Consider the following 110,145-nt stretch of genomic DNA (forward strand, 5'->3'; position numbering starts at 1 on the left):
ATATATATTTTATTTATATCATTTTTGTATTATATTATATTATATTATTTAAATTACATGTTTAAATTTAAGATAAAACTGAAAATTGATTCATCGGAGACATTGGCGGCCTAGATTATGATATCACAACTCCCAATTTTATACGTAAACCTTGAAGACTTAAATAGTTGGTGGTCTTGTCACATTCTCATCGTTCACCGGTAAAGGTGAAAACTTTAATACAAAATTTCACAAAAGCCCACCGCGCCTGATGGTCCAATTTGTTTTCTCAACCCTTAAACGAAAATATTTGTGAAAAAAAGGAATTTTTAAAATTTACCGATTCTGATTTATCATGAACTAAAACAAATTTACAGTGTTGTTTTCATGCACAAGCACAAAGCTTTAAACTTTATCTTTGGGTTTCTTTTTAGATGGGGTCCCTTTAGAAAAGGACAGAGTTTTCCACAATCAAAGCTTTACAGGTGTCCATGTGAGATGCCTTAACTAATGCCTGAAAGTGAGAGAAAGGCAAAAGAAAAGCAAGAGAAAGGGGAAAGAGAGAGTGATTCATGTGATGTTGGATGCTTGAGTTGAGCTTCTTCTCTGTTTCTTCTTTTTGGCTGTTGTTTGAGTGGTTGTCACTATCAAGGCCTATCAAAGCCTACAAAGAAGAAAAAAAAAAAAAAAACCGACGAAAGTGGTCATTTTGGATACCTGGGTTTTCAGCTTTCAGGGAAAAACATGATGAGGTTTCATTACCGGAGTCATTGTTATCAGCCTCTTAGAAGCGAAGCAATTGCTGGGTTATTTGTGTTATTTTTCCAGTTTTTTTGCCTTGTTTGTTTACTCCGTTCAGCCATGCTTCCCCTTCTATATTTTCGGTGTGTTCCCATATAATATATATATATATATATATATATATATATTCCTTTGCAGAAATTTCTTCTTTCAATTAAAAAAGGTTTCTCGGTTCTAATTTTCTTAGTGGAAAATTCATGAAAATGAGAAATGGGAAGTTTGAGGTTGTTCTATGGAAAGTTTGCAGTTTATTAAAAATGGAAAGTAAGGATTGGTTTAAGTTTATTTTACCGACAGAAGCTTGTGTTTAAGTGGCAAGCTTATGTAGCTGACTGTCTGATAATCAGATTGCTTTATTGAAAATTATGCCAACCTGGAACTTTTGTCTTGGTATTATATTGTTAATTTGCTTGAACAGGAAAATTGAAAATGATGGCCGGTAATTCAACTTTTCTTCCATTCTTGTAAACTTTCTTTAGACTTTTCTAGTTTTCGAATTCTTTTAGTTGATTAAATATCTCTTCCCACAAAATTCACAAAAACGGAAAGGCTGTAACAGTAACACCAAGACTTTGTCAGCCTGTACTCTGGAGGGTGCACAATTCCCACATTAATCAATTGGTAATGGGATTTTGTGCATGGAATTGGAGCCTTGTTCAATAGGCCAGGAAAGAAGGTAAAATCATTGATGTAGTAATTTGTGCCGACTGCTGAGTGTTAGCATGATAAATGCTCATAATTTGATCTTTGGGAAGGAAACGAACTTCAACTAGCTGGTTGTTATAGCATTGCTTGGGCTAGGGAATGAAATTGACTAATTGTGCACTTTGACGTTTACTACAGGAGTTGAATGTTCCTAAACCTAGACATTTACCTTTACTCAGGAGTCCCACACAACGTGAAAGTGTGAGTAGATGTTTTTCAAGTAGCATCTGTGCGTGTGTGCCTGCAGATGCATATGTTGTGATTTTCCTTTTCTGACAGTATTCTGACTTGTAATTTTGCTGTTTGACTTACTTCTATGTTCCTATTCAGTCCAATAAAGAGCAGTCTGATATCTGGGCTCCTTTGGCTGACCAAGGGTGGAGACCATGTTTTGAATCTGTAAATGCCCCTTGTGAGTGATCAGCAATGAGATTTGTAGTTTTGGTTTCTTTATATTGTTAGTATTCTGAGTTATGAGACTCAAGTTTGTGGTATTAATGATTTAAAACTATTATTTCCTGATCATGATACTTAATTTTCTTGGATTTTTCTCTTCAATTATTTTGAGCAGCATTGCCACGGAAATCTGAAGGATATCTTCAGGTATTTCTTGATGGGGGACTCAACCAGCAAAGAATGGGGGTAGGAATTAGCCAATAATTACATAACATTCAATAATTCTAGTTCTCCTGATTAAATATTTAGTCACTTGTTTGTTCAGGAAGTGTCAGATATTAAGTACAATTTTTTTTTTTTTATAGATATGTGATGCTGTTGCTGTTGCCAAAATACTGAATACAACACTTGTGATCCCGCATCTTGAAGTAAATCCTGTTTGGCAAGATTCAAGGTACTTTGCATGGAAGGAAATTATCCTTTCCATTTCTTATCCCAAGTGGAAATGTCTATTTTTTTGGCTGGATGTGAAGGAGGCATTTTTTCTGAAGTAACTATTTTCCCTGCAGCTCATTCATGGATATATTTGATGTGGATCACTTTATTAATGTATTGAAGGATGACATATTAATTGTCAAAGAGCTGCCTGATGAATTCTCCTGGAGCACGAGGGAGTATTATGCCACTGCTATTCGAGCCACAAGAATTAAAAGAGCACCTGTTCATGCATCTGCTAACTGGTATCTTGAGAATGCCTTGCCTGTACTACAGAGGTTGGCAGCAACTTGAACCTTTTGATTTGAGAACATAGTTTAGTTGCTTTTAAAAGTTTTGGGCCTGAGGACTTCTTGTAACATATCAAGTACTATCATGTCTCAGTTCCTGTCATGGGGCGTTAGACATAAACATGCACTATGTGACATGATCTCTCCATCTCCCTCAGTAGATATTGCACTTTTATGCATAATGAGGCTCTTGAAATTTTTTATGCTTTTCTGATGGGTTAAATTCATAATTAATGTTGATTTCACCATAATGGTTCCAATTTAATTAGAAAATGTAAGCTGTCCTGTTTGCTGTGTTTGTGTTTTTAGCCCAGTTCTTTTTACTTGCCAATTTGCGTGATCTGGTAAACATGTCCTATTTTGGTATAGTTATGGGATTGCTGCAATTTCTCCATTCTCTCACCGTTTGTCTTTTGATAACTTCCTGAGTGAGATCTAGCAAGTACGATGTAAAGTCAACTTTAAAGCGCTAGTTTTTGTTCCGCACATTAGAGCACTTGGAGATGCCATTGTTCATTGCCTCAGGTATCCTTCTGGTGAAAGTGAAGCACTTAGCGCTAACTATCTCAGGGAGACCACTGATCACTACGACAAACAAAGGCCACAGAAATTTGTTGTGTTACACCTTCGGTTTGATAAGGTGTAACCTGCTTATACTGTAGATAGTTAAGATCCTTTTATTTTGACCAAGTGGCATCTGTTCTTATATAGCCTATGGTTGGAAATATTGTTGAGCATATTAAACGATAAGAGCAATAAATTTTGTACTTCTCTATATGCTTGAGTTCTGTTGTTCTTAATCCTTAAGCTCTATTGTTAAGAAATCTGTTTCATCTTTTAGACCTCATGCACTGTCTGTGCGCACTTATACATGCAGTATCCATGGGAAGAGTGGGATGGCCATGCTGTTGTGAAATTTATATGGCTGCGTGGTTGTGACATCCTTTCTCCACTTGTTTTTTTAACAAGTTTTAAAGATCGGAAGAACTAGTTAACATGTGATTGACCCATTTCATTTTAATCATTGACATTTGTGATCTGCAATTTTTTCTCCACTGGCTTACTCACTGCCTTGCATATGTGCAGGATATGGCTGCTCATTCAGCCTGTGATTTTGGTGGGGGTAAAGCTGAAAAGTTGGCTCTGGCTAAGTACCGACAAACAATTTGGCAAGGAAGGGTTGTCAATTCTCAGTTTACTGATGAAGAGTTGAGAAGTCAGGGGCGTTGCCCATTGACTCCTGAAGAGATTGGACTGCTGTTAGCAGGTTTGGGTTTTGACAACAGTACCCGTCTTTATCTTGCCTCACACAAGGTCCTTTGTCTTAAGAATTTTCAAGTTCTTCAAATATATTGTTCACTTTTTCCACAACTTATTCATCAAATGGCCATTTGTTTCAGGTATATGGTGGGGAAGCTAGGATTTCAACTCTACGGAAGCTCTTTCCTCTGATGGAAGACAAAAAGAGCCTTGCGTCTTCAGAGGAAAGGGTCCATATAAAAGGAAAGGCTTCTTTGTTAGCTGCCGTTGATTACTATGTTGGTATGCATAGTGACATCTTTGTCTCAGCTTCTCCTGGGAATATGCACAATGCATTGGTGAGTATTTCTGGCTAATTCATAAGCAATAATGCATGACTGCATGTCATTTGATGCAATCTACAGTATGGCATCACATATCTAATCCTGGAATTACAAATGGCTACTGTACTTTCAGCTTTGCTGCTACTCTATCGATAGTGAATGATGAATGTGCATTTCTAATATGGTTGAATATTGAGTTTTTTAACCAATGAATGGTTTTGGTGCCCTTATGTGCTCCAAGTTTGTAGGTTTGCTTAGTCTTTTTTTTTTTTTTTAATTTATTTAATTTTGGGAAGTTGTAGTTCTGAGAACCTTTTAGAGAAATTTACCTTAAAAAGGTTGAATTTGGAATATATTTTTGAAAGCCATTACGTGGAATAAAGGCACTCACTTCATTGACTTTTTGGGCAGTGGTGGTGATGGTGATTGTAGGTGGGTGATACCTTAATTCAAGGAAAATTTTCAAACAATTTTGTGCAAGTGCAGTCTTTTACAAAATTTGTGATTTCCTGTCTTCTGCTAAGTTAATTATAATACATTTCAACACTCTAATAGAAGACAGTTGCTATGATGTAAACAGGTGGGACATCGAACTTTTGAGAACAACAAGACAGTAAGGCCAAATATGGCTTTGTTGGGCCAACTCTTACTCAACAAAAACATTACTTGGTCAGAATTCCGTCAGGCAGTGGTGGAAGGGCATAAAAACAGAGAGGGGCAACTCAGGTTAAGGAAACCAAAACAGTCCTTATATACACATCCTGCTCCTGATTGCATGTGCCAAGCCTAAGGGCGAAAAGGTCATTTACAGTATGCTGAAGGAAGTATGACTACCTTTTGTATCCTATTGATTTTGTTACTGCAACTATTATTTATGGCTTCAACTATTGGTATCATAAATAAGCAGTGATCCCATTTCTCCCCTTAGATAAAAGTGTTACTTAATAGTGTTCCTAGTAGGTATTGTGTAGTGTAATGAAAGTGGTTTTTATATCGAGAGTGGGGTGGTTGGCATCAAATTTATGGCGGATCCTATTGATTATGGACTTTGGAGTGGAGAATGTGACATGATGAATAGGCAGATCTCGATTTTGTTTGTTGCATATTTCTTCTGCCAGGGTCGCGTAATCTGTTGGTAGAATGCAAAATATTTAGTTTTAGTGATCAAAATTCAAATTCTTAGAGTTTTAAGTACCAATAAGCTCCAAAAAGAAGCTGTCGCTTTTTTTTTGTGTCAATATTTGTCAAATATCTATATCTAATCCAGTATACTGGTAATTGGAGTTATGTACGATAAAGGTGTTGCTTTATTTCTGTACATGCAAACTGCATGTCTTCTTGCCCATAGTTGAGACTTGAGAGGAAAGAATAAGTTTTGTAGGGAAAATGGTTATGGACAGAACGTGTTTCATGCTTAGCTCTCGATCTCGGTTAATAACACGAAAATTTCAGCCAGGGAACCATGTTTGAACTTTGAAAGCTGTGGTTCATAAGAGTACTTGATTCATTAACCATAAGAGATATCAAGACATGGAAAGAACAAGAAAAAAAGGACGCACTTGCATGGACAACTTCCGATGACAGGATGAAAGTCGCTCTGCCTCCACGGAGTGGCAGCCATTCGGTATCCGCTCAGAGAAACTTGTCTGAACAACTGCAGCCCTAGAAGTTAAGTCAACATTTCAATTTTACTGGCCAGCTTCACAATATCAATCATATTTTACATAAAGTTGAAGCAATTTTAGTACAAAAGGACCTGACAAATCCAAGTTTTTCGCCAACATCTCAGTATAGCGAACCATTCAAGACCAGACTCAAATTGCCTTTCAAACTGATCAAGTCTACAATCCTTAAAAAAGGATATATTAACCGAAGCTTTCAAGATAAACAGATGCTACATTTTAAGAATTAATAATGAAAGAGTGATTAGAAGAAAATATACAAGTACGAGACAATTTGATGAAATACAGCTTCACAGTCTAGGTGTCAGAAAAAGTTTGAGATAATTCAAGTCAGAAGCTCGGGGGTTCAGTAGTTAGCTTCCAAATACATCACTGATCGTCAGGGGTACTAGGAATGGACCGAATCTGACCGTCTTTCTTAACCTCAGTAGTGGATCCGCTTCCATTCCGGCTTGCAGAAGACAATTCTTTTGCATCTGCTGCGGATGAAGTCATCCCTTCCTCGATAGGTAGTGTTCTCTTTGAACCCTCTAATGCAACACCAAGAACTATATTTTCCTCCAAGGCAGGTCTTGCTGGTGGTGGCTGAGGCACTGGCAACTTCTCACCGTCCTGTTTCGATAGGAAAGGTTCTCTTAATCCGCCTGCTTTGTCAATACCACTTTCTGGTGAGGATACTGAAGGATTATCTAACTTGCTGCTGTGCCTAGCAATATTCTGTTGCTTGTCAGTGACCTTTTTGTTCTGGGGCAAATTTTTGGAGATTGAATCCGGAACTTCTTGGTCGGGGCTAGATGTTTCTGCAGTATTGGAACTTGTTTTGGGGGCAGATTTTGATGGTGGTTTCATGGTCCATTTATCATCTGTCTTGGGATCAGTTTTTGATTCAAATGCAGCCTTAAAGTCCTCCTTCGTTTCAGAATTTGGACTTTCTCCAATCTTGGCATCTGCTTTGAGTTCAATTGACGGTGTTCCTTTGGACTTTGAGTCAGGCTTTGGTGTTGCTCCTGCCTTGTTGTTTGCTTTAGTGTCAGCAATAGGCCGCACTGTGGTTTTACTGTCTTGTTCTCCAGCTGGACGTGAGGAACGGCCTTTTGTTCTATCTTCACCATTGATCTTGTAAGAGGGTTCAATCAGTAACAGAGGCCTGTTGGATGGCACTCCAACATGGTTATAGATTGAGTCCGCAAATGGCATTTTTTCCAAGTCAGCATCACTATATATTTTCTGCACAGTGCGAATTGGTGTGGCAAGCCTGGCACCATGATAACTGATAACTCTAAGGAGATCCAAGAGTATAGCTTCCTGCATCGTCAACCACAGAGACTAATAATGGATCCATTCAAATATATCAAACTTAATGAAAGATACTTTCACAGACAGGAAATATAAGTTAACAATCAAAAGGCTTCTTTTCCATAAGAAATCAAGAGAAGTTATAAATGTTTACAATCAGCACTCTAATGCAGGTATAGACCAGCAAAATAAAAGAAACCAAAAGATTAATCTAAAAACTATTGCTTGTGATAAAGAAGATAATGTCTATGCATGCAATCCCAAGTAGCCTTCTAGTAAAATATAAGCATACTTAATTCAACAGAAAACTTTGAGTAAGTTGTCCTTAAATATTTATTTGTTATACCTCTCCTAATATATGATAGGGATTCATTTCAGATACCTTTTTTTTGTATAATTGATAATTTTAATATTCTTTGGGATCAGTATCAGATTAATAGTACCATACTAGCCGGCATTTAATGCTGGCAACATCAAGTTATAACTTTTCTTAGCATGCTGTACTACTGTCATTGTCATTGATGCACCCAAACACCCTGAAATCCACTTGCACAAGTTACATTCATCATTGAAAGGCATATATTAGAATAGACACATCCTCTTACCTTGACACATAGGTACTCTTCAAAATGGGAAGTCTTTACGAAACAGGACACCAATATCTATCAAATAAGAAAGAAAGGGGTAAGAAAAATCATCAGATATAGATGACAGACACAAAGCTCACACAACAACTAGTGCATCTTATATCTCAGGTCTCACTGCTTGTTATAAGAGTCATGTTTCTTCTTTTATTGTCTTGTAAATCTTCGAAAGCTTAACAGTATTGTTCCTCATTACCAGAAAAGGACACTCCATAAATATGTTTACTATATCTCTTGTAAAAAAATTTAAGAGAAAAGAAACTAAAAATGGCAGTTCTTGGATTATACAGATGCTCAGAAATGCTTGAAGGAAATATATGTAGATTTTATCAATATGCTATAAAAGTAAATAAAAACAAGCACTCAAAAAGGCAATAGGAAAAGTTCAATACTCAGAGGTTGATATGATCGGACTTTAAAGAAAACACCTAGTACTTTAACCAAATTGGAAGATGCCTTTTGGTTGGTTAGATTTAAATGGAACAGGTATCTAACCACATCACACCCTTGTACTATTGACATAAAACATAATAGACACTGGACAAGGCAACTTCTTTTAGTGCCTCGACATTGCTTACAGAAAAACTGTAAATAAATCAACAAGTTATGACAAAAAGAATGATTTCCTAAGGTTAGATGTTTAACACGAACCAAAAGAGCCTGATTTTCAGGATTGATATTTTCCAGAAATACTCTTCTGTGCAATCTCTGCTGCTCAACCTGAGGATTCTTAGCCAAGACCTTGCGCATGTCGGCAACTATATTCTGCACAAACAAAAGGGATCCCAAAAAATCTAAAAAGTTAGAAATGGCAATTCAATGTCTCCAAAGGTGAAATAGAACTTTTGACATGCTTGGATAACTCACATTAAACTCACATTAATCTTATTGACATCAAAGTGACTGATGGCCAGGTGAGTTTTAATGCGCCAATGAGTTTTCTGAGTGAGATTTCTCACAACATTTACTGTAAATTTGTGGTTTGGAATGTGCACTGCTTCACGATCTTCCCCCCTTACTATTGTTGGTGACCACCAACCAACATGCTGAATATGAAAAAACATCAAGACCCATATAAGAAATCCTCAGATGAAGCATGTTGTTTTTTCAGTGCACTAAGGGAATCACATCATTAAAACCCAATCATAGTTTTGAGATCTAATACAAACACTGTAACCACAGTATTTTAAGTAAGAGCCTCGCCCCTTTCTCTAAACAACTTATTCAGAGACAGGGCTCAAATACAAACCTCAACAGTACCAGAAACTTCATATCCCTCAATCTTTGTTTGAATCCACTCATTCACAACGAAAGGTCGAGTTGCATGAATCATTGCACTTGAGAGAAAATTTGTGAATATCTATAACAACATACAACAGATGTCAAGCATTAAGAAAAAGCATATAATAGTACAGATAACAAAGGGATCAAGAAAAGTCAAGATAGAATAAAAAGAAGTTTGGATTTTGATCTTTGTTTGATATTGGACTGATTTAGGATATGAACAAGATAGAACAAATAAGCACTGATTTTATGTTTCCTTAGGTTGAAAGTTGAGGGTTTGATATCATTTCTTGTTTTCTTGGTGTTTATTTTCATGGGTAATAACAATTTCCAAATTTAGCTGAAAAATCTCTCGATTTGAGCCTAAAGGGTTTATTTTAGGATTTCCATCTCTTATTATATTAAGAGATTAAATTTTGGCGCTTTCCTATTTCTAAGTCCTTGTGAGAATAGGACAAGTGGAATGCTATAAGTAAGCGTGAAATGCTATAAGTAGGCATGTAATCTCTTTAAATCGCTAAAGAATTAGTTTAAGATAATTTCACATACATTATTGATACATGATCAGCTATGCTACCTTTTGATTGAACGAAGCAATTTCTAACTGTAGGTGTGAAGTGTTATGTTTATCTTCTTCTTCCTCTTATCCTTATTTCGAGCACTGTTCAAGATTTACAAACAGCCCTAAATCAGTCTTTTAAACCTATCAACCTTTACCAAATCAACACCAATGCAACTTCTGAGCTTCAATCACAACCATAAATCATTGCTCACAGGTACACCTTTCACAAGCCCAGATGGCAGGTAGGTTACTTCCCTTTTATTAGTTTTTTGCCATCAAAGCTGAGTTCCGTTCTAAACCTGCAAGCCTAACCATTTTCTCTCATTCAATTAAACCCTACAATCACAAGTTCTTGCCCATCAAATAATCAGAATTTTGAAATTCATGCAACCCCACATTCCTGTCCTATATCATCTACATTATTCTTGCTGAAATGCAGTTAACATAAAGTATTTTTAATTAAAAAGGAGAAAGCATTGTGCATTGTAGTCAAGCAAAGTGAAGGAAAATAATGTACATTCCAGAAAAGCTATAAGTTTAAATGAATCAGTATGGAAATGATATTTAGGTGTACCTCACGACCAGCAAGAGTCAGCAAAACTGTCCCTAGACCTCCAGCAGTTAACCACTTCTGAGTAGAGAAACCCAGCAACTCCATGAACAATGACACAGCAGCAACCCAAACTGCAGAGTATATAGCTTTCCCTGCAAACTGGAAACCCATCTGCCAGAAAAGCAAGAGAAGTTTATGAATTAGTTAAACGGGTCACATTGCAATTCGGGCTGTCTTAATGAGAACCAGAAAAGTATGTAAATAAATAACATAGATAAAAGAGAACTGATGTGTATTATAGGTCCCTCAGCCTCTCTACTGTAATGGATGGAGGCATCAGAGTCACACTTCACATGCACGTCTGATTTTACTAATAAACAATAGCAATCAAATGAATATTTGTAATGAATACAATTGCCTTATGTTAGAGCAATGTCACTGACATTTCTCGTATCATCACTGGCCTCACTAGTCTCCATGAAGAATTTCTGCATTTGCTGAATCATGCTGCATAAAAGCATTTTAACCATGTTTAGTGGTCATGGAAACAACTGTCATGGAGCATTACAATGAGGAAAACATTATCAACATTAAGAAATCAGTTTCAGTAGAACAAGATTCTGAAATACTATAAATCCAACTACAACAATCAATTCATACTTCATACTAGGCATAGATGAGTCCTACACTCGTTTTTCTAGCTTCACACATGTTTCTCTTCTCAACTTTTAGTTGTCACTACTCACTATTTTGCTCCTAAAAAATTTTTAGTTGATATACTTTGAAGGTTATTATTTCGATTTTCATTAGATTATTTCAGAGAGACCCATTTCAAGAGAACAAACTAGAACTGGATTTCGGTAAAAATTTGTTGATGAGCTCGCCAGCAACAAAGCAATGCTAGTCTGTTTAAATTACATCATATTAAAGCCAGAGACCATCCTCATCAAACATTTTTTGAGGAAAAAGTTTAAAAACAAAAAAAAAAGGAGAATGCATGCTCACCTCGATAAGCAACATGCAAAGGCCAGCACAGTTGATAATGATCTTACAAAATTTAAAAGCCGTTGCTTAACAACTTGGTTAGCTTCCGTAGGGAGAACTAATGGATCCAGTGTTCTGCAAGAAGTACACCAATAACATGCACGTGAATTGAACAGCAGTAAACTAGATTTTGCATTTTATAACAGCAAAATATAGAGCTTCTTTTGCATTTAAAAATTGCTACGATTTTGGCACCTGCATATGAGTATTGCTCCAGTCCACAGCAGCAAAGGTTGAATATAAGAAGTTGTAACATAATGTGTTCTACTCTTCTTCCAGCCATTATCACTCTTCTGCAGGTAATCGTAGAACATTAGATATGACCCAATTTGGCCAGATGTGTGATGAACCACTGTAAATAACAGAATTGAGCAGAACCTAAAGGAGTGCACCTACATGAAGAAGTAGGCTTCTAATCTGTCGCATAAGTGGCCCAACACCCCATAGGGCAAAAATTATAATACTAACTGCTGGAACCAACTTAAATACAAGAGGACTACCTTGTAAGTTATTATATGACCTGCATAATACAAAGGGCTTAATCTTATCTTAAATGCATAAAGATCATTAGTTACTAAACATAAAGACAATACCCAAAAGCAGCAGTAATGTTTTAAGGAAAATATATTCCTAATGGAAACATGGAACCACATGTAAAATAAGTTAGCTAAAGAAGAGAAAAGTAATGTACTCTTAAATAATACTTAGAGACACACTTTAGAACTTGAATCCAAATAAAAAGTTAATACTAGAAATGCTGAACAAACAAGATAACACATTTATTTGTATGGAAAAGATAACCACAGAAAATTCAGTAAAACAAATATGCCTGCACATTTAAGCAGATGACTAAACAGGGGAAAAAAAGCACCTTGTCAACGCAACAGATGCAGCTTTTACGCCAGGAAGTTCACATATTGGGCCTGATGCTTGAAAAGCATGACACCTAAAGGCATTGTTTCTATGTGGAACAGAATGTATTGGCCTGCACAAACTGTCTGAGAGGTGAATTCTCCAAGAATCTTGTTGCAGGAACTGTGACAAAAGAAAAGAAGAAAAAACAAATCCTCAAACATCATTTAAAGAACATTAAGTTTCTGCTAATGCTATTAAATTGAAAGAATATCTCCAGGCCACCTTTGAAAGGACTACAAAGCAGTTTATAGCTCAAAGCACAATTGCAGTTATATTATCAGTAGTGTAGACAAAGAAAAAAAACAAAAGGTTTAAGCTCATAAGAGTCTATGGGGATCACCGTGTAATATATACATAAAAATTTACAAACAGAACATAACTCTAGCCTTTAAATCCAGAATCTTCTGATAAAATGGTACAATCACTGTAATAATAAATGTTGAGTAATTGGGAGATTGAAATAGAAAGATTAAAGACAACATGCTAGCTCACATGAAAACTTGTGTACAAACTATACTTAGTGAGACAGTTTCCATGCACTTTGAAACAATGAATTGACAAGCAAAAGCTATGATTTTTGTGTCCAAACGTAAAGGTAATGCATCCATAATATACTTGGATTAACCAAATTCCAGGCAACCACAAAGAGCAAGGCAAGAATGCTAAGAACACTTAAGAAACAAAAAATCCTAACATGCTATTGTAAATATGCATGCACTTATTATGTGACATCTTTTCTTATTTTAGACAATTCAATGTCCATAATCACAGTTAACAGCAGAGAAATAGTATCCTAAACAAAGAAGCACTGGTCTTAGAGATTGAGTCATACTGAACCACGATATGAGAAGGTGTTGCTCAATAAATGAAACTTGTGCCTTCCCAATACACTCTGAAAACAAAGAGAAAGAGAAGAAAATATCAATATATAAATTAAAAATGCCAAACAGAATACAAAACACTATCTTAGACGGGGAGGGGCGAATCTTGGACCTTAAACTTTTTATTGTATCGCTGGTTCCTGCGAAGTCCCAAATCATGGGGCAATTGCAAATAACCAGAAAGAGACATCGTCGGAGTGAAACCAGTCGTTTGCAGGGCGTGACTAGTAGCATGAGGTCATAATGTATTCCAATTATAGCTAAGCTTTAAACCCCGAATCGATATCAATTACGTGGAACACTTATCCAAAATCACACAACTCTTGAATCTGCCAAAGCAAATTAAAAGTTTCATGCGGCAACAGAAGATAAGAATATAATATAATCAATAAGAACAATAAAAAGTTGCTTGAAACCCTAGAAGAAATTTTATTTCAAAATTTTCAAAATTCCACCAGGATAACATAATTTTGAGCAGTAATTAAAAAAAAAAGAAAAAAAATATAAATTTTTAATTCTTAGAGACGGAAAGTTGATTATGATAATCCAAGATAACATAAAATCAAGAAAAAAAAAGTTAAAGAAGAAAACTTTCACCAATTCAAAATTCAAGTAAATTCCAAGAGAGGAAATGAAGAATCTTATTAAAACATTAATAAACATAAATTGAAAAGCCATCGAATGATAGTTACCTTGAAGAAGACGAAACGACGAGAGCGAAGAATTCCAGGCGTCGAAACGATTTTCGCAGAAATTTCTTCTTTTTTTTTTTGGGTACAAATTTTTTCGCAGCAATTTGGAGACTCTCTTCTTGATTTTTTCTCCCAGAAGAGGCGACGGAGAGAGAGAGAGAGAGAGAGAGACTTAACCCGTGCCGCTAAACTAATCGCCAATAAAGTGCACTCGCGAAGTTTTATTTCGTTGAAGTAGTGAATATTTGGCCACGTTGATTGCCACTTGGCTTCGGTGGCGGCTCGTGGTTTTCCCGTTCCTTTTGGACAAAAAAAAAACACCAAATTACAGAACCGGAAACATAACGGCTGCTCCCGTTTTTGAAATTGCGAGCGAGCGAGAAACGTGGGAGAGGAGGAGAAAGTGAAGAAAGAAACGGTGTATATTATTGGCCAATTCCAAAACCTACCTCGGTTGGTCTTGTTCGACCTCGATAATAATCTATTCAAAGCTTTCATTTATTGGCCCGGAAAATAGGAAAAAAAAAGTGTCCCGAAAAGGATACTCGAAAGCCCAAAAACTCTTGGGAAGTATTTATCATGAGATACTCATTTTTTAAATTATAATAATTAGATTTTATGTTTAGTAAGTAATATAATAATTTATATATTATGATTAGTAAGTGTTTTATGTGATAGTAATCTTAATGTATCTTAAAATTATAATTATTTTATATTATAAATTTTTTATTTTTAAATTAATATTTATTATAATAAGTTTAAAATAATTTGTATTTTATTATTTTTTAATTTTTATATATAATATATTTTTTATTTTTATTATGACTTTAATAACTTGATTTTATTTTTTAATTTAAATATTTTTACATAATTTATATTATAAAAATAAATTTATCTATCAATAAATATATTTATTAATTAATAATTTAATTATATTTAATTATAAAATAAATTAAATCTTATTAATATTTTACAAATTATTATCTTTAAACAATCATAAAATTATTAATTTATGTAACTATTATAATATCTATAGTTATTTTCGTATTTTAAATAAAATAATTTTTAATTTTTAATAATACTAAACACAATGTTATTTAATTTCTATAAATTAATCATTGTTAATCAAATAAAATGATTTCAAATTACAAATATTAAAATTATTTTAATAATAAAATTATCCCGAAAACTACGTTATCATAGTAATATTGTAAAATATACCAAATGCTTACTTAATGCTTAAGCAACAGCCATCCACCTCCCAAAAAAAAAAAAAAAGGAGAAAATCTAAAGATAAATTACAAAAGAAACTAGTTCTTCGAAATGAAACAATGAATCATATGTGGCAAATTGTTACTGGCAGATACAAATGCTTACACTTGCATGAATATGTCATATGTTGGGATTTGCCTTGAATCTCAGAATCCCACATCGAAAGTTAAGTAAGTTTGAATTTGTCTTGTATCCCACATCGGGAGTTTAGTAAAGGTATAAAGGGTTTCACCTTTATAAATAAGATGTTTTGGTTTTAGTTTAGTAACCCCAGAGAGTTAGACACCAAGAGAATAACTAAGTGAGTAGGCTATTAAAGGGTGTAATTGGGTTTTGGGTTAAGTTTTGAGTAAGGAGTTTTAGGAGATTTTTCTCATTCTAAAAGTCTCACAATTGTAAAGATTTATTTGATAGTGGATTAGATTTGGAGTAGGCCATTTTGAGTTGGGCTGAACCAAATATATTTGTGTTTTCTTATTCTTGATTTGAGCTTGTTATTTTGTGTGTGATTGCTGCGCGTGGGTATTGTTGTTTTTCCCAACATCATATACAAAGCTCAAAAAGAAAGTGAAGTCCATGCTTTGAACTGCATGGGTTGTTCAGGAAAACTTAGTTAATGGGAAGGAAAAAATGAAAAAAGAAAAAGAAAACCATCAACTACAAGCTGTATTGATAATAGTTTCCTTCTTAAATTGCAGTTAGTTGAGCTGTCTAAATGGTGATCTTTCTTCAATAAACAAATCCGGTTTTTTGGCTGCTGGAGAAGGAAGAAGACTATTCTTGTTCTCTTTTAGAGAGTCAAAATTTTCTTCACTACCAATAAAGTCTGAAGGGTTATTGTCGAAAGACTGCACTATCCTTCCCAAGAATCCCAACAGCTGCGCGTCTTCGGTGGAGAACTCGTTGATCCTATCACCTAGGCCGCCAATGAATCCAAACAAAATTTCCCTCTCCGTGGACAACTTCATCATGTCGTCGAGCAAATTTTTCTGTTCACTCTTAAGCTCATCAACCAAAACCTCTGATATTCTCAGCCTTGCCTCCATCTGATCAGTCAAGTTCTTCATTTCCATGTGCTTTGCTTCCAGTTCAGCTTCAACGGTCAATGCTAGCTGTTTCGAATCAGACAGGGATTTATCTTGCGAAAACAGTTTCTCCTGTACATTATGAATGTCATTCTCCAACTCCACAATCATTAATTTTTTCTCTTCAATTTCAAGCTTAGCCAGCATCTCAGCTCCGGCAATCTTCTCCCAAGCTTCATGGACCAAATTAATCTGCGCCTGCTTCTCAGCAAGCTCTGAGGAAAAGGAATTCAATGTGCCATTAAAATCTTCTTCCATTGACCTCACAACCTGCACGAGACCATCTATTCTATGGTCTTTCTCCTTTACAAGCTGCAAAAGATTATCCTTCTCATGCTCAAATTTTCTCTCTGTGCCTATATGTGCAAATGCAGCACCTTCCAGTTCCCTTCTGAGTGATTCTTCTTCCAGCAAACAAATCTCTTTCTGAAGATCCTCTAAGATCTTGTCCTGTTCTCTTATGATTTGAAGAATGCTCTCCTCTGCAGAACTCACTGCTTCTAATTCTCTTGTTTTGAGCTCTACCTCTAGTGACACTATCCGCTGCTGGAGGTTAATTATTCTCCCCTCTTTCTCTTGGGTTATACGGACCAGGTCATCTTTCTCTTGCTTCATAGTTTCTCCAGCCTGCACTTGCGCAAGAAGAGAAGTTTCCAACTCTTTACGCAATTCCTGGCTTTCTTCAAGGTCAACTTTTAATCGTTCAGCAATAGATTTCCATATCCACAATTCAAATTCAATTTCATGTCCTTCACAAATTTTCTCAACCAATTCAGAATTTGCTTTTTCCAAAGCATTGCAAACTTCTGTCAGTTTCCTTTTTGAGTCACTCTCAATCTGAGAAATTTGCTCTTCTAATTGAAGTTGGCACCTAGATGACTTCTCATACATTTGCTTGTACCTGTCAAGATCTTTCTGCTTCAGGGCCCACTGCTCTTCCAAATGACCTGATGATTCAATCCTCTTCATTAAAGAAGCTGTCCTCTCACGTTCTTCAGTCAGTTCAAGTTTTACAGTTTCTAAAGCATCACAAACTTTTCGAAGTTTCTCTCCAAATTCATTTTTCATATGCACAGCTTGCTCTTCTAACTGACGTTGACTCCTGGATGCTTCCTTAAGCATTTCCTTATACCTCTCAAGCTCTTCCTCTGTCTGGAGCCACTGCTCTTCAGTGTGATCCAAAGATTCAACCCTCTTCATCAAAGAAGCTGTTCTCTCTCGTTCTTCAGTCAGTTCAGATTTTGCTGTATCTAAAGCATCACAAACTTCTCCAAGTTTCTTCCTGGAATCACCTTCCATTTGCAAAGCTTTCTCTTCGAAGTGTGTTTGATACCTAGATGCTTCCTCGATCCTTTCTTTATACCTCTCAAGCTCTTCCTGCATCTGGAGCCGTTGTCCTGCAATAAGATCCAAGGACTCAACTCTCCTTAACAAAGATGCTGCCTTCTCCCGTTCTTTTACCACTTCAGAATTTGCCACATCTAAAGCATCACAAACTTCTCTAATTTTTTCTTTTGAATCATTGTCCACCTGCAAAGCTTGCTCTTTCAACCTAAGTCGATACCTGGATGATTCATCAAGCATTTCTTTACATCTATTGAGCTCTTTCTGCGTCAGCTGATGCTTATCCTCAAGTTGACCTAAGGTATCAACCCTCCTGGATAAAATTGCTGTCCTCTCACGTTCTTCTGCAATGTCTCTCCGATCATTGGCCAGAGAAGTATTTTTCATTTCTAGCTGCTCTCTGAGAATAGAAAGATTCTCTACCCTCTCTTTCTCATGGAGGCCCAGTTCAGCCTCAACATTTGCAAGCTTCAGTTGGGCCTCAGACATTCCTGACTTCAACAGTAGTAACATCACTGAAATCTCCTCATTCTGCAATTTCAACTGCACAGCTGAAGAACGATAACCTTCAAGTTCCATCTCAAGCACTTTAAGAGTGACATCTTTGCTCTCTAACTGAGAGCTGTAATCATTTAATTTCCTGGTCATTTCCTCCCGCTGAGAGTTCCATTCAGCTTCTTTAGCCCTAAGATTTGCTGAACACTCCTTGTACATCTGCTCCACACTTTTGAGTTTGTTTTTCAGTTTTGAGAGAGAAGAAGAACTTCCAGCTTCCTGAATTCTAGCTTCCTGAAGTTCTTTGAGTGATGTCATCAACTCTTGATTTTCTTGCGCCAGTTTTCCTGATCGATATTCCATTTCCTTATAAAATGACTCCTTTGTGCCCAATAAATGTCTCAAAGTTGCAACTTCATTGTCCCTCTGGGAATTCAGGCATTCCAGTTGTGACTTTGCATTCTGGCATTCAGCAAAAATATTTTCAAAGCGTGCTTTAAACTCTGAATTTTCAACTTCCAGGTACTTTCTTCGGGTTTCTTCATGAGCCAAGGCTTGGTTGCACATCTGTAACCGGTTTTGAAGATCTCCTGTAATTCGGATCTGAGAATCTAATCTTGTCTGCAGCGAAGAAATCTCATCCAGCAATGTAAACTTTTCTTGCTCATACTCTTTCTTTCTCACCTTGAACTGATTTCGAAGCTTGTCATGGGCTTCTTCTAGGTGTTTGAACTGCTCCTTCTTCCACTTTAGCTGATCTTCGACCTTCCTCCTGTCTTCCTCTGCCTTGACCAACAAATCATCTCTTTCTCTCTTCTCCTTTGGACTTTTGGCATTTTTCTCTGCTTCTGAGCACTTCTTCTGCGAAACTGACAGGAGCGCTTTGAGACCTTCAATCTCTGCCTTAAGCACATTAATTTTTTGTTCTTGAACTATATTCTTGTCATTTGCCTCATATAAAGCCAATACCAACCTTCTATTTTCCTGCTTCCATTTCTGATTCTCCTCGTCACGCTCGTCTCTCAGCTTATCATTAGCAGCATTCAAATGCTTGATAATGGATTCTTTTTCATTTAGACTGGCGTTAAGATCTTCATTAGCTTGCTTCACCAATGAGATTTCTTCTTCTTTTACAAGAAGTTCTTGAGCCTGCTTCTCGATTCTCAAACTCGCTTCTTGGATCTTTCTTACCTGCTCATTCTGGACTTCCTTCAAGTGCTCACATAATGCAGCTTTGCTTTTGAAATCTGCCCTTAGCTTCTCATTCTCAACTTTGACTTCATCCAACTCTTCATAAACTTTCTGCATTGCCCTTTTGTCCTGAAATAAATTCTCAAATTACACCTTTTCGGAAGCAAAGCACAAATCATTAAGCTAACAAGTTTAAGTGAAAATGTAGCTGTAGTTATTATCGATAAAATATTAAGAAAAAAAAAGCATATGAATAGTATTATCCATCAGAATTCCATTGAAATAATAAAACCCTCAGTGCTTTAAACTGAATTGTATTTGTAATTTCTTTTGTAAAGAAAAAAATCAAGACGTAATGTGGTTTTGATATTTTCTTTGTTTTTCTGGGAAAACAAATGGAGGACAGCAAACACAAGATCTAATTAAACAAACAAATGAAACATTAAAATTGATAAATATCAAATAACTAAAACCCTACTGCCACATACCACAAAATTGAAAAATATTTTTAAAGAAAAATTCAGAATGCAACAACAAATTAGTTATCAGTTTTCGCCTACATTTTGACCTTTCTTAGCTCTTTTCTTTTTACTTTTGTGGGAGGTTAATCGGTGGTTTCTTGGAGTTTCTCGGTAAACAAACGGAAAAATAACGATAAGAGAAGAAAGACCCAGAAAAGTACCCGGTTTTCCGATCATAGATTAGTCATCCCAGGGGATTTCTGTGCAAGTTTCTTTTTCTTTGGAAATTTTCTGGTTCTCGAAATTTCAAGATTACCAAGAGAAAAGGAGAAGAAAAAAAGGAAGAAAGAAAAAGAAATGACAGAGGGGGTTCAAAAAGAGCCGTTAAGAGAGGGAGAGAGGCGGTCGTGGGAATTTAAAATCTCAGAGACGGAGGCTTGACGGCGTTAGGTTTCGAAAAAGTTAGGGTTGGTCCGATTCGGGTTCTTGATTTAAAATGAGACTAGCCGTTAGGTAGTGGAAGTTGGGTTGGGTTGGGTTGGGTCAAGTGGGTCAGTTGCTATGGACCTTTTTAATTCACTGCTCCAACTAGCCCTTTGATTTTTTTTATTAGAAGGATCAGAAATTTCGGATCTTGCTTTTTGAGCAAGGCGGATCATGCACTAATATTGAATCAAATGTTTGAATTGCTCTTTACCTAACAAAATTAATGATTAATAATTGCAAATATACAACATCAATTCTGATAATGCAATGGCTGATTCGACTGAATCATTTGTTTGCGTTGTGTTAATGGATGACAGTTTGGTAATACAAGAGAGAAGATGTTTAAAAGCAACAGAAAAAATTACTCAGATATCAACTAGAAAGGCTTATTTCATCAATGTGGGAATTCAACAAATGAGCTATTTACTTTTTATTTAAATTTGTAAAGTGTTCCTTAGTTACTTCTTTCTTTTTTAATGCATATTGGTTTTGTAAGTGAAAAGGGAAAGATGCTGATTAGCTCATAGCTTAGCTAACCAATTTCCTAACTAAAAAATTTATTCTTTAATCTTTACCTGCTTCAAAATCTTCTAAAATTGATTTACCAAAAATTTCCCTGGTTACAACACCCCAGATTCCTTACGAATCAACTAAAATTTTAAGTACAAATAAACAGATCTTTCCTCAAAATTAGGATTTTGTATAAAAACCGATTTCTTTTTTTATATTTTAACTGAAGCTTTAGACTAGAATTGTAAGGAATCACCCGTAAGGATGATCCCTCCAAAAATTAGCGTATGCCGCTATTAGCGGCGAACACACGGTATTCTTTAGTAAAAGGCGAAAGAATAGTTCGCTCTGTGTTCACCGCACGGCTCCGTACTTTGGAGAGGTTCTTCGCGTTAGTTTATATTATTACACTTGGAGTCTTTGTTTTTGTTTCCCACCAATGTGGGATTGAGCAGTTATCCAGTATGCTTTTAAGTTTCATAGGGCCCTACTTTTTATTTTTATCAAGACTAAAAGTATAAGGGGACTCATTGAGAGACATGAGACGAGTCAGTGTTTGTATGTATAATAAGGAGGAAATCATCTCAATTCTCAAGAGCCAAGACAAGGAAAATGAGTAAAATCCAAGAAAATTTCGACAAATTGTTGAATACCATCATTTTTAATGGTTTAGAGTTGAGACTTCAAATTTCCTAAATCGAATATCATGGTCTTTTCAGGAATGTATTGCTTATTGATTGGGAGGACAAACTTCACAGGAAGCAGATCGATCAAACTTTCATTGTCATCGTTATCAAGAATCTAAGAACAAATCAAAAGAATTCCAGTGCAAAATGGGACCCTCCCTCTGTTTATTCAGCGATGAAGTATTGAACCAACCACTAGATCAATCAAGAGGAAAATTTATTGAGCAAGTCATTTTGGGCATTGTGGGGCAGAAAAATCATGTGCAGTCAAGTAAGCAATTCCTTGATCTGCTGGCCTTTGTCCTTGTGCCTCACATGGTGTGGCAGATTACAAACCACATGCCTTTGCCACTCTTAAAAATCTGATACATTTATGATAATTTGTCTATTTATATTATTTAAAATATTAAAAATATATATTTATATCATATTTTATATAAAAATGATGTATTATAATTTGTATTAATACGAAAATTAAAAATATATATTTTTATTTTATTAAATTTATTTATAATTTTTTATTACCAAAAAAAAAAAAAACTATGACAAGTATATTTCAAAATTTAAAAAAAATTAAGGATTTTTATGGCATACTATGGAAATTTAATGTCCAATGTAAACTCGTGTAACATGTGTTACATGGATCAAGTTCATATAAAAATAAATTAAATTCTTTATAAAAAAATAAAATTAATTGTCTTTTGTTTGGCAAGATTAAGACAAACTTTCATTAATTTCAAATATTCATTACATAGCTACACAAATAGCCCTATCATAATTAGATGATATAAATAAATTGAGAAAATGCCAAATAAAAAAAATTGAACATATAAATGTCAATGAGATGAAACTCATACATAAAAAAATTTGAATTTGAAAACTAAAAGCCTCAAAATCCTTTGTCAATGAAATAAGATCTCATGGGCCATACTTGTAACATTTGTAATCTGTTTGATAGATATTTTTGTTATTTATTATTTCTCTTTGATTTTCTATTATTTTTTATTCTTTTTAATTAATTTATTTATTTATAAATTTTGGTCATGTCCAGATGAACATTACATGATCAAATGGGTGTCACATGGTAGTTTTTTTTTCCCTTTTTTTTTACTTTTTTGTATTTTTTTGTCAAATCATTTTAATATTTAATAAATATATTTTTTAAAATTTATTTTTAAAAGTGAAACCCACTTCATTTAAAACTTTTTTCTTTCTTTTTTTCTTATTTTGAAGATTTAAAATTTTTTTAATAAAACTCAATTGATGTTAAGAGTATATTATGTGTTTTTTTTTTTTTTTTTCATTTTTATATATTTAATAATTTTTTTTGTTTTATCAATTTAATATCAAAAGTATATTATGTATCAAATTATTTTCTTTCTTTTAATATTTTTATTTTTTATTTATCTTTTTTACTTAATAAAACAGAAAACTAAACTCAAGTTATGCTATAATGTCAATTTTTTGTAATAATAAAAAATGACTCAATAGTTACCATGTCAAAATTTACCCACTTTACCGTATATATATATATATATATATATATATATATATAAAAAGAGAAACGCGGCATCTTAGTACATTTCAGCATTAGTGGCCCAAGGTCTAGATAGCACGTAGGGGAGGAGGCTTAAAGTGAAGAAAGATAAGCCCACTGTCATAGGCTCCAGGCAAGGGCAAGCGGGCGAAGGGCACTTCTTTCGCCTACCTCTGTATTAAAAGTCGTCTAATATTATGTTCTGTGTTACTCCCTGAAATTATAAATTCTTATGAAAAATAAGTGGGATCCATTATCCGTATGACCAAACCCAACTCGGCCCTATTGCCAATAAATTCCAATTTTAATACTATATAACTTGTTGATGAAATTCTTTATGTACATAATTTAATGTTACTATATCAGTGAATTTAATGTTACTATGTCCGTGACCAAAGCCCATTTCGTGTTTGTAATTGATGACTCTTCTCGGAAATTGCTTCTTATTTGGCTATTCTCATTCGATTTTTAAATTAGCATAATCTTTATTTTGATGTAAAAGTAATTTCAATTGATTTAGTAACACCCCCTCATCCTAAGACTTTTCTAAGAGGTGTATTATGATTGAAAAGTAAAGTATTATTTTTTAATGATTAGTATCGTGAATCATTTTTAAATTATAATAAAATATTTAATATGATATTAAATTTTAAAAAATTTTAATGTAATATTTAAATTATAAATCTATTAATTAATATGATATTTTAAGAATTATTTATTTTTCATGTATTATCATGTAAAACAAATCACATTAAAAATGATTATTATATTAGTTAATAAATTTATATTTCAAGTTTCATATTAAAAAATTTTAAAATTTAAATACTATAATAAATATTTAAATATAATTTATGAATTATTTATGATATCAATCTTTTTTTAATTGATAGTTTCAATAGTATGTAATTTATTGATAAATTATTGAATCTTTAATTTAGTGTTAACATTTAATTTTAACATTTTTAAATAAATAAAAAACAAAATTAAGGTTAACACACATTCTTAACCAATTCAATTAATGTGTTTGGTAATTAGTAACGATGAAAATAATATTAGGTTTTTTATTTTATATTAAACATATATTTGTTTTTCTTTTTATATATCTTAGAAAGTAAGAGGTAAGTAAAAATTTAAGAATCATCTAAAAAAATTGAAAACCATACATATCTTTATCTTGTTTTACTATACAAAGACTTCTGTTGCATGCTTTTCAAGCTGCTTAAAAACAATGATGCTTTTTAATCAATGGCTCTTTTAGAATTGCAACTAAAAAAGAAATCACCACCCAATAAAATGAGGTTCATTCTTCTACACAAAGGGAAGAAATATTTTAGCTGTAGTCACAAAAGCTGAACCGAACGACGGAGGGTAACCGAAACCGAAGGGTTGGCTCTTTTTTCTGTTTTTTGGTAAAATAAAATAAAATAATATAATTTATTACTTTAATTTTTTTTACCTAACAAAAAAATTTTTTTTTTGTGAAGCACGATGCATGTTAAAGACAGCACTGATTAAAGGAAAATAAATATCAAATCAAAAACAATGGGAGAGGACTAGGAAAAAAAATCTTAAAAGACAGCACTTGCACACATGATAGGCCTCAAGTTGACATGAAAGAGCAACAAGACAAGAGAAATGATTCAAGGAAAGTCATCCTTATAATATGTGAAGGTCAAGTCATGGATTACTACTCAACATTATTATTGGTTCACTTATTAAAAGATAAATAATAGCATATGATGAAGAAGCCATGAAAGAATAGAAAATGAAAATAATTTTTCTTTACCTAAAAATTGTACTATTGTTTAATTTTCTTTCCTTTTGAAATATTTATATTTATATGACATAAAATAATATTTTCCTACCTTTGTAACTAAGATTAGCATTAAAGTAATTTTTCGAAGGTTCGTTTAGTTTTCTATTTAAAACAAAAGGAGTGTGGTTGTTATTATTACTATTATTTCTAAATTTAATGAATTTAGTTCATGTACTTTTAATTTGAATGGCATAAAATTTTAATAATTATTTTTATTTTTTTGAAAATTTTAATTTACTCTTAAACTCCCATATCATACAATATACCTGGTTAAAGAATACATTATACCTCTAAATGCTCTTAAACCCACAATTTTCATCAATGTGGGAATTAAACAAATGAGCTATTTACCTTTTTTTCTTAATGTTTAAAGTGTTCATTATGTTACTTCTTACTTTTTTTAATGCCTATTAGTTTTGCAAGTGAAAAGGGAAAGATGCTAATTTGCTCACAACTTAGTGCACCAATTCTTTAATCTTTACCTACCCCAAAATCTTCAATAATTGACTAACAGAAAATTTCCTTGCTTTAACTCTTGACTTAGGCAACACCACAAATTTCTAACTAATCAACTAGGATTTTTAGTATAAAAATCAAGTTCATTCCTCATATTTAGGATTTTGTATAAAAATCAATTTATTTCTTCATATTTTAACCAATTTTGTAATATTTAGAGAACCCCTTTTTAAAACTTTAGGCTAGAATTGTTTCTTCATATTTTAACCAATTTTGTAATATTAGCTTCGATGAACCTCTCTTTAAAACTTTAGATTAGAATTGTAGGGGCTCATCCATGTGGATAAGCCCTCCAAAAATTCAAAATTTGATGTATGTCGCTGTAAGCGGTGGTGAACACACGATATTTTTTAGTAAAAGATGAAAGAATAGTTCGTTCTGTGCTCATCATACAGTTCCATATTTTATTAAGAATATCAGTTTTTTTTACTTATGCCATGCACGGAGTTTTTGTAATATTTTTTATAATTAAAAATTTTAATGTATAATAAATTTTATATTATATATAGATAAATAAAAATAATCATAATCATTTATAATTTGTAGTTTAAAATAAAAAAAAATTAAATAAGCATTATGAAAATTTTAAATTATGAAAGTAAAATTATATACAAATATCAATGAAAATGTTAATCTCTTATTCATAATTACATAAATTTTTAAAAATATATATTATTTTAGTATAAAAATTAAGATTTACACATGTGATATATCATGAAAGATTTTTTTATATTTAATTTTGAAACTTTATATTGTCAAACTTTTATGACAAAAAGAATAAAATATTGATTGTGAGAAAAAATCATAAATATATATTTAATAATTATTTAATTTTAAAAAATCTAAATTTTTAAAAATTTAGTTTATCCAAGTTTAATTTTAAATTAAGATAAAAAAGTTAGTGTAATTTTAAATTTAGATAAATGTGTAATTTTAAATTGAGGTAAAATATTTTTTAAAATTATAAAAAAATAAAAACAAAAAATTAGTAAATACTAGTGGTTCAACCATAATTTATTTATTTAAATTTATATGAATATTAATTTAGATGGTGTATAATTTTTTATGATTTAAGAATTTAATCTTTAAAAACTATTTGAATTGGATAAGAGTGAAATATGAGAAAATATATTTTATTAGATTTAAATTAAGATAAATCTTATATATTTTAAAAGATCTTTATAAATGTAAATTTTAAAACTTTAAAATTTTTAAAAATTAAATAATTAATTTAATAAAATTATTTAAAAATATCTTATGTGTCAATAAAGATTATTCAGCTAAATATTTATGTAAGTATATTTTATCAAATTTTTATATATGTTATAATATAATATTATATATAATTCACAACAGTTCCGTATTATTGCATTTGGAGTCTTGGCTTTTGTTTTCTACCAATGTGGGATTAAGCAGTTATCAAGTATGCTTTTAAGTTTCATATAGCCCTACTTTTTATCTTTATCAAGCTAAAAGTATAAAGGGACCGCATTAATACACATGAGACAGGTCAGTATTGTATGTATAACAAGGAGGGAATCATCTCAATTCTCAAGAGACAAGACAAGGAAAATGGGTAAAATCCAAGAAGATTTAAACTAATTTGTTGAATATCATCATTTTTAATGGTTTAGAGTTGAGACTTTAAACTCTAGTATTCGTGCAATTTCGTAAATCGAACATCATGGTCTTTTCAGGAATGTATTGCTTGTTGAGTGGGACGACAATTTCCATAGGGAGCAGATCGATCAAACTTTGATTGTCATCGTCATCAAGAATCTTAAGAACAAATCAAAAGAATTCCAGTGAAAAATGGGACCGTCTCTCTGTCTATTCAGCGATGAAGTATTGAACCACCCACTAGACCAATCAAGAGAAAGATACATTGAGGAGTCATTTGGGGGCGTTGGGGGGCAGAAAAATCATGCGCAGACAGGCAAGCAAATCTTGGATTTGCTCCTTATGCCTCATATGGTGTGACAGATTACAAACCACGTGCCTATGACACTCCTAAAAATCTTTGCTGCTTTCACTTTGTATCTAGACTATCATAATTCATGTCTTTATGATAATTGATATATTTATATTATGTAAAATATTAAAAATTTATATATTTATATTATATTTTATATAAAAATTATATATTATAATTTATATTAATATAATAATATAAAATTTATTTTTTTAATTTTATTAAATTTATTTATAATTTTTTAAAAAAATCAATTATATTATTTTTATGTTTTATCGTATCTAAAATTATTATATCTGCCTGCCATTAACACCAACTTTCTCTTCCTTCTGATGTCAATTCCTCAAATATTGACTATCTATTTATAGCTGTGCCACGTGTATTTATCTTTGTTTTAAAGCCCTTGTTAATCAGCTTTTTTGGTGCTTATGTCTAGACTCTGGACCTCTTCAAACAGAAGCAACTTTTAGTTCACGCGCACATTCATGTGCTAGTGTCACAGTCCGAGGGCTCGGTGGTACAAAAAGAACTAATGAGGGTCTGCCTACAATCATTTCACTTTCATTTGTTTTATTATAATTTTATAATTATTCAATTCAAAGGAAAATATATATAAAAATTTATTATTTATGACGCAAATTTCAAATGATATTTTGATAAATTTTACATAATTTATGATTGTAATTAATTAATTATAATATAATAATTATAAAAAAAATGCTTTGCTTACCTAAATCTTTTGCTTGAAAATTTTAGTATCCTAAGTTTCGACTATCTCTCTGCATATGAGTTCTTTTAGTTATATAATTCATTTAAATATTTTTTTAAAAATAATATTTAATAAATTTATTATTTAAAATTTAATATTTATAATTTCTTCTCTTATACTTAAATTACGACAATTTTTGTATTAAAAAAAACATAAAGAAAAAATTTAACTAAAACTCATGAATTTAAGCATAGCTTTTACGTTAAATCCAAGGATGATCTAATTAAGGTTTCAACAATGGGGACAAAACGCATGTTCTTCAATAACCTAAATTGTAATCAAACATCTTTTCAAAAGATCAGCTTTATTATCTTGGTACAACAATTCCACATATCTTCAACAATATAATTATTTTATTTTTTAATCATATTTAATGACAAATGGGCAAATAAAATTTAGTGGCTAAATGGCACTGAATTAAAAGAACATGAAGCCTCATCAGCAGTCAATCTGGATCACTTCAAACTTTGGAGTCCCTTTCAGCTCAATTACAAAATAAGGAAGAAGACAAACGTCTATATCAAGAGGGCAGAATTTAAAGAGTAAAACTAAGAGGTTCAAAATAATTAATAAGGCTGACTAATTATTATTAATCGTTACAGCACACTCCCAAACCGGCCAAAGAAGAGGTCATAATGGTAGTTGAAACTAGTAATGATAGTTGAAATTAGTAATGATAACGGATCGAAGTAAATTTTTATTTGTTTCGAATTTGATTCGATTTTAAATATATAAAATTTGTATTTGATTCAATTTGATAAATTTTTTTTTATTTTTAATATTCGAATCTGATTTGATCTGATATTATATAAAATCAAATTCGATTCGACTTGAAATTAATAAAATATTATTTTAAATATAAATATAAAATTAAATATATAAAAATATATATAATTAAATATAAAATTAAATAAATAAATAAAATTTTTTATATATATATGGTAGGATAGGGTCGGGTTTGCCTAAAACCCAATCCTGACTCGAACCCAAAATTTTTTTATGCTATCCGATCCGATACTCAATTTTCAAAAAAAAAATCGATCATAAAAGATCGAATCAAATCAAAACCAATCGATTTCAGATATTTTTATCTTCTCTAATTGAAGCTATGACAATTAAAAAAAAACAAAATTAAGAATTTTTATGTCATACTATGGAAATTTAATGTTCAAATTAGGGATAAAATTTTTATGGCAAAAATTAAGGATTTTAGATGATTTTTAATATTCCTTTTAATTAATTTATTTACTTTTTCTTTTTTCTCTTTTTTACTTAATAAAACACGAAACTAAAGTCAAGCAAATACTGTCATGTCAATTTTTTGTAATAATAAAAAATGTCAATTTACCCACTGTGCCGTAACACAAAAAAAAAAAAAAAAAGGAGAGAGAGAAAAATGCGTCATCTTAATACTTTTAGCGTTAGTGGCCTAAGGTCTAAAAGCCACGTGGGGGAGGAGACTTAAAGTGGAGGAAGATAAGCTCACTGTCATGGGCTCATGGCAAGGGCAAGTGGGCGAAGGCTACTTCTTTCTTCTACCTCTCAATTAAAAGTTGTTGAATATTATGCTCTGTGTTACTACCTGAAATTATAAATTCTTGTGAAAAAGAAGTGGGATCCACTGTCCGTGTGACCAAACCCAACTTGGCCTTATTGCCAATAAATTCCAATTTTAATACTATATAACTTGTTGATGAAATTCTTTATGTACATAATCTAATGCCAGTAACCAAAGCCCATTTCGTGTTAGTAATCGATGACCTTCTTGGAAATTGCTTGTTATTTGGTGATTCTCTTTTGATTTTTAAATTAGAATGATCTTAGTTTTGATGTAAAGGTAATTTCAATTGACTTATAACACCCGAAATCCCACGATTTTTCTAAGAGGAATATTATGATTGAAAATTAAGGTATTATTTTTTAATAAATTAATGTCATGAATAGTTTTTAAATTATATTAAAATATTTAATTTGGTATTTAAATTTAAAAAATTTTTGATATGATATTTAAATTATAAAATTTTTAATTAATATGATACTTAAAAAATTATTTATCTATTATATATCATTAGTTAAAGTTAATTACATTATAAATGAATAATACATTAATTAATAAATTTATATTTTAAGTATTACATTAAAATTTTTTTAAATTATTTACTATTTTAAATATTTTACTATAATTTATGAATTATTCACAACATTAACTCTTTTTTAATTGATAATTTTAAAATATTGAACTTCTAATCTAGTATCAACATTCAATTACTAACATTTTTAAATAAATAAATAAGCAAAATTAAGATTAACAGACATTCTTATTCAATTCAATTAATCATGAAATAGTCTTAATTGCAGATGGTAATTAGTATATATGAAAATCATATTAAGTTTTTTATTTTATATCAAAAATATTATTTTTACTTTTTATATATTTTAAAAAGTAAAAGTAAATAAAAAATTAAGAATCATCTAAAAAAATTTGAAAACCATACATATCCTTATCTTGTTTTACCATACAAAGACTTTTGCTTCATGCTTTTCAGGCTGCTTAAAAGCAATGGTGCTTTTTAATCAATGGCTCTTGTAGAATTGCAACTCGAAAAGAAATCACCACCCAATTAAATGAGGTTCATCCTTCCACACAAAAGGACGGATAACCGAGACCGAAGGGTTGACTCTTTTTTTATTTTTATTTATTGGTAAAATAAAATAAAATAATAAAATTTATTACTTTAATTTTTTTTACCAAACACAGTTTTTTTGTGAAGAACGATGCATGTTAAAGACAGCACTTAGTAAAGGAAAATAAATATCAAATCAAAAACAATGGGAGAGGACTGGGAAAAATTCTTAGAGACAGCACTCGCACACATGATAGGCCTCAAGTTGACATGAAAGAGCAACAAGACAAGAGAAATGATTCAAGGAAAATCATCCTTATAATATGTGAAGGTCAAGTCATGGATTACTGCACAACATTATTATTGGTTCACTTATTAAAGGATAAATAATATCATATGACGAAGAAGCCATGAAAAAGTAAAAAATTAAAATTATCTTTTCCTTTACCTAAAAATTATACTATTATTTAATTTAACTTTTTTCTTTTTGAAACAAATAGTAATATTTTCCCACCTTTTAACTAATATTACAATTAAAGTAATTTTGCAAAGGTTCCACTTACATTTCTATCTAAAACAAAAGAAACGTGGTTGTTGTTGTTATTATTATTATCATTATCATCGTCATCATTATTATTTTTAAATTTAATTTTAATGAATTTGGTACATGAGCTCTTAATTTGAATAAAATAAAATTTTGATGATTATTTGATTGAGAAGAATTGAATAAAATTTTTTGTATTTTATGATAAAAAAATCCAAGTTAATATATTATTACATCATTAATTAAAAAATCATATAGTTGAATTTAATTGGAGAAGTTAAATACGGTTATCAATTATCTTTAAATTGAGTTTTTATATAAAAAAAAAAAGGTAGGGTCAAATTAATTAAAACTAAATACAAAGACAAAAATCACAAAATTAAAATAATAGAGACCAAATTCATTAATAAAAGTTGAAAGAAGCATCAATTGATATGTTGATTTTGAATCCATAATTTGAAATAAAATACATATTTATTATTTAAATCGAATAATTAGATGCCACTTACAAAATCAATGCGTTTTCTTTGCCAAGTCCTTTCTTGTAAGTAATTAATAATTTGATGGAGCCACCAACGAATTAAAGTAATATAAAGGATTGCGTGCGAAAAACCCCAAAGGCTGAGCTACTTACACGTGTCAGACTCTAGAACCTTGTTTGCTTGCAATGATTGGATTTTACGATACCCACGTAAGCAAATCTGACGGTTATCTTCCCCACTGGTCGCCATATCAACGGTAAAATAAAATTTTAATCAACCTTTAATCATTTACTTACATCGTTGCATCTGGACCGTCAAAGTGCTCTGATTAAAACAACTCCTACTTAAAAAAACGTTGGTGAATAAAAAAGGGCTTATAAATTCTTGAAGAGGACTAACTCTATGAGATGACTGTCACAGTAGAGAGAGAAACCTAGAGAGACAAGGAGAGAAAGTAAAGATAAAATGGAGATGAGTGAGAGAAAGTAAGTTTTAGGGTTATCGATTTTCCCTTTGGTGATTAAAATTTTCTTTCTCTTCCTCTCCAGTCTCCAGTGTGTTAAATTTTACCTAATTTTTTCAGTGAATTCAACGTTTATTTTATTTGCTCTCTAAAAAGCTTGCATTTTTCGTTTTCCTCCGGTGAAGCGTTTGGTTTTTTTGATTTTTCGTTGACACTTTTTTCCGATTCTTGTTTCGTCGGGTGGCGATCCCGGATAATCCCGATTTTCTCCAGGACTTTATATCTTTTAATCAAAATTGAACCGCCGGTTCTAAGAATTTGGAGCTTCTAGCGGTTGCTCATTTCAGTAATTAAAAAAAAAAAAGGGTTTTTTGGCTTGAAGTTAATTTTGTAAATTTTGGATATATGTTGGGCTTTTCTGTCTGGGGGCTTTTTTTTTTTTTTTTTTTTACCGAAACTTGGTGGCTTTAGTTGGACAATTTTCAGGTAAGAGAAAAGGGTCATAAAAAATGTAGACTAAAAAAACATTGGTATCAGAAAAAGACCCATTTGATTGGATAAACTTGTTTGGGTTTGATTTTTTAAAGAAAATTCTATAGAGAAGACAGTGTGCTTGAGCTTAATTTACTAGCTTTTGACTTTAATTATGATTCAAATAGTTGTTTGATTCAATTAATATCTTGCCAAAATTTGATCTTGTTTTTTAATTATCAAACTCAACTGATAATTTTCTAATTTAGTGGTTAACGGCAAGAAAAAAATAACCATTTTGAATTACAAAAAAAAAAAAAAAAAGGGAAAGATTTTTGGAGTTTTAAAAAAAATGGCAGTTTCTTTTCCTCGTTTTCCATGGTGGTTTTGGAGTGGTGGAAGTAAAGATCAACAGCCTGTTTTAAATGGGTCTTCTTTGAATTCTTCTTCTTCTTCTTCTTCTGATAGGGGGTTGGGGATGAGAGAGTCTGAAACTGTTAAATTTCAAACAAAAATAGCCCCAGCGAAAGGAAAGGGAACGTGGCAAGGTAGTGAGGAGAGGAGGGTGGTTGATAAAGAATGTGATATAGTGGTGGTTTCATCAGATGGTATGCATTTGTCTGGATATGATTCAGATGGTCCAGAATGGTCCATTGGATGGGAAGAACCCCATGGTCCTGGTTTTCAAGGTGATAATGAAGATGATGGTGGATTTGCTGTGCTGGTTCCTTGTTATAGACCTGGTTGCAAGGAACTTGTAGAGGGCCCCAATAACCAGCTCTTGAGTGCAATCAAGAACCTCCCAAATGTGTTCTCTTCTGGTAAGCCCTTATTCATTATAAACTTATTTAATCCCCTTTTCCTTTTCTAATATTTATTTTGATTGATTGTGGATTGACACCTGAAATCAGCTTGTTAGTTGAACCATCACAATTTAACCATTGTCTATGAGTGTCATTGTTAAGGTAGTTGATTGGTTTTATGGATTTGGTCAGATTATAAGACTTTAGATCTTTTTCTTTTTTTTTCAAGTAGTTAAGATTGTTCTTCATTCTTTTCTATGCCTGATTGTAAGCTTTTGCTGTCTCTACTTAACAGTAATATCACTGTTCTGTACTTTGAAGGTATTGAGATAAGTAGTTTAACGAGAATTTTGCTTTGTCGATTCCTTGAAACCCATTTTGTAAGGCGATATTTGCATACTTGTATGGTCACTTCACAAATCCTTGCATTATATATCACTCAAATTAAAAAAGCATCTATGGAACATACATTTTAATGAAACAAGAACACTTGCACTTGTTAAAAAGATGCTTTATACTTGGTGAGCGGTGGAGAGCAACCTCTAGCGGTCAACTGACCGTAGGCAGCCTTTAGTTCCTTTAAATATGGGAAAAGTGTAACATGATGCCATGCATAAGTGCTTTTGCATCTTTTTTTTTTCCCCTCTTTTTCGTGGTGGATGTCCTCTTTCTGCGGATGTTAGGGTGGGATTGATGGGGGGCACATAATGCCAAGAAGAAAACATCAGGATATTTTGAGGTATCTACCATTTTAAGATAATTGTTAAGTAATCATTGATGCAACTTGTCAAAATGTCTCAGACATTGCAGGATCAATTTTCAGAGTGAACTTTTAATGCTGCCATTTTGGCCCCATTCTTCCTTTCAACTAATTTGTTGCAAGCTTCTATCTGAGCGACCTTTCGTAGTTTTAGGCAGCAATTTATTTTGAACCTTGGTTCTAATTCAGAAGAAACTTGAGTTTGCCCAACACTATAATTTTATTACTATATGATTTAGCTTGTATATGCTTATAAGTCTATCTGGAGCTGCTTGGTAGCATCCTCTGAAAGACATTACAGAATGTTGTCAATCACAACTTACAATTTTCTATCGTGTGAATAGCTTTCTATGCCATGGAGTGACTGGTGAGGCTTTGGACTTATCATCTTATATATGTAAATCTGTTGCATTCCATAATGCAGTTCTTGTGACTTGTGAGGTGGGTGTTTCTGAGCCTTTAAAAGATATTTATACATGCTCTTTTCACAGAAAATGCTGCATTGGATGTTTCTCGCCATTGACTTCATTGTCTACTACATGGGCCTGAGATATTTCATGCCTACTAACTTTTTCTTTGCATTTTGGTTAAAATATGCAGAAGGAAGCAACTCTGTGCAGCAGTGGTTTTCTTCTCTTCATAACTTCTGAAAGCCTACAAGTGGCTGACCGACCTGACTGTAGATGAAATTTCCGTAGATATTTCAGCCGGGGGTACTCTTTAAGAAGGAAACCTATTATAGTATCAAATATTAATGTAAAAAAGGTGGCAGGTAAAGAGCATCTGCTTCAGCTTCTGGTAAAATGCCAAGGGCTAAGTCCATGGAGAATGGAGATGCACAAAGGATGCATTTTCTCCTCTTCAAGATGACTTGGAAGACCACACATGTTTCCAGGGAGCTACTCTGTTTTGTCAAGTCATCCTTCCTACTTAACTGCATCTGTGGATATACGAAGATATGGTGGAAAATTTTTTGTTTTCTGTAAATTGTATTACTGTGAATATGCAAGAAATGGTCCTTCCTACTGCTACTGTGAATAACTTTGATCTTTTTCCCTAGTAATCTACCATTTTATCAATTTTGTAAATATTTCTTTTTCTCTACTATGAGGAGTAATATACCCTCTTATCCCCGGTTGCAAGAATTCGTTTCACTTTAATCTTTATATTTACACAGCCACGTTCAATTTATGGCCTGCTTTCCCTTTGTGAAAAAGTGAGTTATTGAGCAGTGCACACTTTTTAACGTAAAAAATATTGCACAAGTTTCTTCTGTCGCTGTTGAGGCGGGTCCCCAGGGCTGTTGTCCTGCCTCTTTTTCTCCCTTGACAGCAACCTCATGCTGTGAACGTGGTCCACATGGTTCAGTAGTTCTGATCAATTGCAACAATAAACAAATGGGTCTCCTAATCTTATTCCATCGTTTAAAGGGGAAAAAAAAAAGACAGGAAATGAAGGTGTTGTCCTTGGCTCCTAAAGTTTCGTGGGCCTTGAGAGGACCACTTGAGATGCGGTATTAGATGTTCAAATCGTGCAGGGCTGAAATCTATACTCGCTGCTTGCTGTGATAACATGATGATCCTGCAGTTTTTGCCATAAAGTTTCAAAGAAAAAGGGTTTTTTGAGAGCGTACGTTTGGTATATGCTGATCTTTGCAGTTCTAAATATCACCTTTCTCCATTCCATGCCTAACCCCACATAACCTTTGCATTGGCAATGACGCCAATGGCTTTTACCCCAAACAATGACTCAAGCAATCGCTGATAAAGTGTGATTGAGAGCATTAGCTTTGTCTAAAAACAAAGGCTGTGCTTTAAGGGCTGTCTGTCAAGGCCCTCCCTGATCTCATTTCTTCTCATCTTTTGGGTAACCATGCATGCAATGCAAGCCATGATTCAAATTATTGTTCAAAAATTGAAGGTTGATGCTGCCAAGTGCCAAGCCTGTCATAATTTTCTTGTTCATGTTAAACTTTGAAGATTTCCCCTTCTTTTCCTTCTCTTTCTTTTGTTTGGGAAGGGCGGCAGTTAAAAATGTCACAATTGCCTTGATCAGCATGAAGATTATTCCAATGAGAGCAAAGCATCCATATTTTTCCCTTGGACAAGATTTTATCAACCCTTTCTTTATAGATGACAACAAAATAAACTTGAGTCCCTTCCCTCTTCCTTTAGAAAAGAGAATTGTGCTGATATTTTAACCTTTAGACAAGGCAAGAATGTGACATTTTGCTAATTTTGAAGATCCAAAATTAGTAAACATTGTTATCCAATTGTCTCATTCAAAATCATCTTCAACTAATTTCCCTTCATTCATCTTAAATAACCAAAAAATAAAACTTCTACAAAAAATGTTTTGTTTACAAATCTTCCCCTTTTATTATCTTTATACTTGATACTTTAGTAGTTAGAAATTTTTTTTTTGTTACAGACAAAGATCATAACTTGAAAATAATAAAAAAAAATGAATTGTAAATATTAAAATTTAAATCTACTAAATATTAGCTCTTAAAAATAATTATATAAAATTACTGCTTTAAGCATAGTTACCATGGAGACATGAAATTTAGCTTCTTTCATTTTTTTTTTTTTTTCAGTGGGTCAAAATCCAGCCATGGAGGCCTAAAGGATAGTTAGCAATGCTGAAAAATAGTGCTTCAATTTCTAGAATGAGTGCCCTTCAAAAATATAACTGAAAAACCTGTTATTGAACATTGCTCAACCAATTGATTAGGCACCTAGCGTTAATCTTCAAACACTCCTTATTAAAAGCATCCTTTATTTTTTTTCAAAGGGAAAAATTCCAAGTAGGTGACAGACTGACAGTTTACAGATCTTAAACAATTTTTATTTCTAATAAAATTGATTGCTTTCCCACACTTTTGAAAACCTTATTTATTAATAATTCAATGGAAATAGAACAAGTCGTTTAAAGGAAAAAGTAGGGTGCCCTTAACACCCTGGTAAAAGACAGGAATGCCAGGTGGAGACAGATCACTGGCTGAAACTTATGAACTATTTTTTTTTAAAGGCACAATGCCACTTCCATGGCTTCATTGCTTCAACAATATATTCGGGCGAGGTTTGCTCCCCTCCATGATCCCATAACAAAAACAAAAAACACAGACTTCTTTGTTGCATGTCAAAACTAAGAACTTATTAAATTTTCCTTTGATTTTTTTTTCCATTTCTCTTCCTTCTCTTATTTCTCATTGGCTTCCATGTCGTCTCTTTCTTTTATAGGAAGATAAAGAGAGCTTTGCATGCTTGTGGGATCCTAGCAGAAACAAAGAAAAGAGGCTTTTTCTATAAGTTTTTGGTATTGTTGTTCTTTCAAGAGAGAAGAAAAGGAAGATAAAAAAAGGGGTTTGAAAAAGATGTTGCAAAGAGCTGCTAGCAATGCATATTCATGGTGGTGGGCTAGCCATATCAGAACAAAGCAGTCAAAATGGATGGAACAAAACCTTCAAGGTATAATATTTATGTTCTTCCTTGTATGTTAAAAGTTTAGTAATTTCTGGGTTTTTGGTGTTTTTTCATGACTCTTTGTTTTCCTTATTTGAATGAAAAAAAGAAAAAAGAAAAAAGACTGAAATTTGGGTATGATTTTCCTGTCTTTTCTGATAATTTTGATAAGTTTTTATTTCAATAATAAAAAAAACATTGCAATTGCAGCTAGACAGATTGATTTTCTTTGTGATCCAGCATCTTCATTGAATATTCTTTTTCTTTTTTAAGAAAAATGTGTATAATATTATTTATTTTCTTTCATAATTAAATGAAGCAATCTCCGAAGAACAGCCAGAAAAATCTGTTGTTGTACGGCCTTATTATTATTATTATTTTTTTTTTTGAGTTTAGGGACAAGAGTTTCCAGGATTCCTCCGTCCAGTATTTTTTTTGCAATTGATCCAAACAAATTTATTTATATCAATTTAACCAATTTATGAAAAATTTACTTCCTATGGTTTCAAACTCTGTCTTATTTATTTTTTAAAGTTTGTACCTCTATGCCTCTGATCTTCAAAATTTTTAATGAAGTTTTTAAATTGAAATTTATGATTATTTTGGATCAATTGCAAGAATTTTATAAACAAAGTCCATCATCTAGCTAAGGTTAAACTTTGATCAAATTTCTAATTTCTATTTCCATATGATAGAAATTTGAAAGGAAATTTTATGAAAAAATAAAGAACCCATCCAATAAACTTAATAGTTTTCTAAAACTTGCATTCTGATTATATGTAGCAATCAACAGCTTAGGATATTTATGAAGTTGGTGGTAAACTTCATCTATGATCAACTAGTTTTTAGCTTTGAAACATTCAAGCTGTATCTGTATGATTTGAAAACTCTAAGGAAATACAATGGGAAATGCAGATATGGAGGAAAAGGTAGCGGCTGTGGTTAAACTCATAGAAGAAGATGGAGACTCCTTTGCCAGGAGAGCAGAAATGTACTACAAAAAGAGGCCAGAACTGATACATTTTGTGGAAGAATCTTACAGAGCTTACCGTGCCTTAGCCGAAAGGTATGATCACATATCAACAGAGTTACAAAATGCAAACAACACAATTGCTTCTGTTTGTCCAGAGCAAGTCCAGTTTGCGATGGATGATGAAGACGAAGATAGCACACCAAGGTTCCCAAAGAAGTCTTCAGAAAACTCCAAAGGCAATATTCCCAAGGTTCCGAAGCTTCCTGTCAAAGATTTAAAGGGTTTAATAACATCAGCCACGAAGAAAACGCAACAAAAGAAATCAACAAAAGCCACTGCCACTGCAGTTCCTAAATCTGGTTTGACCAAGGCTGAGGGACTTGATGAGATTGACAGGCTTCAGAAACGAATCCTGGCATTGCAGACTGAAAAAGAATTCTTTAAGAGCTCTTATGAGAGTGGGCTGGCAAAGTACTGGGATGTAGATAATGAGATAAAAGAAATGCAAGAGAAAGTTTGCAGTTTGGAAGATGAATTTGGTGAAGGTAGGGTCATTGAAGATGATGAGGCTCGAAATGTGATGGCAGCAACAGCTCTAAAATCATGCAAAGAGACATTGGATCAGCTGCAGGAGAAACAGGAGAGATCAGTCATGGAAGCAGAAGTGGAGCAGAAAAGGATCAAGGATGCCAGGAAGAAGTTGGACTCCCTTAAGAACAAGTTTCTCTTAAACGAAGTCATTCAGGAAAAACCATCTGCTGGAGATGAATCAGGAATAGCAGTAGAAAAGTCTAAAAGGTTAGAAAAAGAAGTGTATGATACCAACCAAAAGAAAAAGGACATGGAGTCCTTAAGGGAGAAGATAAAGGAGCACTTTGAGGTTGGCCTGGGTGAATCTTTGACTGTGACTGACATGGCGGAGAAGATTGATGAACTTGTGAACAAGGTGATCAACTTAGAAACTGCAGTCTCATCTCAGACAGCTCTTATCCAGAGACTAAGGACAGAGACGGATGAGCTTCAAGTCCAGATTCAGACCCTCGAAGACGATAAGGCCGCGCTGATTAAAGGAAAAAATGATTTGAGGAACAAGCTAAGAGAGATGGAGGAGAAGTTGCATGGGATTCAGGATTTGAACCAGAGCGTAGAAGATCAAAACAACAATCTCCAAACTCATTTTATTGAAGCACATTGTAACCTTGATCACCTTTCTGAGAAAGTGCATAGTGTGAAGCCAGATGAGGAGCCTGAAAGAGAGGAGAACAGCTCTTTTGTGGAGGTCAAATCGTCAAGGGAGAAGGAGATCAAAGACAAGAGGCCGAAGAAGGTGAAAGCTGAAAAGGAGTTTGAGGTAGCTGATGCATCAGAAAGAGAGAACTCTCCAGCTGAAGTCAAATCCCAAAAAGAGTCCAAAGAACAAGAGAGCAGGAATCTGGATCCAAGTGAGGGCTGCAAAAATCTGCCAAGTGCAAAACTAGAGGAGATGGTCGTGTTGTCAGGTTCTTTACAGAAAGAAGAGGAATCTCTGGTTAATATTGAATTGCGACAAGAGTCGGAAGAAAAAGGAGAGAAACTTGATCAGAATGATAGCTTTACAAAGGGAAGGGATGCGAAATTAGAAGGGAGGGAGGATGTGAAATTGGAAGAGAGGGAGGATGCGAAAGCACGTGATTCCACAAATAAAGGAGGTGATAGCCATGAAACTTCTAAGCCTTCAGAGAAATGTGAAGACCTGATAGCAGAGGAAAAAGTTGATGAGCATGCTTCTTCACAGACAGCGGACACTCTTGCCAAAGTTGAATCAAAAGAACATGAGAGAGGGCAAGAGGATGAGCCAGATTGGAAGCTGCAAGAGGATGAGCCAGATTGGAAGCAGTTGTTCATGAAAGGTATGGAGGACAGAGAGAAGAATCTATTGATGGAATATACTACAATGCTTCGGATCCTCAAGGACACCAAGAAGAAGCTCATGGAAGTAGAGACAAATAACCAGAACAGCCTGTTTGACGTAACATTGCAGCTAAAGGAACTGAAGAGCTCTAACGCCATGAAAGATGAAGAGATTCGATCCTTACGTCAGAAATTAAGCCTTTTCCAAACAGGTATTGTTGAAAACAACAATACTTATCAATATGTTGAACCTAGAGTAAGTTCTGAGAAATCAATAGTTACTGAAACCTCAACAACTCCGGCACCACAGAAAATGGTAGAAGAAGACATTGGAATGATGCTAATTAAACAGTCTCAAACTACTTCAGCAATTGAAGAAAAGTTCCGGATGAACATTGACGAACTGCTAGAAGAGAACTTGGAATTCTGGTTCAGATTCAGCACTGCATTCCATGAGGTACAGAAATTTGATACTGAAGTGAAAGATTTAGAGGCTGAGGCATCAAAACTCGAGGAAAGAAAAAAGCAAGATGGAAGTAGCACCACAAAATATTCACTAAAATCAGATGTGCGACCGTTATACAAACACCTGAGAGAAGTACAGACTGAATTGAGTGTCTGGTTGGAAAAAAGTGTATTACTTAAAGAAGAACTGAAGAACCGATTCTCATCTTTGTGTGAAATTCAAGAAGAAATCACTAAGGCTTTGAAAGCAAGTGCTGAAGATGATGAATTCAGTTTCACAAGTTACCAAGCAGCGAAATTCCAAGGTGAGATTTTGAACATGAAACAAGAGAATAACAAAGTTGCAGATGAACTGCAAGCTGGTTTAGATCATTTAACAACACTACAGCTTGAAGTTGAGAGGACCCTGGCAAAGTTAACTGAAGATTGGGGACTTTCTGGATCTAAGAGCCGTCAAAGTAGCCAGCTGCAACTCTCAGATAGTAGATCTGGAGTTCCTTTGAGGTCATTTATCTTTGGCGTCAAACCAAAGAAGCAAAAGACATCCATCTTTTCCTGCGTACACCCTGCACTGCAACGGAAGTACAATGGTTTAAGATCGGGAAATAGTAGCAGTAGGTGAACTTTTTGGTTTTGTGTGTTTCTTATACTAATAAGCTTTTTTTTCCTTTCTCAAAGTTGATTTCTTTCCTTTTAGTGGTACTCTCACCGAAGGCAACACCTTTCCTTTTCTCATTTTGTTTATGGACTGGAAAAGCCAGTTTTCTGTTGGCTGCAAATGTTTTATAGTCTCCAACTATCAACATGAGAGGAATATTTTTGTTATTTGTATTTTCATTCTCATTCACTCGGAAGATTTAGCAAACTTGTTTGATTTTTGGAATCCATTTTGTTTCCATTCAACACAAGAGTAAATATCAGATTGATAGGATATCAGCCATTCAAGTTTCTTCACCAAGGACAAAGGAAATCGGTGATACAATCAAAGTCTAATCAAGTAATGATTTCCCCTCATTCTTCTTCATATTCAACTTCTTTTTCCCTATTTAGTTCTTTGTTACTGGTTGGAAGTTTCAGCTTTGAAGAGTGTGCAGTAAAGAATATGAATTACTAGGGAACAGATGCCGTGTGAATCTGCAAAAGGCCAAATTACATAAAGGCAGTTATTTATATTTTTATTTACTGAAACCACTTAACTGTTTGACTGAAAAACTGCAATACTGCCAATCAACTTTCTTTGCTCTGCGGAAAATTTACCGCCAATGGAGATATTGACAATCAAATATAGCATTATAGAGCAAAAAAGGAGCAGATTTATTATCTGCCGAAAACAGGGCAAGAATTTCTTTTTTTTTTTTTTTTGAAGATATTACAGGAAAACAGCAAGTTTTTATATCTTTACTATTTATTGCAGTGCATAGTTGCGGAGCTTCAATTCACATATAGTACACATTTCTAGCAGTCTTAGATGTCTGACGAACTTGTCTCCTAGACAGCAGCAAATGAGACCTGCAATACAATCCTGGCTCCCCTTCCCTTGGCCATGTATAGACCGATGTGATGCATGAGATCCTGCCATATGAACAATTTTCAAAGAGTTTTTCTATCAATAAGCTAACAAGCAGGCCGAGTTTTTTTTTTTTACATTTATTTTTGTTGTTTAAAAGAGAAAAGCTATTGTGGCTGATGAAGGACCTCAAAACAAATCATTTGAATTCGTTTTCAACTAAGTAACTTTAAAAACATCTTCATGGTAATGTAGCATCACTATTTATGTATCCCTATTTAGGCATTGCCTCTGCATTTTTAGGGGTATCACTCTCAGCAAATATAACCACAGTACTCTATCCATTGAGTTAAATTACATCCTCAATGTCTAATATCAACCTTACCATATCTGGACATGCTGAAGGTGACAGTCAACAAGTAATAAGTACTGCGGTTAATCTTAGATTACTAACTCTAAAAGCATCTTCATATGAATACAGTTACTGATGGGAAAAAAATGTCCAAGAGAATTAATAACTATGTTTATACATCTATATGCATGGAAGTCCATTAGGCATTCCCCTTGCTTGGGTCTCTTTGAAACATTCTCTCGTTTCTACATTCGGTGTGTTAAATTGCGTTCTCGATATCCAATTCACACCCTTTCTTATTGTCTGAAGAAACTAATGGCTAGCAAGCAACATATTCCAGAAAAAATTTTCTGCATACAGCCAGCAAATTCGTCCTCAACTATAGAATGTTAATGCTAATACAAGTTCATAGGGAAATTTAACACTTCTTGAAAATACTTTCCATGATACCTCTCTCCACCATGTACACAATTAATCATCCCAATTGGGAATGCTTAGCCTAACAATTGTATCCGTACAAACATCTATAGTGAATTAGTTTCAGATTATGTACAACTTTGGCTGAACGTATGATAAAAATTCAATGTCCAATTTAATAACCAAATTGATCTAACTTCGGGAGTTACTGCCTTCAAGGAACCAAAAGGTAGTTTGAATCAAAACTAAAATATCAGCTATCAGTATGCTAGAAATTTTATTAGCGGTGATGCTTTAAAATAATTTACAGTAAAAAAAATCAGTAAAAACAATATAAACAGATCAAATGGTTCTTCCAGACCATCTAGTTTGTGGTTCTTATATGAATCCAAAAGAAGAATTGGATGACTGCTATACATGTGAAACTTGAAAGACGGTCATGTCATAAAGATGATTCTGTGATCAATTACTTGCCTAATCCTAAGGATTATAATGTTGGCAGAGTTTTCATTTCTGATTTAAGTTCATATCTGAAAAAAAAAATTTCATCCTATCCAGAATGCAAGAGTGCTGTTATTATTGACTACTAACAGTCTCTACTTCCTAAGACGTGGACTCCATTGGCTTTCAATGGATATGTTTATCAAACAAAGCATTTCAAATGAAAGCATTGGTAGATAAAAAAAATGCTTTCATACATAAAACTTTACTGCATATCAAAATTGAACCAAAACAAGGATTAAACTCTTAAAATCTATGTTCTATGATTGAATTACCTGAGGATGAGCCAGAGCACATCTGGCAACATGAACTGGAAGATCAAAAGTTGCACAAGCACTGGAGTACATAATCACATCCTCAAGAGGGCTAAGCATACGACGATTTCTCGCAGACAGAGTGGAACATACAAAATGCAGAACACATATATCTGTGCATATACCTACAACCAGTATCTTCAAAAATCCAAAAAAGGTGGGTGAGATTAGACTGAAAATCTTATATAAAGCTATATTTTAAGTCTTTCCCATATATGCCATACAAAGAACAATCAAAACTGAACTATCTCTTTGTGATCGTTAGAAAATACTTACAGCTTTAATCTGATTATTCTTAACCCAATCTACAAACAAATTGGAACCATCCTTCTCAATTGAACCAAGGAACCCATCAATGCAATCTTTGCATTTAAGTGTTGCATTTGGCTCATTCTCAAGCCACTGGAGAGCTACAATACATAAACATGCATGCCAATAGATTCATATAATGAAAGGGAAGAACTAAATAAATAAGAACAATAAGTAATCATAAAGTACCAGGAACCAATCTTGCTTCATCAGTTCCAGCAATGCAATGAGGAGGTTATGGTGGCTCGGGAACGTCAGGATGATGGGAATCAAGGAAAGCAAAAACAGGCCATGATTCTCACAGAATTGCTTGGCTAGTCTCACAGATTCTTCAACCGTGTCAGATATTTGTTTATCAGGTTGCATTGGTGCCTATAGAAACAAGAAAAATACAAGAACCGAGATAACCATTTCTCCAAAATATAACAAAAATTATCAATTTAGTTTATTAAAAGCATGCAAAAACTATATGTTGTAAAGGTTTATAAGAAGCAACGACAAAAAATGTATTTTGGGAAAAAGAAAGCTCGGTAAAATTACCAGATTTCCAGCTCCAACGGTGCAGAAGCCATTAACAACGTCAACAAGAACAAGACCAGTCTTAACATCTTGAGAAAGAACCAAAGAGCCTTCTTCCACGGGAAGGTCTTTCTTCAACAGATCAATTGTCGTTGGCACCATCTTCCTGTGTGTTTTTCTTTGCTTAAGAAACCTAAAAGAGACTGAAAAAAAAAAGAAAATGATGAAAATTTTATTGTAATAACTTATGTATTACAACGAGATTTAAAATTTATTTATACAAAAGTAAAATAAAAAATTATAATTAATAAAAATAATGATTAAATTAATTACTATAATTAATTAAATTAATATACAATATTTGTAAATTAATATCAAATTAATTTAAAATATTATTAAAATAGTATCTTTAATCTAAAACATTACGAGAATATTACTAGAATATAATTCACAGACAATGAATTGGAACAGGGAAGAGCCAATGTAAAGGAAATAGATCATTGGTTGAATGAATATGTTTACTTTTGTGTGTTCTTGGCCGGTTCAAGCACAGCGTTTAATGTCAAACAGATTCGATGAGTACCAATGGATGTGTTTCTAGACTTTTGTCAGACAATATTCCTTGGTCTTACCACTTGGTGACTGGTGATTGCAGAATCCCCAAGGGTGGGTCCCAATTTGGAAGAAAAAACAGATGGACTCAACTCAAAATAGACAAAACAAATACTCACATAAAAACTTATCCCATGTTTTAGCTTTTGGGACTTCTCTTTTTTTTTTTTTTTTAATATAAGTAGTGGGATTGGTAGGTTTTTATTTCTTCAATATTGTCGTAGTTGAGTGATGAAAAAATTTTGTACGAAACACTTGTTTCACATTGACATATATATTTTTATTTAAATTATGTTAGATAATTATATTTTTAAAAAATAATTATTTATTATATATGTATGTAATAATTAATTAATGAATATTTTTTTAATAAATTCATATATATGATGTGTAATAAATTATTAATTTTTTATTAATATAATTATATAATATGATTTAAATAAAAAATAGATATGTAATAAATTTTTTATTTTATTTTTTTCGAAATTTATTGAATTTTATTTGGAATCATGATTTTCAATAACTCTGGCTTTTTCTTTCGTATCCTTTTCTTTCCATTTTTTTTTATCTCTCTCCCCAAGAAAGAAGGTAACTTCCATTTTCAAGAGGTACCATGGTTTATAAAGTTTATTATTATTTTTTGTTCATTTTCAATTTTATAACTACAGAATCAAGATTCATTCAAGTGTAGTATAGTGACTATTTTTTTTTTTTTGGAACACTGTTCATTTATTTTGGATTAATGAAGCAAAATGGCCAAACTATTTGATGTAGGCTGTCTAATTGCCCTGTCAAACACCAAGAAAAGCAGAGAATTTTCACAAATAAGGAGACTTTCTTTGCTAGAAGAATCTCTCTCCTTTCCAAAGACTTACTTCCGATAAAGATTCATATTCTTGTGACAAGTTTAAGGCTATGCTAATGTGATGAATTCTTATGCTAATAATGGTGATGATATAAAGTTGAGGGCCATGTTGATGCAATTGCAGATTAATAGTGGCAACAGAGGAAAGCTGGAAGTGCAACAAGATGCTGACAATGTGATGAATCAAGGATGATGGCAAGGAGTTGATGAAAATGGAAATGAAGCTTGGGAAGGAAGAAGTTGAGCCGAGAGTTAAGTCAAAAGCTAAGTTAGGAGCTAAAACAAAGCCAGTAGCTGGAATGAGCATGAAATCAATGGTTGAAATGGGAGCTGGCTATGAGAATGCCGACAAAGATAGTGCAACTGATTGTGCTGACTTGGTAACTGGATAGTAGTCAATATGCATGGAATCATTATATTGGCAGCTCTGTTATGGCAGCTGTCATTAAATTTACAGTTATAGCCAAATTTTTAGTAAGAATTGTAAAACACCAGTGGTGTAACAATCAGAATGGGGAATGAAATTTACAACTTTTCTCTCAAACTTCTCTTATTCTTCTGATCTATTGTCTCTTCTTCTACTTTCTGGTCTTTTCTCTTTCTATTTTCTTTCTTCAGACACAGTTGATCTGTGACAGCTATATCAGTATCCTTCCTGCCATCTCCTTACGAGGCCCCATTAAGGTCTAAAAATGTTTTTGTTTAAAAATCTTGGTTAAAAAATAAATTCCTTTCCATCATATCTTCAATACTAAATAAGATAAAAATTTTGCAGTTGCGATTTACCATTGAAGTCTAAAGATCCTTTTAATTAAAAAAATTTTGGTTAAAAAATTCTTTCCAACCCACCTTCAATGCTAAACAGGATGAAGGTTCTGAATTTTACTTTCAAATTTGAATTTTGCAATAAAAAAATTTAATTTTACAAATCAAACACAAAAACTCTCCTCAGAAGTGTATTTACACATGAAATGCAATTTCAGAAGGTAAATTATTTTTTTATCTCTATTATTTTATACATTTTTTTAGACATTTTAATGCACCAAAAATATTTTTTTACATTAATAATAAATACTTAAAATTTTTAAATTACATTTTTTTAACCATACTTTTAAACGTTTTTATTTTAAAGTGAACTCTTCAAACCTTACTAATACTCAAATAATAAATTAGGCATGAATAATGCAGCTTTCTATAGAGTGCTGATAGCTTATCATCTGCTGCTTGAACGACGCTTTACTCTAATACTTAGCTTTGTTAAAAACTCCCAAGTCCCCTTAGGATCCCCTGTTTAGAGTCAGAAGGCAGGGTTAACCCACGAAGCCCGGATTCAAGTATACGTAGGACTGGAATCCTTTTATTAAATTATTATATGACTCAAAAATCAGACAATAATTGTAAGACCTGAAATGCAACTTCAAAATTTCGGTAGATATTAGACATTCAAAGCACCTTGCTACCTTATGTTACAATATGGATGCAGCAGCTACACATAAATACAGAGAATCCCTGATAAATACAATATCCATAGAGGAGTCACCTCACAAAACAATCGAGGCATGGACCCTGTTATACAAGTATATAAATCGAGCAAGAGACCAAAGCCATATTAGATCTCATTTGCCCTTACTGTCATCCTTGGGAAGTTGTAAACCCATGAGCCCAAGCAAATTGGAAGTTGGGCCAGGAAGTCCTTGCTGGGTAGAAAAGGAGTCAAGAAGGTTTTTAACAAGGTTGACATCCACATCCACAGGAGTAAACTCTTCATCTATATCTTCTGTTGCATTCGATGTTCCCTGCAAGGATGTATTCACGCATTAATAACCATGTTTAAAACCATAAACAGAGATGGAAAGCCGTTGGCTACCTGAAAAAAATAGAGCTAATCTAGATTTACAATGTTCTAGATGTTTGGGTACATGATCCTGTCTAAAGCAAGGCTGGGGTGGCAAATACCATAATTTCAATACGAGAACTCAAACAATTAGAGGGAAAATTCTGTCAACAATGAGTTCCATTTACAGATCCTCTCCAAGAGTATAACTCATGAAATGGATTATGAACGGTAAAATATTGGCATTCATGGTATCCTGATGCAAAAGATGAAAAGATACCTCATTTTTAATGGACAGTTCATTTCCATGAATGAAGCTTTTCTTGAGGGTAGTACTCTTCAGTTCGCCATTCATAGCATCAGAATAGGAATGCATGAAGGAATCCTCTCCATCCTCATTACGATCGGATATGTCACTTCCATCCTCAGAATCATCTGCAAATTTCAATAATAAATTTGTATCAGCCCCATATAGGGACATATCATCATACACTAATGTACCTGTAGAGTGTAATACTGTTTACTAAGAAAGGACAGCCTCCTGATAAATGCCGAAAACCCCTCACCAACAATGAAAAGGGGGCAGCTTCATTTTTGACAAGTGCAACTTTTAGGAGAAGAGGACAAATGCATTGAGTTTCAGGGCATTGAAATTTATGAACAATTTGCTTTAAACAGTCAGAAAGAACAAAAGATATTCCACCTTGCATAGCCCAAGTCACCAAAATTGCCTCTTAACTTTAGTATGACAATTCAAATAGAGAAGATCAGGCATGTATCAAGGAACCAAATTTCACTCATTTCCCAATATCTTCTTCTAACACGTAAACCAGTGTTTATCAGACATTTAAAGCATAAAGATTCAGAAATATTGAGAAAAGTAAGGGGTGGAAGGAGGCAAAGGAAACAAAGAACCATACCTGAATTTGGAATTATTCATACAAGTTTAAGGTAAAAAAATATAAATATAAATATAAACATATATATGTGTGTGTGTGTGTGTGTGTGTGTATCAGTGAAAATATTGATGACTATCATTAAAGCAATTTATTATGGGCAATTAAACTGTATCAAAAAGGTCATGAAGATAACAATCACATAATGTATCCTATGTGCACTAGAGATAATAGTTTTCTGTCCTGAGATATATGGTTACCGTTGTATCTATTTCATGAGTGAAAAAAAGGTTGAATATATTTCTCTGAGAGTCCACTGCTGTCTGCTACAAATTGATTGTAACTAGGCAATCCTAACAGTGTAAATTGACAGTGATGAAAAGAACTTACCAAATTCCATGTCTGAAGAGCTTTCCTCATCATCCAAATCAACAGCCACATCTTCACCACCTCGGTATTTTATTACTGACTCCACGTCCTTAATAAAGCGCTCCACATCAAGTTCCACTTCTTTAGGATCTCTGCAAAAGGAGGTGAAAAAATGAGAAGGAAAAATGAACTATTTAACTTAACAGTTGGGCACATAACTCAAAATTGAAAATCCATTATAAGTGGATTATTGACACATCTGACTATGAAAGATCAAATTGGTCACTAATGTCACGCGTGATGAGCTTTGATTAAAAAGTCCTCTGACCTGTCTTCAGGAACCTCAGCTCCCTCATAGCTTGACATCTTATGGATAAAGCCCTGCATGGTTTTCACAAGATCGCTAAGATCAAAATCTTCACCCTTTGAGCCGGATGATGGACCAGCATCCTGCTGCTCTTTTGACTTCTTTTTCTGTTTACGTTTGAGCTCATAAAGTTCCATCTCCTTTTGTCTATCCTCGAGAGCAGTGTTCAACTCATCCTCTCCACTGTAAAGCCAAGAATCATCATCCGAAGGTGGAATGTCGTGATTCTTGAAATCATCAGCTGAATAGGGTAAAGAAAGAATCTCATCTATTTGTCTCACAGGAGCATTCATCATTTCACTGCAACATAACAGCAATAAAGAAAATGAGGCTTTTGAGAATAATTCTAATTCTGACCTCCCAACAAACGCAAAAAATGTACTTATCAGACAATGTCCATACATTGTTAAATGTCTCAAGTAATATTAACATATTCAACTAGATGTGGTTTTTTTTCTCCATATTCAACTCCAATGTCTCCACAGGAAACAAGAGAATGCTATCCAATTTGTTTAACAAAGCTTCTCTTAAGCCATGAAAACCATACAAATGCTTTTTAAAAAACCATCTCAACTTAATAAAGGTGTCCATGGTTGCTATTATCATTAACTCTCAATTTGGTTATTGCTTTTGCATTTACTTCATAAAAAGTTACTAAAGCAAAATTTAAATGTAAAAAAAAAAAAATTACACCAATTGAACAAAATGAACAATTGACTAAAATGAAACATAAATTCTAACATAATTCTTTCATATAAAAGCAATTTAATATGATGCATTTTCTATTAAAAATTTACAATCTTGAGCTTTTTTTTTTCAAAAATGTTATTACTTGCGTTTGCATTTATATCATCAGTAACTTTTACTTTTGGTTTGATAGCAGCCAAACTGAACCTAACCAAATCAAACAAAACATAAATCAAAGAGCTAATAAACATTCAGGTAAGAAACCAAAGAAATACCTGGTCTTGGAAAACAAAGAACTATCCTTATAATACTCCTCAGCATTCTCCACCAACCTCTTATACTCTTTAGACCCAGGAATCAACCCTTTGAAATACCCAGTCTTCTCCAAACTCTCCTTATACTTTTTCCAACCACTCCCTTTCCCTTCTTCCCCTTCCTTCCTCTTTTCCTGATACATCATCTCAAACCCACAAGCAATTTTCATCCCCAGCTCCGCCTCCATGTCAGCCTTATTCGGCATCGGATAACACTTCGGCGCCTGAAACTTCTGCTGCATTAACTGCGCGTACATTGCCCTCGACATCTTAACTGCCATGGTGACCATCTCATCTTCGTCTTTCCCTCCCTTTAAAAACCGTTCCATCTTCGCCGCGTGTTTCATGGAATCAATATCGCGGTCATAAAACCCTTCCACCGCTAAAGAAATCAAAGAAGGCGCGTGTTTCAATACACGCGCAACCGACATTGGAACCCGAACCCTGACTGTATGCGTGTTCAGTTTCGCTTTCTCCGGATAACCCGCGATTCGGCTTTGAATGACGGATTGCAGGGAATCCGGCGCGAGAGTAATTTGTTCATTTTCTATTAGAAAGTTCAGGGACTCGGTTAGGGTTGGATTAGGGAGGGAGCGTTTGGGGATGATATGGAATTTGCCGCGTCGGATAAAAGCGCGGTTTTGAGAGTTTTCGGGGTTAAGCCAACGGGGGAGATGGTAAGCCGATTCGATCAAGAGGAACTCGCCATCGGAGTCATGGACGTGGATGGAGAGGGAAGGGAAAGAGAGGGAGATTTGGAAGAGGAGGAAAACAGTGAACCATTCGTCGTTTAGGTTGTCGCCGAAACGGAGATGGCCGTGGAGGTGAGGGAAAGGCTGGAAGGAAATGGTGAGAGTGAAAGGTTGGTGTTGCCATATGAAAGAGGAAGTGAAAGGGGAAATGGAGTTGAGAATTTGGAGGTGGAGGAACTGAAGGGAGTCTTGGGAAAGGGAAGTGTCTGGGTAGATGGAGTAGAACACGGTGTCCTCTGGGAGGCGAGAGGAGGCTTGAGAGAAGGGATTGGGGTTGTTTGGGTCTAGGTATGGTGGCTGCGTCGCCATGGACGGCGGTGTATGCGGTTGCTTAGCGGCTGAGTTATTTGCTTGTACTTCGATGACCCCTGAATGTTCCTAGCGTGTCGGAGTAGCGTTCGAGTGAGACGTATATATACTACGCAGAGCTAAACCCCATTTTTCAGGTTTTTTATTATTTATATATAAAAAATAAAATTAAAAAAAAAATAACTTGGAATCTATAATTGACTGGCTTGTAAATTGTGAAAGTTTTTTTTTAGGTAAATGGGATAAAAAATCTTGAATTATAATTAACATTTTATTTTTTATTATAATTGATTAAAATTTTTTAATATTTATTTGTATTTAATTAAATTTTATTTGAATAAAAATATTAATATCATTAAATTTTTTGTCAACTAAAATAAATTTTATATAATATCATATAAAATTTGTTATGTGACACAATTAATATATATATATATATAAATTAAATAAAATATTTTTTATTTTTTCTCTCTCTTATATTCCTTTAAAAGCTTAATTGATTATATTATAGAGATTAATTAATTAAATTTTATCACATTATTATATTTTGTTTATTTAAAGGTTCAATTGAATTAAAATAAAAGATTAAAATTTTGATTAATTATAATAAAAGGTTAAGAGTTTAAATTAATTATTAAATTATAATTTAAGAGTATTTTTATCATTTAGTTTTCTTTTTATATTGAGTTACAAAATAAAAAAAAAAAGTAATCTTCTTTTACTTTATATTATAAATTTTACTATTAATTTCAAGATTCGAATATGATACTTTTAAAATAAAATTCTAAGCTTTAATCATTAAATGTTCTTTTGAGATAAAGTATATCTTAATGTACACAAATTGATTTAATAATAAATAAATTTATTTTTATTAAGAAATTAAATAAAATTTATCCTTTTATAGAATATAAAAGGACCATCCTTTAACCACTTTCCAAGTTGGAATTTTAACCACTATAAGCTATTTTATAAATATTAATAAATTTACTTTTTAATTTTAAGCATCAAATCAAACATTAGAATGAATCATAATAACTAATAAAAAGATATATAAAAATAAATTCAAATTTTAATTTAATTAATTTATATAATTATTTTTAAAAAATAATATTTAATAAAATTTAAATTTAAATCTTAGTATCAACAAATTCCTACTCCAAAGGAGAGCATCATCATTTGTTTAATCCTTAGAAGATGAATAATTTAGGCTTTTATGTTGGTCTCACACCTACTTTGCAAAATCACAAATATAATTAAGTAAAAAAAAATTTTGTTGTCTATACCAATAAAAAAAAAAGGAAAAAAATAGTAACAAAGAAAGAACAAAGTAACACAAACGAATCCTAATAAAGGACATGTGGGAAAGTTAGTGTGACAACAAAATATTGGTTGTCTATCCTAATAAATAATGGTTGCTTCTTTTGACAACAAAATAATGTGACAAATTTGAAGGATTTAGGGTGTAACGAGGTAGTGTATGAAAAGAAAATAGGAAAAAGTAAATGACAAAGAAAAATAATAAAGCCACTAAAAAACCAAACACTACTCATCAATACTATAAAAGTACCTCTCTTTAACAGACAAAAAAAAAATTAATAATAAAATTACTTCACGTTAATTAAATAATTGATTTGATTTAAATGATATAGTATTAAAATAGAGTAATCATTTTATAAAATTTTTAACATTATTTTATAATTAAAAATAATAAACAAAACAATAACAAATTTATTTTTGCTTTTACTAAAAAGTGACAAATGATAAATATTATGTAACTGAAATTAAATTTTGTATTCTTTTTAAGTGACAAACGACAAGTTTTTACTTTAATTTTGTTTGTCGTAATTGTTATATTTTATTTACACGTGTCGTACATGCAAAGAGTATAGAGTTAAGTATATTAATTACACACATTATTCTCGTAATAAAAAAAAAATAACAAAGAAAAAAATAGTACAATATTTAAAATAGAATCCAATGGTAATAACATTGAGAAAGATGAAAGAAAGAAAAAATTGTAACAATATGATTTTTTTCAAGCCCTTTTGATGCTTCATTACACCGAGCCCAGATCAGATCATGGGTTGGGTAGTTGGGTTGAGAGAACTAAATAGTTTAGTGACATTCGGCTAGTTGGTCCAAAGAAAAATTTATACGAAATTTTTTAAATATAATTTATAAAATTTTATATTAGAAATAATTAAAATAAAAAATTATAATTGATAAAGTAAAATTTCTCGATAAATGAATTAAATATATAAATTTTAAAATATCTTAAAATATATTTTAGGTAGATATTTTTATAGAAAATATTGATAAATTTTTTTATCATTAATTAAATTTAAATTATAAATAAAATTGTAATTATTTTTATATATTATATATTAAAATTTATTCATATATAAATGTGATTTTTTATTAAAAATTTTATTATATTATTTTTGAAAAATAATTTTCATAAATTTCACCTTAATTAAACTTTGTCGTTGGCCCGACGCATCAAAATGATGTACCAAATCCAGTAATCATAACCAACGGTCCAGATCAACCAGAAGACAGCAATGCCGATCGTTGATCCTAATTCTCTGGAAAGTGGAAGCCTCTTCTCTCCCAAGTAGCTCTGCAACAAAAAACAATCTCTTTCTTCGCTCTTCGATCCTTCGAAACGTTTCCAATTCTACAAAAAAAAAAAAAAAAAAGAAACTTTTTTTCCTTCTTGTTTTTCTCTGAAAAAAATGTGTTACGGTCACCAACGACGATCTCTCTCACCAAACCGCCCATCCCGCGACAACAACGTATTGGTGGTGGACACTCTCCGAGTCCGGCTAGCCGAGACGGAGGCTCGACTGGAGCGAGCCAGGGCTCGAGAGGCCGAACTCACTCGCCGACTCGAAGAAATGAAGCGTTTCGTTTCCGTCATGGAGATCCTTGAGTCTTACCTCAAACAACGGTTTCGCGAGCAACAAGAATACGTGGCGGACCTCTTCTCTTCGCTTCCTGCTAAATAAAAAGAGTATTTCCCTCGGTGATTTTAACAAATACCTTTTTTTAATACTTCCTTCTAGAATTTGTTGTTGTTGTTTTTTTCTGTTTGCATGTTTGATAGAATGGAGGAATTACATTCTAAATGATTTGAGAATGAAAAAGTTTTCTGTTTCTTGTTGTTAGGATTTGTGAAGTTTAAAATTAGTTGGAATTTAGGTAAAATGGGTTAATTTACTGATTTTTGTGTTAAATTAGTTGCTAGTTATGCTTTTTTGTGGTTAAATTAAGGGTTTTTTTTGTCTGAAATATGAACAACTGAGCATTAGTTGATCAAATGTGAATGAAACAATTGCCATGAGATGGTATGCTTCTCAGAGGCACAAAGAAAGAAGGGAGAGAGGATGGAAAATTTGCTTGTTGGAAGCTTTGAATGCTAGGTAGGATTATGGTTTATATAGATGTGAGGTAAACAAGTAATTTCTAACTCAATCATATAACCTGTGGAAGTAATTCTTCTCATATTTGATATATGATGAATGGAGGTATCTTAGCTTTACCTATTGCTATTCTTTATGGTGACTTTTGATGGCTATAAATGTCAAGGAAGGAGCATCCTGATTGAATATGGAAATGTTGTGAAGAGAACATAGAAGATGATGGACATAGACTTAATTTGAACATAGATTTCTAGGACTTTCTAGTAATTTAGGGCATTTTTGAAGTCCATGAAATTCCCACTTCAGATGGTACTCAACTTTTAGAAATGGCTAGTCACATGTGGTGTTGAAATTTCAGTTCGAATCATATGCTATGCTAAGAAAAGAAGAGAAGCCTAGGTATTCTCTGAGAGGTAATCATATCCTCATAAGCAGTACGATTAAATTATTTGAGGAATTGTGTTGAACTTGGAAGAACTTCCTCTAGTATGCATCGATTGCAATGAACAGGACTGAATTGTATGTATATTAGGATAATGGAAAAAAGAAGGGTTCCGATATGTTCTAGTTCTTGAAAATCATGCTTTTAAAAAAAAAGAAAAGTTTAGGTAAGAGGAGGCTTATCCCATTTCAGAACCAGGACAAAAGATGTTGCAGCTTGTAGGCTTCAACCAAGATTTGCATTGGATTTATAGATGGCCTACTAAGAAGGTTTGCTGATAATGAAAATCGATTTTACGCTTTACAAGTGAAAGTGTTCAATTTTTACCAGCTCAATCGATCGATCTGCTTGCTATGTTAATTGTTGAGCATTTACTGGTAAAATATAGTGACTCAATACCGTAGCAGGAAACAATAGGCCACTGGTGATGTCTTGAACTTTCCTTTTTTTGAAGGATGCTTCCTGTAGTTTTCATCATGGTTTTCCAAGATTAAAGTGGAGCTATCTAAATATGATGACTGATCGGGAATTCATCCTATATTTTCTGGTTCGAGTTTCAGATCGTCCTTTGATTTCTCGTCAATCGGTAATGAAAGTCATTAGGCCAACGAAACAAAAAATTTTTTCTTTTTCAAAATTATCTATGCATAGTGATTTGACGGCGGAATGGCCTTGATGATCAAAATTATCTCTTTCAAAATCGTGTGTCCTTGATCTTTAACTGGCGGCACAGAAGCATGCAAAAGCTTCTGATTTTCACCATTAATCTTTATCTCATTCTCAAAAATCTAAAAATAATTCTCTATCAATATAAGCTAAAAAAAAATGATCCTGACTTTGAGAAGAGTCCTATATATAATCAATATAACTTGGGACCCATAATCTTGTTTTTCCACCATATTATCATCAACCCCCACTTGCTAAATAAAAAGCTTACTTTTGGAAAAGCCTAAAATGTAAGAATCTCCACTTCAGAGTTTAGATTGATGATCGATACGAGTTAATATAATTTTATGTTTTTATAAGCATATATTTAATGTGAGTAATCCAATGTTCCTAATATTGTACATTTTACTTTTCAAAAAAAAAAATTGTACATTTTAATATTTTTTTTAATATGAAAGAGATTACAACTTAAGAGAAAAATAATTTATAAATATTGAAATTTAAATTTTAAATAAATTAAATATCATCTTTTTATGATTCATTAATCAATGCATTAAACTTTAAATAGTATATTTTAAGGTCACTTGATTGATTATAAATGTGTTTATAATTCGATTAATCGATTGATTATTAACTTAATTTTGATAAATTATCAAAAATGATTTAAGAAAACTTTAGTTTTTGTTAATTCAGTTTGAAAACTGAATTAACCAAATTAATTGAAATTTTTATCACAATATTATAAAACTTATAAATAAAACTAAAGATATATGAAATTGTCTATTTCATTTTAAGTTATTAGAGTTTTTATCTTAATATTTTGGTATTTGAATATTTTTGTTTGATAATTTATTTTACATAAGAAAAAATAAAAATCTAATATATCAAATATCTAATATATATATATATATATATATATTATAATACAACATATATAGTTACAAGATAAAGTTTGCTGATATGCATATTTACGAGGATAATTTTTCTTTTTGACACAAAAATTGTTAAAATTTTTTTTTCTAATGATATATAAGATATTTTTTAATTTTAGATTCTTTTATCAAAAGATATATTTCAAAATTTATTTAATTATCCAAAACTTCTAAATTTTAAATAAAAAACCAATTTAAATTTAAAATAATTAATGAGATAAAATTATTTTTTTATTTTGGTAAGATTTTATTTAAATAAGTAAAATTAATTCTTATTTTTTATTTATGGATTAAATGAATGTATTTAAAAAATTATTGCTTATCCAAATCTTTTTAAGTCATATTTATTTAAAAAATTTTAATTATCCAAAGTTTTTCATTTTACTAAAAAAAATCATCTTTATTTGTCAAATACACCTTTAAATATATCTTTTTATTTTTAAAATTTAATTTTTTAATAATTTTCTGACAATTAGTTATACATAAGGGTCTAGATATGAGATTAATCCTAAATGACCAAATAGCAAGTGGAAAAGCACCTAATTTGCAATGAGTGCTACATTTTAGAATGCTTATATTTTTGTTGCTTTTATAATTAAATTTATAGTATTAATAATTGTCAAATTTGCAAGTGGAATATAAAAAGCTTCACCTATCATTGTCAATTACGACAATAATATATATTTTTATTTTTTAAAATTAATTTTTGTATATATTTTAAATTTTAAAAATACCAAATATAATTTTATCTTAATAGATTTCATGATAATCAGTTATTATTTAAAATGATCAAATTTAATTTCTTAATAATTTATAAATGATTGTTTAATATCATTCTTTAATATCAATTTGAATTTTTTTTGTCATTGTTCTTTATTTTTGTGTTACCTTATTTTCTTTTTGTATTAAAAGGTGTAAGTTATAGAAGCATTTATTTTTTCATTTTTAGATAGTTATGGTAAGCCCACAATTTTTAACTTTGCCTTTTTTTTTTTAATATAAATAACAAGATGTAAAGTTATATGTAAATACTATCTACATACCTTTTTTTTTTTACTTTTGATTCTTCACTGAATTAGGTAATATTTTTTTATTTTAATTCACTTTATTTTTTCATATATTATAAGGTGTAAAGTTACAAAAAATATTTATTTTTCTATCTTGTAAGTATTGTCTATAAGTTTTTTCTTTTTATATTTGACTCTTTACTCAATCAGGTCATATTTTTTTATCTTAATTTAACTTTCTTACAATATGCAAAAACACTTTCATTAATAATCTACTTGATTATATTGATTTGAACCTATTATTTATATCAAAATATTGTTACAAATAATAAAAACTAATTGGATTTTGAAATCATATATTATATTATAATATAATCAACCCATCAATTATGATTTTATATAATAATTTGTAATTTGTTATATTTCTTCCTTTTAAAAGTTATAACTTTTTTTTATCTATAAAAAAGTTAGGATAAATTAAAATATAATTTGCTTTCATTCTTTTTTATTTTTCAAATCAAATCTCATTTAGTAAGTACTCGATAGTTTTTTAAATATAATTTTTAAAAACATATGAATTTAAAAAATTAAGAAGTGTCAATGAATTTGGTGGCATCCAGTTTTAAAACATTTTTAAATTTTAGATTCTGTTGACTTAAATCACCTATTCAATTTATATTTATCATTAACATGTTAAAAAATTATATTATTAAATATATTTTAAATTTAAAATCAAATAAAATTTTAATATAATAATATGTTGAATCCATACTTAAAAAATTATGCATAAAATCATAAATTCAACTCATAATCCAACTAACAAACATGTCTATTTCCTAATGAAGTTAAAAAACTATATTCAATTACAGTCCATTTGAGTTTTTTTTTTTTTTTTTTTTTTATTTCCTTTGCTTGAATTTTGAAAAGCATTCATTAATCAAACATGAATATGAATTTAAAAATACATATTTTCTTCATTTATTTTAATTAATTTAATTGAATTTAAATGATTTAACTAACTTTTTAAGATTTAATTGATATAAAATTATATATTTTTCATATGATAAATAATATTATCATACTTAAAGTGTATAAGATTACTTGGTAAGAAAAAAAATTGAAATTAAAAATATAATTTGTGATTTTTGAAATAACATTATAATTAACCATGATTTATAAGTTTTTTTCATTTTATTTTAACTATAAATTAATTTCAAGCATAAGTAATTAGATATATATGATTTTTTCTTTCTTTTAAATTTTAAAAAGTTGAATAACTAATAATTTTTAAAATATGTTTATTTGATAAATAATATAAAATTAAAAGTTATCTTACATGTCATCATGAAAATAAATTTTTTTACACACATAAATTATTTATATTTATCTTATTAAATAAATAAGAAATAACTAGATTAAATGATAAGTAGCTTTTAACTTGTTACATTATAAACTAAATCTCTTAAAAAATAATTGACTGAAAAATAATTAAAAGTAAATTAATAAAGTAAGATAATATGTGCGTTGCACGAATAATAAATTAATTTAAAATATAATTTAATTTAATATATTTTATTATTTAATTAATAAAAAAATTAAATAAATTGATCAAATTAATTTTGATTGATTAAATTTTAAAATTTAAAATTTTAATTTAATTAATAAAAATAAAAAATAATTTAATTAATTTAATTTAAAATTAATTCGACCGAATAAACAGTTCTAATTAATTATGTCTACACAATAAATCATTTGATAAATATAGATATATATATATATATATATTCAATAAATCACTTGTTAGAATAAAAAATTTATTACGTATCTGCTCTTTGGATTTAAGGGCCGAGAAATATCCCAATATTTCTTTGAAAAAGGGGGAGAAAATAGAAGGACAAGATAGGAGTGCATTTAAGTGGCAGTTGGTTTTGCCGTTGAAGTGGCAACTTTCGATTTCAACAAATACTTCAAATTACAACTGATGATAGCGACTGGGGAGCGGCAATGAAAGGGAGATGAAAGAAGAAAAAAGAGAAAAGAAAAATAAAAGTGGGAAAGAGAAAGATAATTATCATAGCTCACTCCTAAATTGCTCTCTCTCGCACTGACATTTCCCACTTCTCATTACTTAAATATTAAAGCAAAAACAAACCAAATAATTTCTTCTGAATTTCTCGCCTTTTCCTTCTCCAATCTACCTTTACTTAGTTTCTACATTTCCTTTTTTTTTTTGTTGGTTTTTGGTTGTTGATTTTTTCTTAGTAGTTCTCTGAGGTCTTTTTGAGGAAAGAATTGGTACCCATTTGAGAAAAAGCTGAAATGGAAACGGGGTCGAGTTCAGATTCACTAGAAAGGGCTGAGACTTTAAGAGGAAGAGGCAACAAGCTTGGTTCAATGTTACCAAAGATCGAACCGTTTGTGCCTAAAAGTGATCATAGCCCAAAAGAGTTGAGATCTTGGGCTAAAAGAACGGGTTTTGTCTCTCACTTGTCTGGAGAAACCGGAACTGCTAGTTCCACTGAAAATTTTGACAGTTCCACTGGGTCTCGTCTGGAAAGAGGTGGCCATGATCAAAGGTCAGGTGGGTCATCTCCAAAAATCGAGATTGACCCGGTTTTGGGCCGGACTAAACCCAATAGAGGGATTGAAATTGAAAGGGATTCGGGTTCTGGGCCAGCGTTGGGTTCTGGACATGGAAGGACAACAGTTGCGGATGAGAATGGGAATGGTTTAGGGGAGAAAGTTGATGAAAGGAAAACTGGGTTAAATGGGAATGTGAATGGGAATGTAAATGTGGTGGAAAATAGGAACGGGAATGGGAATGCGAATGGAGTGCCAGGTGTTACACCAGAACTTGTTCCTCAGAAGAATGAAGAGGGAAAGGCTGAAAGGGATGTGGAAGCTGGGATGTATCCAGGAGGTGAAGAGCAGAGTCATAGAGGGTGGAGTGGTCGTCATCCAGGGATAAAGGTTGGGTTAAGAGATAATCCGGGTTTTGGTTAGTTTTCCGCCTTTTTTTTTTTCTTCTTTTATTCATTTTTTTTATGTTCAATGTTAATGATTACTGTGTTCTTAGGAATGCTTGTATTGACAAATGTTGAAAGAGGCGGTTATTTATGTTACATTGTTGAGCTATGAAGATGTTACTAAATGAGATTACAGTATTTGCGTTTTTCAGTAGCCAGAAGCTGGAGTTGATATATTAATAATGTCTTTGCTAGGTGTACTATTCGAGAGCATAGAAAAGGGTAGTGAAAGTGTGAAACTGGAGTTACAACTTACAAGTAGGCCTGCACAAGTGAGAAATTCATAGAAAAAAATTGGATAAATTTTTGTACTTTCGTAGGAAACTTCTCCATACAGATGGACATTTTGGATTTCTCTTGGCTTCATGTTCTGACTTGGATAATTATGCTATACTTTTGTTTACTTTACCCTTATTATTTGTGAAAGTACCTTTGAACTCATCAATGCATATTCAGCTTTGAATATTGTCAAACATTTATATGAACTCCAATTCTAAGTTCCAACACGGTTCTTATTATATCATGGAGATATTTGAGGATTTAACCAAATGGAATGAAATAAAATCATTGATTTTTCAGAATCTACAAAATAATGAAAAACCAAAATCATGACCCACTTTCGATAATTGCAGGGTTCTTCAATCTTTTGGTTGCCACTGAATCCTTTTATATGTGTTGGATAACTTGGAAGAAATCCATACCTACTCCTGATTCTCATCTGATTATCTTTAACTGCAGGAGCGCTTATTTATTATGGCCTGCAGCACTTTTTATCATTGGCAGGTTCCCTTATATTCATCCCATTGGTAATGGTACCAGCCATGGGCGGGACAGATGTATGCTTCTTTTCCTATAGAAGTGTTAATTGCTTGACATCTAACACAATTTGAATATGAAATGCATTGATATTTCTGTATGTGATTCAGAAAGATACTGCCACTGTGATTTCCACAATGTTGCTAGTTTCTGGCATTACTACCATACTGCACTCCTACTTTGGTACCCGGCTACCATTAGTTCAAGGAAGCTCGTTCATCTATCTGGCACCAGCACTAGTTATCATCAATGCTCGGGATTATCGAAATCTTACAGAACATGTAAGTAAAAGATAATGAGTGTTATACCCTTCTGTTGTCAGTTCTTTAAGTTGTTTTAACTTCGTCATAAATGGCTTTGATGCTCTGAATTCTGGCCAAATTGATGAATGAGAAACTCTTTATTTTCATCCAAGTTTTGCCTCTTTTTATCGGAAAAATTTAGTGCATTCTTAGTTCATGGCTTACAAATGTTAAACTGTGTGTTTCTTGCAACACAATCTTACTCTAGTTTCCACCATGCATGTTTATTTTACTATAGAAATTCAGGCATATAATGAGAGAGCTGCAAGGAGCTATTATTGTTGGTTCAGTATTCCAAAGTATCTTGGGATTCAGTGGTTTGATGTCTCTTTTACTGAGGTAAATTCTATCAGATTGCTTGTTCATAGATATTATTTCTTCAGCAAAAACAGATATTAGTTAGACTACTTCTAAATCCTGCTCTTCATACTATTTATCTGGAATTGTTATCATTCATTCTCACTGCGCAATGCTGTGCTAAAACAAAAGGAATTTAATGCTTAATAAGCTTCTTCTCTCCTGATATTTATACAATCTTAAATGACCAGGTAGAGATCTTGGTTCTTAAAAGTGAATGATCATTATAGTTTGCAAGGGAGGCAGAACTTCAGTTCTTTTATAGCGGTAGTAAATAGTTTATTATCAGAAACTACCATGTAAAGTGTCTGCACACTTTTTGGTATAATGATATAAGTTGGAATAACCTATGGAGTTAACTATTTCTTTGTTATGTTTTTGCAGATTGATTAACCCAGTTGTGGTTGGACCAACTGTTGCAGCTGTGGGTTTAGCATTCTTTGGTTATGGTTTTCCACAAGCTGGTAGTTGTGTGGAAGTCAGTGTTCCCCTGCTAATGTTGGTTCTTTTATGTACCCTGGTGAGTGATTTGCTGAGCAAAGCAAGTTGATACTGGTAGTTATGGAGTATATCTATAAATTTGATATGATTTTTTATTATTTTTTTAAGGATGTCTTCCAAAGACTAATACATTTTTGTATGCCTTTCTTCTAGTATCTTCGAGGAATATCCATTTTTGGGCATCAATTATTCCGAATATACGCAGTATGTGCTCTCACCTTTTGTTTTTAGACAATACTTCCTGAAGAACGCCCCTCTTACACTACACCATTAGAAGTAGAATTAAAATAATAAGTGCTCCAAAAACTCAGCACACTCATTTCTTTTGAATTCTAACTTTTGGTCTGTTAGTATAATTGGGACATTCTTTGTTTTTGGTAAGGATATTGTTAATTGATCATCATGTCATTGTTTGATCACTGCAGGTTCCCCTGAGTGTTATAATTACATGGACGTATGCATTCTTTCTAACAGCTGGAGGAGCTTATGATTACAAAGGCTGCAGCCCTGACATTCCCAGCTCAAACATTTTAGTTGATGAGTGTAGAAAACATGCATATACCATGAAGCATTGCAGAACTGATTTTTCAAAAGCATGGAGAGCTGCTGCATGGGTCAGAATTCCCTATCCTTTACAGTGGGGCGTCCCTATCTTCCATTTCAGGACGTCTCTGATCATGATCATTGTGTCACTAGTTGCGTTAGTGGATTCGGTTAGTAGTTTATGATACAGATGTGCCCAAATATCAGTATCACATGAACTGTTTGATGGAAATATCTTTCTTTTTTTTTTTTCTTTTTTGAAGAGTTCTACTGCCCACATTTTTCTGGTATACTTCTGTTTATGAAATGCTAATAGCTAGGTGTTGAAAAAGAAATGAGATTGAGAAAAGAGAGCAGCCAACTGATTCTTTTAGGTGTTTTGATGTATGTAAATAAAAGGCATGGAACAAGAAAATGATCCTGATACTGCTGCTTGTGATACAATGTCTAAGCAGGTTGGAACGTATCACTCTGCATCTTTGCTAGTCAGTTCAAAGCCTCCAACTCCACGAGTAGTCAGCAGAGGCATTGCATTGGAAGGTTTCTGTAGCATGCTGGCTGGACTTTGGGGTTCTGGGACTGGCTCAACAACGCTGACAGAAAATACACATACAATAAACATAACAAAGATGGCTAGCCGTAGAGCTGTGGTATTTGGAGCACTTTTCTTGATCCTCTTCTCTTTTGTAGGTAAAGTCACAATTCAAGCTTGATTAGAAAAAGCTTCTTGATGCACGACCAATAGATGATGGGATTCTATTCAAGGAACATGAATAAGATTTTGGTGTATTAAATCTGTTCTACTAGCTCTATATCTAATTGGATGATGCATTCCTCACCCCCCTCCCCTCTCAAAAAAAAAAAAAAAAAAAGAAAGAAGCATTGGTTAGATTAAATCAATTGAATTTCCTCCTATCCGATCTTACAGGTTGATATCTTTATGAAGTCTTGGATGCAGTATCCATGGGTTGCATATGCATTCAATATGCTTTGCTAGATAATTTATCTTGTTTATTGTGCATATGATGGGGAAGCTATTATGTTGATTTCTTGCTTGTCTGTGACAGGAAAAGTGGGTGCAATTCTTGCTTCAATACCACTGTCCTTGGCTGCTTCTATTTTGTGCTTCATGTGGGCCCTTGTTGTGGCTGTAGGCCTCTCAGCCTTGCAATACACTGAAACCGCAAGTTTTAGGAACATAACCATAGTTGGGGTGTCCTTGTTTATTGGCTTATCCATTCCTGCTTATTTCCAACAGTACCAACCTGAGTCAAGTTTGATACTGCCAAGTTATTTTGTTCCATATGCAGCTGCATCAGATGGACCAGTCCACACTGGTAGCGAACAAGTAAGTTCAAGATGTGCATGTGTTTTTGAATCATGATGTGGAATGCCACCACTCTAGTGGCTAAGCTGGTGCTTTGTAGATGTATACAAACTTACCCTGTATTTCTTTGATTTTGTGATTTTCTTTTTGTTGTTTTCCCTTTCCGTAATTGTATGAAAGAGTTTACTAACATATTGTTCTATAAATGTGTGTCAGCTTAATTTTGCTATAAATGCACTCATGTCTATGAGCATGGTGGTTACACTTTTGGTAGCATTTGTACTTGACAACACTGTTCCAGGCAGCCGTCAAGAACGAGGGGTGTACATCTGGTCACGTTCTGAAGATTTGGCAATTGATCCATCTTTGCAGGCAGATTACTCTGTTCCTGGAAAATTTGCCTCACGTTGTTGTTCAAGATGTCTGCGTGCATAGCAGGGGATGGCTTGGACTTCAGCCTCAAGTTTATTGAAAGGCTACTTTCTTAATATTGGGCATTGCAAAGCTTGGAGATGGTTCAGATCGGTGATAGAGTTACAAATACATATTAGTTCTTTTGCAATACGAAATTCTTATAATAATATAATTAGTAATTGCATCTTTGTAACTGATTATTCAAGTTGAAAACAGTTAATATTCTTTTAATGTATATTTTCCATTTAAAGTTTGGAAGGTAGTGTATTTGATGATAAGCGACTTTTACTTAAACAAGGCAAATTTGATCCCTTATTCTGCCATTCTTTGATGAGGGAACGAAGGGTGTGATTTGAGGTCAGAAAGACTCAAATTTGCCATGGGAGATGGATAAAGCTCCATCTTCAGCCATTCCTCCATGGCTTCCAATGCATATGAAAAACCATCAGCCTTTACATTTGGATTTTTCATCACTTCCTGCACCCAACATACAGCTCAAATATCACCAAACATCATGGTAAGAGTAGAATGTTGAGAGATGTCAGATGTGAAATTGAGACCAGCATGGAATATGGGGCTAAGGAAAACACCGGTTACTTGAGTCTTCTATTTTTAGATTTTCATTATTCACCCCTTCAAATCCTCGTCTAGCCACCATATCTTCATCTTTCTCTTTAAGCTTATCTACCTGTTCCATCACAAGTTGCAATCAGCAAATAGATGAGCATTTCATTTTCATGGATATCCCTTCAAGGGCCAATTTCCCTGCCTCCTCATCCAAAACCAGAACAAGGGCCGTCCGGTATATTTTTAACCCTATTTTCCATATATGAATATAACTGCATTAACTGGATGAACAAACTGAAATAAGTTCATTATATGTTTAAACCTATTTTCTCTATATGAAATAGCTTAACATGTACACCTAACGACGAAGAACATGAATGGGTGTAGCTCATATGCCTTTGGGGGGCTCTTAAGCAAGCCCATAGAACTTGTTTGAACGAGTACTGTTAGAATTTTGGCCCAAAAATGTTTTCGAAAGCTCCATTGCAAGTTTAGGTTTGAAGAAGATGATTCCAGGAAATTGCTTGTGGTTTAATCTCTAGCCATTCTTTCTAGAAAACAAATAATTGGACACATTTCTTGTTAAAGTCTAGGTTTTAAACTAATACATCCAATTCATCTACAAAATATTTAAATGAATATCTGGGCTATCAAGTCTCAAATTAAAAAATTGGGTTTTAGTCGAGATTGATTGAATTTAAATCTTAATTATTAAAATTAAATTTTAATATTTTATCAATGAATTTACATAAAATTTGACAAATGTTATTATTATTATTATTATTATTATTATTAAACAAAGTTAAGTCTAACCCCACTCACTCCAACATAATCGACATTAAAATCAAACTTAAGATCCAAATTTGTTTGATATACAGATTACATATTCATGTTACAATGCAACAATCACAATCAGGGTCAATAGTAACAGAAAACAAAAAAAAACTTTCCACTTTAAAATTCAATGAAAACTTGAGATCAAAGTATGTGCAGTGTGAAACGGTTCCAAGTTGTTTTGATACTTAGCAAGGAAAGTAAAAAAAAAAAATGAATGTGAATCCAAGTTTAAAAAAAAAAAAACATTGTTACAGCTTAGTTACAGCTAAATTGTCTTTCTCACCATTAAAATTCTTTTAGTTTTATTGTAGTAAGATTTAAGAAAAAAAAAAGGGTTAAACATTGAAGACATGATTATGGTAGATTGTCGGGGGGCACAGAATGCACGTGCGTCACCGAAATCATCGACGAAATATTTGAAATTAAAAGATGCTGCGCACGTGCTTTTCAGTCAAAGATCAAAAGCAGTAATTACACCCTCATGAAAAAGATTTAGCTATTATCAAATGTCATGATTATAAAAAAAAAAAAAAAACACCCAAGAGAAGAAGCCAAGATAAGAACGATGATTAGGATCTATTCAAGGACTTTATCAAAAGTGGTTGCGATAGGAAATAAAAATATATATAAATATTAAAATTTAAACTTTAATTTTATTAAATGTTATACCTTTAAATATTATAAAAATTAATTAAGTCAAATTTTGAACTTTATTTTAATTATTTTTATTTATTACCATATACATGTATGAAACTGTAAGAACATTTTAGATTTAACAGCTCATACCATTACAAAATAAAAATCATATGTATTATGCATAATTAATTTAATTTAAATTAGATGGTTATGATACTCAATAGTCATAACTACATTAAATTTATATTATTTGTTTATGAATGTAATTTTAAATATATTAATTTATTTAAGGGCAATTAAGTAATTAAATTTAGGAGATTTTGAATTCAAATTTCTAATAAAAAGAGTGAGATTAAAAGGATTATAGAAAGTTATTTTATATTTTGTAGTTTAGGATCCTATGTGTAAAAAGAAATTTGTCTACTATATCTAATATATTTTTCAACATATATCTTATCTTAATGTTAATTTCTAAAAAATTATTTTAAAAATATTTAACTTTTTTAGGAGCTTAGTATGAATAAAATAGAATTTTATTTTTCCTTTTCACAGATTTATTATATTAGATTTGATTAGTCTTTTGTTCACTCAAAATTAAACCTGTAATTTATCATAATTATTCCACCCCCATTACTTATATATATATATATATATATATATATATATATAAGCACATGCATGTCTACAAAAGATGATAAAGATAATATCAAGTCATAACAAGATGAAGACCATCGAAGCATGTTATTGCCTAAAATAATGATATCATTGAGTGCCACGTATTTGCCATGTGTCTAATTGTTAATGGTTGATTTGGAAGATATAATACAGGTGACGTTTTCTTTTTTAATTTTTTAGACAAAAATCTTAGGAGGGGTGTATTTATATGGGAAGGAAAAATAGTTAAAATGAATTAAAAAATAATATTTGCACATTCCATTTGTATGGATAGGCATTACCTTGTGTGATATCACATGCCGTTAAAGGGTGGATGAACACGAGCCAGCAAAAGATACAACTTGCTGCAAACCTCCCAAAGATAAGATTTTGATCCCAAAATCCTGATGGCCATAAAAATATTGGATGTTGGATGATTAGATCAATCTAATGATAAAACTAATTGTTTTTTTTTTTTTTTGCATTTTTGGTTTCATGCTTTTTAATAATAAATTATAATATTAATAAAAGAAGGTGATGTGACTCAATCACACTTATTCTTTTTGTTGTCTCCCTATTGACAACATATAACAAATGTATGCATAATAGATAATAAATTTTTAATTATCACTTACACATCTAGATGACAAATTTATCAAGAAAAATAGAAAGAAATCAAGACAATTTGTTTTGATGTCATATTAAATTTTATGTAAATTTTTAATTTAAAATTCATTGATAATATATAAAATATCCTTATTATATTTATATAACTAAAATATCTTCAATTTAACCTATATGAAAAGATTTTCTATTTTCTATGACTACTTTAATTTCTTCATCTAATATTTTTATGTAAGTTTAAAAAAAAATGAAACATGGTTAAAAAGAGAAAGAGATTTTATCTTGTGATTTTTTTAAGTAAAAAAAAAAAGAAATTATTAAAAAGAGAAAGTATTATAAGTAAAGAACCAAGTGTCCCTCTCAGAGAAGCGAAACGAGAGGCCACGTCCATTGCAAAATCAGCAAGGTCCCATGCCCCCAATTACAAACACGAGCCAAAAAAGGCTTTGAAATGAAACCTACTTCGGCTGGCTTGCGTAGCGTAGCAGCTGCTGCTGCGGCCTGTTAGCCACCGATGCTTTCAACAAATGGTTGTGCTCTACGTGTGTCTTACAACTATAAAATACATAAAATCTTTCCCCTTCCACTCTGCTCTCAGCATTTTCGTTTGATTGTGTTGAATAAGTCCAAGATGATCAATTCATCAGAATTCAGATCATTTAAGACTTAAACTCCCAACATTTGAAGCAAACATCATATCAAAGCCAAATAAGAATATAATATATAAATTAATGAAAGAGTATTGGTCATTTTATGATTCAACTCAAGAGGTTGCAAATGACAAGAATTTCTGCCAAAAATCACTTGCCTTAATTGCTGGGTTGCTTCCATTTCACTAAGGAAAACAAAAGAGAGAAAGCTTGAGCAGATCAGGGCTCAGTGTTTACCGGTTTTCTCGCTTTCTGGTCTCGCACTTCATTGGTTTCCTCGAAACAACCTTTATTTTTTTTCCTCTATTGTTTTCTTTTTCGGCTTTCGTTGCACTTTGCATGCAAAGCCACAAACATTTGCTTCTTTTTTCTTTACCTATCTTACTATCGTTTGACCGAATCTCAGGTAACTCTAGTGTTTTCTGGCTCTATTCCCTCGCACGTTTACCTTTTTTTTTTTTTTTTTTTGGCTTTTCTTTGTACATTTATTCTGTTTCCGTTTCTCTTTCTCTTTGGAGAGTCTTTTTTTTTTTTTTTAATCTCCCCCTTTTTCTTATTCTTTTTGGGTATTTCATTTCATTAAAATTCTTTTTTTTTTTTCTTGTTGCCAATTGGGACGTAAAAAGTTTGGCAAAGGTCATAGTTTTGGGCTTTTCCAATAGAAAGTCTTTGAAAATAAATTCATATACACAATTTCTCTGCGCCATGGGTGGATTCAATTCTGCCAAATTTGCTGCCTTTCTTTTCTAATAGTATTATTATTCTTCTATTCCATAACGTAAACAGAAATGGAAAGAGTCAAGACTGTTTTCCTTGTTTATTTTTTACTATTTTTGAAATAAAGTACCATTTTCATTCATAAATATATTGATTAAGTGCTCCATTAATCACTAATTATTTAGGTAATTAAACCACTAATGCAATGTTCATTTATCACCATCAAAGTAAAAAATGCATTTCTATTTAACTAAATTATATATCTTTGATTAATATTTAGGTACATTCGCATTAAATTTTTATTAACGTTACAAGTTTGAATAGGGATAGATTAGAACATTTTTAAAAAGTTGTACATGCATATATGTTCTAAACAAAGTGGAATTTTCACATTGAAGAATGTTGATGGATTTTGGCTTGATGGGTTCTCTCTTTTGGGAACAAAGACTGTTTTCTTTTCTCTCAGCCAAAAAGGGGCAAAAGACTTTGATTAGTAATTCATCAGTTGTTCACATTTCAGACTGTACACATTCAAATATTCACTTTTTTAGTGGAATTTTTTTTAATACAAAAAAGATGATAGTTTAAAAATAAAAAAAAATTATAAATACTAAAACTCAAACTTTCGAATATTATAATATATTTTCTATTCAATAACAAATGCAACTTCATTTCCAGCCAAATCAAAATCAGATAGAAACTACTTCTTTATTAAACATCACTTTTTTTTTTAACAATATAATTCTTAAACAATAGTATATTAGTTGATCCAAAAAGAATCCACCATTTCAAACTTTTGTTAATCAAATTCCATACACTAATAATTAATACAATGGCTGTGAGTTAATTAAGCCACTAAACTTGGGTAGAAAAAAAAAAAAAAGGAATTCAAGTTATAAAAAAAGGGGGATATTTGAAATAGTTTGAAAATTTTATATACTGAATGTAACACAAAAGGCATTTTTCATCAATGTATAAATTTTATAGATTGTGTTCTTTTAGGATGATTTTGGATTTAATTGCAACTTCGGTTGTTATAGAAAATATGCATTTGGATCTCACAGAGCAGAAAAAATAATCTCAGTTGGCCACTAATTATTTTTAGTGCAGTGGTTCACTGAGTAGTTCATTAAATTTTTTTCTTTAGCTTTTATTACAAATATAAACATATCCTTACACTTTAATTTTGTTATTTTTTTTTCTTTTGATTTTTTTATTTAAAAATTTTTAAATAATTTTTTAATTTAACATAGTAAAAATACTATTTAATATATTATTATTATTTAATTATTTATTAACATAATTATTATTTACTATAAAAATGATTTAATAAATTCTTCATTATTTATTAATTTTATAACTATTAATAATATAAATTTTAATATAATATTCTTAATAATAAATTTTTTTCTTATTATCGTTATTTTTACATCCAAACACATATTTTATCATTAATTTTAATTTTATTATTAGAATAATTAATCTAATTTCTATCACTAATTTTAATTTTACTAAAATTAATTTTACCGTCATTTTAAATAAATCTTTACATATTTTATAATCATAAGTTATATTCTTTTTATTTAGTCACTTAATTGAGAGAGGAGAATTTGAGTTCCATTTTTTTAAAGGGATGATGTGATTATTTAATTTTATTTTTCTTCAATTATGAGATCCAAATTTAGAGAAAATTAAAAAAAAAAATCAATCGAAGCTGACCCGGCTTGACTCTTAGAAAATCTTAGTAGAAAAACTTAACCATTGAGACATTCCAAGTGAATAATTAAACCTAGTTATTAGGATATACCTAAGACCGGGAACATGGATATGAATCGGGATACAAAACATTAAGGGGGTGTTTGATTTAAGAAATTTATATTTAAGAGAGAAAGTATGATCTCTAAAAAGGTGTAATATTTGAAAATTTTTTCTATTTTCAAAGCATATCATGTTCAAATTTATTCGTTTGGTTAAAAAAAATTCACATATATTAATTCTTTAATAATTATCATAATTTTATTGATATATATGATAGCAACTTTTTAATAGCTTTTATTAATAATAAATATTCAAACGATAGATTATGCTTTTAATAGCAATATCTTTTTAAAGGAGATTATTTAAGATATTTTTTATTCAAAAATGCCTTAAATAATTATTTTTAAAATATATTAAGAGATTATTTTAGGTATTTTTTATTTAAAAATACCATAAATAATACCCTTTAAAAATATAATGGCATTAATTGATGTATTTTTTGTCAACAAATACCTTAAATAGTCTATTTTAAAATATATAAGGAGATTATTTAAAGCATTTTTTATTCAAAAATACATTAAATAATCTTTTAAAAAATTTTAAAGTGCATTATTTAAGGTATTTTTGGTAAAAAATACCTTAAATAATACATTTAATTTTTTGGACTGTATTTTTAAGTTATTTTTTTACTAAAAATACCTTAAATAATCTATTTTATTACTTATAAAATTTAAGAGATAAAATACAAAAAAATTGAGTAACTTAGTCGATTATAGTATGTGGTTATTAACCATAAGATCGTAGGTTTGATTTTGTCTTCTAGCACTTTAATTTTTTTAAATGAATTATTTAAGGTATTTTTTGTCAAAAATATCTTAAATAATACCCTTCAATTTTTTTAACCTTATAAATTTTTTTGGACTGTATAATTTAAGATATTTTTGATTAAACATATCTTAAATAAATCCCTTTTATTACTTATCAGATTTGGGAGATAAAATATAAAAAAATTAGAATAACTCAATTAATTAGAATATATGATTATTAATCATAAGATCGTAAGTTTGACCTTTCTCTTTTATCTTTGAGGATTATATAAGATATTTTTAAAAATTACTTATTTTTGTTGAAAACATCTTAAATAATCTAAAAAAATAAACAAAATTTTTTAAGGCATATTTCATACCAAATGTCATTAATTACAAGATAAAAAAAATTTAGCAACAAAAATTTATAATTAATTTACAATCACTTTCAAACATACTTTTAAAAATAATAATAATTATTTCATAATTTTTTATTCAAATCAAATTTAAAAATAACATAATTTTTTTTAAAATCTTAAAATATTATAAGAAGAAATGAATTGTTTATTCTCAAACTTTAAATATTATTAATTTTTTTTTTCAAAATTAAATTACCTTAAACTAAATATTAAAATAAAATATCTAATAATAAAATTAAAAAAATATAAATTCTCTTAAACCCAACGCCCCTTAACAAAAATAAGAGAAAAAGACCCCTGCCGAAACGGCCAATGTGGTAGTAAAAGGTTGCAAAGCTGCATGCAGGACAAGTGTGTAAAATCGAGAAGAAAACATTAACACTGCTCATTATGTTGTAAATTAAAGAAAGATAATACTCAGAACAATACAACCAAAAAATATATTAAAAAAACCAGAAAAAGAACCCTAACAAATTCTCTCCCGTTTCGACTTTCAACTTTTTTTTTTTTTTAACTCTCAGACAAACACAAAAAGAGATTAAAAAAAAAAAAATCTGTCTTTGAAAGTTGGCCTCTCTGGTTTTACGCCGGTTGGCAGCTGAAACGGCTCAATTGGTTTTTCTTTCTCTTTCTCTGTTCTCTTTCTCTCCCTTTAAAATCCCAACACCAACTATCTCTTTTTTTCCTTTGCTTTCTCTCTTACCAAACAATAAAAAAAATTAATTTTTCTGTTGTCAAACAAGAAAGGTTATTAGCTTCTTCAAAAAAGTCCCAGATTAGTTTGCATGCATTTAATCCCTTTTAAAGCTTACAAAAAGATTTTCTTTTTTTTTTTTTGCTTATTTCTAAGCTTCGTGATTATCGTAGCTGTTTTTCTTAATGGGGCAGTTTTAAGTAACGGTTAAGGTATCATCAGTGTTTTTTTGGGGTATGATTTGAGTTCAAAAGGTTTTTGAGCTAATTTTTGTTTGTTTCCTCAAGAAATAGTTTTGGATTTTGGTGTCATTTTAGAGAAAGGAAAAAGTTTTTTCTGAAGGTTATAGACTTGTATAGTATATATATAAGAATATTTAATGGCACCAGCGAGTAACTGGCTTTCATTTTCACTATCTCCAATGGAGATGTTGAGGTCATCATCTGAGCCTCAGTTTATGGCACATGAAGGATCTTCTGCTGCTGCTTCTTCTCATTACCTGATCGATAACTTCTATGCTAATGGTAAACCTCTTTCTTCTTTCTCTTTTTTCTCTCTCTTTATTATTCTTTTCATAACTTCCGTTTGGTTGCCTAGAAAATACGAGGAAACCCAACGATATTTTTTAGTCCCATCTTACTTTTTTGGTGGTTAAATGAAATAAATTAGTAAATTATCGTGTAGTTTTAAGTTGAGTTCATTTTCCTGCTGGCTATACTTAAATAAACTCACTTAAAAAGCTCACTGTTATATATAAAAAAAAAATCCCCACAAAATTTCATTCTTGTTTATGTTTGGCAGCTAAGGAAAAGTTAACGGATTGGAAGGAAGTAAGAAATACTGAATTCACTCGTTTATATGCATGTTGTTTTCATGTTTTGTGAAGGCTGGACAAATTCAAAACATCAAATGTTTTTAACAGAAGGAGAGGATAACCAAAGCAAAGAAGCTAGATCCCCAGCCATGGATGATGAACATCCCATTCTCACAAGCTTCCACCAACAAGCACCAAAGCTTGAAGACTTCCTTGGCGATTCCTCATCGATTGTTCGGTATTCAGATAGCCAAGCTGAAACCCAAGACTCGTCTTTAACCCAAATCTATGATCACGGCGGCTCTGCTTACTTCAATGAGCACCAAGATCTCAAGGCAATTACTGGGTTTCCAGCGTTTTCGACAAACTCGGGATCAGAAGTTGATGATTCGGCCTCAATGGGTCGAACTCGGTTGACCGCTGTCGAGTTTCCTGGTCAGTCGATTGAGTCCTCTGGTACCGAGTTGGGTTTCTCCGATTGTCCAACTGCCGGTAACTTGTCACTTGGGGTTAATCAAAGTTGCGAAGACAACAATAATAGTACTAATAATAAGGCCATTGTTTCGGTTGACACAAATTGCTCAAAGAAGAATGATGAGACTTTGGGTCAGCGAACTTCAATTTACAGAGGTGTCACCAGGTTAAACATCCCATCAATCCATCTTCTTTTCCTTTCTTTTTCTTCCATTTTTCAAGTTTTTTTGATTTTTTTTTGTGAGTTTTATTTAGTTAATTCAAGTAATTTGTATTGGTTCTGACTATGGTTTTTTGTTGGCTACTTGGCCTGTTAACTGCAGACACAGGTGGACGGGTAGATATGAAGCTCATCTATGGGATAACAGCTGTAGGAGAGAGGGTCAAGCCAGAAAAGGGCGTCAAGGTCCTCTACTTTTTTTTTTCTCTTTCTCTTTCTCACATGATTCTAATACTAAAGACAAAATCATATTCAGAAATGAAAAAAATGTGAATTGTAGATCGGTAGAGGAAGGCAGATAGATAGATAGATAGATACACTGGGAGCACTGAAAAGAAGCTTGCATGCATTCAAAGGGGCATTAATAGGGGATCACTGGGCATTTGTCATCTGTCTTTATGATGATTGAAAGATTGATGTTATACATATATGTACGAATGGTACTTTTATTTGCTGCAAACCTTTTTTTTTTTTCTAAAACCCTGATTGATTTGATCAGACATGCCGCCGTTTTGTTCATCTGTCTTCTTTATTCTCTAATCTCTCTCTCACCGCTGGCCCTGTTTTACTCTGCTATGGGGGTTTGTTTGACTAGACCCACACCCACCACTGGCTCTGGATCAGGCCTTATTTTCACATGAATGAAAGTCTGAACTCTGAAAGAGTCTGATTTTCACTGAGTTGGCTTTTGCTTTTGCTTTTCCTTGTGCTTTTTCCATCAAGCCTGATACAGTCCACGGCAGAGTCTGAGAGAGAGGGTCTAGGTTTGACCAAAGCGCCCATTTGAAATTTTTTTTTAGTTTTAAAAAAAGATTTACAGATAAAAGTACACCCGAGACTCCGTCATTATTATTGCCCAAACTTGTTGACAGTGTTTCTCGTGAAGTCTGGTAGAGTGGGCTACGCTCCGTTCTGGTTCACACCCAAGCTCATAATTTAGCCACCGTAAAATGTCTAATTTTTCATCTCATTTTTATTGATTATCAATTCTAAGAAAGGTTCAAGACAAAAATATGTTCTTTTAACCAAATCACATGGCAACTAAAGCACATGGATCAATCCTGTTAAATTTTGGCGTTGCATTGCTTTTAGAAATGATTCCAAGCATAAAATTTTGACCTGTATACTACCTGATATTGACAATGTATGCTTTACTTTTTGCATGCAAATATGGGATCGTGGATGTCTGGCTGTCATTCAATGCTCGAATCTTGGTTCTACAGTATACTTAGGTAAGAAACTCCTATAGTTTGTAGTTGTTAAGTTTAATTGTCTTTGGAATTTGTAGATTTGTAGACCGAAAATTATCCTTGGAATTTGTCAGGTGGCTATGATAAAGAAGAAAAGGCCGCTAGGGCTTACGATTTGGCAGCTCTAAAATACTGGGGTCCTACAGCTACCACCAACTTCTCGGTAATATATATGCACGGTTGTTTCTTAAAACTAATCAATTAACTGTTGGGGGTCCGATATAAATAGCACACATCCGAACGGTGAGAGCCCTCCAGTCGGGCTCCCAAATGAACTCTTAATTGTTCTCTTTTTTCTGCATGACATTTTACGTGCCCTGGAGCATGAACTTACTAACCCAAATCGTTGTTTTGCACGGTTTAGATTTCAAATTATTCGAAAGAGTTGGAAGAGATGAAGCATGTGACCAAGCAAGAGTTTCTTGCTTCCTTGAGAAGGTAAGCTTTGTATCCTTAATTGGTTTGCTGTTTTTTTTTTTTTTTTTGTTAATTGCAGTAGGTTAATCTTTTGTTTGCACCGATTGTTATTTTAATAGGAAGAGTAGTGGATTTTCAAGGGGTGCATCAATTTACAGAGGTGTCACAAGGTTAGAACATTTTGTATAGAATTTGAATTATTCATTGTCTTATTTATATCTTTATGGTGTGTTCAATTATGCGACTTAATTCTCTGGCTAACGACTGAAACATGAGTTTATCATCTTAATTTTGCAGGCATCATCAACAAGGCCGATGGCAAGCAAGGATAGGCCGTGTTGCCGGAAACAAGGATCTGTACTTAGGCACTTTTGGTAGGGCTGCAATAATGAGCCATGAAAAAACTCTCCCACTTACTGCTTTCTTATGCTACTATAAAATTGTTGTATTATACAAGGGTGTAAGATTATTGCTTGGAACCGATGATGATCATCTTCTATGTGGTGACAGCTACTGAAGAGGAGGCAGCAGAGGCCTATGATATCGCGGCCATCAAGTTTAGGGGTGTGAATGCGGTGACCAACTTTGAGATGAACCGATATGATGTTGCTACCATTGCCAAGAGTTCTCTTCCCATTGGTGGAGCAGCTAAGCGCCTAAAGCTTTCACTTGAATCAGAGCTAAAACCAATAGTAAACCATGAGCAACAATCCGTGTGCAGCTCCAACAGCAACAGTATAAGTTTTGCTCCCTTGGAGCCAATATCGGCTATTCCTTGCGGAATCCCTTTTGATACTGCGGCAGCGGCAGCATTTTATCAGCAGGATCTCTACCACAACCTTCAGACTGCCAACATCGGCATTTCTGATCTCCCCGGTTCTTCCTCAACAATGGCAACCCCGATGATGGTAATGCCGCAGCCAGCAGCTGAGTTTTTCTTATGGCCTCACCAGTCTTACTAAAATGACCGAGCAATTTTAACAACAAAGAATAGTTGCAATTCAGGTAACAGTAAGTAGCAACCGACGCCATGTTCCCCAGCTGACCCGCATAATCTGACCATCACAAGTACCTGATCTACCTTGTTCTTATCTTGGCAAGAGGTTTTTGTTTTGAAGGCTAAAGGTTTCTAGTTTTTAAAGTATCTTATATCTTCAAATGTTAAAGATGAGACACGCTGAAATGGGCAAACCATTCCCGTTCTGTTGCGAAATTTTTTGAGTGTGTTCACCGAGTTGCACGGCTGCCATTATCAGCTGTTTCTATCTTCCACAAATTCTCGCATAGGCTTTTCCCGTTCTCTTATATTTACAGTCAAAGAGCAAAAAAAATTGGATGGGATTGGCTTTTTCTTTCCCCTTAGTTTGTGGTCAAGAAACAGCCGAACCGAACAAAGATAACTAAAATGTCACATCAAACACTTCAAGATAAAAGAAAATATGACGAGTCATGCCTAACCCCATTAAACTTATGACACCCATCCAACGAACAAAACGCCCTCGTTTGGACCCCATCCTCTTGATCTCACACCCTAACCGCCGAATCAACTCACCTTCACCTATTGACGAAGTAACCAACCGCCAACTTCAACTCAGTCCTCCTCACCATCGCCCGCACGCGCTGGAGAAAAATCTCCGTTACCATTTCCCTCTTTCCCAACTGCAGCTTTGATGAGAATTTAGGTCCTTTTACTGTTCATTAATTTGGGCCTGAAAGGTCCATATTGAATGTAGCTGTAAAAATGAAGCTTATTACTTAAACCTAGGGCTGGCAGGTAAGCTAAAAAGAATTGGGATAATTAATTAATTAATAATTCTTTTAAAATATTAATTAATAAACATTTTATTAATAGGGACAAAAAAATGGGGACCAAAAGAAATGAAAAAGCAGCCGAAGTTGAATGGTTTCTAACTTTTCTGCCTCTTTCAATGTTACACTAACGCCACGATTCACATTGGATATTTTAAAAATGATTAAAGAATATAAAAAGCCCTTAAATAATAATTATAAAATTCTTTAAAAATTTATTTTTATTATAATTAATTAATTTTTCTGATAAATATTGTTAATTTTTTTGTCAATTAAAATAAAATTTTATGTAATATCAATAAAATAAATTAAAAATTTTTACGTGACATAAATAATATATGTAAAAATTAAATAAAATAAATTTATCATATGACGTAAGTAATATATTAAAATAAATAAAATAAAATAAATTAAAATTTATCAAGTGATGTAAGTAATATATGTAAAAATTAAATAAAATAAATTTATTTTTTTCTTTATTTTCTTTTCCTCTCTCTTAAAGATCTCTCCAAGGATTAAATTGATTATAATTTGAGGATTGATCGATTTAATTTTATCACGTGATTAAATTTTATCTAATTAAGAATTTAACTAAGTTGAAATAAAAAATTAAAGATTTAATTGATTGCAATAAGTTATTAAGGATTTAAATATTTTATAATTATAATTTAACGGTATTTTTTACCCTTTAATATTTAAAAATATATTATAATATATATAAAAACTTTAACTCATACTTGTGATATATTTTTTGTTAAATAAAATTATAAAATCTTTGAATAAAAATAAGTAATATTTTATAAGTTGATTATAGATCTTCGCATTCAATTTGACTGTTTGTACTATTAGTAAAAAAAATTAAAAGAAATTATATGAGACATTGCTTTAAAAATCAATTCGTCTGGCAATATTTAGTAGCAATATATATATTTAGGAAGTTAATTACATCTTTAGACTTTGATTAGTGCATAATTCCTTTTGATTTTTCTCTCATACTAAAACAAAATCAAACTTTCTATGTTTAGAAAAAATTATGAAATATTGACAAATGAAGGTTGGCTGCAGCAATCTTACATGGTGATGCTGTGTTACATTTACATATAAATTCTATGAAAAGTAGAAATCTTTTTTTTTTTTTTAACAAAGGATTTTCTTGCTTATGTAAAACGTCAGTATAATGTTGACCAGATGACACCTGATTTCTGTTTTCCTCTAGTTTCTTCAGATTATACCACTTTCTCAATGGCAGTGAATATTGATGCCAGTTCCCAATCTTCTTCGCGGGTGTATGGCATTGGCAACCCAACCTTCGGAAAAGGAAATCATAGGAAGCTTAAAACCTGAAGAATCATGTCATGGATTTTATCAACAACAAACCCTGCAGGGCCATGCTGTATTGTTCCAATTTACACACAAACAACAAAAGAAAAACAGTGGCTGCAGCAGCGGCACCAAGCATTATTTACTCCATAACCATCTGCATGTGACGATTTAAATCACAACCGTCTACGATTACTGCTTTCCCTCCACGAGACTTCTGCTGACATTCTACGGGACCGTCTTCATTCTTGAGCAACTGTACAACCTGAAAACCGTAAAGAATTCAAGGTTTCTGGCATGAATTTTAGGGAATTGAAAGGATTTGACAAGGGAAAAAGGATATGTTTTCGAAATTGTATCATACCCTTGTCATGCTCGGGCGCATGGTGGCTACGTGGCTAATGCACATGGAAGCTGTTAACATAGCACGTTTCATTTCAGTTTGATCATAGTTGTCTTCTAGTCGAGGATCAACCAATTCCTTTACTTGATTTGATTCCAGGAGTGGCTTTGCCTGTATTCAGACAGAAAACAAGTTCATATCTTTCTGGATTATATAAAATGTTGAAATGCTTTTGCTACTTTGATGACTTTGGTGCTGATGATGTACCCATATCACAAGGCTTTGTCTGGATGAATCGACTGCACGGCGACCTGTTAATATCTCCAGTAATAGAACTCCAAATGCGAATACATCAGTCTTTTCATCAACAATCCCATGCATAAAATACTCTGGAGCTAAATACCTGGAGGCAGTTTTCATACATATTAACCCCAATTTTATTGTCTTCATCAAATTACTAAAGCTAATAGAAAATCAACCGAAGAAGGCAAAGAGCTGCATGCCTAACCCGAATGTTCCTTCAATAGGATGGACGACATGGTGAGGCCAATTTTCTGGAAGCCACTTTGCCAGACCAAAATCTGAAATCTGCAAATGAGTAGAAGAGATAAGAAGATTGGTGTTATTCAACCAAAACCAAATAGTTAAAGTACCTGAGCTTCATAATCTTGGGTGAGCAATATGTTAGAGGCTTTGATGTCTCTGTGTATAATGCGCCTCTGGCAGTCGTGATGGAGATATTTCAATCCGTCTGCTATCCCAATAGCCACCTTAAACCTTGTCTTCCAATCTAGACACTCAGGTGAACCTGCGGTACAGAACATCTCACTAGCCCAATTAATATGTAATTGTTGACCTGAAAGTATATATACCAGACTAAACCAGAACAATTTGCAGCCACTTAGATTCAATTCTTTGCTTTTTTTCCCCTGATCCTGTTAGAATTGTTTGTGGTGAATAGCAATAGAGAAACAGGCATCGTACCAAAAAGCAAAGAAGAAAGACTGCCATGAAGGGAAAACTTGAGGACTAAGTGCATGCCTCCATCAATGCTGAATCCGATTAAATGAGCTGCATTTGGGTGATTAATGTGAGCAATAATCCCAAGTTCTGACAAGAAATCATTGGCACTGTCCTCTTCTTCATTCTCATTCTTCATTAGCTTCTTCACTGCTACAATTTGACCATCAGATAAGTGCCCCTTGTATACTTCCGCATGGCCCCCTTTTCCGAGCAAATTCTCTACAAAATTTTGAGGCATATTAGAAACACGAAAAACCCAAACTAGAGCTTAGTTTAATTAATTCATGCAGCTACCCTTAAGAAATAGTATTCAACAGGTCTAGATTCAAATCTAGTATTTAAAACTCCTCCTATCTCCGAACTGCAACCTTTGTAATAAAAAGGAAAGCCAAATTAGAAAATTGTCTTTGGCCAAAAAAAAAAAAAATTCAGAAAATAGTAAACTTCATGTCCCCGCTATCAAGGGAACCATTAAGTCATCAAATGTGCATGGATGTTACACTTCTAACCGCATGCGTCAACCTGGCCAGTTATTCCCCCATCATTTTCATTCAATTCCCATCTAAATTTCATTTTAGTAAAAAATAACTTCTCTTTAAACCCTTAAGTTGCTTTCAAAATTGCAGGCAAGTTTGACCGTCTGGCTGCCGACATATTTTTTTTCTTTCTAGGATGTGGTTGATAACTTATAATCAAGTACACAGTCCAAATTTATCCAACTTTAAAAAGCTTAGTTCATCTATCTAATCATGATTAAAAAAACCAAATCATCATAAGAAATAAGACTAACCACAACTTGCCAGAACAATGTTCACTGAAGTGACAAAACTAAGAGGGTAGCTCAGTTGGTTCATAACTTCATATGACTACCTTTAAGAGGTGGCATTCAAGAGATTTAACGACTTTTAAAAGGTAGCATTTTGCAAATCTAAACACCTGCAACCCATTCTCTTATTGCTAGGTTACAATCTCTTTTCTACGAAAAAAATTGTCAAAGGTCCTTCAGCTGGGAAATTCAATAGTTCCAAGCTTATTTCATCAAATCTGATGTCTCTTAACCTTAATTATTGGGTCCCTACCTTCCCCAAGAAACTTGAAAAAGCAGAAGGAACAGACAAACATGTTAAAAAGACGGGCCCTTTTGTTATACAAAGGAATTACAGAATGAATACATCTTCCTCCTACCAAAACTAGGAACCCAAAAATTTCAACTCTGAATAGATACATCCCTGTAAAAGTTATCTCTAAATTGCAACAAACAACTTGAAAACACGAAGAGTGAAATTGAAACAAAAGGAAAGGAAAAAGCTAAAAATGTAATTAATTGCTTACCAGGACTGAAATTATCAGTAGCAGCAGAAAGCTCTGAATAAGAAAAATTCTTCCATGATGGTTTAGCCACGGGTATGCAGTCAATATCAACCTCTTCTTCTTCCTCAGAGCCTTGAAGTTTTGCCAGTTTCCTCCTCAAGTTCCTCCGGGAAGTCTCGTAACTTGTCAGCAAAGGAATGACAGAGAACCTTCTCGATGTTTTCGTCTTGATTGAACCAATTATATTCCTGAATTGCAAGCCATAAGAATCTCGGTTGCATTTCTGAAAAACGGGCTTCTTTGGAGAGTAGGAGCTAGAATTGCTGCTGCAGCTGCTGGTATCAGACTCTGATCCGAGGACAGGAATCTCCAATACACCTCTTGGGGATGGCTGATCATTCAGTGATTCACTTCTCATCTCCCTGGATTTTGATTCCCTTTCTGGGTTCTCTTCTATTGTCTCTCTTCCTGTATCTGCATAAACAAAACAAAACTTTTAGTAACAATTTAACCAACAAAAAAGAAAAAAAAAACTTGCTCCCTTCAAATACAGAAGGAACCAGAATGCAAAAACCGTATCTTTATTTCCAAAAACCAAAAGCAAAACAAACCCACTTCACTAAACCACGAAAACTTTTCAAAAACAACAATAATAACAAGAAAAAAAAACTTAAAACACCAAAATGAGAAAAAATAAAAAAAAGCCTGGTATATACCTTCCGCTGCCATTATCCAAGGCTTTTCAAGTACTCCAAGAAAAAGAAGAACACTTTGTATTTCAATTCAAATTCCTCTTCAAAATTGAACTTGAAAAGTTCTTGGATAATCAAACAAGCATGAAAATCCCCAACAAAAATTCAATTAAAGTTACGTGCTCATGTTATGAGAGGGGGAAGGATTCCAATCCCAACCTCGGAGAAGATTGGTTTGTAACCAAAAGAATTTTAGACGGAGAGAGTGGTTTTAAAGAAATGGCATAACATTGGAAGTTGGTTATTCTTAGAAACATCAAAGCAAAGCTAAAAACCAGCTTGACGTGAATGATTTGGAATCTCTCCTATCTTTATACACACTTTTCTTTTCTTTCCCCATATTTTCTAGAATTTCATTTTTTTTTTTTAAATTATAGCTGATTCATTTAAGTTAATGTATCTTATCTTTTTATGATAAAATCCTGACCGTTGGTTTTTAGTGCTCGATATTTCGGCCGCAACTAACGCTTGTAATGGGAGGGAAAAGTTTAACGAACTGACCAACGGTTGGTAATTTGTGAGCTTCTTTGAGGGTAATTTGGGTATTATACAGGACTGTTGGGAATTTTTTGTTAAAAAGTCATTATTTTATGCCAACAATAATTATTTTTCTTCAACTTTTTTTTTTAATTTTTTTTTATTTTAGTGGAGGGGCTGGAGCTCTTGAAGGGTTCCTATGCAGTGATGCCCATGCCATATCTTTAAATTTTTACGAAATTTAAAATTTAATTAAATTAATTTTAAGATATAATATTTAATCAATTTAAATTTAAATACTAACAACTTTTTTTTTTTTTCATGTGATTTGCTTTAGTTTTAATGATTAAAATACAATTTGTATCATCACAAAGGATATTGATAGGAACGTTTTGGTTGTTAATGAGACTTCTAGGGTCAGAGTCTACCTTTTAAATGAGTTTTTGGTTATAAATTGAAATTTCTTCCAGCAACAGTGAACCAAAAAGGAAAAGTTTTAAGCGTGGAATCGTTTACGTTAATGAAAGCACATATTTTTATAAAAAAAATATACTTAAAATACTCAATTTCGTGTTTTGCAAATGAAGAATGTAATGTTATGACCAATTGGACATTGGAATAATTATGTTATGACCAATTGGACATTGGAATAATTTTTTTAATATGTATATCTAATTGTTCTCTCTTAACTTAAGACAAAAAAAAATTATCGAAATTATTAAGGTTAATTTTAGATTTTATCATATTTTTGATATGGAACGATTGAATTTATTATATTAATAGTTGAATTCAAATATTAATTTCAATAAAATTTATTTGATATAAATTTTTCAATAAAATTTTTTTTAATTTTAATTGTAATAAATTTTTTTATTATAATTACAATAATTATTATTATTTTTAATTTTATCAAAATTAATCTCATCGTTTATTAAAAGAAGCCTAAATCAAAATTTTCAGAACAAATTAGAGTAGACTTAAAGTTGAGCATGCAAATATTTTAAAAGAAAATCAAACAAAACCATGATTCCATGATCTCAATTGTTTTAGTTTTAAGACACTTGAATGCTTTTAAGATGAGATGACGTTCATCACTTGGATTTGGCTCATTAATATCATTTTTCAAAACTTGCAATATTAATTTAATAAATTATTAAGTAATAATTATTCTAATTGATCATTTTCTCTTATATTAGAAAATGTATTAAAGCTAGCTGTAAAGATTGGGGGAGGGCGGGTATTGGACTTGATGCCTAACCTGGTTTAATGATATCTAACTCTCCATTTTCAAATGGATAAATTTTTTGAGATAGGGAGATGCCAAGTCTTATTCATTGGCAGCCATTGCATTTGAAATATATATTTTTAAAAAGTTCTACCTTGAATGTATTACTAACTATTATCTTACTCTAATTTAAAAAAAAAAAAAAGTATTATCTTACTTTAGCATACCAGAAAAATGGGTCATAATTGATTTGTTTACAAGAGCAATGCATACTCTCTTTTTTCTTTTTGTAACGGTAGGTTATGATTGAATAATTTTTCTGAAACTTTAAATAATTCGAGGTCGAAAACACATGGTATGTTTGATCCATTCCTTTTGTTTTTGTTTTTTTTTTTGTTTTTTCATTTAATCTTCATTACTACCAAATTATGACAAATTTTACTGAATAATTTGGGCATGCAATGAGAAGAATATTCAACAGCAGCATGAAATAATCTATAATAATTTTTGGTTTCTTTTAGGTCTCTGTTTTGGGCACAATTGATATTATTATGGATATAAAACCTTGATGAAGGATTTGTATGTCATTTTTTTTGATTGCCACCAAACAAGGTCTCTGAAGCTTTGACTTTTTTTTTTTTTGGTAAAAAAATAAAATTGAATAAAATAAAGTGAATTTACCCCACGTTTATCACTCAAATTGGTATAAATAAAATAAAGGGAGGGAAGATGGGCAAAAATCACATGGGGAAATTGAGGTTGAGATACCTAAGGGAGTCACCATCGAAAGCATGATTAAAAAAGGTCTTAAAAATGCGAGTAGAGAAAGTCATAGTTAAGTGGGTGAACTAAACCTTTTTAATAAGACTTAAGGGAAAATGTTTAAGATGTTTACATGTAATAATCCAAATCCTCAAAACCCCAAACCCACCACCAACCTCATCAGTCACCCAATGTGTTACTTCCGTTAGGAAAAGTGCGTTTAACTCTGAGGAGAATCAAGGTAAGACCCTTTTTTTTTTTTTGGGATACAAAAAAATTTAAAAATAAATAAATTGTTTAAATTTTTTTAGATTAAAATAAAATAAATCAAATCAAATAATTTAAAAAATAATGATTGTAAATAGTATATTCGAAATAATTTTGATAAAAAATTATTGATTGGATTCAAACTTAAAATTATTTTTGTTGAAGAAAATGATCATATCAATTAAACCAATCTTTTATTGGTCAAGGTGAGACTTCATCACATAGGATCAGAACTCATAGTAGGAAAAGAAAATGTAAACCCTCTGCAAAACAAGATATTTCATTGTTTAAGTTTCTGACATGGATTTGGTACTTGAGTTCAAGATGGGGCAACAACTGGAGAGAATATGGTAGTGTGAATGTGATGATATCAATGTGGGTTAGTTAAGGAATGCTAGCCGAAATAGTGAAAATGCATAAGGAATTCAATTTGCTCTGACTGATAGATTGGCTTGAAAGTGAGATATCAATGTAATTTGATCATTTTGCAAACAGAAGATATCCCACATCACACCATGCACTTCAAGCAAATGATAAATATTTTATGGATAAGTGGAGCAAGTGTTTCAAATAAAAAGGGCTAATTGAACCAATCCAACTGTCAAGGGGTAGTTATAGACAAGGAATTTTATAGTAAATTTTTTTAACCTTCCAAGCAAGAATACTGCTGATAAGTTGAGGTCAACAAATCCTAGAAAAGAGAATGGCCTACCCAGCAGATTTGTGTCATTAGCTTGTACAATAGAAGAAACTGATAAACTGTTTCTCAAATTGGGGTACTAAAAAATAATAAACATCCAATTCCGGATGATTGTGCAAAACTGGCTCCATTATGAGGTTTTTTTTGGCAACCAGAACCACTTATATTGCATACTTCATGCAACTTAAGCCAAATTCATTGGCTTAAACCCGAACTTAAAGTTCATTTTGTTACGCAAAAAATTCTCACTGCGTCATACATGTTATTTTATTCGTTAAACTTTTAGAGATTCAACCATAAAATGCTACAGTGAAAAGTAGCAACTTGCTCACATGTTAAAGCTTGTATGAAGCAAAAACTTGTTTGATGAAAACATTTTCGTTAAAAGCAATTATGGGACATTAATGACTTTGCCTTCCCTGTTGGATAGTGTCATTCTGAAGACTTTCTAACTAGGTAATCCCATGAAAGCAATACACGAGAGAATTTATGCTTTGTTCCATCAATTTCTTATCTGAAGAACTTGGAATCCGATCACATTCGTGAAATTACAAGCAATAAATTATAGTAATATCATGTTTTAATAGTATTGTTATTCAATCTGAATATAGGTTGCTTGCCACCTAGACTTTTCCCTTTTATATAAATTCCAAGAGTAAAGGTAACTTTTTCCCTTTCCCTTCGAGTTATAAAATACAATTGTATGTTCGAATCATTATTAGCTGGTATGTTAGAATCATTATTAGCTGGAAACACTGATGGAGTTAGGGTAAGAAGGTCCCTTGGCCTTCATCCCAACAGATGAAGTCACCTTCAAACATGTACGAAAACGAAGCCCTCCTCCCTTGATTACATCCTCATTTCCTCTCTCCTTCCCTATGGAAGGTCCTTCTCGAAGGGCCCATTATTGAAAGGACCTTGTTGAAAAACTTCTCTTGGCTCTCAATTAATCTTTTTTCTATTACAAAATTCTCAGGCCAAGTCAAGTGCCTCTCTTTTTGTACCCTGGCCGAATCCTACAAGAGACAAACCTCCTTACGTACCTTATTTAATGTCGATTTGTGATAGTATTTAATTAAAATTTTTGTTATTCATAGAAGTAAAAAAAAACCCATAACTCGCTAACAAATTAATAATTCATTTGATGACATAATGGAATCAACTATCATTGCATCGTAATTATATTTTATGAGTAAAGGTTTAATTTTAAAATGACATTAGCACTCCCACCATATTATCAAATGAATCATAAAATTATAAGTTTTATTGATTCATGTAGATATTTTAAAAAATATAACTGATTTAAAATTCAATTTCAATACTTAAAACATTTTTCTCTATTTTCTGCTGGGGTCTTCTGCATAAAAAAAAATTAAATGAAAACTATAAAAATGAAACTTATAGGGTGAGATACATGAACAAGAAGCGCCTGTAGCTCAGTGGATAGAGCGTCTGTTTCCTAAGCAGAAGGTCGTAGGTTCGACCCCTACCTGGCGCGTTTTTCAATCTCAAATTATTTTAAATTTCTCCTAAATCAGGCCCAATTAGCCCAAAATGGACCAACATTCCCAACAAAAATTTGTCAACCCAATTTTTCTCTGACCCATAAGCGTGTCCAAAACTCTCAAGATTCCCAGCTCTTTTCCCTCCCCCACAAAATGAATCTTCTCGGCGATGACGAACGTGGCTACGACCTATCTCTGCGGTTAGAGTCATGCGGCGTTAGGCGAGCCTGGCTCGGCGATTCAATCCACGCCTCTTTCATTCATTCTCTCTCGACTCCTTCGGAATGGGAATCGTTCATGCGAGTTGACGACTCAAAGTCTAGGGCTCAGATCCATCTCCGGCTCAGAGCACTCTTGTTTGATAAGGCCTCCGTCGCTCTCTTCCTGAGATCCAACACTACCAACGCCGCCAATTCTTCTTCTTCAGTTGCTGTTTCAAAGCTTAATCCGAATTGTAAGGAGTTTTGTCCAATAATTAACTTAATTTGTTTAGTTATTTGAAAAAAAAATCTTATTTTTAAAAAAAATATTTTTGCCTTGGTTAGATTTGCAGTTGCCCGATGATGACGTATACTTTACTTTGGAGGGTTCGTTACAGGATCGTGGCGCTGCATCTAATACGGCACCGTCGGTCTGATTTTTCTCCTTACTTCAGCATTTAGTTTCACAATTTCGTTTTTTTTTTTTTTTTTTTTTCAAATTAGTGTGGCTTTACTCTAATTTTTCATGTTGAGGTGATTATTTTTAGTTTCTAAAGTGGCTATAAAGTATCAGTAAATAATTAAAACAAAATTATATATTTGATAAAAATGAGTAAATGGTAAATATTGCTTGCTATTTACATCCAAATGCGGGAATTGCTTTTTGCTTCTGGTAGTAAAAGCAACAACCAAACTGAGTTCCTATTGATTATATCTCTTTGTTACTCTATGTTTAATGGGAAGTTTCTAATTATTCCCTGTTTTTTGGAAATCAGTCTAAATTATCTTTTAGTGCTGGACCCAGATATGGTGAATCTGAATTTGATAGTTTTTCCCAGAGATATAGGAATGAAGAGTTGCCAAAAACATGGTATAATCAATTTATTGATAAGTATAGACTTACCTGACCTTTAAGTTGTCTTTTGGGGACCGAGAGTCTGAAAAACGTACACCAGAGGAGATGACTACATATCTTAGGATTATTCAGAAGCATAAGACAAGATGTGTGGCATTTCAGGAAGATCAATGCACGGGATATGGAAATACTAGTCTAGAATCAAATTCTGTTCTAGATGGCAATAACTCAGCCGATGATGACATCCCCTTTTTCCCTGAAACAGTGTTTATGATGAACTGTGTTCCTGATAGTGCCCTTCCGCCAACAACCAGAGTGCGGGATAAGAAGATGGTAGAGTTCTAAGGAGTTCTTGATACTCTACTGCAGGTTTCAACCCGGAGTCCTGTTATGATTGAGAGGCTTGGTATAAGGCCTGAGTACGTCAACATGGAACAGGGTGGAAACATACCTCGTGGCAAGAATAACAGGAAGCACCTTGGTCCAGAACAAGCATCACAGATGTCTTGAAAAGTCATAGCACGGTTACTGACTGGTGTTGTGTTTGAAGGTGCCACAGAAGCTCCGCTGGAAGTCTTCTCTCAGTTTCTCAGCTGTCACATTTCTAAACTTGGTCGTAATTTAAAAGTTCTTACTGATAATTACAGAAAACAGTGTTCAGCCATTGAACTAATTAGAATGTTTCTTCAAACATCTGGATATAGGTAAAATTTGAAATCCAGTTTGCTTTACTTTATGGCATTGGTTCTAATTCACTGTCACTGTGTCACCTTTGAACTTTCCAAAAAAAATTATTTGGGTGCTCAAGTACGATGTTAATTGGTCTTGAATATTTAAAGAAGAATGTATGTTGCGTGGATGCACTGTCATTGAATATTTTTTGCACATTGGGAAAGAGGAAGAATCTTTGAAATTGGATTCTCCTTCATTTATAAATTTAAACAAAATTTTTTAGAATATCTGTGAGTAAATTTATGATTTGAAGTAATTGTACATTGACATTCTTTTTTCATGATTGGAGAATCATAATTTCATTATTAATATGCTATAATATTGATGCCTAATTTGGACAATTTCTGGCAAAAGCATGTTTATTTTGGATAAGAGCTAATTGACTGGTCATAAACTTGCTCTTCCCTTTGAATTAGGTTGTTCTATATATGTATGTTCTTTTGTATGACTTTTCTTATTATCAACTTTTTGATGTTTCTGTTTTTAACATCAAATAACATATCTCTTTTTGTGTTTTTTTTTTTATCCTTTGATTAGGGTTTCTCTATTTCATGTATTATCTTTTTTGTTTCTTTTTTTATTGCAGTAACTTTGGGACTCTAGCTGAACTTGTCAAGGATAGTACCAGGAACATAGTGCAACAAACTCAGCAACAAATGCATGGGATCCAGTCACAATTACAGCCACAGTACCAAAATGCTCTTCGAATGGCCCAGCAAGTATGTATATTTTTATTTTATTTTTTGCCTTCTGCTGATTGGCTTGCGTGGACACTTCTTGCTGTCAGGTGCTCCTGAAAATAAAAGCCTTATGTGTGCCATTAATGTTTTCATTGTACTCATCTTTGTCATTTGACGTGGATTTATAATTAGGAGCTGGATTTATAGGGTTATGACTTTCACCTGAGATCTTTATAATACTGGGGTTTATCTGCTTTTGATGTTGATATAGTTATAATTCTGGGGTTTACCTGCTTTTAATGTTGATATAGTCTTTGGAGGATTATATTAGATATTTTTATTATGCAGCACATCGGTTAGTACTTTGTAGGCTTATGGATGAAAGATTAGAAGAAATGCTCCTGGTTTTTGCTTAACTCTGTATTGAGTTGTGGTCTGCTTAACAACATTTATTCTATAAATTTGATGGTGAAGCTACAGATGACAAGACAAATGTATCCGCAGATGCAGCAGATGGTTCATCCTCAAAATTTAACTTTTCAGCAGCAGCAGCAGCAGCAGCAGCAATTGGATAGAATGCGGAGACGCCATCCATCCCCCTCTTGTTCTGTTAGGGATATGGATAAAGACCGACCTATGGTGCAAGTTAAGATTGAAAACCCATCAGAGCTGCCAATGGATAACTATGCTTTTAATCCTATCAATACCGGACATCCACAAATGCAGTTCCATCAGCAGCAGCAACTTGCTGCAATATCAAATCTGCATGCTCAGTCCAGCAATCAATTGAGGCAGTTGATGTCTCCACAAATTCCTCCAATGCAAACACCGTAAGAAAAATTCTGATGTAGAATTAATTTTACTTTGGGATAATATCATATGGGTCATATGCCGAAATTCAACTTCTAGTATATATACATGCAGGAACATGGGTATTGTTAGAGCTCCACCAGTGAAGGTTGAAGGTTTTCAGGAATTGATGGGTGGGGATACCACCTTGAAGCATGATTCTGAGGAAAATAAGCTGACCCCGCCGCCAAATAAATAGTTTTGCAAGTACATTTATTGGTGAGAATGGGCTTATTTCGATATTACTGGTTTCACTGAAATTTTTGCAACTTTTGTCATTAGAAAGATAAGATGTTATATTTCTATGTGCTCTAATTCATACTTTGTGCAAGCGATTGTATATTCTCCGAAAAAACACAATTCTAGTTTGAGGATTAACATACCGTGGAAAGGCCTGGTGCAGTGCGTATAAATTTATAACATTTTGAAAATTCTTCAGATTTTGTACTCATGCTTCCTAAAAATATGATGTATCCTAGCAATTAGAAAGATGATCATTTAAATATGTAACTTACTTAGGACGCAATCATAAGGGCAAAGTATCATAAGGGCAAAGTTTTTATTGTATTTTTGTCAAGTTTTGATAGAATATTAGATCTCAAGTAATCATAAGGTCAAGAAAGAAGATTCTAGATTAATAATTATTTAAAATTCGAAGCTTGAATTTAAGAAATAGAGGCAAGGACCATGTAAGAGGGATTGGGCTAATTGATTATCTCATTTTTAAAACAAGAGAAAACATAATTAAGATTTAAGACAACACAACTCTTTGAATAATTAAAAAAATAAAAACATTATTCGTCGACTCAAATAATCGATGGATCATTGTTTTAGCACATATAATCCAATAAAAAAAAGTAATATTATTATTATTATTCGGTTTTATAAATCTGATATTCTAATTTTTTTCCAATTTGGAAAGGCCTTGTGTTGCAGGATATAGACGAGGATAAGAAGGAAAGGCCTCTGTATTATCAGAGTGGGAAACTTGCAATTGCTTTTGCTTTATGGAAGAATAGTATCGGGACTTTCATCCCTCAGTTGTGGATAAAATTAGTCTCCAAGGTTGTTGAAAGAGAAAATAATTCCCTGAGATGCAAAAATATTTCATCATTTTAAAGCAGGATTTTGTTCATGGGGAATCATAATTTGTAAATGATAACTATTGGACATTTATCCAATTATATTGGACTGATAAACTAAACTGATCATTTTTTCCATTAAACCATAACCAGTGACACAAAAGCTGTGAGCCACCAATTCGCTTTACAACAATGAAGAGGGAGATTTCAAAGGAATTTCTCTTGACTAGGCAAAGAAACACCTATGGGTTATACTGATATTAATAGAGGGAACCCATAATTTTACAGCTATATTTTTTTGTCTACACTGAAGAGCTATACTACTACCAGAGTTAAGAAAGCAGGATTTGAATGAGGAAAGAAGAGGCTTTTATATTATTAAAATTAATGATGTTGTGATGGAGACAGCTCCCTGACATGTGAATAGACTCCTTCACTTTAGATATTAAACTAATTCTTTTAGAGGTTACTGGTGAGGTAATTTGTGGCTAGTCTTCTATCTCCTCCAACAAATATGTGTTATGGAAATAAAGATGATAATTTGTAATAATTATTCTACTTAAAGAGAGAAGAGTAAAGACAAATGTGGACCTGACGTCTACCTGATGACATATTAAAAAGATTATAGGAAAGTTTAAAAATTTAATAAAAATTACATATAAATTTAGTAAAAATATAAAAATTTTAATGCGATAATTTTTATGTTTTATACGTATTAAATATGAAAAAAATAAATATGAAAGACACGAATTTTTGAATCTAAATAGAAGAAGAGTTAAAATTTTCTCATGCCAAGGAATTCACATAGGACCTGATTGGAGAGGATAGGTAACTTAAATTTAAAACGAGGTTCATTAGGTGTAAAGAGTGAACTAAAGCCTCCCTTTGTGAATTAGTATAGATGTTCATATGCCTTTGAAGTGTGACCGCAGCTACCGTTCTCCCTTCTTCAAAATCCTCCTGTTCTTTGCTGCGGATTCTACTTGCATTACTGCTCATTGCGCTTGACGGATGACAGATTCATCCACCAATTAAAACTCAACTCCACTTATCAAAGCCCGAACTCCAATTGAAAATTTTTGTCGGCTAGTAATTATCCAAATGGATTCTTTATCAAATCTGAGACAGTTGAGAATCCACTTAATTTTGACACTTTCAGTGCAAGTTTGATGTGTTCCATCTGCCAAATTCATTCCAACAGGAACAAAAAACAGAGTGAAATAAGGCGTGGGAACTCAAGCTTTTTTGTGATGTTCATCACACGATGCAACCAACGAACTAACAAAAACAGAACTGTGGTTTTACTAGTTCATTTGTGATACCAAAAGGAGTTTTGACCTTCTATATCAACAACAACAATCCATATATAAATCTTTTAAGTTAGATTTGTACAATTTTCTCTAATCCTCGAAAGCAGAATCCAGAGATCTAACATTGGCTTGGACCCTAGCTGCGTTTTCCATCATATTCCATGCGCTTAATAACTTCCTTTCGAATTTTTTGTCTCGCTGTGCTAGATTCTTATTTTATTTTATTTTATTTGGTGCTTACTTGAGCTGCAGGGCTTCTTTTGGCCTCCCTAGCATAGATAAGACTGTCGCAGAGATATGTCTTGAGGATAGCCCCGCTTCTTGTATCTGGTCTTGGGGTGATCCATGATCAATGTATCTGTCAGGAAGCACCATTGCTCTCAACTGCAGAGAGACTCTAAAACTAGTTAGATACAGGAGAAATAGAATCGAACTGTGAAAATGGCAAATTTTTTAGAGAAGAAGCTAGAAATTGATATTTAGAAAAAAAAAAAACCTTGATAGATCCATCCAAAATACCCCTCAAGCTCAGGAAATGCGATACATGTGAGCCAAAACCACCAATAGAACCTTCTTCTACAGTAATAAGAATCTCATGCTCATTTGCTAATTGCTTGATGAGATCTCTATCTAGAGGCTTGCAAAATCTTGCATCAGCTACTGTTATATAAATGTCCTGAGATCTGAGCATGTGTGCTGCTTCAGTGCATTGTTGAACTATAGAACCATATCCCAAAATAGCTACTCTATTGCCTTCCATAATAATTCTTCCTCTCCCAATCTATTCAACCATTAAAGAAGAAACATTAATCAGTTCATCTGCTCTGTACGAATCTGTTTGGTTATCCAAAAATTGATTATCCTAACCTCAAGAGGAGTTCCTTTGTAATTTGGTGGAAGAACGGCTCCAGTACCATTTCCCCTGGGGAACCTGAAGCAGCTGGGTCTGTCATCGATGGCTGCTGCCGTTGCAACCATATGCATAAGCTCAGCCTCATTAGATGGGGCCATTACCACCATGTTGGGCAAGCAAGCCATGTATGTGATATCAAATGCCCCACAGTGGGTAGGTCCATCCGCACCAACCAAGCCAGCTCGATCCATTGCAAAGCGGACAGGTAATTTTTGAAGATCCACATCATGCACCACCTGCCATTGGAGTAAAATTTTCCAACAAAATTGCCAATCAGGAAAAAGTGAGAAATGATGGGATTTTTTTTTTGGAGGAAATCTGATTATATCCGATGTAGGATGTCCATTGTTGTGAGCACACCTGATCATATCCTCGTTGCAAGAACGATGAGTATATGGAACAGAATGGCTTGAAACCCTCAGTGGCTAAACCAGCTGCAAAAGTAACTGCATGTTGCTCGGCAATCCCCACATCAAAGCAGCGGTCTGGAAACCTTTTTTGAAAGAAATTGAGACCTGTTCCCCCACCCATAGCTACATGGATCGCTACAATCTTGTCATCAGCCTCAGCTTCTTTGATGAGCGATTCAGCAAAGTACCGTGTATATGACAGTGTAGAGGATTTGGACTTAAATTGCTTGCCTGTTTTTGTGTCAAAGCTTACAACACCTGAGAGCAGATAGAATAATGATCATTTTGACAAGTCATAACATCACAACTGATTAAGAGTTGCAATCTTACCATGCATTTTATCAGCTGCAGCTTCGGCTGGGGGATAGCCCTTTCCTTTTTCTGTCACTATGTGTATTAGAACTGGCCCTGGGGCAGGCATGGCTTTCACTTTTTCAAACACGGCTACTAAATCTTTAATATTGTGTCCATCAACTGGTCCGATGTAATATAGCCCTAGTTCCTCAAAGAGAGTGGAGCCAGAAGCACTGAACATTCCTCTTGCATACTCATCTACCTTTGCTGCAAGTTCATGTGCCCGTCCTCCAAATTGCTTAGTGAGGCCCTTCAACGCAAGTAATCCCAGTCAGATTTCAGTTGATACAAAGATTGGAGATAAATAATTGGGATACGAAACAGAAATAAAAAGGAGCATTGAGGTTTACTTTTGCTGTTTCACGAAGTTTGCGGAGCTTTTTGCTTGCCTGAATCTTGGTTAAAGCCCTGCTGAGAGCTCCAACAGGGGTTGCAGGGCCATCTAGGGTTGCAGTTGGTAGAGATACTTGTTTATTGTCATTCAATATGACAATTAGGTTAGAATCAAGGCATCTTACATTATTCATGGCCTCGTATGCAAGTCCTGCGGTCATTGCTCCATCTCCAATCACTGAAACGACATTGTTCTTTTTCTTTAGAAGGTCTCTAGCCACTGCCATGCCTATATTTAAAAACAAAAATTTGAATGCAAGTTATATTCTGAAGTTCTCAGTTATGGAATGAAAGAAGTTTGCTGTAAGAAGTAAATACCAAGTCCAGCTGATATGCTTGTAGAGCTGTGTCCAGCACCAAAAGCATCGTAAACACTCTCATCTCTTTTTGGAAACCCTGCAAGCCCAGATGTTTTTCTAATCGTGTGCATCCTCGACCTTCTTCCCGTCAGAATTTTATGCGGGTATGCCTGAAATTTGTTGCTTTCAGGATCAGGACCATCTTCTGCTTTTGTTTTTTAAGGAGGCATTTAAATATGCTATTTTAAAACTTCCATCTGAAAACAAGTTGCTAGACTCTCTCACCTGATGGCCAACATCCCATATAATTTTGTCCTCAGGTGCGTCGAACACGTAGTGCAAAGCTATCGTCAGCTCCACTACTCCCAAGCTTGAGCTCAGATGCCCACCGGTCTTTGATACAGTGTGCACAATATCTGCTCTAATCTCTGCTGCCAGTTGCTCAAGTTCCTAAAGGTATACGTGCCGATATAATAATAATAATAATAATAATAATAATAACAAAAAGGCCAGCAGAATAACAGGAACCATCTGCCTAATCATGAGACAAGAAATGAAGAATATGATTAAGAGATTAACAGAGAGACAGAGGATGCTGTGATTATCCTGTAGTTTTTTACCCTTGTGGCCAAATTCTTCATATGAACAGGGTAGTTGATGGTGTCCAACAATGGCGTAGCCGGTTTCTGTCCTGAGAAATCGATCTTCCAGCCATCATTTTCTTTCCTTATACTCATTTTAGGTTCCTCATCTTCCAAGTTTCCCGCTGAGGCTTTCAAGCAGAACTGAAAACACAACAGCAACCACCAATTTGCATCGTCAATATAAGACTTTGCAGAAAAAGAAAACCCAACATCATCGATATATCAAAACCAGAATCATTTAAACACAAACGAAACCAAAAATAAATGAGAAAACATATTATGTTAAATGAAGAGAAAAAGTAGAGCAGACAGAAAACTGAGCATTAGATTTACTAACATGTTTTTTGCAACTAAGGTTTGGCTTTGTAGGTTTCAGAAATGGAGAAAGGGGTTGGTTTGGTCTAAACAAAGAGCCAGAAACGGCCATTTTTGATCAATTTCTTCGACAGAAACGAGAAGTCAGAGAGCTTAATATAGACGGAGGCTGGAATCCAGTTAAACAATGTAAGTGAGACATATAGACTGAGAAGTGGCTAGTGATTACTTGTCATAACTGTTTGGACAACTAAACATGGAATGAGATTTTTTTGTAACTAGCAAGAGAAGTTTAAGATGAGTAGGTGTTGTGGACTCAATGGCTCGTTAAATGCATGTGCTGATTTTCAGAAATGAAAGTGGAAACGCATATTTTCTAACATATTACCAACTTAATTGTGTTTATAAACACACATTTAATCGATTTTTTAAAAAAAATAAGGTTTTGGCTCTTGAAATATCTTGAATGAAAATTTGATGTGACATCATTTAACAATATAATATATTATTCACAGTAAATGAATGAAAACTTAGAGATGATTTATTTATTTATTTTTGCTTTTTATGTAATAAAAAAAAGGAGAAATAAATTGAAATCGAATAAAAAAAGATTTTTTTTAAAAAATAAATATAATTAAAAGAAATTCGAATCCCATTCTTTGAAAAATAAAATGCACCATGCTTAAGGGGATAGATTGGAATTAGGGGAAAATCATAGAAATGATGAATTGAAAGTTTGAGATAATTTAAGTATTTCTTTTCTTTTTAAATAAGCGCAAAAAAGGGAAATAAATAGAAATCAAATGAAATAAATTGAACTATTAACCAAAGATTTTTTTTTTTTAAAGATTAAGTACAATTTCAAGAAAGAAGAGGTTAGAATTCGGCTTTAAAGAAAAAAAAAAAGAGATGCATCATGTCTCAAAAAAATAGTTTGAAATTCAAGGAAAGCTATAGAAATGATAAATTAGAAGTCTTTCATAATTCAAGTCTTTTCTTTTTAAATAAAAGAAAAAAAAGAAAAAAATTGAAATTGAAGAGAAAAAAATTTAACCGTTACTTAAAGTTTTTTTAGGATTAAGTACAATTTTAGAAAAGAAAGGATTCGAATTTGGATTTTTTATAAAAGGGATGCATCATGCTTGAAGGAGATAGATTGAAACTCAAGAAATTCAAACAAATGATGAAATGCAAGTCTGATAATTTAATTTGTTTTTATTAAATAAGAGCAAAAAAAAAAAAAAATTTAAATTGAAGGGAAAAATTCAACCATTAATTTAAGTGTCGTTTTAATTAAGCACAATTTTAAAAGTAGAAGATTCAAATTCGACTTTTTTATAAAGTAAAAAAAGAGATGCACCTTGCTATAACTCTAGGTGTATTAGTTAAAGATTGTCATTATGATTTTGGGATCGTTAGATTAATTTAAAAAAAATAAAAAATTATCATTAATTATTTTTAGGTAGGTGTGATTGACCTTTTAAGAAAATTTATATTTTCAATAAAATCTTAAAATTAATTAAAATTTATTAAAAATAATTTTTAGGTATAAGAGAATAGTTGAGTTAGAAAGTATGATTATACCTAGGGAAATATTAGCATCCCATAACACTCATTTTAAAAACATATCAATGAATCATGTTTTATCCTTTAATCTTGCAAAAAAAAAAAAAAATTTAAAACATAATTTCCTTAAATCACTTTTTTATTATCCAAATATTGGTCTTTCATTTTTTTTGTATTTTTTCTCAAAATTTTCTCTTTTAATTTTTCCTTTAAATAAAAAATATTATTTCATTTTTATTTAAAAGAATAAATTAAAAGCTTGTTATTGAAAAATTCTCAAAATTATTTCAGAATGTTAGTAACGTTAGAAAAAAAAATTTTTACATGCTGATTTTTTTAGGAATTATCAATCGAATTTTTTTATAATCCCATCTTTGGAGATGTGTCATGTGTATTAATTGATGCAAATAATATTAGTGTATTATTATATATAACTTTATTTCTAAAAAACTTATTTTCTTATTTTCTTCCATTTTTAATTAAAAATAATCAATAAATGAAAAATTTTTTTGTATTAAATGTGTTTCTAAATACACCAAAATTTGGTAGCATTTTTTAAAAAAATTCTTATTTAGAGATTTTTAAAAAATCACTACTCAGATTTTCTTAATATTTCATAATTAAGGGATTTTCATTTTTATTGTTTTAAAAAGATTTTTTTTAACACCTCTTCATTTTCTTATATAAATATTTATTTTAAAAAATTTACATTTTAAAAATGTATAGATAAACAAATAAATAACTTAACAAAAGTATAAAAAATAAAAATTACCAAAAAAGGACTAGTTAAAACTAGTCAATAGTTCAATGATGGTCTAGTCTGGTTCAACAATGGTTCAACAAATTTGGAGTAGTTCACAGGTGGTTCGACTGGTTTAACAGCAATTCGATTGGATTGATCTAGGGCTAGCAGCAGTAATCAGGTGTCAGGTTAGACACATAAACCTTGAGTTAGGTCTGAGTTAACGTGTGGGTCATTTGTCTTTTTTTTTTTCAAGCCTATAAAACACAATTTTTTTTTTATTTCATTTCAAACTTTTCACCATAAAAAATTCTAAACTCTCTCTATATTACCTAAGCCCAAGTTTATTATAGCCTAATTAGTTGATCTAGCCCATAAGTATTATTAATGTAAAAAAACTTAAAAGAGGAGAAAAAAAATCTTATCTATAATTTTTATTGATAGTTTTCTATAGAAGAAAAATTAGGTAGACTTGAAAAAACCCCAAAGAAGCATAAGAGATGCTACAATTTGATATTTTAGGCCTGTAATTTAATGATTAAAGTAAGATTTGTATTTTATACTTTCAATTTTAGTTTTTATGAGAAAAACCAAAGTATTAGATTATGATTTTTAATCTTTTTAAATTTTTTGACAATCTTTTAGTGGTTTTTTGAAGGTATAAAAGATGTTGAAATTTGATATTTTAGGCCTACAATTGAATGATTAAGGAAAGATTTATCTTTTACACTTTTTAATTTTGGCTTTTATGAGACAAACCCAAGTATTATATTAGGATTTTTAATCATTTTAAATTTTTTGACAACCTTCCTGTGGTTTCTGGGAGCATATTATTAGAAACATGATAGTTTTGATACTACTTGTTAGGCTAAAAAGTCTCCAATCAATTATACAATCAAGATGGCTAAAGCATAATCAAACGATTAATCAACCACTTAAAAGACAACAATTTAACGTAGTTCAGCTCAATCGATTTACTTTCATATATGAGAAAAAAGATCTACTAGTTGTAGAAAATTATAAACATATAATCTCAATTAATCACTCAACAATTAAATACCCATACATATTCTTAATTTTTTCTAGTCTTATGGAGTATTTTCAACTCAAATAAATATATACATATGTGCACCTAAACGTCATATCTATGTAGACCATTTTAGTCTCCTTTAGTCTACTCGCAAACATACACACCCATAAAGACGTTAATCTCCTGTAGTCTTATGGGGTGTCTATCTCATAAAATCCTACAACTCTCTACATCTTTTTCTCATTCCTAACTTTATGGAAACTCAACCTATTTATAAGCATACAAACTTGCCTATTAAAAATCTTTTTCCTCTTAAAATTCTTCTTTTGTAAGTTTTCTTATCCATCAAGTAATATCTAATTAATTTTAAACAAATCTGTTACGAGATTTGAGTTATTATTCCTAATAATCTTCATCTTGACTCAAATTCTACCAAATTATCAATTTTTATGCTAGACATGCTTTGCTGCATCTATAATAAAAATGTTGTAACAATCTTTTCTTGTATCTTTACGTTTCATACAAATCAATCTTCAAGACACGAACTTGACCTCTTTACTTGAATCGAGCTTCTCTGAGCTTGTCTCTTCGTATGTCTTGAATCTTTAGCTCTAATATCATTTGTTAGAAATACGACAACTCTGATACTACTTGTTAGGCTAAAAAGTCTCTAATCAATTAAATAATCAAGCCAGTGGAAGTATAATTAAATGACTAATAAATCATTTAAGAGATAACAATTTAATGTGGTTTAATCCAATCGACTTGCATCTACGAATGAAAAAAAATTCACTAGTTATAAAGAATTACAAATATATAGTCTTAATCAACCATTCAACAATTAATATTCATAGACACTCTCAATCTTTTCTAGTCCTATGAAGTTTTTTTAACTCAAACAAACATATATCCATTGCACCAATGTATCATATCTATGTGGATCAACTTAATCTTCTCTAATCTACTCACAAACATCACACCCATAGACATAATAGGTTGTCTATCGCATAAAACTTTACAATTCTTTTACATTTTTTTCTTATACCTAACTTAATGGAGAATCCATCTATTTATAAGTATATAAACTTGCCTACCAATAATCTTTTTCCTTTTTGAATTATTCTTTTATAAGTTTTTTTATTCATCAAACAATATCTAATAATCTCAAATAAATTTGTTATGAAATTTAAGTCATTATTCCTAACACATATTTGATACCTATGGAAAGCTCTTTTCAAAACCTTTTCAATTGTTTTTGTTGCACCTAATTTGGTTGTGTATTTTAAGAGTTATAAATTTTTTACATTGCAAAAAAAAGGTATTTGATAGTTTTGGTAACCCAACTTTAGATAGTTGAATTTTTTTTTTATGGCCAATTTGGTTGAATTTTAGATGTTTTTGATAGTACAAAATGTGATCCTTCTAATGGTGTAATTGGTTTGTTCAGATGATTTACAAACTAAGAGAATCAAAAATCCAAAATAGGTTTCATGAATCTGAAACCCAAAAAATCTGGGCTGTTTGTGATGATTTTTAAAGTTTTAACCTTTGAAACATAGGCTTTTAGAAATCATTTTTATTGAAACAAAATTTAAGTTGTATTATTACATTTTTAATTCAAATTTGTGCTTTTCTTTATCATTAAAAATTGTGGAATGTTAGAAATTTTGTAGCTCAAAATAGGCCAAATGCTCACAAAATACAAAAATTTCAGAATTGAGAATTTTTTTTAATTATTTTAAAAATTATTTTTAGCCAATATTTGATATATTTAGTTATAAATTACATAAAATTTAGTTATATTATTTTTTTGAAATTTTACTTATTTTAATATATTTTTACAGTAGTAATTTCATGTTGTTAGTCTTGTTAAAAGACTACTAAGTTAGATTTAAGCTTACAAAAATGATTACTGTTAAATATTAATATTAAATATTTATAAAAATTTATATTGTTACTGATTTTTGTGTTTTTAATTCCTAACTTCATATTTTTACTCAATTTTAGATATTTTGCTATATTAAAAGAAAATTTATTTTAATATGCTAAAAAATACTTTCAAATAGTTTCGATTAGTTATAAAGATTGCCACACAACCCAATTTGCTTAGGATGATCAACAAAAAGTTTGCCTTGTTAAATTTATGTCTTTAGGGTAAATTTTTATTTTTGAATATTTCTTGAATTATTATAACACTAAGAAATTTATGTGATTTGTTGCTTAAGCTTCAGTTTAGCAAATCAGATAAGTGACTTGATGTATTTTTAATTTTTATGTCCCTAAGAATCAGTCTCAGTAGGTTTAGAGTTGATATATATATATAATGTATATTGTTTTGTCCATTTATTTTATAAATCAAGTTAAGCATACAAGATGTATATTTATGTTTCTGTGTTATGCATTTGGACATGGTTGTGTTATTTCTTTAATTTTCTAATATAATTTCATAATAATATATTGATATATCTATTAATTTTCTATATATGAAATTTTGCTTTGGAATGACATACAAAATTTGTTATGTAAGAATTATATTTTGAGAAAGTATATTAATATTGATTTTATCTGCATTGGGTAATTTGAAAATTGTTTTGGTTTTATCTCCTAGGATGGCTATGTTTTGACCTTGGCAATAGAGGTAAATTGTTGACCATGTTGACATGTATTTTATGATCTAGAAACTAATTTCGTACCGTGCCATTGGTTAAGAATAGTTGTTTTTTTTTATTGTGTTATTAATGATATACTTTTGTCCCATTATACTAAAAGAAAAATAGTGATTTTGTTCTATTCAATGCAACGATCTAGTTACTTCTGATATACTTTTATCCCATTGCACTAAAGGCTAATTCTAATTTTGATCTATACACAGGGGTTAAGTGTGGTTACAATATGTTATGGAAGACTAATAAAATTTATAATTTTATGATATTTTATTCTGCTTTATAATATGAGAATTTGGTTTTGAGAATATAGTTTGTGGAAATATGTTTGTGAATACAAAATTACCCAAAATATTTTCTAATCATTTAGTTATTATTTTGACTTAAATGTTTTATGGCATGCTTAATCCAACTGAGGATATGTTAATTATATATTGAGTCATTATACTAATTCCTTTAATTTTCTTTACTTTTTAGATTTCGATATTTACATTTTTGGCATTTTATTTTGATAAGAGATTATGTTACAAGATTTCAACTATTCTTTATCATCATATAGCTTGTAATGTGAGTACCTTGATATAATAAAATTAGAATAATATTGTACTTTTTGATCAAGTGTAATATGTGAATTTCAAAGACTTAGGTTTGTAAACTGTAATTTTTAAAAACTTTTTAGAGTTTGATTTTGAATTAGTATAGTATTTTATGTTTGATTAGTATGATATCTGTTGTCTTGCATACTTGTAAGATTCGTCTTAAGAGTATTTGACGTTGTTACATCATAAATTTTCAGGTTTGGGGTGTGATACTCTCAAAATCTAAAAAGACAAGCCACCTCAATCCTAGAAATTGATTGTCGACCACTCTTGTAGTCATCATCCATCGCCTCAGTTGTGACTCACAACACTGGCTTGCCCCCAAAATACACTAAAAAATTTCATTCCCTCTCTTTCTTGGTTTTTGCCTAAAACTCATCCTGAAGTCCTAGATCTAAGGTTAAAGCCATTCGTTTTGACCCTTAAAATAACTAATTTTTGCCAGCCAAACACTATCCTCTCTTAGTATGTTTTTTTTAAGCGAAATCCTTCCCACCTAAAATCCAGACCCAAAACAACCTAAAGCACCAAAAACCTAAAATTACTTATATCATTTTTGTGCTAATTTTTTTTTGTTCTTGTTGCTTTTGGCTCTACTACTCCCCTTTTGGGAGATGTGTTTGATTTTTTTTTTTTGTTATTATTTTTCTTTTGTTTTTGATTACTTGTTAGGTTTTAAGGTAAATGGGTTTAGGGTATTTTGGCTTTTAGTTTATAGGTGATTGTGGTGGGTGGCCAATGGGTCTATGGGTTAATTGTGGTGGTCTTGATAGTAGGTATTTTTTTTTTTTGGATGGTAAATTGGGGGTGGTAAGATCTTGATTGCCAATGATGGTGGTGATTTTGGTTGGTGCTAGGGATTGGTCTTGGTGTTTGGGGTTGCTGGGTTCAGCCTGCAGTGGGGTTAAGATTCTAACTAAGTTTGGTGTTTGAGATGAGGTATTTTTTTGGGGTTACTGGTGGTTGCTGTGAGCAGTGAGTGGGGGGGTTTTTTGTAGAACCTTTTTATTTAAAATTGGCCTATTATCTGTTAAAATTACTTAGTCTTAAAAAAGGTTTGAAGATCATAAAAGAGACTGGGATGGTAAACCATAAACTATGAGAGAAAAATGTGTTGTTATATAAGGGAAGTGGCTGGCGGTTGAAATTTAGTTGCCATAATGGTTGTAGAAAGGCTAGGTACGACTACTCGTAGTGTGGCTTACAAGGCATGGGTGTTGGTGCCATGCACAACACCATTATTCAATTTCTATTTTTTTAAAAAAAATTAATTTTATTTAATTAATTAATTTTTAATTAAACTTACTAATTAATTTTGATTAAAAAAATGGGCTTTAAATTAAAATTTGGATTTTGGGCTTTTAAACTCAATTGATTTAGACATCGAGTTTTTAAGCCTTATGACTTATGCAAATTGAAATGGACTTCGGCCCAATATTTTAGACTTAATTTTAGTTTTATTCCTTTCTAACTTGATTGCATTTTTAAATTAATCTTGAAGTCTTCATCAACAATTTACAACCCAAAATAAACATTAAATTGATTTTCTAAAAACTTAAACGTAAAACAAAAGTTGAATTAATTTAAAATACGAAATCATTAAACTAGACAAAATTAGATATCTACACAAATCATGAATAAAATTTTTATTGTATAATGAAAAAATTCAAGAAAAATTTTGGAGAAGAGCTAAACTCTGAATAATTGATATTTCTATTCTTCTTTTCATCTTTCTTTTTTCCATTTTGGTGTTAATTTGTCTTATTTATTAGTTATTCAAGAAAAGAATTGTAAAAAGTACTGTTGTATAAAATGTAAGATTTAGGTTGCTTTCTTAGTCTAGTAATGTTATTTAATTAAAATGATCAATAAAATTAACTCTTAATATATATTAAGTTGATTTGACATTACAAGTTATAGGTAGAAGTGGATAGTGAAGTTAATGCTTACTAAGTTACATAATTTCTACACACATACTCCGATAAAGAATTAGATCTAAGCAAAATCTAAAAATATCTAGAATGTTTTATAAAAAAAATCTCGTTGAACCACCCAAATACACATTTAATTTTCATGTATTTATTTAAACATAAACATTTCTAATAAAAATGAATTTAAAATTATTATTTTTTACATAGATAGTATTCCTATATTTTTTGTCTCTTTGAGAAATAATATAGATTAATTATATCCTAATGTTATAACTAGTAGTGTTCATGAATTGGATTACTAGTTAGACCTATAGGCTATCATAACAGCTTTGGAACCGCTGGAAAAAAAAAAGATTTTAGAATCGAGAAAAGTAGGTGGGAGGCACCACCAATTATTTTTAGGGTGTGATTAGCCATCCAAAAATTTATCTTTTTAATAAAATTATAAAAACGGGTTTAAAGTTTATCAAAAAAATAAATTTTGGTCTACGAATAACCAGGTTGGATTTGAGAGTTGGTTACATGCAAAAAAGGGTTAGCACCCTACAATGCCTATAAATTGATACCAATTAATGATGTGTTATTTTTGACGTTGGATGAAATGATTTTGATTTGAAATTTAATAATAATTCCCTTTATTCTTTGAAAAAAAGTAATTTTATTAAAGTTCTTTCTTTACGAATATTAATAAAATTTTTAAATTAAAGAATTACTTTAAAAATTTCCAATATCTAGGTGAAATTTAAAATAACTCTTTTCGCTTAAGATTTGATGCAACATTCCTCAAAATGAAAATAACATTCTTCGTGGATGATAATTATTGATGACTTTTCAACATTTAGGCAAAGTATGAAGAATTATTTTTTTCGAAATGTTCTTTTTGTTTTATCTTATAAATCTATTTTTTAAATAATACTTTCCATAAAAACATCTTATGCAAAAAATTAATGATGCTACAATTAACTAAGAAACAATAGTAAAATGCATAAACATGCAAAATTAATGCAAGTAGTAATAAATAAATGCATACATGTTAATAGATGATATGCACGATGATGAAATGTCATTTTGAAATCAAGTTCTTAAATATAATAGACCACCTAGACTCCTTAACCTTTAGGCAGAATTTTAGATGCAACTATTTATATTTAAAATCTCATTTTTTAATTTTTCTCTTTTTATTGCTGATTAAAGACTTGTACAAAAAACTTGATGAAATAGAATTTTCTAAATACCTTATATTCTAAGTAGCATTTTGGAACAAAATACTTCATATAAGATTTTTATATGTATCCTTAAAACTTTGGAATGGTTTTGGGTATTGATTTAGGTCGAGGCTTTAAGGTTTGAATGATTTTCGGGTGATGATTTGGGATTGCATGTTAATTTTAGGGTTTAGGTTAGATTTAGGGACTTGATGGATTTATAAGATTTAGGATCTCATTTTAGGATTTTAAGATTTTAAGATTTTAGGGTTTTGTTTTTGAGTTTTAAAGGTTTGAAGGTTTTAGGATTTTAAGGGTTTAGGGTTTTGAGATTTTAAGTTTTAGGGTTTTGAGGTTTTAAGGTTTGGAGGTTTAGAGTTTTGATTTTAGGGATTTGAGAGTTTTAGGGATTGGATTTTAGGGTTTTGATTTTTAGGGTTTTAGATTTTAGGGTTTGTAGGGTTTTTAGGTTTTGAAGGATTTTAAGGTTTCGGATTTTAGGGTTTTGAGGTTTAGGGTTTAGAGATTTTAGCATTTTAAAAGTTTCGAGTTTGGAAGGTTTTATGATTTCAAGGGTTTAGGGTTTGGATTGTTTAAGATTTTGATTTTTGGATTTTGAGGGTTAAAAGAAAACAAAAACATTTCTAAAAATTTCTAATATCTAAACAAACTTTTAAAGCAAGTTCAGTTTTTATTATTTTCAAAAATTAATTTTCATTTAGAACAAACTCGTTTTTCACAATTTCTAAAATTTAATTTTTATGTTCTATATAAAATTTATTATTATTGTTAGCTTATCTCTTATTATTTTATTTTTATTATTTAATAATTTCTCAACATTTAGTCTGAATTATTATCATTTAAAATATGATATTTTTATTTCTTCCAACATCTAGGCAATGATTTTAAAACTTTTATTATTATTCTATTTTCATTATAATTTTTTGTAAATACTTATTTTTTATTTATTTTTTGGTCATTATTCTTTTTTATTTTTTTAAATTTAAATATTTCAAAGTCTTGAAATCATTGTTATTTTTTTTATTGTTATCATAATTATCTTTAGTTATTTTATATTACATTTTTTTAAGGTTTATCATAAATTTTAAAATTATAAAAAATTGTAACTATATTTTTCATTGTTTATTTTTATTTATTCATTATTATAACTTTTATATTTATTATTATTTTTTGTCATTATTATATTTATTTTAACATGTGCTAAATTATAAATTAAAATACCAACAATAACACACAAAAATGCTAATAAAAATATGAAAAAAAATAAATAAAATAAATAAAAATAATAAATTTATGCCGATTAACAACGAGTCGACGTTAGTTAATGGTAGTCAGTGCCGTCAATAATGGTCAACACCCATCAGTTTAGCAACGGTCCAAAATCGATTCAATTAGATCGGTTAGTAGAGAGAATGGGTTTTAAGTTGGACGTACGAACCTCGAGTCAGGTCACGAGTGGATCTTCTGCCCATAAAATGGTGTCGTTTTCTTTTTTTTTTTTTGCTATACTATAAATTCTAAAAGTTTTTTTTTATTTCATTTCAAATCCCTTTTTTTACAAAAAAACAAACCCTTTTTCTTAAAAAAAAAAATGAAAGGCTCTTATAACCTTCAATTTTTAACGAAGCCATACCACGATTGCTGCCTCTTCATCATAGGCGTCACAGTCGGTCGATGGCCTTTCCTCCCTAAAATAAAGCTTGAGCTTCCTTTCGACCTCTTTCTCCATGTTTTCCAAATGGTTTTCCCAAAATACAAGCTTAAAATCCTAGATTTGGCTTTAAATTCGATGGCTCAAACCTCCAAAAGTTCCTTCTTTACCGCTTCAAATGCTACCAACTCTCATTATGTTCATCCTCATCTTAAAGCTTTCCTTTTCACCAAAAATTTAAACCCAAAAAACACTTTAAATCACCTAATCTAAAAGTTTGTCCCTCACTTTTTTTGTTTAGTTTTGCTACTAGGTTCTTCACCAAATTTGGTAAGGACTATGGTTTATTGATTATTGTGTGTATGTATGTGTGTGTGTGTGTTTTTTTTTTTTTTTTGTTAATTTTTGAGTTTGGAGATGGGTACTTGTTTTAGGGAAAGCTTCTGGTAACAAAGGGTGGCTTCGTAGCTAATGGGTATTTTGAATAGGTGGTGGGGCTTTGGCTGAACAAAGAATGAGAGGCTTGACTAGATGGTGCCCACCCTAGGTCAGTTGTGTTAGGGGTGGTTTTTTGGTTAGTGCACCATAAGTAGTTAAAGGGCTAGGGTGATGGCTAATCTTAGGGTGTGGTACGATTCTGGGATGGATTGGTGCTTAGGTTTTGAGCAACTCTTTGGGTGAGGCTTGTTAAATGGGGGTTACAAGGATTTTCTTTCTTTTTTGGATTGTCCCCCTCATTGAATTTGGCGAGAAGGGTTTTTTATCATTTGGAGTTAGGAGTTGAAATTATGAATGACGAATTTAGGGGTTATTGTGTGGGGTAATTAGGACATAGCATGGGAGTGGGTTGGTAGGGTGCCAGTAGTGTCGTGCACGACACCCTGACACTTTGATTTTTACTTTTGTCTTTTTTTTAATTAATTAAAAAATTAAAAATATTTTGTTTAATTAAACAAAATAAAAAATCAGGGCCTAATTTGAGAAAACTCAAACAAAATTCAATATCTACAGTTGCTTCTATTTGCATATTTATAAGAATAAGAAATATGGTAAAAACGTGATAACAATTTTGTTTGGGGCTAACTCAAAGATTCTTCAAAAGTTTTTGT

At 31.9% G+C, this 110,145-nt stretch overlaps 9 protein-coding genes, 2 non-coding genes and 5 pseudogenes across 22 annotated transcripts; 8 read left to right on the top strand and 8 right to left on the bottom strand.

Annotated features, from left to right (window-relative positions):
* The first annotated feature begins 504 nt into the window (after positions 1-504).
* LOC111299887 (O-fucosyltransferase 39-like) lies at positions 505-5,547 on the top strand (annotated as a pseudogene). Its single transcript, XR_016329967.1, has 10 exons — positions 505-863; positions 1,624-1,686; positions 1,816-1,897; positions 2,057-2,127; positions 2,247-2,335; positions 2,451-2,654; positions 3,036-3,306; positions 3,753-3,980; positions 4,067-4,264; positions 4,830-5,547. The product of XR_016329967.1 is annotated as an O-fucosyltransferase 39-like (transcript).
* A 493-nt stretch (positions 5,548-6,040) lies between these two features.
* On the bottom strand, positions 6,041-14,315 carry LOC111299886 (mechanosensitive ion channel protein 2, chloroplastic-like). 5 transcript variants are annotated; one of them, XM_022895394.2, is made up of 14 exons: positions 13,803-14,274; positions 13,223-13,439; positions 13,062-13,121; positions 12,186-12,349; positions 11,711-11,834; positions 11,510-11,607; positions 11,276-11,389; positions 10,714-10,777; positions 10,292-10,441; positions 9,121-9,231; positions 8,750-8,917; positions 8,523-8,636; positions 7,833-7,889; positions 6,041-7,236 (listed from the first exon to the last, which is right to left on the bottom strand). In XM_022895394.2, the coding sequence occupies exons 2-14, from the start codon at positions 13,298-13,300 to the stop codon at positions 6,301-6,303; spliced, it is 2,238 nt and encodes a 745-aa protein (XP_022751129.2). In that variant the 5' UTR covers positions 13,301-13,439; positions 13,803-14,274; the 3' UTR covers positions 6,041-6,300. The 5 variants fall into 5 exon arrangements, with proteins under 5 accessions (XP_022751129.2, XP_089603969.1, XP_089603968.1 ...); XM_089747843.1 differs by lacking the exons at positions 13,062-13,121; positions 13,223-13,439 and having other exon boundaries at positions 13,803-14,101; positions 14,252-14,315; XM_089747842.1 differs by lacking the exons at positions 13,062-13,121; positions 13,223-13,439 and having other exon boundaries at positions 13,803-14,315.
* A 1,320-nt stretch (positions 14,316-15,635) lies between these two features.
* On the bottom strand, positions 15,636-20,009 carry LOC111300687 (uncharacterized protein At4g38062 pseudogene; annotated as a pseudogene). Its single transcript, XR_016329968.1, has 2 exons — positions 19,872-20,009; positions 15,636-19,318 (listed from the first exon to the last, which is right to left on the bottom strand). The product of XR_016329968.1 is annotated as an uncharacterized protein At4g38062 pseudogene (transcript).
* An 888-nt stretch (positions 20,010-20,897) lies between these two features.
* LOC149513855 (U5 spliceosomal RNA) lies at positions 20,898-21,013 on the bottom strand. Its single transcript, XR_016330156.1, has one exon. It is a non-coding gene; the product is annotated as a U5 spliceosomal RNA (small nuclear RNA).
* A 4,456-nt stretch (positions 21,014-25,469) lies between these two features.
* Positions 25,470-25,598, bottom strand: LOC149513856 (U5 spliceosomal RNA; annotated as a pseudogene).
* A 6,351-nt stretch (positions 25,599-31,949) lies between these two features.
* Positions 31,950-35,218, top strand: LOC111299888 (uncharacterized). Its single transcript, XM_022895398.2, has 2 exons — positions 31,950-33,347; positions 34,690-35,218. The coding sequence occupies exons 1-2, from the start codon at positions 32,879-32,881 to the stop codon at positions 34,737-34,739; spliced, it is 519 nt and encodes a 172-aa protein (XP_022751133.2). The 5' UTR covers positions 31,950-32,878; the 3' UTR covers positions 34,740-35,218.
* A 1,925-nt stretch (positions 35,219-37,143) lies between these two features.
* On the top strand, positions 37,144-41,990 carry LOC111300688 (protein NETWORKED 2D-like). Its single transcript, XM_089747847.1, has 3 exons — positions 37,144-37,170; positions 37,332-37,559; positions 38,469-41,990. The coding sequence occupies exons 2-3, from the start codon at positions 37,466-37,468 to the stop codon at positions 41,501-41,503; spliced, it is 3,129 nt and encodes a 1,042-aa protein (XP_089603973.1). The 5' UTR covers positions 37,144-37,170; positions 37,332-37,465; the 3' UTR covers positions 41,504-41,990.
* Positions 41,991-42,254: 264 nt separating this feature from the next.
* On the bottom strand, positions 42,255-45,100 carry LOC111300690 (nicotinamidase 1-like; annotated as a pseudogene). The gene is made up of 5 exons (XR_016329969.1): positions 44,822-45,100; positions 44,471-44,653; positions 44,249-44,382; positions 43,934-44,110; positions 42,255-42,453 (listed from the first exon to the last, which is right to left on the bottom strand). The product of XR_016329969.1 is annotated as a nicotinamidase 1-like (transcript).
* Positions 45,101-47,687: 2,587 nt separating this feature from the next.
* LOC111299890 (suppressor-like protein) lies at positions 47,688-51,881 on the bottom strand. The gene is made up of 5 exons (XM_022895399.2): positions 50,706-51,881; positions 49,705-50,043; positions 49,398-49,528; positions 48,392-48,546; positions 47,688-48,073 (listed from the first exon to the last, which is right to left on the bottom strand). The coding sequence occupies exons 1-5, from the start codon at positions 51,803-51,805 to the stop codon at positions 47,894-47,896; spliced, it is 1,905 nt and encodes a 634-aa protein (XP_022751134.2). The 5' UTR covers positions 51,806-51,881; the 3' UTR covers positions 47,688-47,893.
* A 2,440-nt stretch (positions 51,882-54,321) lies between these two features.
* On the top strand, positions 54,322-54,972 carry LOC111300691 (protein SKIP34-like). Its single transcript, XM_089746862.1, has one exon. It carries the CDS (start codon positions 54,541-54,543, stop codon positions 54,811-54,813), a length of 273 nt encoding a protein of 90 aa, XP_089602988.1. The 5' UTR covers positions 54,322-54,540; the 3' UTR covers positions 54,814-54,972.
* A 5,243-nt stretch (positions 54,973-60,215) lies between these two features.
* On the top strand, positions 60,216-65,813 carry LOC111300692 (nucleobase-ascorbate transporter 11-like). Its single transcript, XM_022896311.2, has 10 exons — positions 60,216-61,272; positions 62,039-62,136; positions 62,227-62,397; positions 62,657-62,757; positions 63,160-63,295; positions 63,430-63,480; positions 63,702-63,989; positions 64,275-64,509; positions 64,887-65,167; positions 65,363-65,813. Exons 1-10 carry the CDS (start codon positions 60,594-60,596, stop codon positions 65,579-65,581), a joined length of 2,259 nt encoding a protein of 752 aa, XP_022752046.2. The 5' UTR covers positions 60,216-60,593; the 3' UTR covers positions 65,582-65,813.
* A 7,903-nt stretch (positions 65,814-73,716) lies between these two features.
* On the top strand, positions 73,717-78,369 carry LOC111299891 (AP2-like ethylene-responsive transcription factor AIL6). Of its 3 annotated transcripts, XM_022895400.2 has the most exons (9): positions 73,843-74,446; positions 74,809-75,376; positions 75,534-75,616; positions 76,654-76,662; positions 76,755-76,843; positions 77,045-77,118; positions 77,217-77,267; positions 77,395-77,471; positions 77,608-78,307. In XM_022895400.2, exons 1-9 carry the CDS (start codon positions 74,302-74,304, stop codon positions 78,057-78,059), a joined length of 1,548 nt encoding a protein of 515 aa, XP_022751135.2. In that variant the 5' UTR covers positions 73,843-74,301; the 3' UTR covers positions 78,060-78,307. The 3 variants fall into 3 exon arrangements, with proteins under 3 accessions (XP_089603974.1, XP_089603975.1, XP_022751135.2); XM_089747848.1 differs by lacking the exon at positions 76,654-76,662 and having other exon boundaries at positions 73,717-74,446; positions 77,608-78,369; XM_089747849.1 differs by lacking the exon at positions 76,654-76,662 and having other exon boundaries at positions 73,785-74,446; positions 74,845-75,376.
* Positions 78,370-80,247: 1,878 nt separating this feature from the next.
* LOC111299893 (receptor-like cytosolic serine/threonine-protein kinase RBK1) lies at positions 80,248-83,838 on the bottom strand. 2 transcript variants are annotated; one of them, XM_022895403.2, is made up of 8 exons: positions 83,620-83,838; positions 82,925-83,377; positions 81,611-81,811; positions 81,223-81,377; positions 81,078-81,157; positions 80,837-80,972; positions 80,591-80,740; positions 80,248-80,491 (listed from the first exon to the last, which is right to left on the bottom strand). In XM_022895403.2, the coding sequence occupies exons 1-8, from the start codon at positions 83,630-83,632 to the stop codon at positions 80,369-80,371; spliced, it is 1,311 nt and encodes a 436-aa protein (XP_022751138.1). In that variant the 5' UTR covers positions 83,633-83,838; the 3' UTR covers positions 80,248-80,368. The 2 variants fall into 2 exon arrangements, with proteins under 2 accessions (XP_022751138.1, XP_022751137.1); XM_022895402.2 differs by having other exon boundaries at positions 81,554-81,811.
* A 4,673-nt stretch (positions 83,839-88,511) lies between these two features.
* Positions 88,512-88,584, top strand: TRNAR-CCU (transfer RNA arginine (anticodon CCU)). The gene has a single exon. It is a non-coding gene; the product is annotated as a tRNA-Arg (tRNA).
* A 75-nt stretch (positions 88,585-88,659) lies between these two features.
* LOC111299892 (uncharacterized) lies at positions 88,660-92,346 on the top strand (annotated as a pseudogene). The gene is made up of 6 exons (XR_016329970.1): positions 88,660-89,045; positions 89,137-89,222; positions 89,568-90,351; positions 90,966-91,098; positions 91,534-91,889; positions 91,984-92,346. The product of XR_016329970.1 is annotated as an uncharacterized LOC111299892 (transcript).
* Positions 92,347-93,905: 1,559 nt separating this feature from the next.
* Positions 93,906-97,740, bottom strand: LOC111300693 (1-deoxy-D-xylulose-5-phosphate synthase 2, chloroplastic-like). The gene is made up of 10 exons (XM_089748153.1): positions 97,651-97,740; positions 97,290-97,532; positions 96,955-97,119; positions 96,689-96,839; positions 96,328-96,599; positions 95,954-96,227; positions 95,574-95,881; positions 95,168-95,449; positions 94,797-95,081; positions 93,906-94,684 (listed from the first exon to the last, which is right to left on the bottom strand). The coding sequence occupies exons 1-10, from the start codon at positions 97,738-97,740 to the stop codon at positions 94,538-94,540; spliced, it is 2,217 nt and encodes a 738-aa protein (XP_089604279.1). The 3' UTR covers positions 93,906-94,537.
* Positions 97,741-110,145: the final 12,405 nt, after the last annotated feature.

Source organism: Durio zibethinus, chromosome 18 (genome assembly GCF_047325235.1).
Source record: "Durio zibethinus cultivar Kanyao isolate XHJ-2024 chromosome 18, ASM4732523v1, whole genome shotgun sequence".
NCBI classification, from domain to species: domain Eukaryota; kingdom Viridiplantae; phylum Streptophyta; class Magnoliopsida; order Malvales; family Malvaceae; genus Durio; species Durio zibethinus.

Coding starts and splice junctions, on each gene's coding strand:
- LOC111299891 (XM_022895400.2), top strand. CDS start 74,302: ATGGCACCAGCGAGTAACTGGCTTTCATTTTCACTATCTCCAATGGAG. Junction 74,447..74,808: donor CGATAACTTCTATGCTAATG/GTAAACCTCTTT, acceptor TGTTTTGTGAAG/GCTGGACAAATTCAAAACAT. Junction 75,377..75,533: donor ATTTACAGAGGTGTCACCAG/GTTAAACATCCC, acceptor TGTTAACTGCAG/ACACAGGTGGACGGGTAGAT.
- LOC111299886 (XM_089747842.1), bottom strand. CDS start 14,300: ATGAAAGCTTTGAATAGATTATTATCGAGGTCGAACAAGACCAACCGA. Junction 11,390..11,509: donor GGAGCAATACTCATATGCAG/GTGCCAAAATCG, acceptor TACTTCTTGCAG/AACACTGGATCCATTAGTTC. Junction 10,778..11,275: donor TTTGCATGTTGCTTATCGAG/GTGAGCATGCAT, acceptor GCTTTTATGCAG/CATGATTCAGCAAATGCAGA.
- LOC111300693 (XM_089748153.1), bottom strand. CDS start 97,740: ATGGCCGTTTCTGGCTCTTTGTTTAGACCAAACCAACCCCTTTCTCCA. Junction 96,600..96,688: donor AAGCATATCAGCTGGACTTG/GTATTTACTTCT, acceptor TTTTAAATATAG/GCATGGCAGTGGCTAGAGAC. Junction 94,685..94,796: donor TTTTGGATGGATCTATCAAG/GTTTTTTTTTTT, acceptor GTCTCTCTGCAG/TTGAGAGCAATGGTGCTTCC.
- LOC111300692 (XM_022896311.2), top strand. CDS start 60,594: ATGGAAACGGGGTCGAGTTCAGATTCACTAGAAAGGGCTGAGACTTTA. Junction 61,273..62,038: donor AAGAGATAATCCGGGTTTTG/GTTAGTTTTCCG, acceptor CTTTAACTGCAG/GAGCGCTTATTTATTATGGC. Junction 62,137..62,226: donor CAGCCATGGGCGGGACAGAT/GTATGCTTCTTT, acceptor TATGTGATTCAG/AAAGATACTGCCACTGTGAT.
- LOC111299888 (XM_022895398.2), top strand. CDS start 32,879: ATGGCAGTTTCTTTTCCTCGTTTTCCATGGTGGTTTTGGAGTGGTGGA. Junction 33,348..34,689: donor CCCAAATGTGTTCTCTTCTG/GTAAGCCCTTAT, acceptor TAAAATATGCAG/AAGGAAGCAACTCTGTGCAG.
- LOC111299890 (XM_022895399.2), bottom strand. CDS start 51,805: ATGGCGACGCAGCCACCATACCTAGACCCAAACAACCCCAATCCCTTC. Junction 49,529..49,704: donor GCTGAGGTTCCTGAAGACAG/GTCAGAGGACTT, acceptor CTCCTTTTGCAG/AGATCCTAAAGAAGTGGAAC. Junction 48,547..49,397: donor CTCTTCAGACATGGAATTTG/GTAAGTTCTTTT, acceptor TGAAATTTGCAG/ATGATTCTGAGGATGGAAGT.
- LOC111300688 (XM_089747847.1), top strand. CDS start 37,466: ATGTTGCAAAGAGCTGCTAGCAATGCATATTCATGGTGGTGGGCTAGC. Junction 37,560..38,468: donor GATGGAACAAAACCTTCAAG/GTATAATATTTA, acceptor TGGGAAATGCAG/ATATGGAGGAAAAGGTAGCG.
- LOC111300691 (XM_089746862.1), top strand. CDS start 54,541: ATGTGTTACGGTCACCAACGACGATCTCTCTCACCAAACCGCCCATCC.
- LOC111299893 (XM_022895402.2), bottom strand. Junction 81,378..81,553: donor TCTTTCTTCTTTGCTTTTTG/GTACGATGCCTG, acceptor TCTGTACCGCAG/GTTCACCTGAGTGTCTAGAT. Junction 81,158..81,222: donor CCCAAGATTATGAAGCTCAG/GTACTTTAACTA, acceptor ACTCATTTGCAG/ATTTCAGATTTTGGTCTGGC.